This window comes from Ambystoma mexicanum, chromosome 1p (genome assembly GCF_040938575.1).
Source record: "Ambystoma mexicanum isolate Mex_15411 chromosome 1p, UKY_AmexF1_1, whole genome shotgun sequence".
Lineage (NCBI taxonomy): Eukaryota > Metazoa > Chordata > Amphibia > Caudata > Ambystomatidae > Ambystoma > Ambystoma mexicanum.
Window position 1 is genome coordinate 151,578,022 of NC_090921.1, and position 144,179 is coordinate 151,722,200.

At 45.6% G+C, this 144,179-nt stretch overlaps 1 protein-coding gene across 1 annotated transcript; it reads right to left on the reverse strand.

Moving 5' to 3' along the window:
- Window positions 1-44,921: 44,921 nt before the first annotated feature.
- LOC138460621 (monocarboxylate transporter 13-like) lies at window positions 44,922-102,411 on the reverse strand. The gene is made up of 3 exons (XM_069607209.1): window positions 102,345-102,411; window positions 64,216-65,001; window positions 44,922-45,214 (listed from the first exon to the last, which is right to left on the reverse strand). Exons 1-3 carry the CDS (start codon window positions 102,409-102,411, stop codon window positions 44,922-44,924), a joined length of 1,146 nt encoding a protein of 381 aa, XP_069463310.1.
- Between the last annotated feature and the right edge of the window lie 41,768 nt (window positions 102,412-144,179).

The following is a 144,179-nucleotide window of genomic DNA, read 5'->3' on the forward strand; positions in this document are numbered from 1 at the left end:
CCAAAATGGAGGATACTCTGCGCACCTGTCAAATTCAGCATGGAGCTGCCACCAGCCCATACCCTGCTCTGCGGGCCACCCACAGGTGCCCAAAAACATACACTAGGGACACAGGTTTGTACCCCCACCCATGGGTGCCATAAGGGTATCCCACGGGTCTGTTCACCAAACTAAAAGAAAGAGAGCTGCACCGCCAGGAGTCCCACATTAACTCCTGTGCGGAAAACATGACTGAACACACGATAAAAAGCAGTAAAGGACAAGGATACGGAGGCCCTGTCCCTCCGTTGCATTTCCAGCATCACACGTAGCTATGACATCAACATCGGAAATAGGTATGAAAAGGGAAAAGAGTGGAGAGGACAAAGAAGGAAAACATACTAGAGTTGGAATCGGGGGAAGTAGGAGGACTGCTGAAAGTAGATAATCAGACCACAGAGCTAGCAGAGGAATGGATAGTGTCAATCTTAACAAGAAAAAAATCAGCAAAGTCAGTGGGAGAAAGAATAGAGGACGAAGAGGGATCAACTGGAGTGGGGTCAGAAGCCTGTTCAGAGATTGAGAAGCAGTTTGTGAGAGTTAGATTGAGAAGAAATAAGATTTTTTATGGCCGTCAGATATCACAGCAAGCTGAGCGCTGTAAGAAGATTCAATTCAACACTACAACTAAGTCAATGCCTAGTCTGGGATACTGAATGGAAACCCTTATTGATATATCTTTATGTCCAGTTCATGAGTTCTGGATGACTACCCCTATATAACACCCCTCTCTTAGAATCCCCCTGACCCCACTGAGCCAAGAAGTAGTTCTGTTTTGCAAGTTTTAAAAAAAATATAGATACCACGCTTTTATAATAAATTAATAATCGATATCGCCCTTATAAATATAATGTTAATCAACAATGGGTAATCTGCCACTAGCACACTTCTTTAAAATCATGAGGAGTTAGTATAGGATGGATCAAGTAGCAAAAATACTTTTATGATTTCAAGGGAAAAGCAATGAGGAATAAAATGCAGTACAGAAATACTTGAGATGATTTTAGCAAAAGATAATATAATCACTTTTTCTCTGGTAATTCACCCCCCTCCCCTATGCAATGTAAGACATGGAAGTAGATGGAAAGAGGAGCACACAGTTCTGATTGCAGGAATGCAATCAAATACAATACGAAATTCAGTTCCCCCCCCAGCAAGCTTAGAGAAAACCCATATGAGTTTTAAAACACAGGCCCAAGTGCTTTGAATGTAGTGGCAATGAAGTGAGAAATATGCTGAAAATGCTTTTAATTCCCTTTAGGAGGTTCAGGGTGAGTGAGAGATACTTGGGATGAGCTCAGGCTCACTTTAGCAATGATTCAGAGATGGTGATTAAGAGGCAAACACATTTTTTGCAAGGAAAGAAATGACTGCTGATGGTTACACGTGGCTGGATTTTTAACCAAATCGCAAATCGCGGTAAAATTTGCGAGTGAGTGAATCGTGATTACGGAGTAAGTTTAGGAGTAGCAAGTCGGTTCTAGGTTCGTTGGAAAGCTGATATTCTAAGCTTTTAGAGGAAATTGCGTTACTAGCCCAAACGGTTCCAGAGATACGGACGATTAAATAAAGGTAGTTTTTCGGATTTAAAGTAAAGTCAAAATGACAGGTGACAGTTGTGCAGCTTTACAAATGACAGATGGCACGATTTCTAGGAGGCTGTTCTACTTAGGTTAAAATAGTTTGGATTAGATTATTTTAACTAAGAGATTGGTTCTGCACAGTTCTGCTAGGTACTCACAATATAAATTTGAAATAGGCCTCGCCACGGATCTGGTCAGGTTTTGGACTGGACTCCGGTTCTGGTCTCGGCACTTCACAGTGATCTGGGTCAGCTCTCTGGTTCTGCTCACAGCGGTCTGGGTCACTCTGGATCTCTGGTCTGGTCTGTCCGGATACAGCGGTCTCTGCACGGCTCCTGGATCTCTGCACTGGTCCTGGCAAAAGTTCTTGGCAAGGGATTCAAGCAGCTCGCCCGGCTGTGAGCAGCTTGCAATGATTTGAGGCCTGCTGCAGAGAACTCAGCTTGTGGTTTAAGGCCTCTGATTTAGGTTCTAAAGTATAAGTTCTAGGTTCTGGAGTATGTAGCTGGAGTCAGTCTGGAACTGGTATCTTCTGGATGTTGTGTGGTCCGGCAAAACGCTCCGCAGCAACTGGATTTGAATGTCCTCTCTAGCTTCCAGTGGCTCTTTTTATGTCTTTTGAAAGTGGGTGTGTGCGCAGCATCACTGCACCAGCCCCTCTCTCAACTGATCATTGGTCAAGCTTTTCTCTCTTCCTTGATAGGGGAAAGGAAATGTGAGTGATGGTGATGCTGTTTTATGGCCTGCAGAAAGGACACTCCCCTGTCAAATTGCACACAAATCTATATTTGACCCAAATACATATTCCACAGATACACAGTTCTTTGTCATTGCATACACACATCATGCATTACTGATGGGAGGCACTGTTCCGACCCTGGCGTTTCTAGGAGCTTGGGTAAAGAAATGGCAACTTTTTGCGCTTTTTAGTAGCTTTCCCCATATCGGATTTTTCTCCAAATTTATACAATTGTGTGCAAGGCATGTGGGCATTTAGATAAGGAAGTGTCAGATTTTTAACATGCATACATTTAGAGTAACAGCCTCTTTTCCGCTCGTAAACCCCCAGATCATACCACCGGGTCCTAAAACCTCTTAAAATGTGGGCAGAAAAATCACAAGAATGATGGTATCATTTAGATAATTTTGACAAGTCCGCACCATGAGTTACACATCTTTCTTAAAATCATATTCTGGCCAACAGGGGTGTGTCTTCCCAGGTCACATGGTGGAGAAACCAGTCTATCCACTTTCTTTAAGCTCAGCCTGTCCTCAGAGGGGGCTGCCCCTCCCCGTTTCTGCCAAGAGGAAGCCACTTTACGACCCCCCCAATAAACCATCTGCCTGAGTCAAGGAAGGGCTTTGTTCAAAAGGAAGCCATTTACGACCCCCCCACCCCCAATAAACCATCTGCCTGGGCCCTTTGTTTAGTTTCCTGCAGTCCCCAGGTAATTCAATCAGAGAGTGTGTGACCTCCTTTTGGCAGGGGCAACAGAATGCAGCCAGGCCTGTGAACCTGCTTGATCAAGTTTCAACTCCTGTGGGGGTAGATGTCAGGCAGAATTGGAATCTCTTTAAGCCAGTTTTTAGCTACATGTCATTTTGGGTTCCCAGTTTAAATCAAACTTACAATTTTTACACATGCAGCTAGAATGCTGATTCTAAGTTCAAAACTATGACATTTCAACAGTGACAAACTATGTGACACTCAAAAGTAGGTCATTCATTTATTCTAAACATTTCGATTTTAGTGTCTTTCAGTTCAGTTTAGCACTCAGCCAGTCTTGTTATCAACATTATTTTGGGCTCTTCATCTTCCCAGATTTTGTAGGCACGCAACACTTCATTCTGCCAGATGTCTGCTGGTGTTCAGTGAGATTTTTGGATGTGTTGCAATGTTTGTAAATAGGCATTTTGAGCTGGCATTCAGAGAAACCAAAGGTCATTTTAAAGCGTTTTTTTTTTTTGCTAACAGGCGCTGCTGTTTTACCTTTGGCACCCATTCCACTCATGGCACCCTGGCCCATCATGCTCGCACTGGTGGGTGGCAAGTTAGGCAACCATTTTGGTGTGCACACAAACTGCGTGGTTCTCCTGGATTCTGGCGCACATGTGGGCTTTTTGGCCATCTTGGATTTTCTAAGCCCACAGCACCAAATGTTGCAGCATGATAGCTCAAACGTGGGTCAGGACACCCAACAGCGCTTGCCCCTGATATCTGTCCACAGCCAGCTGTCGCAGGTTCAAATCCCGGCAAGATCAACTCAGTCTGTCATCCTTCCGAGGTTAATAACTTCGGTACCACTCTGTGTGATAATAATGTCATCTATTATTTCAGTGCTCTGAAAGCCATGGGTGTGTAGCGCTATATAAGAAAAAGATATTATTATTATTATTATTTTGAAAATAGCTTAATTTAGCTTATTTAAGACCGGAAGTGTAAGAAGAGAGGTAGCACAGAATAGAAGATAGTTAGCAGGAGTTTGTTTTTTGAGAAAGTGGCGTTCATCTCTATGGGCAAGAACCCATAAAGATTTCAAGAGGGGAGATGGAGAGGGGCGAATACAAACAAGAAAGAAGATTGTCGGCATTAGAAGAAGCGAAATGACTAAGGTTGGAAAAGTGATCTGAAATGGAAGTACTAAGGAAAACGGAATCAAAGTTTTGAGGGGCAACAATACGGAAATTAATGATCAGGAAAATTAAGTGATGTGCGAACCAGAAAATGATCAGCAGGAGGAAAATAATGAGAGGTAATGGATTCAATAGGGCCAAGATCAGAGCATGTAAAGATTCGATCAATGGGGCCTCCTGTTACATGAGTAGTAGGAAAAGGCAATAGCTTCAGCTTGTACGTGGATGTAAGAAGTAGTAGGGGATAAACAAGGACATCGTTCTGAGGAATTTGAATATTAAAGTTGGCAGCAATGATAAGTGGAGAGTCGGAAGGAGAGATTGAAGATAATAGGAAGTCTAATTCATCATAGATGGATGCGATGGGGCCATGAGGGCTATAGATAATCAAAATAGAAAAGGAAACTGGGGAAGAGAAACTTTTAAATGAAATTCAAAGGAAGAGACAGTGAGATGAAGGAAAGGAGAAGGAACAAAAATCCATTGGGGATGAAATAAGAGACCAGTGCCGCCTCCAGGGCGACAAAGCTGAGGAAAATATGAAAAGGAAGAGCAGCAGGAGATAAGAGCGGCCACAGAAGAAGTGTCATTTTAAAAAAAATTTATAGTTGAAAGCGCTGACCTAACGAGAGCAGCGCAGCACTGTACACAGTGTTGGTAGCCCACATTTGGGCTGCCATCGTTTAAAAGTAGCGCAGTACTGTGAGCCTGTGCATCAGAAGTGTGTCCATTGGAATTAGTCCTTGGTCAGGTGTTGTTCAAAGAGCCATGTTTCGAGAGATTTAGGAAATTGGAGAATTGTGGGGGTATTCCGAGCCGACTCTGGGATCGATTTCCAAAGGGTGGCGTGTCAAGAGAAGGATTTTTTGCGAGTCTTCCCTTTGCCGACGATTTGTAATTCAAGTCAGTTGTTCGATTTGCTGAGTGGGGAGCGTGGACCACCATATATGTGGAGCTTAGCCACCAGATACACTGGTGTGTTACACGTGGCTGCTTTGTAGCTGATACATACAGTCTTGAACAGTATCCTGGCTTGGAGTGGAAGTCAATGTAGTTTGCGTTAGATGGGGCTAATTCGGTCAAATCTCCATGCTCCTGTAATAAGACGTGCTGCAGCATAGTGGACTGCTTTTAGGGGAGCAAAGTGAGCAGCTCGGAGCCTGTCAGGAGAGCATTTCCTCCATCGATGTGCAAGACCATAAGGGCCTGCACTACGGTCCAGAAGTCCTGCGGCAGGATGAAGGATTTGATTTTTCAAAGGGTAGAGATTCTGAACAAGGCCATGGGCCTCATTACGAGGTAGGTGATAAGGGATTACCGGCACCGGTAAGGACACCGGTGCCGGTAATCCCTTACCACCCTATTCTGAGGTCCCTTAGTGGGTCCCTTCCTTAACACCTGGGGCCTCATTACACGGTAGGCGGTAAGGGATTACCGGCACCGGTAAGGGCACCGGTGCCGGTAATCCCTTACCGCCCTACTACGAGGTCCCTTAGCGGTTATGGAAGGGACCCGCTAAGGGACTTCAGAGCTAATAACGGTACCGCAAATTGCGGTACCGTTATTAGCTCCTTCCCCATTCCCATTGAGCCCTATGGGGGTTCGAATGGGAATGGGAAATGGTTTCTGGAATGGGGATTTACCGGCTCCTCCAAGGTTGGAATGACCCGGTAAGTCCCTATTTCGGGAACCCAGACCCGGAATGCGGTAAGGGGGTAGTCATGGTGCTAATAGCACCATGGCTACCTCCTACCTCGTAATGAGGCCCTATGTGTTTCTGGAACGACAGGCTGCTGTCAGTGGTGAGGCCTAAGGATTTTGCTGAGTCTGAGAGTTGTGGATCAAATCCTTCTAGGTGCATATCATTCAGCCATTGTTGGACAAGTTGTTTTTTAGAGGGCAGACCGATGAGGACGCATTCAGTCTTGGATGGGTTTAGTTTGAGGTAGGCAGCCGACATTCAGGACTGGATGATGGCTAGGTAATCACTGAGACGACTCATGTCCTGCGTGCTATTTACTCTCATGTACAACTGAGTTTGCATATTCGTGGATGGTTATATTGGGATCTTTGAGGAGAGTGTCCAAAGGCCCCATGTAAAGGGTTAAAAGGTTTGGTGAGAGGATGGCGGCTTGGGGTCTCTGCAGGAGACCTGGAGGCTGTTAGAACACAAGTTCATTTGAACAGCATGGTGTCTGCCTGAGAGGTGGGAGGTAAACCAATTCAGGACAGTGCCAGAGAATCCCATCCTGTCGGCATGGTATGAGAGAAGGATTCAGTGGTTGAGGCTGTTGAATGCAGCCGAGAGGTCAAGGAGGATGAGGCGTTATGCATGATTTGAATGGCATCATCCACCACCTGGATGGTAGCTGTCCTGATGATACACTTGGGCCGTAACCCTGACTGATAGTCGTTTAGGAGGTGGAGTTGTACGATTCTGGCAAGTAGTATGGAGGCCAGAATGATATCATCAGAGTAAGAGTGAGGGAGACAACCCTTATTAGGAGATCCGGGGTAAAAAAAAAAGCCAGGGAGAATTTGGTCAACAGGGGCAGTGTGTGTGCCAAGGTGCAGGGGATGCTAATACTGTGCGAGGTTGATTCGATGGTCACTTGGATTTTGTATATTTTTTCAATAACAAATGTGTTGATTCCATTGCAATTTTACTGAGCTGCTGGTCCCTCAGGGACGGTTGAGGGTTTTGTACAGTGCTTTACTACTTCAAAGAGGGCTTTGCTCCTGTTGGAGGCTGCCGCAATGGTGGTGGAATAGTCAGCAGCTTTGACCTCGGTAATCAGTATCCTGCGGTTTGCGCAGAGAGATTTGAGATTGGTGAGACCTACTGAGTTATGGTTTTTGTGCCACCGTTTCTCTAGGGATCTGACTGAGCGGTTGTTGGAGGCTAGCTCAGGGGTGTACCATTGTGCTGATGATTTGTTCTTTGCCTGGCTGTATTTTAGGGGTGCATTAGTGTCTGCCAGTTTCGTAGCAGAGTTGTTGGATAATTTCAGGTGGTCTGAAGCATTCGCCGGGTTGGGGAAGTCTGCAAAGTTTGTTTCAAGCTCATTGACCGGGAAGGTTTTGAATGAGCGGCGCTGAGTGAGGGGGTGTTTCGGCTGACCTTTGTGAGCCGTAGTTGAGTGGGTGTCTGATAATGGGATGACGGCATGGTCAGACCATTCAAGTGGGATAGGGTCTGAACAGATGATGCAGGGGGATGATGTGAAGACTAAGTCTAGGATGTTGCCATCATTGTGCGTGGGGGAGAGAACAATTTGCATAGGGTAAATTGAAGGGATCAGAGCGAAAAGCATGCGTCGAGTATGGTTGTCAGCCTGTGACTCTGGGATGTTTAAATCACCAAGAAAGACATTACTATAATTTGCTAATTTGACAGAAAAGAGTAAGTTGGAAATGTCTGCAATGAAAGTAACTCCTCTGGGGTGGACTGTAGATCAGGTGTAATATGATGTATTCCTTGGATGCTAGAGGGAACTGGCAGGAGACGTATTCAGATGAGCTTGTTCTGGGAGAGGGGATGATGGAGCATGGGCAGTCGCTCCTGTGGATGATTGCCACTCCGCCTCCTGCCCTTTCTGTCATGTCGGCATGTTGGATGCAGTAGCCTTGGGGAAGGAGGATGTCGAAACATGTGGGAATGATGGGTAAACCATGTTTCAGTGATCAAGGTTTTCGTACGAGATGAGGTCAGCGATCTTTACAGCATGAGCGACTGCTGAGCGAGCGTTGATCAACAAAAGGTGTGTGCATGTGGTCTGGGGTTGTTCGATGGGGGCAAGGGAAATATTGATGAGGTTCACTAGGGTTGCTTGCTGGGGCTGCCCAGGGCTATTGGCCATTCAAACCCTAGTGAGAGTGGGGATGGGTTATTAAGGGAAGACACACATTGTGATATTTTTTGGTGAGTAGCAGTAGTAGCGATTAGTTTTAGGTGAAATGCAGTTTAGCAGACCAGGCCATTGGCCCCATCCGATCTAAAGAGGCACAAACTGGTGAGGCCTTCTCTTCGCCTGTCCTTTGCTGAGGACACCAGCGATGAGGACCCCTAAGGAGGACTGATTAAATAGGTGGTGAATGGAGCACCTACATGGCAGGGCCTGGTCACATGACCAGCAGACTACTCAAAGCTGTCTGTCTGGATGCTTGCCTAGAGTCCTTAAGTAGAGGCTTGGAAGGCACAAAAACTGAAGGTGGGCGGAGCAACTGGGTGGTAGGGCCTGGTCATGTGACCAGCAGCCAACTCAGTACTTTGATAAGGGCGAACCTAAGTCTCTGTGATACATAGGAAATCGAGTTGAAAGGTAATGAAGAGATCAAGAAGGAGATCAGTTTTAGAAACAATAGAGTGGAAATTACGTAAACCAAGATTGAAACAAGAGGGAGAAAAGTCAGAAATATGAGGAAAGGTGAGAAACAAGTGCGAAATAGAGCATGATTCATATTATTTAGAGTGAGTAGAGATGTGAACAGGAATTGTTGAGAGAACATTTGGATGTGCGCGCTGTCGTGTATATCGAGGATATTCTTATTGACTCAACTACCCTGGAAGAACACATACGGCATATAAGGGCTGTCCTGCTGGAACCGAGAAGGAATCGACTGTTTGTTAAATGGAGAAATGCGTGTTCCACATTAAATGGGTTGAGTTCTTAGGTTTTGTCTTATCTGCAGAATGGATTGAAATGGACCCCAAAAAGACTGAAGCAATAACATCCTGGCCCTCACCCATGTACATCAAGGAAGCCTAAAGTATCTTGGGTTTTGCAAGCTTTTATTGCTGATTTATTAAGGGTTTTCGGAAGTGCTCCATCTGTTTACTAGCTTACAGAAAAGGGGGAAAAGTTTGTTTGGACCCCAGAAACCGAACAAGCTTTCAGTCCACTAAAAGGGCGATTCACTACGGCACCTATCTTAGCCCATCCCGATCCAGGCTTCCTGGATGTGGTAGAAATGTTTGCCTGCAGTGTGGCCATGGGAGCAATCCTGTTGCAACATGATGCTTGAAGCAGCAAACTCAACCCAATCGCCTTCTGGTCCCGAAAGTGTACACCAACTGAAAGGAACTGTTCAATATTGGATCGTAAAATGTTAGCCATAAAACAAACAAGTTGACTTTTTACACCGATCATCGTAACCTACAGTTTCTATGGTCTGTAAGGGCCCTCACACCGGCAACTGTGATGGATCCAATTTGTCATCACGTTCAAACATGGAACATGGAACGGCAAGGCAGACGTCCTATCTAGACTGTGCTACTACATACCGGAAGTGGATAAACAGACCCCTCCCCTAGTCCTACCATCCAGCTGTTTTGCAGGAGGAATCTGTGTAGTGGGTCCAAACCAATCGTTTCTGTGTAAGATCAAGGCTTGTTTTACCCCCAGCTCAATGAGTCGTACAACAGAACAGTGGTTACCATTCCACAAAGGTCTTCTCTACCTACCCTCTAAGGATATACTTCACACCGCTTTCAATGCGAAACATGATTCCATGTTAGCCGGACAACTGGGTATTACAACAATTATGCAGCTGATAAAGAGACATTTTTGGTGGCTCACCTTGATCTCTAATAACGAGAAGTAGGTCAAAACATGTTCTGTATGCGCGCTAAACAAATCACTAAAAGCCCCCCTGGCGGGCCATCTACAGCCATTTTAGATTCCCATGTGGCATACCCAGGGAATGGACTTTATCATGGAGTTCCCAAAAAAAGGATATGATACTGTGTTGGTAAAGGTGGACTACCCAACCAAAATGGCCCCCCATTTTTTGCTCCTGAAAGGACTACCCCCAGCCATGGTGCTGGCTGAAGTACTATTGCAACAGGTAGTGAAACTACATGGATTGTCTGAGGTCATCGTTACCAACCGAGGATTGCAGTTTGTGTCCTGTTTTTGGAAGGCCTTCTGCAAGATGCTGGGTGTAGAAATCCACTTGTCCACTAGCAATCACCCACAAATGGATGGGTAGATGGAACAAACAAAGCTCAGGTATTGGAACAATATCCGTGATGGCTTACCACCCAAGAAGAAAAGGACTGGCTGGATTTGCTTTGGACCACAAAATTTGCATACAATAACGCAACCCATTCCCCAACAGGGTTTTCCCCATTTTACTGCATGTATGGGATGCATCCACTGAGTTCGGCCTTGGAGGCCGTGAGCAAAAACCCCATGTAATCCCTTCAGAAACACCAGTCACACTTACCAGACATGGTCAGAGACAAGGTGTGGTTGCCAGTCAAGCATCTAAGATTGAGGGGAGCCCGCAGGTTTTTGCCTCGATACGTTGGACCCTACTGAGTGATGAAAAAAGGGGGATTGTCTGCCTTCAGGTTAGACCTTCCTCCCACCTTAAGAATACACCCTGTCTTCCACATCTCCATGCTGAAACCGGCAAACCACACCTCTGGCCTGGAGCACCCCCACCACGGCTCCTAGAGATCGAAGGTGGAGTGGAATAAGAAGTTAAGGCTATCCTGGATCCACAGTGGCAAAGGGGCCAGCTGCATTACCTGATAGATTGGAAAGGGTGCGGTCTAGAGGGAAGATCGTGAGGACCTGGGAAACACGTTCATGCCCCTAGGTTAACGACATGATTCCATCAACATTATTCACATAAGCCACGAGGGGTAGGTGGGTTCTTGGGAGGTATACTGTCAAGGTTGGCAGGAAGATGGCCGGGCAACGAACACACTCTCTAGACATGCATGCCCCAAAGGTGTCCAAGAGCATGACACAAAAAAATAGGATCTACAGACAAAGGTGGCTACAAAGATCTACACACCTTGGGGGGAGTACCAAGCATGCAGTCTGGGCAAACACTGCCTTTCTCATTGTTCTTAATGTGCCATTCCAGGCCCATACAATAAACAGGAGACAAAAAGGGTCGAACATTACAGCTCCCAGAAACCCCGTAGTTCTGCCACAAGAAAGATGCCAATACTCAGGGAACATCTTGCGGGCACAGACTATTAATATCCACATCCCCTTTTTTCCTATGCTTGGCGCTGCCAAAAACACAATGCTTCCATGCTTGCTTCCTGGAGCTGTGCCACACTTGACACTCTTCCTGCATCAACGAGCCCCCTGGATCTGTGTACTGGAACCAGCCTCTACAGGGAGAGAAAAGGAACAGAACAAGAAAAGGAACAGGATAACCATGAGTGGCGGTGCAGGCACCTCTCTAGCATGCTACATCCACACGATCTACCTGAGTCACTCCTTGCTGGGCTTGCTTGTCTGCTGTCCACGTTTCCCCGCTGGGCATTCACTGTTTCACCTTCTGTGTAAAGACATATAGAGCCCTTAGAGACTTGAATGACTTAACCTCTCGGATAAGCCAACAGTCTACAAACTGCTTGCTAATTACAACGTGGCTGGCCACTGGAATCACTAACCTTAAACCCTCCCATTCAACCCTTGTCTGGTACTACCAGGAGTGAAACACTATCTGGACCGCTGCACCTTGGAGCTCCCTTTAAGGCACAGAGTGGGGTTAGCCAGGCATTAAGTGGCAGAGGACTGGGTGTGGGTTGGGGGCAAAGGTGCTCTCTGCAATAGTCAGGAGCACACCTATATTTTACTCTAGATTACTAATGCAAATCAGGTCAAAGGGTGCGGGGGAGAGAACTAACCCTGACACTGGGTTGTAATACAATCAAGGCAAACAAACAGGTGCCCACGATATGTGGACTACTCCCATCCCCGGCACACCTATATTTAATGTATAACCATCAACAATTATGACTATCTTTAAGGTCAATTGTAATAGAAATCAATAATTCAAAGTTATTTTTTACAAAATAAATTGTTTATATAATCAGTGCACAATGAACAAAATGTTTTCAAATTTCAAAGAAAAGTGTGTTCAATATCAGCAGGCTGTGGTTGTGTGTATGTGTTTCAGGAAATAAATTCCCTTCCTCAGGAGCTATGGATCGTACTTTTGTCCGCAGAACCACACAGTAATCTACAGAACGCAAATAGAGAATAAACTATTTTAGTAGAGTGATATTTACAAACTTGTTTCTAGTAATAAAATCAAACAGAAATCTATCACGATCTATTCCGTTAATATTCACCTGGTGTGGGTCGAAGTTATACAGTCCAAGTTGTTGGCATCTTGTCCCGAATGACTGGGACATGCTGAGTTTCCAATCAAAATGTCGAAGTCTTGTAAGTTAAACAATAGGTAGCATATATTTAGTAAGACCCTAGTTCATATGAGTTGTTGAACTATCAAAACAGGTGGATCCGTGGTCTTACGTTCAATTAAAAATGTAACATTTTAGGCAATTCCAAGCTCGGTTTACTGTTCTGTCCAGGGTGTATGGGCCCCCCAAGGATGTCACTGATTAACCCTGGATTAGTTCAATGGTGGGTTTCTAGGAGTAAACCTAAAGAGGATAACCAGCGAAGACCCATGTTTTATCTCTATCAGTTAAGTCAAGAATCTGGTAAGTCAAATATACTCTACATCATTATGCCAGAGCATAGAGGGTAAAGTGGACTCAATCATCTTACCCTTGTCAGGAAACGAGGGTGATAATTTGTTCCCAACGTAGTCAAAAAAGTATTGACCCCCAAGGTTAATCTCTTCAAGTCCAGTTTGCTCATGGGAACCTGTTAGGTTATATAGCTATAGACTTGCTAAGTATTCGTATTATGTTCAGGTCATTGTTCCATTACTTATCTTCACAGTGTTCCCCCAAACCTTACCTGGTCATGGAACCATGGACGATTCTATCAATCCCAGACTGTTCACGGCCGATTTCAAAATGGCTGCTTCTTGTGACGCGTTTGCGTAACAATGTCATATGTGTAATATAGCAGATGACAAAACGTGCCTTTCTGCCGTGTGTCTGCTTCATTTTCAGTGATTCCTACAACTACAGGCAGTAGTGAATATATCTTCTAAACACCTGTTGAAAAGCCAACTTGATGTACTCCATCTAGTATTATCTTTCACACCTACACAGAGTTCTACCTTGCTAAAGAGAAAACAAATCTATTTAGACTGATTCGAAAGATGAGACTGAAGGTCTTTTTTTTTTTGCTGCTTATTTTTTTTACTCTTCATTGAATGTACATATTTTTGATTGATTGATATTTTATTTCTATTGCGCTTGTACACAAGTGTTTCAGAGCGCGACAAGGCAAGGGAGGGGAACAGGGGAGAACAAAACAGCGATCTTACTAGGCCCAGTGACATTGAGAACGCGCAAGTGCATGGGAGAGGGAAGGGGAAAAGTGCATGGAAGGGGGGGAGAGGTGGAAAGTGCGAAGCAGAGGAGAAACAGATAAATAACAATAAATAAATAATAAAGGCAACAAACAGTGGTAATGCAGCCAGCAATTAACATAATACAACACGTGGAGCAACTGCAACCAAGCAATGGCTCATACCGATTATCTAATAATGCTACATCATTAAAAACTGTTTGATGTAGAAATACAACCAAATACTGAGAGGAGTGTGTAACAAAACCCATTTAACAACTTTTGAGATATCAAATGATCTTGTATCCATTTTCCCAAGATGAAGCCATATTTTTTTATACTTATTTCTATTGGCATTTCACGTTAATAACAATCATACATCCCCTCCCACCTATCGCCCACCCCGCCCTTCACCTTTGCCCCCCTCCCCCTTTACCACTGTGCATAAAGCAAGTCTCAGACAGTAGAATAAGCCACAATATAAATTCAAGCAATTTCCACATTTTCAAGCAATTCCGAGTATGGCAATTTCTGAGGGCAATAAACAATAAACAAGATTATAGTCATTTTGCAAAAGTTCAACACAACATTCCAGTCCTTCGTAAAGTCAGACTGTTCCCCTTGTATAGAGTACATTATCCATTTTAAGGCCAAAAAGTTCCAGACTTTGGAGCACCATTTGCTAACGTGGGGTGGTTCTTTCAACTTCCACTTTTGGGCAATTACTAATAGGGCCACCAATTTCAATATGGTGAAAGCTTTCAATATTTGTTTAGGGCTATGTCGGAAGCTCTCTTCAATCACCACCAGCAGACATGACTTCAAAGTCTAGGTTCTTGTAGACCAAATATTTGGATCATATATTTCTTTCCCTCTTTCCAGTACTGCACCAACCCAGGGCAAGTCCACCAAATATGTTTCCAGTCACCTACTATACCGGACTCTCTCCAACATTTGTCCGAGATAGAAGGCTTCATTTTCCGTAAACGAGTTGGTGGGTGGTGCCATTGTACCATTAATTTGTACAAGAATTCTCTGATTTGGATCGACCTAGCAAGTTTATATATCACTGTCCATAATGTATCCCATTCCTCCTCTGGCACTACATGTCCCAGTGTTAGATGTCAGCGTTGTTTATGGACAATCAATGTCTTAGGGGTGATGGCAGCCATTAATTTCTGTACGTTTCAAATAAAGGCTTTGTTTCCTGGGTTAGACGTCACATAGTTTTCAAAAGGGTGTGAGCTCTCTTACTGCCGCCTTCCTTGCTGGTGCGGTAAGGAACCAATGTCTGACTTGGAAATATTTAAATCTATTGGTTTCCGAAGACCTAGCACCTGTTCACATTGAATAAAGGATTTAGGATCATTTCCCTAAAACATATCTCTCACTCTCGTACAACTTGCCTGTTTCCATTCTGTGAATGCATTGGGTTCAAGGCCTGGAGTGAATTCGGGATTTTAAAATAAGGGTGTAAAAGGGGAAGGATAAGTCATCAAGTGATATTTCTTGACTATTATATCTTAGATTTCCTCAACCAAGTTTGTATATTCGGGGGGTAGGTCTTGTTTAGGTAGCCACAGTTTATCCCCAAGTTGAGGGCCACCCAAAGCCCTCTCCGTCTCTATCCATTTTTTCCCTGTGTCCTCTGCACACCAATCCTTGAGAACCCTGAATTGAGCTGATTGGTAATATTTTAAAAAGTCAGGGGAACCCAGCCTCCCCTTTTCTGTAGGGGTCATTAGAATACGTAAGGCCAGTTCTAGGAGTTTGGTTATTCCATATGAATGCAGTGATTCATTTGTGCAGCTTCTGGAAAAATGTAGCGGGTAACCAAACTGGTAATACATGCAACTTATATGAGACTTTGGGCAGTGTGACAATTTTTACCGAAATAATTCTACCAACCCAGGAGATAGTTCAATAGTTGTGTTTTGATTCCTTTTAACATAGGGGGTTAGTTATTTAGTTAGTTAGTTAGTTCATATAACCCATCTATTGTAGAAGTTATAGTTACCCGTAGCAATTTAATCCCTTCTTGTGCCCAACCAAATTGTGTATGCGACCGTGAAGCCTGCACGTCCGTGGGAGGGATGAGTTTAATATTTCTGATTTTGTTTTGTTTATATTTAAGCCTGCGACACTCCCAATTTTCACAAATTCTCTTTTGGCCAACTAGTGATGTGTTTAAGGGATCTGAAGCCAGGCGAAGCATATCCTCTCATGAGCCATAATTTAGTGTGGGACTCTCCCAAAGTCAATTTCCCGCATATCATCTGTCTGTCTGACCTTGGTGAGTAGTGGTTCCAGGTGAAGTGCATACAATAACGGTGATAGGGGACACCTGTCATGATTCCTACCCCCGGGCATCCGAACCAGGTCCATCTGTTCCGGGAGCAGGCATCCAAGGTCCATCTGTCCCGGGAGCAGGCATCCAGATACTTGGGAAAAACCCAGCAGCCCCGGCTAGGGGCTATCTGGGTACAGTCCTGGCGCCGTAGGTGCCAGGCTCATAGAAGGGGTCAGTCCTGGCGCCATAGGCGCCAGGCTCATTTGCTTTCACTTACCTCATGCAGACCATGCTGCTCAGCATTCAAGCCTATGTGAAGTCTGAAGGGGGACTACTTTATGTCAGGGACTATTTTCTTATTCGGGTGTGGTCTTGGGAACTTCTTACCTGGGACTACTTTGAAGGCTATTTAAACCACGCCTGAAGAGCAGCTCACGATTCGCGTTATTCTGCATCGTGCAGCGTAACGCTCACCGTGCCTGCAAGCCAGCATCCAGTCTTCTGCCACGCCCGCCTCGAGTCTGGAGATCCTAGAGAAAAGGGAGAAAGAAGGAAAAAAGGTTAGAACAAGAACAATACTTATTTCGTCACCTGATTCTGGATCCATCGCGCCTTCGAATAGGAAGAAAGACATTATTTGATGCGCGTCGCATCGCCTGCTGCAGCGCCGCGCTATACTCACCAGCCTTCGCAGCACCTCCACGATCCACCTCTGTCTTCATCATTTCTTCGCCAAACTCCGACACCTAAGAGGAATAAAGAACAGCAAGGTGAGCCAAGGGAAAAATAAGGCAATATTAGTCACCACAATAGACTTACCTGATTTTACCGCCGGAGGCATTCTTCATCTCCACGGGCTGGCGCAGCCTCCTTTCATCTTCGCCGAACTCCGGCATCTAAGGGGAACAAAAGGACAGCCAGGTGAGCCGAAAGAACAAACCAAGGGAATCTCCTTCGCCATAATAGACTTACCTGTTTTTACCGCCGGAGGTATTATTCCTCAAAACACCATAATTCTCACTCAGCACCTGTAATAAGGGAGAAAGCAACAGATTACATACAGGTGTCATTTACCGGACAGTGTTGGATACTACAGACTCTTACCTGAACTTTACCAGCCGCACGAGGCAATCTTCTCTAGGGTCAAGCTGCAAGCTGCAAGGAATCGGACAAGAGTGAAAGTCAGACATTTTGAACACTTACAAACTATATACTTACGGCTCCTCGCCAGGAACCTCAGAGTCAATATTGTTCTGGAACTCTCCAATTCCTTCGGACCAGTGAAGTAACTGGTTATACACGTGCCCCTGCATTCTACGCAGGATGGAGAGCTCATCCTTTAAAAACCTAAGGTGAGAATATAAAAAGAGACATCGGAGGTGATTAGAGGGGAGAACAGTGGGTGAGCGGTTATCACTCAAATCCACGGGTGGCTAATTCCCTTTCTCAACTTTCAGGAGAATACTTCTTCGGGTCAAGCAGACGAGATTAGGTGGGCCAGTCCAGTCTGTCATCTCGGCACTACGCGTCACATGGGTGGAAACCGCAGCTGTCCATTTCCGATCGACGCCCCTGTGGGAGCCAGGTGAGCGTAACAACACCCTTGTTTGCTCCCGCGTTGTAGTGAAATGGGAAGGGATAAATGACCATTTATTAATAATCCCACAGTTGGTTGTTTATAGTTAGCCTTAATGTTATCAATACATTTTGGCCCGAACCCCGTCTTTGCCAAGGTGAGAAAGAGAAATGACCATTAAACGCAGTCAAACGCTTTAACCTCATCTATGGACAAAAGAACCGCCAGGATCTTTTTCTTCTCTATTTTTTCTAAAATATGGCACGTTCTTCTGATATTGTTGTGTGTCTGTCGCTGCTTGATAAAGCCGGTCTGATCTGGATGTATTAGTGAGGTGAATAGATCCTCCATCCTATTGGCTAACACTTTAGTGTAGATCTTTGCATCTAGGTTTATTAATGTAATAGGGCGATAAGACCCGCAACTGCTCGGATCTTTGCCTGGTTTAGGGAATAGCACAATTTTCGCTTCTTCAATAGTAGGGCAAATAGTGCCTGAGTATGCAAAAGAGTTATATAACTGAGATTAACAACTTGTCTGGGTGGACCCGTATGACTGGGGGCGCTGGCACCCTTAAATCATTTACAAAGGCTGGCTGTTTAGCAGTACTAGGTGGTAGTACCCCAACTACTGCAAAGTAACATAGCTCTGTAGTAATGGTAAGTACTGCAAGTCCGTTCACTGCCCAATAAGAGTTGATACAGTGGAGACGTTGGATAAATTGTGCGCAGACTTATTCAGAACATGAGCCGACATGTGTTTCGACCCTCCGGTCGTTCTCAAGGCTGAATACATGTAACAATATTTCAACACACATTCAAATAATATTTACAAATTATAAAGAGAATGGGCCTCATTATGACCCTGGCGCTCACGTAATGAAGGGTGCCGGTACGGGACCGGCACCCTTCATTACGTGAGCGCCGATCACGAGGTTCTCTTTGCGGGACCCGGACCAGACCTCTGGTAAAACCAGACGTCTTTTCCGGGTCCCGCGAGGGGAAGAGGGAGGTAATAACGGGCCATTCGTAATGTGCCCATTGTTACTTCCCTCCCCATTCCCATTGAGCCCTATGGGGGCTCAAATGGGAATGGGGAATGGTTCCTGCAAGGAGGAATTCCCGGGTCCTCCAATGTTGGAATGACCCAGTTATTCCTCATTGAAGGAACGCGGTAATGAAGCTCGGTTTGGAGGCAGCCATGATGCTTATAGTACCAGGGCTGCCTCCAAACTCATAATGAGGCCCAAACAATGCATGATTAAATGGTAGGTATTAACTACTACCCATTAAAAGGTACATTACCTAATTCACAGCGACTTACCTAAATAGTGTGCTCTTCAGGTCCGCCCTAACGTTTTCCGATGTGTGATGCGTCAAGTAATGGCTCTAGTCATGGATGATTATCCTATTAAGAAACATTAAAGTGCACAGGTGATTAGCTCCATGTACGTGCACCTTGACGGCAACCTAAATTTCCGCATTTAAATGCAGGCGGTCAATTCGGGCCAGCATATGAAATGCTCCATGCATGCAGCGTTCTTAATAATTCCCTGATTGAGTCTGTTACGAACTGGAATGAACAATAACTGCCAACATAAGCACCCGTGAAAATGAAATCACGCTTACCTGGAATGAAGTGACAATACACGGGATTGTCTGCGTGCGCCGCGGCACGACTAGCAGGCCAGTGCCATTTCCATAATTGCGTATACAGGTGTACGTCCCACGTGTAAGCGAAGCATGCGTGTGCTGTCATCATAGATGAGGCGCTGCGTTAAGCTTACTAAGTAGCCTCAATTACTTTCGACTGTAACTCGTTACCAAGTATTGTGCAGTAACTGGTCGACAGTTTGCACACGCTGAAAAAGCACTAGCATGTCCGCGCTTCTAGCATTCTGTGAGCCATAATGGACTCTACATGCCCACTGCCTCCATTGCTGTCTGTGCACGCATTTACTGCACTAGTCTGCAAAATAACAAATCTGTGCGCGTACTAACCTAATTGGTGGGGCATCACGTTATAGCTCCTAAGTGGTCCCGGTTACTTACAATAGTAATTGATTGCCGTGTCATGATTAATCACTGTTACGCAGTAACCATACACTGCAAATGCCCTTAAAAATCCAAGATTGTAGCGTTCCATGTGTCAATAATTGTGTTCCTACTAATATTTTCACAATAGGCCAAATTATCAATAAATTGATGTGTCGATTTGAAAGTTGCTGCAAAGGCCATTACAGTCACTGGCTCCCCACGTTGCTGCAATGGCCCTTGCAGTGACTTGCTTCTAACATACTGGGCCTCATTACCAGTGAGGCGGAACAGGTTAACGGGCTCAATGCTAAAGGAGGCGGACCCGTTAAACCCGTTCCGCCTCATTACAAGCTCCCCTCGCGGGACCCGGTAAGCAACGCCTGGTCAAACCAGGCGTCCTTACCGGGTGCCGCGAGGGGAGGAGGGAGCAAACAACGGGCCGCTCATAATCGGCCCGTTGTTTGCTCACTCTCCCATTCCCATTGAGCCCTAGGGGGGCTCAGATGGGAATGGGGAAGGTCCGGGCCCGGGTTCCTGGAGGGAGGAATTACGGGGCCCTCCAAATTCAGAATGGCCCGGTAATTCCCCATTCTGGGAGCCCGGACCTGATTTCGTATGATCCGCATTAAGTCCCAAAGTAACACACCGTAGAAGACAATGCATTTTGATTTCATTCTGCTTAGTTTCAAAGTGAGGTCCTCCCCTCTTTTTCCGGGTGTGGCTCGCATCAAGCCTATAAATCTGAAATCATTCTTGGTGGCCATCTGGTGGCATTCCTGCCAATGAACAGCCAGATGTAACCTATTGTCCTGGCTACTGAGTTTAGATAGATTTTCCCAGATTCTCACTCTGAGTTGTCTAATTGACATACACATACAATGGCATAAACAGTGTAAGTGGAACGAAAATTAATGAAATCCTTGATTTGAATCTCAATATCATTGGCTTGAAACTCTCAACAGTCAACATGTGCAAACTTGCACATATTGCAGGTCCCACATGTGTGGAATCCAGCTATTTTGGTGAGCCAGTGACTCCCTCGTGTTTGTTCGATGTTCAAGAAAGAGGGTCAGAGCTTGTTTTTACTCGTGCAGAAGCTTTTTGTATGTCTGGGCCCAGCGGTGACACAGGCTGCTGACTCTCTCATGGGCGGTTAGGACTAGCAAGCTATCGATGCTGCGAGCGGGGCCCAGGCGGTGAAGGGCGCTCATTTCACACGCAGCGGCAGGGCTGCCAATGCTGAACACTGTGGTGCCACGTGCCCAGATACTTCCGGGTCATGTGACACCCGGAAATAAAGGAATCACTGGAACTGGCGTTGGAACGCCAGTCCGGGTTCATGCATCCGAACGTGTGGTTGCGTCTTCCTTTGAGCGACGCGAAGCGCTGCGCACTAGGCCAGGCCCAAGCCAGGCCCACCCACGAGGTTGGGCCCCGCACACTAACTGGGACCCGACATCACACTGGCGATGAAGGTGGGAAGAAGAAGAACCCGTGAGCGGAGCGGAGCCATGTATCAACACGCGTGGCATTCGAGCCTCACTTTCACACCCCCAACATTCTAAATCAACACGCAGGACGTACAGAAACTTGTCTGTGGGAGAGCTGGCACGCCCCTCCAGGCCTCAGTTAAGTGGAAAACTTGTGTATTTAAAACCTCATTTGCATATTTGTTTTTTCGATTGCGGACGCACTGTGTTTTTCTCTAATTTGCATGAACTATGCCACATTGTGCGTGGAAGAGTGTAAATAGGGACTACCCAAAAAAGAGGGCATGGGCAACGCTAGTGAATACAGACTCTTGTGGCCTGAATCCTGCCCAGCAGTTTTGAGGCTCACAAACAGCACAAGCTGATTGAACTTGTCACGGGGCAAAGGAGGTTGCTGACTTGTTCATGGCTGCTTGCTTTTGTTTGTAAATGTTTGTTATCAAGTCAGTTCTGGTCATAACCTAAGTATCTGCTCTGGGTGATCACGGCAGGAGAGAAATTCTGTTATGCATATTCCCACTAAGCTCAAGTGATATGCTGTGATACAGTCTTATGTTATATGTTTTGCATGTTGTTGCTATACGTTATCTATGGCCATCTATAATGTTCCATGTGCTTATAGTTGTTGCTATGTCAGGGGTATCTAGGAATACAGGAGACATTGGGCCGCAACGGTATTAGCGCCGCCAATACTGCTCCGCCGGATCCTGAGTTCAAATACCGCCAGCGATATTGCAGCCGGCGCAACTACAGCTGGCTGTAGTAGCATGGCTGCAATAGCGCCAGTACCCATTTGCGTTATTACAGAGCCATTACGAGTCCGGCGTAGGCGCTATTAGCGCCAGAAAACCGGTGGAAAATCCGCCGAAAATATGGCTAGCCAAATGCTCGAGGTAAAAGAACACAGGAGACAGCAAAACGTGCGCAGGTGAAACCAATGCAAATCAGAGGCCCACAAAGGACTCCCACCCATGCATAGCACACCCTCCCCAACACCAGAACACCAACAGGAGCAGGGAGGAGACAGCAAAAAGTGCCCAGGTGAAACCAATGCAAATCAGCTACAGGGGCCATCCAGGCCAGGGCCCTGGGAGCACGGGGGGTGGTGAGGATGAGGAGAAGGAGGAGAGCAGCACCAGCAAGGCGGCCAGCCATCCCCAGGGTCAGGCCAACACCCTGGGCCCTGACTGATGGGGAGTTGGTGACTGAGTATAAGCTGGACAGGGCAACCATCACCCAGTTGCTGGACACAATCCATGCTGACATATGCAGCCGTATTGCTATCAGCACTGTAGTGCCCCCGCTGCGTTAAGCTTGTGTCCGTACTACAATACCAATATTAGCGCCAGAAAACCGGTGGAAAATCCGCCGAAAATATGGCTAGCCAAATGCTCGAGGTAAAAGAACACAGGAGACAGCAAAACGTGCCCAGGTGAAACCAATGCAAATCAGAGGCCCACAAAGGACTCCCACCCATGCATAGCACACCCTCCCCAACACCAGAACACCAACAGGAGCAGGGAGGAGACAGCAAAAAGTGCCCAGGTGAAACCAATGCAAATCAGCTACAGAGGCCAACCAGGCCAGGGCCCTGGGAGCACAGGGGGTGGTGAGGATGAGGAGAAGGAGAGCAGCACCAGCAAGGCGGCCAGCCATCCCCAGGGTCAGGCCAACACCCTGGGCCCTGACTGATGGGGAGTTGGTGACTGAGTATAAGCTGGGCAGGGCAACCATCACCCAGTTGCTGGACACAATCCATGCTGCCATATGCAGCCGTATTGCTATCAGCACTGTAGTGCCCCCGCTGCGTTAAGCTTGTGTCCGTGCTACAATACCTTGGGACTGGCAGTTACCAACACACCATTGCCATGATGCATGGCATGGCCCACTCCACCTTCAGTGCCGTGCTGGGACAGGTTCTGGATGCACTGCTGCTCCATGTGAATGAGCACATTGCATTGCGAGCCACACAGGCACAGGTGAACCAGCTGAAAGGCCAGTGCCATGCCATTGCCCAAGTTCCAAACGTCATAGCAGTCCTGGACTGCACACATGTAGCACTAGTACCACCCCGGGCACATGAGGCAGCCTACAGAAACCGTGAGAATTTCCATTCCATGAATGTGCAGATGACATGTAGCCCTGACCTAACCTTCAGCCACTGCTGCGCCCGCCATCCAGGATCCATCCAGGACTCCACGGTCCTGCGCAATAGTACCCTGCCAGTTTACATGGAAAGGCACTGAGGCCAAAAGACATGGATTCTCAGCGATTACAAATGTAGTCCGAAATTCATGTAAAGTGACGACTGATGGGGGTGGACATACACAGTGAAAACCCTGCATGCCAGCAGGAGACATAGGCAGCACCAGCACTGCAACATTCCCATGCATGTACCTCAGACGTGAACACTTGGACACTTGGACATGTGCAACACAGCAGAACACACACAGTCTGAATGGCAAAGACATGTGGGAGCACAGTCACATATGGAAGCCCAACTACCACAAAACCTCCTGTGTGTGTCGCAGTGTTGCTTCTCACCCTGACACAACAGAGACATCCCACCCTGGCCACCCGGCAGTCATGCCAATGGTGCCCGAAAGTAGGCACATCCACAAAAGCACTACACATGAGTAGTTTGATTTACGACAATGTACATCCCTGAAACACTGACCCCTGATTTGTCAATCACATGCCTGGAGAACTGTACATAATTGTGCCAATCAGCAAACGCAACAGCAGCCAAAGGGAATGCCAATGACAGATGGTCTAACAACATGTTGCATGCACAAGCATATACAAGGGTCCCCTCATCCAGTGACAAGGGACAGAGTACTGTTACATTTAGGCACAGGGGTGGTGCTGGTAGTAAGTAGTCCATTGAATCAATGCTGCCCCTAGCACAGCACACACCACAATGTAAGTGACCATATGATAACTAGTGCACATGTAGTACATGAGTGTGATACATATAAGCACTCACATATACATTGATACACAGCTGCATGGCAATCTCAGACCATGCATGTTCCTTAAGGGGAAGGGTGTATGCCAACATTGCAATGAGATAGAATGACCTCTTCAACACAAACTTGATTCTGCTGTCAATGTCACTGATGACCTAGCCTTGTGCACCCAATGAACCAACCTTGTCCTCATACCTGCCTTCTCTCCCCTGTATGTGATTCTGGATATCCCCAGTACACATGGCTCATGACCCCTGTGCATCATCCACACTCCTGCTGAGAGGGCATACAGCGTTTCCCATGGACGTACACGCATCTGCGTAGAGAGGGCATTTGGACTGCTGAAGGCATGCTTCCGGTGCCTAGACCGTACGGGAAGGGCATTGATGTATGCACCTGAAAAATGTGGCTAAATCGTACTTACATGTGCCATGCTGCACAACATGTGCCACTGCCCCCCGATGCTGATGTGCTGCCACCTGAGGATAGGAGTGAAGATGATGATGTGTCAGAAGCTAGTGCATGTGTACACAGGGATGGGGAGGGAGGGGAGGTTGGCCTGACAGGGCTTGATTGAGAATTATTTTTGATATGGCGATGGGTACATTTGACACATATCACTTGGACATTAAAGAGCACTTCATGACTGTCCATGCTTTGTATGATTTTTTTTAAGTGATTTCTTATATGTTCCACAATCCCCCTCCCACCAGTGAACTCCCCAGCACACAATCCCCTCTCCCCCTTAGAACTCCCCAACACACAATCCTCCCTCCCCTCTGAGAACACCCAAAAAACAGTGCAGGTAGGTGCATGTGCCCGAGGCCCCCCACTACTGTGTCATGTCCATCTACGATGGTTGCGGGCGCTTCCCAAGTCCGGGATCCTCTGGTGAGCGGCGTCTATTATTGCGCATGGAACGGAGCCTCGGTGAATGCTCCAGGGATCCCTCCGTGGGCGTAGTCGAGGTTGATGGAATGGTTCCGGAAACCTGCAGCTAATGGCGGAGCAGAATGTTAGACTCCCTCATCTGCTTTACAAGCGCAGATAGTCCCTCACACAACTCCCGTACCCTCTGCCCGAAACCGGTCAGTGCCGCTGTGCATCCCTCCACCACTTTACGGGTCTGTGCATTGCCATGGGCCATTCTCTTAGATGCGTTCCATATGGCACGGCTGATGGCCTCATTGTGGGTGCTGTGCACTGTGGACATGGCCTCAATTCGCATCTGTCTGGCCTCAATGACATCCAGACGCCCCATCACTGCAGCTCCCGTGATGAGTGGTACTTCGGGTGTGCCGTGGTTCAGGTTGACAGCTCTGTACTGCGTGGGAGGAGGGGACATGTTGCCACCTTGGGTGGGGGTGCTGAGGTTGGAGTGTCTATCCTCAATGGTACCATAGGACGGCGTATCCATGTCTGGCTCAGGTGTGCGGACATGACACACATGTAGAGTGTGAGCATCCTTTTCCGCTGGTTCCGGGCTTCCCTGGGGTGTGCCTATTTCATGTGTGACACTGAGGCTGTGGAGGTCAACAGTGCAGTGTCACGTGCAGCTGTTGATGTGTGTTCCACAACAGGCTCGGCCCCACTGGTTGCTCCCTCAACATCCAAGGTTTCCATGGTGGCTGGTGGTGTATGAGGTGCTGGCCCCCTGTGGCCTTGTGGACGCTGCACCTATGGGCTACGGTGGGGTGGTGTTGGATGCGTCTTGCATTGTGTTGTTACTGCCCGGCCCCTTTGCGGGGTGGTGCTGGTGGATGTGCGCCGGGTTGGGCGGCGGATGTTGTAGCCTCCTCACCATCATCAGCCTGTGATGGGCGCTGTGTGCCTGTGGGGTACATAGGGTGTTTTATGAGTTGAGGGCAGCTTAGATTTGTATCATGCATATCATGCCTTACAGTGGGATTGGACACATTATCAATCATGCTTCACCATTGCATTTTGTTGACTCCCCATGTTGTGATTGGTGCAACGTGTTACTTGGGAGGGACACTGCTTGGTCATGTTGGCGTGACATCTTCAGATGTCTGCTAGGGATGCACGGTGATCATATTGCTGGGGGGCAATCATGCACACTCACACATCACGTTGCTGGCCATGGCCATGGATGTCTATCCCCTGGGCCTTGTGTTCATGCAGTGTACGTACTCAGGGGACTAGGGGGTGCTACGGTACGGTGGTACGAGGGGTCGGTCATGGGTGGCTGCGGTGCATCACGCACATTGCATGCACATACATTCACTTAGGGTCTGGAGGCGTGGCACTTACAGGTTCCTGCAATTTTAGGGGGGGTCTCACCTGCAGCCTCCTGGGTACCGGCACCAGCCTCTGCTCCTCCGACTCCCTCAATGGTGGACATATCGATGAGCGTTGCCATCTGCTCCTCCCAGCCAGAGAACTTGGGTGGTGCTGGCCCTCCTCTAGCTGCCATGCTTGCATAGCTGTGCTGGGAGAGTAGGCCACTTACTCGGACCCGCAAGTCATTGAGGCGCTTGCAGCAGTCCTCACCATTCTTGGGCATGCGGCCCACCGCAGACACCCTCTGGCTGATGTCCCTCCATATCTGCCCTCGCCGCTGGCCAGTTGTCTTGCGCTGCAGTGCACCATACATCTCTTCCTTGTGGGCCACTGCCTGCTCCAACAGTATGGCTAGCTCCTGGTCATTGAACTTCGGTTTTCTAACCCTGTCCAGGGCTAACTTGCCCCTGGTGCGTTCCTGAGACATTTTCGCGATGTTCACAGGGGTGGATGGCTTGCAGGTGTTGTGATTTTCGGTGGATTGTGATTTCCAAAATGGCTGCCACTTTATTTCCCGTTCCAGCAGTGAGACATTTCCCAGCTGCAAATAGCGTGGACTGATAGCGTGCGCTATTAGTGCCAGGGCTCGGCAGTAGCGCAGAGTGCGATGGATTTACAGGTTCCTGGCCAATTTTTACGCCAAGCTCTATTTGCGTTAATGCTATGTCCATGTGCATGTGCACGCAAACTCCTGATCTGGTGTACTTCCCGCCAGGCAGCGTGGCTTTAGCGCAAATAGCGCTTGACGGGAATACCGCCAGACTTGTGATGAGGCCCATTATCTAAGAATACAGGTGGCAGGTTGAATCCGAATTAAGGATTTGGTTCAGATTGTGCAAGTTATGTGTTCATGTGTGTCTTTTTCCCTACTTCCCTTCCCTATCCGCATGCAAGTTTCCTAACCCTCTATCCTAACACCCCCTACCTATCCACAACCGCTCCATAACCCTCCCCCCCCCCGCATTGGCTGCCTCGTGGTCTTGTAAAAATCAAGATCAGGATCCCCTGCCAACCAAGTTGGGAGCGGTCAACTTCATTTGGCTTCAGTGGCTATCAAGGAGATGTGTGATACTCCAGGGGTGTGACACCAATGCATTTACGTTTTATAGAACGATGCCCGATATCCGTTGGGGCGTGGTGAAATATTTAGCAGAAGTCTGCGAATGACCCGAAGAACTTCATCTTGTAATATCGAGTTCAAGCTGCTCGGTATCATAGGCGTTACTGGAGCAAGAGTTACCGTCTCCAGATTTTCCAGTTTAGTATAGATCCGAATAAAATGAGTGGAACTGTGTGATAATGTGAGGAGTTTCTGTGATTATGTAACCAGAGGGGAGCCTGATCTGCTGTATTGTGCCGAATGCCACACTCTGGCCGAGTTGATTAGCCACCAGTCGATCTGACTTATTGGCTTTAATATAGTATTTTTTTTATAATCATCCTCCAGCCTACTCCCCTTGGATACTCTGCTCAGCTGGTCAGGGAAAGTCCATTGCTCTTGAATCATGGCACTGGGTTTGGATAAGTGAGGGAGGAACATCTGGGTAGAGGATCCTTGATGATTGGGAGTGGGGGGCGCTGGGGCGAGACATGGTATCCCCCTTTTCTATTGAAAACCAACCTCCCCCTCCCCCAACCTTTATGGGCTATTATAAGCAAGCTCCTCTCAATTTCCTACATGTGACACTTTGAAGTAATGGGACAGAGAAGAGGTGACTGAGAGTGATGAAGATTATACCTTTTCACCATTTTGGTACTGGGACGAGGAAAATGCCTGCAATGGGCTGTGAGGGTTTGGCATGTCCCTTTCATTATGGTCAGGTAGGGCTAATGAAGCATGCACACCTGCAACCTGTCAAGGGGCTGCAGATGTATAAAAAGAAACCAACTCAGCAAGTAAGAGAGCGACAGTGGGAGCAACAGGGAGACCTGTGTCTGGGAGAGCAGCAGGAGACCCTTGTGAGGAGGCAGCCGTGGTGGGACTGGAGAAAGAACCAGGACTCTCGCTGTTATCCTAGAAGGCTTGTGGGACCCAATCCGAGTGGGCTGTGTTTCCCACAAACCTGGGAGCCTCCGTAGCTCAGCGTGAGCAGCAGGAGCTGCTGGGGAGCCCAGAGTGCAGAGGATGCTGTCTACGTCCATCAAGAAGCGTCAGAGGTGCCGGTGTGAGGAAGGAAACACACAGCGAACAAGCATAGCTCACAGCAATTTACTGGCCTCCAAAGCCGAGAGGAAGGCACAGGAACCACCGGGGAGAGGCACAGAAGGCTGGCGAGCGTCATGAAGGTGCTCCAGCACCAGGGTGCTCACGTAAGACCACAAGGGAGCAGCGGTCTGTGCAAGTAAGCAAACAAATACTTATTGAATACCGAACTAAGTGGAGACTGAACATTGAAATAAACAAATGCATATTGAATATCAAACTAAATGGAAACTTTATATTGAAGCAAACAAGTGCATACTGAATACCAAATATAATTGAGCAACATAAGTACACATTGAACACCAAACTGAAAGTAACCAATATTGAATATAGATTGCACAATGATTTAACTCAAACCTTAAAGTCAAGTACATTAAATGCTGAAGGGAGCCAACCAGTGAAACTTTATGAATGAATGCAGTGTGGAAAGGCAACGGATTGGCAAGAGGTGTGTGACACGTGGTGTCAGAGCCACTAGCCTATCAAGGAGAAGCCAGAGGAGCGCAAGATTGCACACTAAGCAAAGAGGCCAATAAAAGGAACTAAGCAAAGGGGACTTTGTGCACAGGAGCAAGTGCCAAGAACCTGAGTGGGCTGATTAGCCTAGGGATCCTGTGAGGGGTGGTCCGTGCTGCCTGACAACTGCGCCTAGACCAGAGAGCCCTGAATGGTGAAAGATAAGGGCACTGTGAAACATCCCAATAAAACCACTGTAAATGAACTGGCGAGGTAAACCAGAATGGGGGTCAGGTTGACCTTGTGTTGTGCTAAGACTCTTTTGAAAGACTGAAGCAAGTGTATGTGGCGCAGTTGACGTCTTGGGGAAGGGAACCCTGAGACCTGAAGGGCCACACTTGTTGTCTTGGGTACTGAGTCTCAAGACCCATTTTGTTTTGGATTATGTTATTTGAAACTTGGGGAAGGGAATCCCGAGGATTGGTTCTGATTGATATCGCCTTGAACTAGAGAAAGGTAAACTTTGAGACTTGTTCATGGAACTTTCTTATGCTTGGGGAAGGAGAGCTGAAAGAAATCTGTCAGCTGGAAGAACTTTGAGTTGAACACTGTTTCTTTTTATGTTGACATCCCTACACACTTACTAGCTTTACTTGTGAGGCAAGGATGGCTTTCGGACACAGGCAGACTTTTAAGTGGAACTCTTTGACTAAGACCTTCTTTAGTTTCGTTCAGGTAGGGAAATCCCACATTTAAATGAATAAATATATTTTCTGTAGTCTGTGTCTTACTTCATGATGCCTTCACAATACACACCCCAGTGCTTTTATATCATGCCCCTGCAATCCTCTTCACAATTAGTACCACCTGCATAATTAATAAAAAGCAAATGCGTTCACAAAGTTTTGTAACACATTTTTATTTAACTTGAACTTTTGTTAAAAATTACTTATACATTTTTTGCTCACCTTTTATTTTACAGATAATAGAGTATTGCCAAGAGATTCCAGAGGATTTAATATATAGAAACATTTTTCTCCCTCTACCTGAGGAAACACCTCTTCATCTTCAAACTCTTCACTCCCTATGTGCCCCTCAACACCATCCTCTACTCAAAACAGTCAGAACCCTATTACATTTGTTCTCAATTCAATGTGTATAACATTGGCCCTCATCGGTTTAGCTTTGGAATTCCAGTTCACAATTATTATTCGTCATTTTACAGTAAGTGAATTAGGAAAGCTGCACAATATTTTATAATTTGGTCAGTGTCACACACCGCGGTCCCTGGCAATTGTGGAAACGCTGGCGGTGGAGCAGCCATTAACTTTGCCGTCACGTAATTACGTTCTTGTCCGCAGCGGTCTAGTTTCCAGATCAGCGATGTCCTTTTAGCCGGCACCAACCCGGAAGCAGATGCGTTGCAACCTTTCGCGTCAAGCTTCCGGGTTGATACGCTGTAGGTCTTTCCTCCGCGGCGCTTCGCCGCTCTTTCTTTCTACTTGTCTTCAATATTGCACTCTCTTGGCTTACCTTGCTATCTATGGTAGCGTTTCCTTGTTTCCCCTTCCCTCGACTGTCTTCTCAAACTCCTCCGTTCAGTCAGTCCTTTTCCTGTTGTCCTGCTTGTCTGCATTTAGTACCCTGTGCCTGCTATCCTGCTACCTGGCTCAGCTACGAGGGGTTTTTTATGCCCGCTGGCTTTTTCCCCTAAAACCGGTCTGCCCCGGTACGGGGGCCCCCTTGGCCCCGAGTTAGAGGGGCAGGGTGGCTTCCTCTCGAGGCAGACCACATCGACAATCCAGGGAAGAAGCATTGAGAATCCGGAGATTCGGAGTTGTGTCGGACCAGGAAACCACAGGTGAGGAGAAGGGCGTGAGGGGTACTCAGGAAGGTGGAGTGCAATTGACGGAACGCAAGAGTGAGCTTGACAGTTTGCAACGCCTAAAAGAAAAGATGGCCACTTCAGAACAAATACAGGAACTAGTGGCCGCGGTCCAGGCCATGAATGTGGAACTCCAGAATGTAAAAGCAGATAATGCCGTATTGAGACAGATGGTCTCTACTAGGGATACAAGGGATTCTGACTTACCTCCCATGGCTTTATCCTCTGGCAAGTTCGATGGAACTCCGAAACGTCTAAAGGAATTTTTGGAAGCTTGTTCTATTTACTTCACCTTTAGACCTCAGTTGTTCCAAAATGATCATACCAAGGTGGGATTTATGGTATCCAACCTAACGGGGAATGCATTAGCTTGGGCTGCCCCTTTGGTGACCAACAATAACCCCGTCATAAGAGACTATGAGGGGTTTTTGTCCTTATTGCGCCAGACTTTCGAGCAACCAGAGATTATACATGTGGCTGCGGAAGAACTCCTGGATGTTAACCAAGGTTCTAGAGATTCACTGACTTATATTTCCACATTTAAACGTTTGGCTTCAGAAGCTGGATGGCCAGAACGGGCTCAATACACCATATTTCGTCGAGGTTTAAAGGATGAAATAAAGGACGAACTGGCAAGGATAGCCCGCCCCACCACCCTGTCTGATTTATTCTCCATTGTTACTCAAATTGACTATCGCCTTAGTGAACGCAAGGCGGAAAGAAAGAAGCAAAGAGCCCCGGCCTCTTTTCTACCGAGTACCCACTCATTGCCCTCCCTACCTAACTCCGATAACAAGGAAGAACCAATGCAAGTGGGGTCTGCTAGATCTTCCTTGACTCCTGAAGAAAGAAGACCTCGGAGGAATGCTGGCCTTTGTATGTATTGTGCATCAGGCACTCATTTACTACGAAACTGTCCAGAAGTTCCACCTAAGCGGTCGGGAAACGATCAACCTCGGAACTAAAGGGGACGAGTAACCGAGGTCAGAGTGCTAGTCCCTATGTCACTGTGACTGTAGCTTCACAAGCCGTCTCGATGGACTCTCGTCTCATGGCAGTTCCCATCCAGTTGGAGACTCCGACAGAGGTTCTTACAACCATGGCTCTGGTAGATTGTGGTGCCGCAGGCATATTCATGGATACCATGTGGGCACACCAACAAGGACTCCCTCTGTTAAAACGAGAAGAATATCAGAAAGTAGAGGGAGTTGACGGTTCACCACTCTCGTCAGGACCAATTACCCATTCCACAGTATCCTTGAAGGTCCGGGTTTTCCAGCATTCGGAAGAGTTACAATTTGATTTGATACGAGCAGCACATTTTCCTGTGATCCTGGGAATTCCTTGGTTGAGGAGGCATAACCCGCTCATCGATTGGGCACAAAACACCTTGGCTTTTTCCTCCCCATATTGTAAACAGAATTGTTTATCCCATGCTTCAGAGGAAATGGTACAAGTCCTTACTCCACAACAGGAAGGAGTACATGAGATTAGTAGGGTTCCTCCAGAATTGGCAGAATTCAAGGAAGTCTTCAAAGATGATCCAATCTTAGATCTACCTCCACATAGGCCGGAGGATTGCGCTATTGAGCTGGTGCCAGATGCCCTGGTGCCGTTCAGCCGCATGTTTTCTTTGTCTCTACTAGAAAAAAGGGCGCTTCGCAGATATTTGGACTCTCATTTGACCAATGGCCTCATTCGTCCCTCCAAATCTCCGGCTGGAGCTTCGCTGTTCTTCATACCTAAGAGGGATTCTACTGAGTTAAGGCCCTGCATTGACTATAGAGGTCTAAATAAAGTCACAGTTCGGGACCGATACCCTATGCCTCTGATAACAGACATATTGGAAGCGGTTCAGGGTTCTACCATCTTCTCTAAGCTGGACCTCCGGAGTGCTTACCACCTTCTACGTATAAAGGATGGAGACGAATGGAAGACCGCATTTCGTACTCCAGTTGGTCTTTTTGAGTATCGAGTGATGCCATTTGGCTTGGTTAACGCTCCTGCCATATTCCAGCGCTTTATGGATCGTCTATTCTCTGACCTGCTATACCTCAGTGTCATAGTATACTTGGATGACATTTTGGTTTTCTCAAGATCCCCATCTGAACATATAGTACATCTCCAGACGGTTTTGCATCGCTTGCAATTGCAACATCTGTTAGTTAAACCAGAGAAGTGCATCTTCAAGAAGTCATCCGTTCGATATTTGGGATACATTCTTTCCCATGATGGTATTATTATGGATCCAAGGAAGGTATCTGCCATCTTGGACTGGCCCATTCCCACCTCTTTGAAAGATGTTCAACGGTTTCTGGGCCTGGCCAATTTCTACAGAAAATTCATCAGTCATTTTTCACTGATTGTGTTACCAATAACCTCATTACTTAAAAAGGACGCTAAACCGTTTTTCTGGTCAGAATCAGCTGATCAAGCTTTTGTTGACCTCAAGAAGAGATTCTGTTCTGCACCCATCCTAACTCAACCGGATCAAACCCAACCTTTTATCGTAGAGGCTGACGCCTCAGCAAGCGCGTTGGGTGCTGTACTACTCCAGCTGAAAGATGGGAAGGAACATCCTGTAGCATATCTTTCGAAAACTCTTTCTTCCAGTCAACAGAACCATTCAGTGATAGAAAAAGAACTTTTGGCTCTCAAGGTGGCCTGTGAAGAGTGGAGACACCTGCTACAAGGCGGAAGGCATCCGTTTACATTACGTACAGACCATAAGAACCTGAAGATTCTCCGTAACATGGAATGCGTCAATTCAAGGCAGGCCCGCTGGGCACATTTCTTCAGCCAGTATGACTTTATCATCACGTACATTCCTGGCACCCAAAACAGCTTGGCGGATGCTCTGTCTAGATGCCGGTCTGCAGACTTTTATTCCCCCTCAGTTAGCCAACCAATGTTTCCTCGAAACAAGATTGTGGGAATGGTTTCGGCATTCTTGCAAGAGATAAGATCGGTAACCAAACCCGATTTGGCAATCACAGTACCCAATGACTTACAATCTAAAATCCATTGGTCTGAAGGTCTTCTATTGGTAGGACAACGTTTGTACGTTCCCTCAAGGTCCTTACAATCTAAAGTTTTAGAATGGGGTCACAATCATGTTACTGCAGGACACAGGGGAGTTCGAGGCACCCTTGAGCTAATCTCTCGGTCTTTCTTTTGGCCTTCACTCTCACATGATGTTAGGCAACACTGTAAAACGTGTGTAGTCTGCGCCCAAAACAAGAACTCCACGCATAAGCCCTATGGGTTGCTTACGCAGCCAGACTTGCCAAACCAGCCATGGTCCCAAATTTCCACTGATTTCATAGTAGATCTGCCCAAATCTCAGGGGAAGACTTGCATTATGGTAACCATTGACACATTTACCAAGTTAGCACATTTTTCCGCACTACAGGGTGTGCCGTCAGCCTCCGAGATGGCCGAGGTGTTTCTCAGGGATATTTTTAGGCTCCACGGTCTTCCCGATAAGATTATCTCAGATCGAGGTAGTCAATATACTTCACGGTTCTGGAGCGCCCTGTGTACACGGTTAGGAATCGAGAGGGCTTTATCATCAGGTTTTCATCCTCAGACCAACGGTCAGACTGAGCGGCTTAATGCCACTCTGGAACAATATCTCAGGTGTTATGTTAACAAGAATCAGGACAATTGGGTGAACCTTCTGTCCACTGCTGAATTTGCATATAATAACACTGTACATTCGGCCACGGGACTGAGTCCTTTTTTTAGTTCCTATGGACATCACCCTCGCAGCATACTCCCAGTTTTTCCCTCTCATACTAACATACCCACCATCGAATCCACACTTGATCAAATCACTAAAGCCCACGACACTGCATTACAGAGTTTAGCTTTGGCCAGACGCAGATATAAAGACCACTCTGATCGGGCTCAGTTACCCTGTCCGGAATGGAAGGAGGGCGATCGGGTCTGGCTATCAACTAGATACTTGCCTAGGTGGGTACATCCGACCAAACTAACCCCCAGATATATCGGTCCCTTCAAGATTATCAAGAAGATTAATCCAGTGGCATTTAGATTGCAACTACCCAAATCCATGGGCCGGGTACATCCGGTTTTTCACTCCTCCCTTCTCAGCCCTGTGGATCCAGACACCCCGATGGGCAAGACTACTGGGCATTTGAGTAATCCCAAATCTGGACCAGAAGAATATGAGGTGTCTGCCATCCTTGATTCTAGATACCATAAAGGCAGGCTAGAATACCTGGTGTCATGGAAGAACTATCCTAGTTCCGAGGACTCCTGGGAGCCCAGGTCGTACATACATGCATCTAGACTCATCGGGCGTTTTCACCGGACACATCCAGGGAAACCTGGAGGGTTCGGATTGGGAGGGGGATATACTGTCACACACCGCGGTCCCTGGCAATTGTGGAAACGCTGGCGGTGGAGCAGCCATTAACTTTGCCGTCACGTAATTACGTTCTTGTCCGCAGCGGTCTAGTTTCCAGATCAGCGATGTCCTTTTAGCCGGCACCAACCCGGAAGCAGATGCGTTGCAACCTTTCGCGTCAAGCTTCCGGGTTGATACGCTGTAGGTCTTTCCTCCGCGGCGCTTCGCCGCTCTTTCTTTCTACTTGTCTTCAATATTGCACTCTCTTGGCTTACCTTGCTATCTATGGTAGCGTTTCCTTGTTTCCCCTTCCCTCGACTGTCTTCTCAAACTCCTCCGTTCAGTCAGTCCTTTTCCTGTTGTCCTGCTTGTCTGCATTTAGTACCCTGTGCCTGCTATCCTGCTACCTGGCTCAGCTACGAGGGGTTTTTTATGCCCGCTGGCTTTTTCCCCTAAAACCGGTCTGCCCCGGTACGGGGGCCCCCTTGGCCCCGAGTTAGAGGGGCAGGGTGGCTTCCTCTCGAGGCAGACCACATCGACAATCCAGGGAAGAAGCATTGAGAATCCGGAGATTCGGAGTTGTGTCGGACCAGGAAACCACAGGTGAGGAGAAGGGCGTGAGGGGTACTCAGGAAGGTGGAGTGCAATTGACGGAACGCAAGAGTGAGCTTGACAGTCAGGCAGTAGACTTTTCAGTTTTCCAAAATCATAATTTCCTACTTAATCTTCTTCTTTTTACAATAAATAAGCTATTTAGGATGACACAAATGCTGGCTTTCTTTGAAAATGATATGCTGTTTTTCATTGTCCAGTCAATTTTGAAAACATTAATTTTTTGTAAATTCCTGTGTATTCCATGGCTCTTGTAACATTTTGTACTAGTTTATCTGTCGTTTCAATTTGAAATGTCATGAAAGACTCAACTGCACAGGTTCTGCAAGTATTCTGCATGCTGCTGTTTCTCATTGTCCAATCAACATTGTAAAAAGTCAGTAGATATTTTTTCAAAAAGACTGCATTTACTAAGTTTGCTTAAAAAAGTTCAAGCAGTCATTTTTGTATTTACATTTTTGCGTAAACATTTTACATTTATTTTTAGACACTGGTACAAGTACTGAAGAGCATATGCTGGGACAACCAACACTTGCAGGGAAGAGTGAACTTCAAATAATTGTATTCACATTGTTTAATTTTATTTTTACATTTGAGTCTAGTAACGTTTAGTATTAATTTGCAGTGAGGTAGTGTAGACAATGAATTCTTATATTGGCATGTGCAATCTGCACAAGCAATCGTAACACTCTTTTAACTGTCACATTCTTTAATTTCATTGAAAAGGTAACCATTTACTCAGAATTTCATTATAGGTACATTTTCTTAAAACACTGAAAATACATTTTTCAACACTCACTCCAAAGTTTTTGGAGAACAGCCCTGACCAACTAACACTTATGTGAATCATAAAACTACTTATAATGGTATGCTCATTCATACTTTTCTTGCATTTCTTCGTTCACAAAATAGTTGCACAATTAATTATTAAATTGCCCTGTGAATGCTAGCTGAAGAATTGTCCAAGAATTACCACTATAATTTTAAAAAAGTGCAGTACATTGTACACAATTGTGTACAATACAAATAGATCAATACTGCAGTATGTGTACATTATGCCCACGAATACCAAGAACAATGCTGTGGCTTTAAACTGCATGTGCATTAACATGTTGTTGTGCATTCTCTTATAAATGGTATAGTGCTAGAGAGTGGGCAGGAACAATATTGATCCACTGTATTAATGAAGATGCAAAAGAATCTCACAGACATTCCAAACTTTCAATTTCCTATAATGGTATGAACATACTTTCATTTTATTTTTACATATCTCTGTTTTTGCTAGAACATTTAAGCCCTGATATAGTAAGTTTAACATGTATCCAGGATTGTCACATGAATTGATCATATTACTAATACATGATGCACTTAAAATACATTTGTGAAAATATACCATAGCAAAATATTTAAAACATATGTCAGCTAAACTTATACTTACTTCCTCTATCAAAATGTACTATGCTGATGAAACGTATAAAGAAAGCAATGATATAGTTTATGCTTTTATAGCTAAAGTACTTTTGAAGTACTTGATGTCAAATTCAGGAACCTTTAAAACAATCAACTAATGAGTGCATGGAAATTGAGTACATAGCATATCATGCATGTGTTCTTGCTAAAAGCGGAAAACAGTGGTTTTGCCTCCAAATCTTTAGAATACACAAGCCATATACCTTTTTAATAACCGTGATTTCGGAATATAGCAAAGGCCATATAAAGGCAGATATAAATATAGGTTCAAATCCAATCTGGGAATATGCAAGAAACCATAGTCACCTTAGATCATGCTGAAGCACCAATATATTGACAAGTATTTTAAATCCTATTAGAATGACAGCTCCTCAAAATACTGGTATTCGTGACATGTTATAAAAAACATATGTGTCAAAAATCCTGCAGAATGTTTACAAGAATTGAAAACCACATGATATGATGAATCAATTAAATATTAAATACTCTTGCCAGTTGCAATCCAAATACATTCTTTGGAGTTCAGACTGATAACAATGAACATTTTAATTCATCATCTATCTCCGGTAGGAGATTTGGATAAATCCATTTTATAGAAAGATAATTAAAAAGTAAAACTATGAAACAGAAAAATATCCCACTTTTGTTTGTGAATAGTGCGGATGTACCTTTTATAAAAAGCAAATATAAAATATCAATGTACTAGAAAAGACAACAAGCCATGAAGATAATCTTTTGCTTGGTTTATTAAACTATTTAATTTTAATGACTGTGGTCTGTGAAATGCAACCTTACAAATATGTTTGTATTCTACCAACAAATTAAATGAGAATAAACTGCCAGGTAGATATAAAGCTAATATTTCCAAAACAGTGTCTACATCTTGTATGAAAATGTATTCATTTAAATTATACAACAGTTTAAAAAAATAACCTGCCATTAAACGAATTCTGGAATGAGGCTCACTAATGAATTGGTTAAAGCATTAAACACATTTTTAATCTACTATTAAATAATGAAGATAACTTTAATTTGTTTAATTGTTTATTAAAGTGCATTTGGTTAAATGAATAATCCATTTGTATTACAAAATTCAATTACAATACATCACAATTACAATAAAAAACAATTTAATTTACACTTAACAGATATCAAATCTAAATGTTCCTTTTCTTTAAAAAAAAAACAGGCAAAAATGCTGTTATCTTAAAATCCAATTAATATCCCAATGGTCAATCAATAATTTAAACGAATAAACCCTTAACAGGGGATTTTGCTAAGGTGCTAGATTCAAATGTGGTAAAAGTCCAGATTCAAAAAGTGCAAGTTCAAGTGCAGAATCCAGCAGAGATGATCACCAGTGATTCGGTCACGTATATCTGGCGCTAGCATTAGTCAGCGGTTAAAATGTCCTCATGACTTAGAAAATGGCAGTAACCGTTAACATAGTTTTCCTTTAGAGCACCACAAGAAGTCAAGAAATGGTGTCTGGTTTCTGTAGTTTTGTGGCAAAGATGACAGTCTTTCATTGCGTGGAATGCCAGACCAGATACCAGTATACTCTAACATGGGGAGTATATTAAAAAGTAGCTAGATGATAAATCTCCTCAATATCAATGAACACCTTTTTAATAAGATATGTGAAACCTTGAGTGTAAAATTCAACATATTGCTTTTTATTGCTAAGTGTGCCCATATTTTCAGATCAATCCCAATCCACAGTTTTATTTTTTGATATAAAAGAGACATTTGGCAAAACCATAGACTGATTTGGAGTCAAGCCAATGTATTCAAAGTGAGCCATTACAGATGTGTACAGGTCCAAGAAGGGGTTAAGTGTCATATCGTTATTATGAGAGGCAACAAGGCCCCAAAGTGTACTATCCTCAGGTTGAAGAGTACAAAGCTTTAAATAAATTTGCTACGTTGTATCAACCAAAGGGCTCTAATAGATGTGAGATCAAGCTCGCATCTCTGTACCTCTACTAGCACATCACTTGGGAAATCCAGTATGGAGCGAAGCAATTTCCCCTCGATTTTATCGAGCCACGTGGCATATCGGGTTGATGGGGCTTCAAACCCACACAAAAGACCAGTAATGATATTCATTTGTAAATAATGAGGAGGGCCTCTACATTATAGTACCCTTTTCAAGCAATCAACCTCGTTATTACGAGCCATGTCATCATTGCTTTCGGAATAATATAGTTACCATAAAAAGAGAGCGCGGACAGGAGTTACTGGGGAAGCCCAAATAAACATAGCTATCCACTACATCCAACGTAATGTTAGTCAGTCTCCAGTTTAAAGGCATTTGCCAATAATCATAATTTTAGATTTCGAATGAATCATTTTCATATTAATTGTAAAGGGCGTCCATGGAGTGCTGGAGACCAATTGAAGTATAATCGAGAAGCACCATGTCGTCTAAATAAGCCAACCAATGTATAGCCTCCTTTTTAATGTATTGTGGAAAGTACGGCTAGATCTAATTGTAGCACCCATATCAGAGACGCAGAGATTGAATAACAGAGTGTCGCAAATGCACCTCTGTTTGATAACTCGGTTTGTGGGAATAGGACAAACAATAGAACCATCCTGGCTAACCCTAACAGTAAATGTGGTGTCTACATGCATTAACTTTATAACAAGGAGTAAACATGGGTCTAATGCCCATCAAGCAAGTTCACCCATAATAAAGAGAGTGAGACACAGTCAAAAGCCTATAAAGCAAAGAAATTATTTCCTGTTAGGGCGACATGAAGCTTCCGCCATTACGTGATGAAGGGTACAGATGTTATGCGAGGTGCTATGAGATCATCTAAACCCAGTCTGGAACATTTTTAAAAGGCCTTTCTCTTCCACCCATTTGTTTATGTGTTTTAAAATAAGGGCATAGAAAGTCTGTGATTTGAAGGGTCCATTCTGTTTTCCTTGTTGTACACTGTTATAAGAATGGATTCTTTCCAACTATTTATTTATTTATAACGCGCCAAAGCCCACAGGCATCAGGGAGCACACATTTGGACAAAGACAACAAAGTTTAACAAGACAATTGACTGGTTCATTGACTCTCCTGGAATATACTGTGATTATCTGAAGATATCTGTCTTCAGTGCTTTCCTAAAAACTATGTAGTTGCTCTCAAGTCTGATTGTCTTTGTTAATCCATTCCATACTTCAGCGACTCTTACTGGAAATGACCCGCCCAAGCCCATTTGAGCACTTAAAGCCAGGGCAGACTATTTGACCAGCAGATTTGGATCTCAGGATTGACCTGGGGTGTAATGAGTTATCTGTTCTCTCAAATAACCAGGTGCCCTGCCATGAAGGCATCGGTGGACTATGGTCATGGCCTTGGAGATAATCTGTTCATTGACCACCTACCAGTGCATTGCTTTTGTGTCTACGGTGTTATGCTCCCTCCTGCTTTCTTCTTGACAATCCTTACTGCACTGTTCATAATAATCTGACATCCAGCAATGAACCCTTTGTTTGCTCGCAGCATTAGAGCGTTCCCATAGTCCAGTCTAGACAAAATCGTAGCCCTGGCTATGATGCCACTATTCTTCTCGTTTAGCAAAGGCCTGATGTAGCTTTAGCTTAATAGTCGTAAGTAATATTGGCAGTTTTTATTCATATTACTCAACTGTGATTCCGCACCCATTGGTGCTTCCAGGAGGATCCCCATGGTCTTTACTTTTTCAAAGACATGTATGGGAGAGTTACTGATCTGGAAGGTCTCGTATTCCTTACCTAATTTAGCGTGGGCCTGGCATGATCAAAAAATCATTAACTCTGTCTTGTTCCCGTTGAGACACATCCAATTGGATGTCATCCAGGCCTCTATGACATTATACACTGTCTCAAGTTTACGGGCACCAGCTGCGTGTCTTTGGTGTAGTTTGTAAAGAAAGCTCTGATGTTGTCAAGTACTGTGCACAGAAATCTCAAAGATTGAAAAGTAGAGGGGACAAACTAGCCCCCTGAGGGACTCCGCAATCTATGGTGGCCAGGTGAGAGAAGGATTCCACCCAATGTATTTTAGATCTTCGGTTGGCCAGGAAAGAGAGGACCCATTTTGTTGTCTTAAATGAGCAACCCCCCCATCTGTTCCACTGACCGAAGCAGCTGTTCATGATCTAGCAGATCAAAGGCCGCAGCCAGGTCGAGCAATACTAGGATGCCCGACCTGCCTTTACCCATAATACTGAACATGCGTCTCTGAAGATCCAGCATGGCTGATTCAGTGCTATGAGCCATCCTGAAACCTGATTGTTGTTTATGCAGGATATTGTTGATTTCCACAAAAGCTTGCATCTGCAACGTGGCAGCTTTATCAAGAATCTTTAATAAGAAATTACAAGTTGTAATTGGCCGTAGATTGCGTGGATCTCTTTGGTCCAATCCAGGCTTTTTGACCAAAGGGGTTACTGTGACGATTTTAATGTCTTCTGGAATATGACTGTCTCGGAAGGATGCGTTTACTAATCGTGTAAAGAATGGTAGGAAGATTTCTCGGTGTTGCAATACTGTTCTCGGGGTTAGTATGTTCTCTGCGCAGGATGTAGGTCTCATGGAAGCTAGGAGCGAACTCATGTCTTCAGTTCTAATAGGTTGGAAGTCAAATTTCTCGGCCATTCTAAGCTCCAGTGGGTCAGTCATTGAGTTTAGTCCATCCGGTATTGTACGTTTATTTCTCCTGATTGTTTCTCTAGCCTTTGAAGTGTTTGACCTGAAGGCCTCCTGTACTTTTATACACTCGCTCTGTGATGGTTGGGCATGAGGGGTTATGATTTGGAGGTTTTCTAAAGTTCTCAAAATCTCAAAAAGCTTGCTCATAGTTTGTAGCTGTGGCTATTTGCTCATTGTAGAAGTTTTCCTTAGCCGCGATAATGCTTTGTTTGTACCGAGAGTCTGCGTCTTTCCACTTGTTCTTATTTTCAGTGGTTGGCTGTTGTATCCATCTAGATTCTAGTTTGCTTTTCTCTCTCTTTAAGGAGGCTAGCTGGGCCGAGAACCATTTTTGATGGTTTATATTTGCCCTTACTAGTTTCCACCTGGTTGTAGCAGCCTGGTCGACTACTTGAGCCAGTGTGTTATATATTGAGACTAGATGTTCACATGAGTCTATTTCTGTAGTTTGTGTCATGACGTCCTGTATACATTGTGCTAACTGTGTCCTCTTAATTTTGTTAAAGTTTCTATTTAGAACTCTTTTTTGCGCATTCTTCATTTTGGGGCCTGGCCACTGCGGGGTAGTAACTAAATGAACCCTGTAGTGGTCCGTCCATATACACAGTGTGGTTCCTTCAATTTTGACATCCAGGTTGCAGGATACTACCCAATCTAGTATATTGCCATTTGGTGTAGTAGGCTCGTTGTTGCACACCTTGAACTCTATATCGTTTAAGGCTTTTTCTAGCACCAGGGCCTCCTTATCTTTGGGCTCCCCCTCCAATGATTTAGGTCCCCCATAAATGGGGTTGCTGTATTAGTTCCATTAAGGCCATCTAACAGCTGAATTATTTCTTCATTCAAATCTGTCATAGTAGATGGTGGTCTATATACCACTATTACATTTGTACAGCTGTTATTAGTTGGGGTAAACTTCATTTGAAGGATTTCACAACCCTGGCAGCAACATGGGTCTGGGAACATATGGAGATCTTTCCTTGCTATAATCGCCACTACTCCTCCCTGTCCTTGTTCCCTATTCTTACAAAAGATCGAATAGCCTTCTGGCAACGCGGTTTTGACCATGGGGCCACTTGAATCACGCACCCAAGTTTCTGTGAGGCAGAGGACGTTGATGGTGTTGTCAACAATCAGGTTGTGTATGTTCCTGGCTTGATTATTCAGGGATATAGTATTTAGGAGGCATATCTTTATTCCTTTAGGGGTGCCTAACTCCTAGTCCACCATTGGGTGTGACTTTACTTGCAGAGTACTTGCGGGTACTAGCTGTTTAACATGAGTGGGTATGTCAATTGCCTGAAAGATTCCCAACGTGGTATCCCATGCATTAAAGCATGTGCAACTCCTGCTGTCTCATTGTTTGGCCACTTCAGGCTCTCCCGATGCTATGTGTGTGTTGTCTTGGAAGTGGCAAGTCAGTTGAAACACTAGACCAGTAACTTCGGATTGTCGTCAGCCATGTTGGAAATCTGCTCGAAAGGATGTTGCGGTGTCTGATGGACCATGTAGTCCAGAAAGGGCGGAAACGGTGAATCATGACACAGGTGGGGGGATCTCCACACAGAACTGTATTTAACGGTAGAGGCCACTATTCTGCCAATTGTTTTAACCAACTGCTTTCCTCCTATATCTATTGTTGGTTACCTTTATTAAGTGATTTGTGTGACATTTAACCAGAGTACAGTTGATGCACTTTAATGAAATCTGATAATTGTGGTACCACTCAGAACTGTATATATTTGCCATTGTAGATTTACTGAGCACAAAGTGAGTTAATTTGATTGTGTACATAACCTTGAACTTAATTATATAAAGACTGTGTTTTAACTAATACAGCGTGTGGACATTCCTTTGTGGGGGCTTGGGGACTACACCGTACTTAAAAACCACCCCGCAATACCTCCTGAGAAGCTAGGCCTTGATTGCTCATCCATTGCTACCACAATAGAGAATCTTGGCTGGGGTCCTATGTGGCTCTCCTCTACCATATAGAGAGCAGGAGTACAGCCCCCCCCCCCTCCAGTCTTTACAGTGGGATTGGGGCCGGCATGGAAGACAGGGCATGTGACTTGGTTGGCACAGGATTTGGGAGAGGATGGGGATGCTGGTGCAGGATGGGAGTTGGGAGATGAGGACTGTGGAAATGCCAAATCGGTGCTGTAGTGGTACGGTGGAGATGGTAGGCTGAGCAGGGGGGAGGTGTGTGTTGAGCTGACCAGTCAATTGAGTTGGTCCATGTGCACCAGCGAAGATGGAGGGTTATGTCCGAGAATGGGTAGGGCGACAATGCACTTGGCCATGTGTGCATGGCAGCTGTGCTTCCCGAATTGACCTGGCGTTGTCTGTCAGACCGCCTTTGGTGCGTGCATGGCAATGGGTGTCTTTTCAGTGCACATTGTTCCTGTCCATGGAACGACGAGGGCGGGGGCGACTTGTGTATGAGTTAGGTGCGGTGTTGTGCATTTCCATGTGATGCAGTACAGGGCTGCCGGACTGGATATGAGGGTGCTGGTGCCATCGTACGAGTGCCATTTCCAGCCGACACACTCCCAATGTATGTTGCAGGGTCCGTTGCTCTCAGCTGCTCTGGCTTTCCGGGGGCACCGGCACCTGTAGGCATGGCATGCACAGTGGAGCTGCCACCATTCTAGAGGGTGCCAGTGCTTTCATACACCCATGGCCATTGTTTCCTGTGTGCCCACATGGGAATGTGGACTTAAATTTTCCGGTGCCTGACATCATGGGCCACTGGGGCTGGTGCTGTCCCAGTGGCAATGTGATTTCAGGCTGTGGAAATGTGGTGCGTGTTGGGCACCCACACTCCAGTGGCAAGAGGGTGTAGCTACCTGGCTTTCAGGTGTGATTATTGTATTGGGGCATTATGTACTCACCGCCCAAGACAGGTGTCCCGGCTCCGGCCTCTGCAGCTCTTACTCCTTCAATCGCCTCCATTTGCAGCACGCTGCTGCACTTCTCCTCCCAGCGCATGAGACGGATCAATGAGGATGTTCCACCACCTGTGGCCATGCATTGCTTGCGGTGGGCAGAGAGGAGGTTCCTCACCCTCAGGTGGAGGTCATCCACTGCTTGCGGCAGTCGCGGACTGTGCTGGGGGTGGTTCCGACTGCAGACACCTTTTGGGCAACTTCATCCCAGATGGTGATTTTTCTTTGCTGGGTTCTGCGGTGGTGGTCAGTTGCGAAGATCTCCCCAGCATGCTCGACAATGGTGTCAGTAAGCATACTAAGCTCTGCCTCTGTAAAGCGCGGCAGGCTTGCACTGGCATCTCTCTGGTATCCATGATGCCATTGCTTGTGATGGACTTCCACAGTCAGGAGGTGTGAATGGCTACTGGAACCTGCCAATTTAAAGTGCATTGTGTTTTCAGAAAAGGCCACCGGCAAGTTTCCTGTTACAGTGATCACTTTATTTCCGGTCACAGTACTTCCAGTGTTGTTGTTTCCATTGCCTCTGTTTCCAGTACTGCTGCATGTCACCGGCAGTGTGGATTAAGGTACAATCGGATTCTGTGGATTTTCACTGTGTTTCCGTGGTGCCAGTGGCAACGTTTCTGGTGTGTCGGAATGCATGGGGCCGACACCTCGTACTTTGCGGGTGGCTCTGGTGCAACAGGTGCCGAAACGGTGCCACCGGCAATGCGGTAACACTGGAATTTTACCAGCAAACTAGTAATGAGGACCATGATCTGTTAAGGCTCCTTTCTCATCAGTATCAAAAATATCTTTGATAGCAACACAGTTGCTAATGCTACTGTCTGAAATAGCCTAAGTAGATGTAGGACATTTTTTCACGTCAGCACTTTTCTCTGATCTTGAGAGCATTAGATACGTGAAGTTTAAAACACTACCCTCATCTGGTTGGCTAATCGATAGAGATCAAGAGAGAAAATCAATCCTCTTTTCTTGTTCAGGGGCTAGGGTTATCTGCATGGAATGTAGACTGTCCACCAATAGTACATTATCAGAGTCTTTTGTAGGTACTGGGGAATTCAATATTCTCTGTATCAGCCAGCCATCAAGACTACTACCCTGCTTACGGCCTCTCCTTTTTGATAGTTTTTTTCCTTTTCCTTTTTCTCATACCTTCTTTAATATTGGAGGAGGACATTGTATTTTCTTCAATTTCTTTTAATAATTGATCTAGTGGCTCTGTATCTGCCGGATGTTTAGGCTGCTTGATAATTCAACTTTTCAGGGTTTTATTTTGGCTTGTCGGCTTCCTTTTCCTATTCTGGATTTTGGTGTTTGAACTACTAATCAAATTAGAAACAACCACAGTTTCAATAGAAGGGACACTGCTCATAGGGAGTAGGAGTGCATCACTTCACAATGGTGCACAGTTTTCATTCAGGGAGACAGCTCCCACACCGTTTTCTTGAACATCTCCTTATGGGCTACATTCACTGGCTCTATGGTTGCTACATTACCAGTCAATTTGGGCATTTCCAGAATGTTGGAAAATGCTTTATGTCTCTGGTAAGACCACAAATCCACAATTTTTTGTAGAGAGCCTTCTATGTTCGCCAGTGCTCCATACTGATCTCTTTGGGTGTTTTTCGAGCCCAAAAACGCAGAGCTGTGTTATCAGTAGATCACTGGTTGTCATGAAATGTCCTTGTGGTAGGAGATGGAGAAAGTGTAAGAGAATTAACCAGGTCTGAGGGCATCGGTGGGGCTAGCATCGGACTGTGACTTAGATCACTAAATGAGTTGTTAATAATCCAAAGTACCATGTCTAAATAATTAGTGTGTGCCAGGGAAACGCTGTTATTATTGATTGGCGCCTTAGACTTGTTCCACCTCTCTGGAGGCTTAGGCATATGTCCAACAAACAGTTATTGTCTATAATAGAGGCTGCCGTACTGTTTGCAGGATCCTCTTTAGGTTCCGTACCTGGACCACCACAGTCCATCCTGCCTCTGGCATCAACTGCTTCAAATAAAGCCATAATTTTACCCTCCACAGTGGCCCTTGCTCTCGCTTCGTCTTCGAGGGGAGCAAGCCTCGTAATAAGAGTAAGATCACCTGTACGGCTGCAGAGATTATAGACCATGGATTTCAGTAGCAACCAGGCTAGGAGTCACAGAGAAAATATATCATACCAGCTTGGAAGCAATTCCCCGGTGCCAACTCAGTCTCGGTCCCAGCCGCGGCCAGTGGACTGCAGACTGTAACACTTGTCGCACTTAGCGTGCTCTGAAATGCGCAGTGCTTTTAAAGAAAAACAACTGTCTCCATGTGTAAGCAAATGGTAGTCACAATACCACAAGCCCTAAAGTGAACCGCACAGCCCGGTCTCCTCAGCAGACCGTAACCCTTGTAGCACTTCACATGGAAATATTTCTACTTTGTCAGTGTTAACCCTAAAGTCAGAGACTTCTAAAACCTCTAGTAGCATTTGAAACAAACTACCAGGGTTTGAGATTAACACCAGTAGGTCGTTTGCACAGAGCAGAACCTGTGATTCATATTACCCAATGTTAATCCCTATGACTTCTTGATCATTCCTTATCAGTGATGCTAGAGGTTCAATGAACAGATTGAAGAAAATTGGATGGCACTGACAACACTGTCTAGTTCATCTTCTCAAAGGTACTAGACGTCATCCCATTTACTGCGACATGCACTCTAGAACAATTATATAACGCATCAAATAGGCTGAGTAAGTTTGGCCGCACCCAATCTTATTTAGCACTGACCAGAGTTAATTCCAATTAACCCTTTCAAATGCTTTTTCTGCATCAATACTAATGGCAGCACATGGGCTAATGGATTTATTTCACAAATAGATGATATCAATCAACGTACTCTTATTATCTGAACTGCCCGGTCCCATCATGAAGATCAGTCTGGTTCTTACGAATCACCAGACAGAAAGAAGTCTGCGTAGGCAGACTGGCAGTACTTGGCACAATAACTATAATTCCGATCCGATTTTGGAATTGCTATAACTGCACTTTCTCCACAGCTTGCATGCAAGCAACTTTGCTATCAATGGACTTGAACAGCTTAATCAATGAAATGCCTCGGTCAGTATAAAAGCTCTTATACAATTCAATCGGTAAACCATCCGGTCCTCGGCTTTTACCCATACCCATTGAGTTTATTGCTTCAATAACTTCTTCTGAAGTGATATCTATTTCCAAGCTATTGCTCTCCGCCAAATCTAACTTTGGCAAAAATATGTTTTCCATAAAACTAGATACTGCGTACATGTTTCAGGGATATAATGTTTTTCATAGACGTCTTTGAAGGTATTTCAGATCTCTTCATTCTTCCTTAAAACCACACTATTATGTTTTTCAATTAGTAAAATCTGATTCTTAATCTCATTAATCTACAATCACTGGACCAGGAGAGACCCCACCTTCTCACCATACACCCAAGTAGCCTGTCTCATGTAGAAGAACCTCTGCTCCTCCTTTAGCTCAGTTTGTGGTCTAAAGAGCATCTGTCTCTCTCCTAATTTGCTTTATTCTTATCGTTTGGTGTGTCTCCTCATAACTGCTCTGCCCTAGCATAGTTGCTGTCCAGCTGCTAGCTGCTTATATGTTAATTAACTAATTATAAAACCTCTCACTGTTGCCTTTAGGGCATCCATACCATAAAAAGGTCTTGATGAAGATTCAGTTTTTCTGTTAAATATGATATTTTTTACTTTTATGTGCTCTACAAATTCGAGGCGCCACCGTCCCTTTTCCTACTGATCCCCTAGAGAACCATCTAATGTCAGTTCTATGTTAGCATGGTCAGAAATTGCCATCTCTCCTATTTTCACAGGTGTGAACTCTCTAAAGATTCCTTTTGAGATTAAAAATAAGTCAATATGTGAAAAGGTCTTGTGGACATCTGAGTAGAATGTGCGTTGCCTCTTAACTGGGTGCAGTTTCCTCCACACATCAGACCAAATCCCACGTCTCTTGTAGCCTTAACAATCCCTTACGTGCTTTGTTCTCTGGGCTTGAGGATCTCTTACTTGTCCTATCAAACATCATGTCCAGCGCAGTATTATAATCTCCACCATCACCTCTGCTTCTCCTAGTTCCACTAAGGTGTCATCAATTTTTGTTAAGTTTGAGGCATTTATATTAAATAAAATTACATTTTGATTTTCTATTACCATCCACACAGCCACATAGCTACCTTCTGGATCTTGTTTATTTTTTTCTATAGCTAACCTCTGATTTTTCCAAATAAAATACTAACTCCCCTAGAATTACTTAAATAACAGCCTGACACTTCCTTGTTATATGACCTATTCGAAATATTATCACTCCGTGCTTAGTCAAGGTGTGTTTCCTGCAAAACAACTATGTCTGCTCCTCTCTTATTAATAAAACTCAGTACTTTTCTTCTTTTTAGAGGGCTATTTATACCTTTCACATTCCAACTAAAGATCTTTATCAGCCTAGGTATTGTATAAGGAATATTGGTTCCCTTAGATACAGATGTATATTTAAAAATGTGTATACACAAATACCTTGTCATACCAAATAACAGAGTGCCACGGCATAACTGTTTAAACAGAGATCATGGATATGAAGCTGTTTACCCTCAAGGCAAGTTCATCTGCCTGACGTTGAAGCCCAAATAGTGAGTCTGATGTTTGAAGATCGTTGATGACAAATAGAACTCACGAATGGTGATTGGGGGAGGGGGCACACAGGCAACAACGTATGCCGATTTTTTTTTAGCACTTTATTCGGTGCCTACTTTGGATAAGATGGTAGCGTGAAGTTTACACAGAAACACACATTTTTTCCTTTGACATTTGCGAGTGGGAAATGTGTTGACACTACAGTCAACAGGTTTCCTTATTTTCAGGTAGAACATGTAGTGCTGGCACTCCCACTCCGGGAAAGAGGTGGCGGACGCTCTTAGGAATTCTGTGGGTGTGGTGTTAGAGGCCTACTGGGAGAAGGATGCACAGCAGACTACCGAGAAGCTTTGGACAGCAGAGCGTCGACACGCAGGAGCAGCTATGATGGCAGAGGAACAGGAAGTAGGTCGTCAACAGGAGGGGATTGTGTCGTGGTGGAGAGTAGATACATGGGGACTGGAGTCCCCAGACCTCCACTGTCCCACCCCCAATAATGGTGAGGCAGGCAGGAGGAGGTAAAGCATACATGCTAACATTGCGACGTACCTGAGAGGGAGATTTCCCCAAAGAAATCGGGAAACATGCAGTTTCCTATAGGAATGCATTGGGTCTATGGTTATTTTAGGCGGAAGAGCATGAAAAATAGCAATATTTTTCACTGAAAAATCGGGACTCTCCCGCCTATATCGGGAGGGTTGGCATGTATGGGTAAAGGAAGAGGGCGAATGGGATGGGAGCGGACTTTCAGTAGCGTTCCCACACAATGATGTTCTTTAGAGGGGTGGGGGGGGGTGGAATCTGAGGACCTTCTCAGAAATGAAGGAGTTTCAAACGGAGATCAGCATCAGGTGTTCCATCCCTAACACCTGATGCGGCTGCCTCACTATTTCTTCCTCTCTCTCTTCTTCTTTTCACTTACTGTACCCCTTATCACCTTTCCATCTCACTTGCAAACCTTCTCAACCATGGCTTTCCTCCAATCTCTGTTCCATGCACCGTTTCCTTTGTCGCTTTGAAAAACGTTGGCTCAAAACCAAACCTACGGCAGAGCATTCCTCATGCTTTTCCTATCATGCGCTCTACGACGACTGTTTATTCTCTGCTAAACGTCTCTACTTTTCTGATCTCTTTTCTGATCTCTTGCACACATAGTCTGTCCACCCTAGGCGTCTTTTTCAAATTCTTTCTTGACTTCTTTCTCCTCCCACTCTTCACTACTCTGCTAATTCTACTCTGTCAGCCTTGCCCAATTCTTCTCCTCTAAGGTAGCTGCTCTTCGCTCTCATATTGAAGTTTTCATTTGACCCAGTGTCACAACTTCTTTTACCCCTGTTTCTTCTACCTCCAGCTCCTATTTTCAACCAATCTCTAACGCTGACACTTTCTATTGGCCAAAGCTCACCACACTGCCTCTCCTGCTGATCCAATCCCTTCTGCACTGAGTCTTAAAGTTTACCCTCCATTAGTGTTCTACTTCACCTTTTTCTTCAATATCTGTCTTACAACTTCCACTTTCCCCACGTCTTTTAAACATGCTTCCATTATGCCAATTTTAAAGAAACCTTCCGCCGCCCCTATCCCTCTAAATTACTTGAACGGTTGGTCTATTCCCAATTCTCTACCTTTGTTTCTAACTCTTCCATTCTTTCACAATTCCAGTCTGGCTTTCGCCCTCTTGGCTACACAGAATCTGCTCTTAGTTCTGTTTTGGATGCACTCCTTACTGCACGGTATTCTAAACACTCATCTCTTCTCATTCTTTTGGATCTATCTGCCGCGTTTGACACTGTCGACCACTCTCTTTTACTGGCGTCTCTTGCTTCCTTCGGTTTTGTGGACTCAGTTCTATCCTGGTTTCAATCTCATCTATCTCAAAGAACTTTCTCTGTTTCATGTGCTGGCAAATCATCTAAATCTTTTTTGCTTGCCCATGGCATTCCACAAGGATCCGTGTTATGCCCTTTTCTGCTCTCTCTTTACACTTCCCCTCTTGCCGCCATTATTTCTTCCTTCGGTGTCATCTGCACCTTTATGCAGATGACACTCAACTTTTTCTCGCGTTTTCTTCTGAGATTCACCACACTCTTTCTGCTTGTCTTCTGGCCATTACATCTTGGATGTCTTCTCACTATCCTACACTTAATGCTGGGAAACCTGAGGTTCTTTTCCCCTGCTAGCACCCTTTCCCCTCTCCCCTACCCTCCTTTATTTCCTTCCCCCATCCCAGCTTCTTATCTGGTCTACGCCCGAAATCTTGTGCTCTACTTTGATTCTAGTCTTTCTTTCTCTCATAAAATATTTCTAACTTCGCGCGTTTGTCGCTTTCACCTAGACAATATCCGTAAAGCCCGTCCATTTCTCACTTTTCAAGCCTCTAAATTGTTGATTTCCTCTTATCTTTTCCCAACACTTTTATTGCTCCTCTGCTCTTTTTGGGCTCCCAATTTCTCGTCTTGCCCCTCTCAAATCTGTTTTTAACTCTTCTATTCATCTTCTTTGCCTCCTTCCTTTCCGAGACTCTATCTCTTCCTCTCTTGCTACTCTTGGCTGGTTATCTTTTCACACTCAACATAAATTTTATTTCCTATGCCTTGTCTTCAAATGTCTCTATGGTCTTGCTCCTGACTATCTCTCTGCTGTGGTATCTTGCTATACCCCTTTTCAGTCTCTCTGTTTCTCCTCTCAATTTCTCTTGATGGCACCTCGCGCCCTTGTGGTCAATCTCATTATCGCGCTTTCACTCTTTTAGCTCCCCTTCACTGGAACACCCTTCCTTACTCCCTTCGCTTTGTCAATTCTTTATTCCGTAAATCATTGATTTCTCACCTATTGCAACATGCTTGATTGATTGTTTTCTTAATTTTTGCTTATTCATTTTATTGTACCGTTCCCTGTTCTATGCACAGCGTCTTGGCTTAAGGCGATATATAAAAGACAAATAAATACAAATACAAAGGATGGAAAACTGAGGGCTTTAGGTCAGAAAACCAGTAAAAAATGAGATGGACGGGAGAGGAAAGATTCAGGGCCAGAGACAGAAGGGGGATAATGGAAGGAAGTGAGGCTAAGAAAGGATATGATAAAGTGTGAGGCAATGGGAGGGATAACAAATTTGCAAGAAAGGGTGGACTATATCGATTTGGAGTTTAACACAGAAAAAGATAGAAACCACCCAGAGATAGGGAGTGAAGCATGAGGAAGTAGCCAGTATAATAGAAAAGACAATGGCATACTATATTTGACTCAATCAACATTCTACACCAGACAATTATTATGACCCACAATGCTCTGAACGTAGCTCCCCGCAACACGAGACAAGCTCTTCTTGGCATACTATATTTGACTCAATCAGCATTCTACACTAGACAATTGTTATGACCCACAATGCTCTGAACGTAGCTCCACACAACACGATGCAAGCTCTTCTCGGCATACTATATTTGACTCAATCAACATTCTACACTAGACAATTATTATGACCCACCATGCTATGAACGTAGCTCCCCGCAACACGAGACGAGCTCTTCTTGGCATACTATATTTGATTCAATCAACATTCTACACTAGACAATTATTATGACCAACCATGCTCTGAACGTAGCTCCCCACAACATGAGGCAAGCTCGTCTTGGCATACTATATTTAAATCCACCAAGATGTATTTTGCAACGGCTGAAGCTCCTTTGCATACCTTACCTGAACCCACTATGACTTACCATGTACTGATTGTAGCTGCTTACAGTGTGAGGCGAACCGTCCTAAGTACATGTTTGCACCTAGTATTACCCATCATGTACGGGCTATAGTTCCCTGCAACCAGAGGTGCGCCTGCCGTATTATATTGTTCTCTGTCTGTTATTGATATGACCTAAATACATATGCTCTAATTTGTTATTCATTATGGAAAGTTTTTCATGTATGTATTCGCTTGCATGACCCAGGCTGTCTGTAGGCCTGAACTGTAACTACTGTAATGCACTTACTGTGACCATATGCCTTAAGTTAAGCGCCAAGATGCTTGAGGGCTGTGAGTGCTATACAAATAAAAAACCAAAGCAAACGACTGTAAATTGACTGTAGATTGAGAAACAAGACAAGAGCACAGCAGTCAAATTGCATATGGTGTAGAAGCTGTGTATGTCTCTACAAAAAGAAGGAAAGATAGACATCCAGTTGTCAGTTATATTAACAGAAAAATGATGGCTATAGGCAGCAATGTCATTTGGGGGTCACAACTGCGACCCCTGCTGTTTCACTTGCTACGCTGGCCCAAAAAGTTTTTTTAATATATTTTCTGTGGGCCGCCCTTGTGCCTTTCGGTCCTTTTTCCACCCCAACGCTGATGATGCCCCCATTGCAAAATGGAGGTATGGCATAATGGCAGCGTTTCGTGTGTAGCGTTAGCTCAGATGCCATGCCGCCGGCCTGGCCGCCTGGGTGCGGAAAATGGCACTAAAACTCGTGCCACTGCATGTAGTTTCGATTTATTTCCCTAGGCTGGGCCCACCCAGGCCCAGACTTTCAGGAGTTTTAGCCGACAAGAGCACACTTGGGCAGACAGGCACATTTGCTATAATGTAGCAATGTAGCCACACACCTCATCCCCCAGCCCAGAAGATACAAGTGTGACCTGCCTTGGAGGGACCACCAGTGTTCCATTTCTTCCTGTCCTGAGAACCTGAGTGACAGTCTGACTCCTACAGTCCACAGTCAGACCCTTCACCTGCCGGCCTGCCTGCTGTCTCCTGTCCATATTGTGTGCGTGTAGCGTGCCGTGGCAGCCTGGCTGGCTCACTGGCCCCAAGATGGTAACTTGTGAGGACAGCTTAGTCAGAGAGAGCAGGTGAGGTGGTGGTAGGTGCTTGTGCTGGTGGTGAGCATGTGTGAGCCATATGTGAGAAGAGGGAGGCTAGCGTGCCTGTGTGGTGAGGTGGGTCAGACTGACTTCACTGTGTGACAGTCACCATCAGTGAGGTGAACAACTCACTGAGCGGGACTGAGCTTGGTAGTAGTGCACTGCATTCACTGGTTAGGGCACTAGGGAGGAAGGTAGGCACGTAGCCCATTTCCCCCCACACAATAGGCCAAGAGGAGATTCTGCAGACCCTCCCGAGGGAACATAGAGGACTGCTATTGTGAGCCACATGTACAGTCATGCATGATGCGCAGTGCTGCAGCAGTACCACTACTTCATTGTCTATTCTGTTGGTGCTAAAGGGCACCAATGAGTGCCGGTACAATATCCTCCTCCCAAGAGAAAAGGCATGGTTTCATGTTTATTTGAGCCAGACGCGGCGCATTGTGACTTAGTTCTGCCATGGAAAAAGGGTGGGTATCAGTCAAAAACAACCGCGAGACACGACGACCTAGAATAAGTAAGTGGCAACATTTGCATTTTGAAACCTCCCACATGGTCAATATTGTGGTTTTACTAGTACTCCTTCTGTAAGTGTGCCACATTAATCGAATCCAGAGGCTACACTCCAGGTGCTTCAAACAAAATTGCTAAGATTGTTACCAATGCACTGTACAGGACCCATGTAACCTGAATCTTGTGCCACCTTCACACGCTCCCACTACCAGCTAAAATTAAATGTAAGGTTGCCACTGTTGTCTTCAAATGTGTACAAGATATTGTGACCCCCCCTATTGCCTGGCTTGCATAATGTGGCATAAACCATCTACACAGTGCTCCAGATAAGATTTTGAGGTGGGAGGATTTTAATCCCCGTTTTTAAACATTGAGAGTAAATATGATTTTAAGAGAGTAAAAATAACTTTTCTCCTTTGCAAGAGAGTAAAATGTATGTGACATTCAGCCGACGCATGCACAAACTGTATGGAAATCATTAGCATGCGGCAGCTTTCTGCATTGTGACAGAATACACATTTCAGTATTTCTCTAAGGTCTTGCCATTTGATCTCTCCTGTGTATATTTAAATGTTGAAATCACAAAAACCTAACCAATTACATAGTAAAGCAAATATTAATTGTATTGTGTGCTTTGAGGTTCGAGTGAGAATTGTCATTTGATGTTTAATGAGTCCTCATTTTCTGGAGCTATTACTACCTAAAGGTATGCCAATGTTATGATACAACAGTTCAGCGAGGCAAGGACCCCATGCTAAATTCTACATCTAATCTAATGGTCAAATGGTTATTTATGTAGTGCTTTTGGCCAAGTGCTGTACATAGAACATATTTATCACAATTATGACAATTATCACCAAACCAAAGTCGGTACTCCTTTATCAACCTCGAAAGGATAAAAGGCTGAGTTGGACTTGCCGTGATTTGTTCCTGCAACCTACAGATCACGCACAGATTGCCGCAATGAGTGCTCAACCGGCTGAGCTATCTTATTGGCTGACATCCTTCAGAGGCCGGGTAACTGAGTATCGACTGAGGTATAATAATCACAGTACCTAGATGTTGGATGAACCATTTATGAGGCACTACATGAAGTTAAATACCTGTGATTGGTGTAATGACAATCACTCACCCTTGAGCAAAGACACGGCTGCCACTGACCATTTATAGTAATGTAGCCCATTTACTGCAAGGTTGAATGGATGTAATCTAGACTGTGCATAGTCATCATTTTACACACTTATAATTAGAGTGTAAATTAAATTATCAGTGTAAAAATGATCTGCCTCCGCATGATTAGGCACACAGCACCAGAAATTTGAAAAATACAATGGTGCAATACTGGTTTGCTTTCACTAGAAAAAAAAGCATAATTTGTTACAAAATATTAATTCTCAATTTCAACTTAGTTTTCCATCTTATTATACAATCCTAGAATTCTAGGAAATTATGCACAGTGCTTCTAAAGCTGAATGGAAAGAAGCCATTCCTTTTATCACAGTGTGCAGTTTCTTTTTTTGAAAGGCTTCAGAGAAATCCATTCTGTTTCAGAGGTGGCTTGCAATTACATCCATGTAGATAAAAATCAAAAGAAGTCTCCTAGTTTCTATCAAGTACCCTGACCTTTGCACTGCCCTGTGCTCTAAACCTGTGTGTAAATGTACCCAGGAAAATAATAAAGCTGTCATATTTGCAAGATTTTCCTGTGGAAAAAGGCCTCGTACCCACCTTATCTGGAGGCCTGCATCTACATACTACATCTGCGTCCATCAATGATGATGCTTACTTTTGCGCCAATGTTTAATCTGCAGTCAGCATAGTGATTCCAAGGTCAAAAACTGATATTGCTGGAGGTTGTTTATTTCTTTCATCGTGACACCAAAGACCGCTGAAAGACGATACCTCGCAGAATCACTGACAAAACTGTATTTTTAGCTTTTTTATTTTGTTCAGCTCTGAGGTGCTTAGCTCGAGGCATTATAACCCCCATGCACATTTCAGTCGAGTAGCTAAACTGGCAGTTGACACACCAGACCTTAGTTTTAATGCTGGCTGACTCACTTGAACCAATGCTGTGATCTTCGACAAAACCTTTTTAGGCCATGATTTCCTGAAAACCCTCATGGTTGCCTTAACATCTATCTGTGTTTCTGAAGTGTGTAGCCAAAGAGCCGGTGCAACTATAAGTGCACCATGACTACTAGCAAGGAACGCTTTCCACACATTTCTTTATGAAAGGCACTCCTCTTTAAATAGCTTCACTCTGGCATAGTAATGCCAGCCTTCTTTGCTGCATCTCTCATTGTATCCTCGGTTCTAAAAAAGAGTGTATGTTATCTGCTGCTTCAAGCTCACAGGCATTGTGCAACATGTGCTCCTCAGTGCAGTATGTGCACTTTGCATTAGAGTATGCCGCCACCTTCTTCCTTATGCTACCTCGCAGAATTGCTGACATCTCTGCCACATTCCAATCGGGAGATGTTAATCTAGTCATTTTACGTGCATTCTTTGACTGATAGTCTTGGATCTCTCCATTCTAAACACAGGTCTACAATTCCCAGAATGCATTGCAAATAAAAAAAAACAGGGCTATGCTACAATCTTCCAAATGGAATAGAGCATATTTTCAGGGATGGACTGAGGTACGCAATACCACTGGGCAGAATCACACATTGGCACAAGCAGTGAGATGTGCCCCTTGCAATTTCTGTATTCTATGCCTTCTGACCGCGTCAGATTTCCTCCTTGTCCCGTTCCGAGATTAAAGTAGCAGTCACCTCCACCATTTTGTATGGCAAAATCATCAAGAAACTTTTTTCTAGCACACATAAGTGTTTAATTGGGGAAGTCTTTTAACTTATCCCAAGAAAGACTGAGATTTGCTTGGACAACAGGAAGATTCCCTCCAGCCTATTTTTGCTGTAGAATTAGGTTAAATTGCAACAGTGCGGGACAGAGCCTCTTTTTGTTTGAGACTCCCGCGAGTTGTGGGAGCCTTGTTTGACATGCCTGCTGTCAGCAGGTGATAAAGCCTGGCAACACCGGCATCCGAATCTGGAATCAAATTCTGTATTCTCTGAGGCTGTAGAAAGCTTTTAAAAACGTGTTTGTTCCAGGTGTATACTGATCTCAGTGTTTCTCACTATATTGGTTGATCATACGCTGTTTTCCGTTCTAGCAGCAACAGTTTGTCACCGGCCGATTGACAGTGCTTTATTTCCTTATGGTTGTTTGCGCTATACACGCTGATATTAATGCTACATATGGTGATACATTCTTGTATCAAATGTATAGCACAATACAGTGATATTGTACCCATATTTTTCGTAGTGTACTGGAACAATGCTGTGTGATGCCACTTCCTGTTTTGTCAAGGGGTGAAACGTCATGTGCCATCACTTCCCGTGTTGACGTTTGGGGGTGGTGTCAAATAACATCACTTCCTGTGATGTCATTGGAGTTCAAGGGTCGTGTGCTGTCACTTCCGCTACCCCAGGCATTTTGGTTAAATGACGGCCGTGGCTATAGGGCTATTTCTGGGAATGGCAGCATCACACTGCAGATGGTACCGTAAATGTGGCACACCTTGCTTAATATCATAGCAGTTTACACCCTTGCCTAAGGCTAGGCAGAGCATTATTACCATACATTATGATATTGAGGGAAAGACCGAGAAGCAGGCAGAGCCAGCGGTCCAGCAGAGGAATGCACAGCTTTCTCCCAAGTCTTGGCACCTTTAGCGGAATATCAAGAAATGAAATCCGACATGCGTGTTCATGCATTGGATTTTATGAAGCCAATGTGCATTATGGATACACCGTGCGTGCATGCTCAATTCCCTGTATGTGCCTTTTAGAGCCCCTTTATGTCTATTATCGAGGTCTGGTATCAGCCCATATATATATGAATTGTGTTGTATGGAAAACCTACATGTGAATTGTGAAGCCCTGGTATATGTGTTTAGATGGCTGCAAAGGAGCATTCGGAAGCTCCCTATGTGTGTATTATGGAGCCCTGCTATGTGTGCTAGGACCCCCTCTCTATGTATTTTGGTGCCCCCGCATCACCATCATAGAGCCCTGTTCATGCATTATGAAGCCCATATGCATGCAATATGATGCCCCACAAAGTTGTTTGTGTTTCCATATATGACTTATGGATCCTCCTATATGTGCATTATAGAACCCAAGCATGAGTGGCATGATGACCGTGTGAATGCATTATAGAATTCTACATGTCTTCTATAGGCCACCAGAATGTAGTGCTCTCAGCCTTCAGCCTTGTGCAGTGATCAGCTGGGCTCATCCATAATTCCGAACAATACACCTTGGCCCACTACAGTCCTCCATCATCAAAGGCTTCACACTGCACCATTGCAGGCATATGTTCTTCGCTGGTTAGGTTTGGAATCATGGATTTCCTGAAGATGGCAGGGACTCTTGGAAGTCCTTATTTATTTAATTTATTTGTAGAGCGCATAGATGAGGCCCACAGGCATGAGAGTTCTAGGATAGAGTCAGGGGAGTAAGCAAAGTCAGGCACATCCGGGAGGGTAGCGGTTAGTGGAAGAGTAGAGTTTTCAGTTCACATTTGAAGGTTCGAGAGGCTGGTACATGCTCTCAGATCCGGGGGCAGGGCATTCCAGCATGTAGTTGCGGAGTGTGGAAAGGAGCCCTGTGCCACTATGGACAACTTGGAAGGGGGACATTGAAAAGGTGGGAGTTATTAGATCTAAGTACTCTGCACGAGGGAAGTCAACAAATTGCCTCGGCCAAGTAACATGGGCTCTTACCATAAAGGCACTTGCGAGTAATACACAGGGTGTGATAAGTGACTCTGCTCTCCCCTGGGAGCCAGCGCATAGCCTGTTTTGCCTTAGAGACATGATCAGCCTTATGTAGGCCTTCCACCACACAAACAGCCAGGGGTGTTGCTAGGTCTGGAAAATACCTGGGGCTACGCTGATGTCGGAACTGTTGGGACTGGGGGCTAGCTAGCCTTTTGGATGTAGCTCCTGATATTATATCCGGGGCTACAACCAAAAGACCTGGGGCTATAGCATAATCATCAGCATAATTCACATTGATCACCCTAAAATCTTCCATCATCTTAAAGAGGGGGATTGTGAAGATGTTAGAAAGTGTGGGTGAGAGGCACGGCCCCTCGGGTACTCCACACGACAGCAAAAAATCCTCTGTCTCCGAATCATTTTAGACAACTTTAGCTTTTCGACCCAACAAAAAGGAGTTAATCCATTCTGCCGTGTCAGATGAGAAATTTGATGATTTCTGTAGTCTTGAGACATGAATGGCATGGTCCATAAGATTGAAAGCAGAAGATAGATCAAGCAGCATCAGAAGTATTGTGCTGCCTTTTTCAAAGAGATTTAGGATATTAGCCTGGAGATCTAGTAGATGGATTCGGTACTATGGGCGTTCCTGAAACCTGATTGCTTGGTTCCTACTATGTTATGAAGTTTTAGGAACCCCTGAATCTAGGTGTATGCAAACTTGTCCAGAATTTTTTTCAGGAATGGAATATTGGAAATTGGGTGGTAGTTTTCAGGTAAGGAGGGCTCGAGGGATGGTTTGTTTAACAGTGAAGTGATCCATGCCTGTTTGATGAAGGCTGGAACCACATTTTCCCTAAAGGAAGATTTGACACATTTGGTGATCAGTGGTATCAGCTGTGATGCACAGGCCTTGACAACTGTTGCCGGACAAATACCACCCTTACAGGTGGGAGGTTTGAGCAAGCTTAAGATTGTTGATATTTCTGACTTAGTCACTGCCCTAAATGAGAAAAGGGGAATTTGCGGGGTGGACCTGGGGTTGTTCCGGTGTCCAAAGCCTTTGGCGTGGGCAGGCGTTTGGAGGTCATGTTTTCTCTAGTTGTTTCCACTTTTTTTATCATAGCTGCATGGATTGTCTTACACCAGTTGTCATCCTTAATGATCACATCAACCCCTGGGCATTAGTATTCTAGTTCTTTCAAGATCTTGAACAGCTCTCTGGTGCTAGAGGATGCACTGTCATTTCTGCGGTCATATGAGAGTTGTTTTGCCTCACAGACAGCAGTTTTATGAGCTTTAGCCACAATGGAGTTCTGATTATTTATCAGTTGATGGATAATTTTTCCAGAGCTGGAAAGCCTTTCTTTAGGCGGTCTTCAGTCTTTGGATTTCCGTGGTGCACCACAGTTTAAGCGTGCTCCTCGCTAGGCCCTTTTTCTCGGGAGATAAATCATTAACTGAGTTTGTCATCATATTATGGTAGGCCACTGCAAGACCGTCGCGCATGTTATGGATGGCTAGGTTGACTAATGTGGGAGCTAAATGTGGTGCTAGGGCTGAGGCGGAGTTAACGCATGTTCCTGACTTTGGTCCAGCACCTTGTCCTGGTGTTGTCTATAGGTTGGGCAAAACAGGGCAGAGCGAAGTGCACGGTGGAGTGATAATTTAACTAATAGTTTCACAATGCGGTCTTCAGTGTTTTGATTTCTGTGGAGCTCCACAGTTTAGGCCTGCTCCTCGCTAGGTCCTTTTTCTCGGGAGATAAATCATTTACTGTGTTTGTCATCATATTATGGTAGGCCTCTGCCAGACAGTCTGCCATATTATGGATGGCTAGGTTGTCTAATGTGGGAGCTAAATGTGGTGCTAGGGCTGAGGCGATGAGTTAACGCATGTTCCTGACTTTGGTCCAGCACCTTGTCCTGGTGTTGTTTATAGGTTGGGCGAAACAGGGCAGAGCGAAGTGTACGGCAGAGTGATCCGACCACGGGCACGGTAAGACCTCAATGTTTTGCAGCTCAACATTATCTGTGGCAACCCAGTCAAGCACTCTTCCCTTATTATGCGTTGCAGATGTGACACATTGCTGGAAGTCAAGTTCCACCAGCAGGGAATTCACAAGATTGGCCATATTATCATTTGGGTCTGTCAGCCCTAGGTTCAGGTCCCCCAGAATGATCACTTTAGATAAAGGTTTGAGAATGGGAAGGATCACATCACTAAGATGGAGGAGGAAGTCCGGCATTTTGTCCGGGGGTCGATAAAACAAAAGGTTATTAATGGTGGTATTGGGATTAGTTGATAATTTAACTAATAGTTTCACAATTTTCCACAGTGATGCCACTTATTTTATGAATTCTCAGTGAGATATGATAGATAAGAGCTACCTCAGTCCCCTGGCCAGCTGTGCGGTCCTAGCGTAGGATGTTATATCCTGGAGGGACTGCCAATGCTACTGATGGTCCTGTGGCTGCATGGCGCCACGTCTCGATGCTAGTACATACATCAATCTTGTGATCTTTAATATATTCCGCCACCTCCGTGGCGTGTCTAACTAGGGAGCACGTATTCAGAGGCAGATCTCAGGATGAAAAGACTAGTGCCAAATCACTAGGAAAAGACAGATAGTTGATAGGGAAGTATGGAGGGCCCCATGTGTGCTCACCAGATGGGTCTTACGAAAGCTGCCTGCCCCACTTCCTAATGATGAGGAGGAAAATGCTATCGACTCTTCCCTCCCTTCATGACCAGGGTCTGTTAGGGGATGTGCACTAATAACCAGGATGCAGCCATGCTGAATGAACAAGCAACATGGGTAATTACATGACTGATGGGGTTTGGGGTTCAGTGTGCTAGTCGGGAAGATGGATGTACCTGAAACAGTTTGCATACTCCACCTACTCTATCCCACCACTAAAAATAGGATGGAGTTGAGAAAGAAGGTCTTCATAGGTCACGTGACCGCCAAGCCACTCTCATGAAAAACCAATAAAAGGTTTCCTGGTGGTTGGACCCCCTCTTCGATTAGAAAACAAACAGTCCCCTGAGGCCATGCACCCAGGGTCCTCTAAGTGCTGTCCCTAAGGTTCAGAGGCGGATAGGACTGAGCCACACGTAGGTTCCACAGTTCCTTTAGAAGCCAGTGTGTCTGCACCCACAAAGTGGTTAGCACGCGCCAGACGCAGTGGAGAGCCGGGTGGTCTGGGAAATGAATGGCGAGTGGAGCGCTGTGTCATCAGAACGCAGGAGGCTGGTGATAGATCTTTGGCAGGACGGAGCGCACCGCTATCCTTCTTCCTCTGGCATTTGGATGAGACCCCAGAGAAGAACGAGGGGATGCACATCAGAACACAGCTTCCGGCCAGGATGAATCCCCCGCAGACGAGAAATGACACCCGGAAGGCCCCTGTGAGGTCCCTTAGGAGTCCTAAAGAGACGACAAGGGGAAACTGAGACAACAGTAAGATATGGAACCACACTGGCAGTACATGGCATGCACTTCTAAACCTACTCGCCATCACCTAACTAATTCTGTCCAGCAAGTTGCATCTCCTTCCCAGCCTCCTCAGCCCTGTGCCCAGCCCCACATCTTCTGGTAAGCCCTCATATCTCACCGCCGGACCCTAACATCTTTTATAGACTTTCATCCACTCATTTCCAGCTCCTTCCCCATCCCGTACTTGTATCCCCCTCCAGTTCTCTTCCATCTAATTCCCATAACCTACATATATTTCCAATCTCTCTTCCAAGCCCTTCCCAATGCTTCCACATCCCTCTTGCATCCCCTAGTAGATCTCTCGCTATGCCTTCTCGCCGTTTCTCATCACCTTACGACCCTCCTCCCATTTTGTGCAGCGCTCCCTTCTTTTTTTTATAGCCTTCTCACCTGCCATGCTAGCACCTCCTCAACAAATTCCAATCTCCTTCCGTTGCTCTCCCTGTTCCGAGTACCCCTTTTTCTTTGACGAACCCACTTCTCCATCACAACCCTTTCCTTCTCCTTCCAGTCACCCTCGTACCCCTAACCAACTACTTCTGAGGTCCTTTCCAATTCCCTTTCCACCTCATATTCCAATACGCTTTGTAAAACCATTCCCATTCCGTTCCAAACTCTTCCCAGTCCCTCCCATGATCCCCTCCAGTCCCCTCATATCTACTTAAAGAGATCTTTCAACTTTCTTTCCCTTCTGTCTACAACCATGTGACTCCATGTCACCAGGACACCATTTTTTCAGACCTGGGCTTTGCTTTAAAAATCATTAGATTATGGATAACCAGTACTACCTCCATTGTTAATTGAAAGGACTAGAAAAGTAGTCCCCCAAAAACAGGGCGACATCTGATCATCTTACCCTAAAGCCTCCTTTCAACTCATTGGGTCTTCATCCAGCCTCTCCCCAATGACACCTCACCCCCTATGTATTTACAAATCTATTTGCCGAGTGCTGTCCTTTCCCATCACCTTCCCAGTCCATACCAGTTCCTGGACAGCCCATTCTTCCCTCTCTCTCATCTCCTAGCCATCTCTCTGTACTCCCTTTCACTTCTGTTATTGCTTTTTTCCCAGCACTGTTACCTGATAGTGGAGGGCCCAGCAGTACCCCGAAGCTCATGACCATTAGAGAGAGGCCGGTGGCGTTGGTCACCCGCTCGGTCGCCACCAAATCGGGCAGCACGGCAAATGAGAGGGGAGTGAATGCTCCGGTGCTCAAGCCGTAGATGAAGCCCAGAGTCATCATGGCAGGAAAGGTCGCGCCCACTGGCAGGAGGAGCAGAGTAAGCCCTGTTGCTGAGTTCCACAGGGCCAGGAGGTGCAGCGTCTTCAGCACCTTGAGGTCAGCGAAGGCACCAGAGAGAAGCCGGGCAACCGCATCTGCTAGTGCCATCAGTGATACGACAAAGGCTGCCTCGTAGTTGCTGAGGCCAAGGTCCTTGCCATGTGGAACCAGGTGGATGTAAGGCACAAAGTAGCCAGTGCAGATGAGCAGCATGCTAGCTGAGTATACCAGAAATCCACGGTTCCGGAACAAATTTAGGTCCAGCATGGAGGACAGCTTATACAGGAGCAGGGAGCATCTGGATGACTGCTGCGCCTCTTTGTCGTATTGACCGGTGCCTTCCAGCGCAGGGATGGGTCTCAGCAGGGCGCCACTGATGCATAGGTTTAGCATGATTGCTGAGAGGATGAGGTGGGCGCCCCGCCAGCTGTAGGCATCGATGAGAGCCTGGAAGAATGGCGAGAAGACGAAGGAAGAGAGGCCAGTGCCAGTGAACGCCAGGCCCAGCGCCAAGGCCCTCCGGCGCAGGAAGTAATTTGAGATGGCACCCAAGCTTGGTGCGAAGATGAGAGCCCAACCGAAGCCTGTGGTGGGGAGAGAGCAAACCCCATTATAGTCTCCGGCAAACACTCCACAATGGCACCATTAATGTTATGTTCATGCACAGTGCTACTATCAATGGATTAAGTCTCCAATCAATAACTTTCTCACTCCTAAAGTGAGTTGGAAATTCATTCTACAAGATTATTCGCATCCCACTGGGACACAGCCTCCTTACAGCTCCTGCAGACCAGCACCACTTGTGAAATATCAAGTATTCATCCTGTATTCTCCTGCATCCGCTCTAGCCCTCTCTCTAACTTTGCCCATTTGAGACGGATGCATGCAGTAATTGTCATCGCCATTGAGAATCTTTGCCAAAATGCGATGTTCTTCCTTATACAATAAGCCACGCATTGGCAAGCGTTGCTGACACAAAAGAGAGAGGTGGGGATAGTGAGAATCAGGATGGACATGTGGTTGGCGTGGTAACTAGCCACCTGTAGCCAATCAAACCACTGAAGGGATATATTTTAATGATTGTGACGATTACAAGTGATCCCTCGTTTGCCAATGCTCAGCCCCACACCTCGAAGGGAGCATTTGCTTGTTCTAATATGGCCGCAGAACAATACCTGTGGGGGCCTGGATGTGCTTTGTCTGATGCTAAAATGGCCGCCTGGTCTTGTGTCTTTGCACGGCCTGTCTCCCGTTGTATCGCCTCTCCTCCTTATTCCCACCCTGAGCTGAGAAGTAGAAAGGAATGTCTGTGAGCAAGCCCCAACTTTCCAATAAGTAGAGCAGGTAAGTGCTTTATCGTTTTCCAACCTCCCCCTCTAACCCCCCCGCCCCTATTCCTGCCTTTTCTTGACCATCAAAACTATTTCTACCCGTACGTATTGCCCCCTAGCGCATTTTAACCCTTTCTCCCAGCCTGCAGCCCATTTACACCCTCTTCTCTGCTCCAGGCCCTTTTTTCGCCTCGTTTACTGGCCCTCAGCCCACTTTTTCATCCCTTTTCTCGGCCCCAGACCCTATTTCACCCCTTTTCTCATCCCCCACTGGCCACTTTAACCACTTTTCTCAGGCACCACCCCCTTTCACCCCTTTACTCAATCCCACCTCCCTTTTACAACACTCTTCTCCACCCCAGCCCACCTTTCACAATTTATCTCAGCATTCAGCCTCTTTTATCCCTTTTTCTTGTCCCCGGACCCTTTTTTGCCACTTTTCTTGGGCCGAGCCCTCTTTTTCACCCCATTCTTCAGCCTTTTTTCTTGACCTCCAGCCCCCATTTTCACCCGTTTTCCTGGCACAGACCCAGGCCCCCTTTTTATCTATTCGCTCAGCTGCCAGCCCATTTTCTTAGCCCACAGCCCCCATTATCACCCATTTTCTTGGACCCAGTCCCCTTTCTCCCTGCTTTTCTCAGCCCCAGCTCACTTTTTTCACACCATTTCTTAGTCCCGCAGACCCATTTTCACCCCTTTTCTCAGACGCCAGTCACCTTTTTACCCATTTTCTCGGGAACGTATACTTTTTCTTTTTCTATGCCCCAGACCCTTTTTTCACCCCTTTTCTCAGGCCATGTGCTTATATTCACCCCTTTTCTCAACCCCACTTTTCTAGACCCCTATCCCATTTCACCCTTTTTCGCAACCTCAGACCACTTTTTTGACACCCCTATTCTTCACCCGGCACTCTTTTCTAGGTTCCATCCCCTTTTGATACCTTTCTCTGCCTTGGTGTTTTTTCTTTGCCACTAGCCCCTTTGTTTCTTCTTTTCTACGTCACCAGCCCCTGGCACAGAATCTCTCTACCCTGTTTGCGTAGCCATTTCACTGGCTCGATTCGCGTTCGGCCCTTGTCAGGCCAGACCTCCTGCCTCTTTTACACCCCAAATCCTGGACCTCTTGTGCTCTCCCCACCACCCGACCCTCTTTTGTGCTTACCTCAACACTATTTTGTGCTTCCCAGCCCCCATTCTCGTTTGTGCTCTCCCGACCACCCCACCATCTTCTGTACTCCCTCAACACCATGACCTTCTTTTTGCACGCTTCCCAGCACCCTCACCCTTTTTGTACTCCAACCCAGCACCACAACACACTTTTGTGCTCCCCCACCACGCCAACCCTTATTGTGCTCTCTTCCCAAATCCCATGGCCTTCTTTTATGCTTCCCAACTCCTGACATTCTTTGTGCCCCACCCCCTTTCTGCCTCATCGCAGAGCCAATGAGATGATGCACTGCCTATCCTTCCCTCATGATCTCAAATCCATTATCAGACACACTCTGAGAGAGGAAAGGAGGAAATGCAGAGGCATGAAATACATGAGGTAGATATTTCCTTCCTCTCCTCTTCAGCGTGCACCTCCTTTTCACGTCCAGCATTGGAGGAAGCGTCCAAAAGAGACCCAAAGGGCAAAATCTGTGATCGCGCGAATGTGGCCATTGTATCAGAACATCTGGTTGCTTGGATGGTCTTTCGCAGAAGTGATCATCCTAACTTCAACGATCAACCAATAGGCAGACTTTAAGAAGAAATGAAAAAGGGTATCCCCCCTGATTTCTGATAAAAATGGCAAAATCTTAGCGAAATGGAAAAATGTATGCCTTGCATGGTGAGGACCAGTCGCTTCCAACCTCTCGAGAGGCCGACTCTCTGTTATCAAGTTTAACCAGCCAAACCTTGATGTTGCTCAGGAAGAGGCAGTGCAGGACCCCATCAACAAGAAGGTCGGTGCTGCTCCCATTTTTCGCTGTACACTGCCCTGATAGTTACCATGCTTTTTTGGAGGATTTTCAGGGGTTGTATACCTTTCAATTTTCTTCCCTACATGACATGATGCAGCATTAAGTAGAGTTCTTGTCTGACCTATTCTTTGATTGCATTTGGCAGCTGCTTTGATCATGGGCGCATCCCTGTCAGCAAGGAGACTCCTCCACATATGGGACTAGCAAAGAGTGACCTCCCAGAAGGTGGTGCCCTCCATCTCCCTTTTTAGGGATTCAAGTTATTTGGTGAATAACTTGAAGAAAAGGTTAATTGGGCCGAGAAGAGGAAAATCATTCTGGCACCCTCAGACTGAAACAGAAAACCTGATCACACAACCAGAGACCTGGCTGTTCAGAGGGCCCAAGCTTCCTGTGGTAGCCAACTGAGTCATGCTTTGCCTCAGGGGTAGGCGAACACCCACTCAGAGGTTCAGGCCTTTCCTCTGTCTGGTAGAGGAAAACTCTTTCACATCATGGAAATCTGGATGAATTCCAAAACATATCTGTGGGCCTTGACCATGGTTTAAAAGGTCACTCCAATGTATTGTAGTCATGCCCTCCAGATACAGGGGTAGGCATTACCCCTTAGCCCAAGGATCCAATGAGAACAGCTGTGATTAAAACGTGGTTTCTAGATCTAAACCAGAAGAAAGACAGTGATTGATGCAGTCGCTCTCCAGGCCAGTGGTCAATGGTCATTCGGATTCCCAGGGTGTCAGGTGGCTTTAGACATGCATTAGATCACAAGGGAGTAAACAAATGTGTCTCCAAAATAAAAATACAAGATGGAGACACTTCAGTGTATTGTCCCCTTGGTGTGAACCAGGAACTAGTGGGCTTTCATGTATCTCCGGTATACTTGTTTTCACATCTGAATTCATGCAGCCGACCATCGCTTTCTGAAGTTTGGAGTTAGTGACCAGCACATTCAATTCTCGGCGAACCCCAGTGATGTTCACAAAGCCCTTGGTAACCCTGGTGGTAGAGCAAGGTCTGATCCTTTTCCCTATCTGGAAGATCTGTTCATTCAAGGCTCTTCCAGAAAGGAAGTGAGGTCTGCAGTGAAGTGGTTGACTCACCTGTTGTCTTCGATCGCCTGGCTCATCAACATTGAGAAGTCTCATCCAATGCCTATATGCAGGATCTTTTCTTAATCAGTTCCGATTCCTGACCGGCTCGGGTAGAGCGTGTCTTCCGCAAGTGTTGGGAAGGGGGGACATTCGTCCCAGGTCCCCAAGCACTTTCGGATGCGGTAGAGGCCTGAGAGTGTGCAGTAGGGCCTTGCAGAGGTTACAGGGGGGAGAGGGGGTTTGACGTGCTACAGTGTGGGGAGGGTGGTGTATGCTTTAGCTTTACAGTACATGGGGACTGAAACACCATTTTAGATAGAAGCAACCATATTGAAATTGAGCCTAGTTCTGCGTTGCAGCCAGGGCTGCGGCTCAAGCCGCACGCACATGGAAATAAGTGTATGTATGCAAGAATAGGGAATAGGTTGTAGCTTGGGCACAGGTGAAAAAGGCCAGAGCTGCAGAGATTCATAGAGCCTTCATTGTCTCATGTTGCCTACATTCGTATTCCAGAAGGAACACTCCCTGCAAGGCCATGAGGGGGTTAAGGGTTCTCTGCGTAAAGCAATCCTACGGGAAGGAGGGCACAAGCCTCTGACCTTCCATGTTCCAGCTCTAAGTAATAGCACCCAGATGCCCCCATCCCAAGACCCCCAGCATTCCAAGGTAGCATTCAGTCCCAGACCACCACCCATAAAAGTGTTAGACCCCCAATCGATCAGAAGGCAGGGCCTTGTTGCCTTCACCATAGGTCACATGATTTGTGTTGCGAGGTGCTGGTAGGGGCAAAACAACATAGCTAAAACGAGAGTCGGGAGCTTAAGATGGAGACTGACGCGTCTGGAATTGAGTTAATGTGTGCGATGCAATGACCTCGAAGTATCCTCCTAGCCCTTGTCTGTAGTGCCAGGTGCGGTTATGGATTAAAGGATCGAATACAAAGGATCGAAATACAATACATTAGAGTCAAAAGGACGGGAAAAAAAAGACCAAATGTTTTTTTTTTCTTTTTGGGGCAGGGGGTCCCCCCCAATCCCCTGTTCTTAGGACAAAAACCATTTGGCAGGGCGATAATTCCCCATTTACCATTGGCCCTTCCCCACTCCCATAGGGCTCAATGGGACTGGATAAGGCGGTAATTACGGTACCGCAAATTGCGGTACCGTAATTACCTCGAAAGTCCCTTTGCGGGTCCCTACTTTAACGGCTGGTCCAAACCAGCCGTTAAGGTCGGGAGCCGCAAAGGGACCTCGTAATCAGGTGTTAAGGGTTTAACGGCGCCGACACCTTTTACGGCGCCGTTAACCCCTTAACGCCAGGGTCCTAATGGGGGCCATAGTCTGCAATGTTTTTCTTTACCTAATCACCAATTAATTGTAGCATCATGCCTGATGGGGTGCAAGGAGGAACCCACGTGGAAGAAGATGAACAGACAGGCTGGGACCAATGGGCTGGCATCCCTTATGGAGCAGACAGTCTATGTATAGGGCCGCACCAACCTCCCAGCCGGATTAATACATTATGTAATTTATGTCATTGGTGACACTGTGTGGCTACACTTCTTGGACGTTGAACTGGAACTGAGAGGAAATGGGATAATAACCAATATATTCCATAAAACCACAGATGTAAATAATTCACTACACTACTTAAGTGATCACATGCAACATTCGAAGAATAATTTACCATACAGTCAATTCCTATGGTTGAAAAGGATTGTACCAACAGAAGAAACACTGTGAGACGAAAATTTGAAAATGGCACAGCGGTATGACAAGAGAAGCTACTTGAGGGAAGTCATTGAAAAAGCTCAGGAGAAAGCAAGTACGCTAAACAGGAAGGATCTTCTAATTCCAAAAACGAAGTCTAAAGAGATATTATTTCTGTATGCCCTCAAATACTCCAGTGAAAGTCATCACATCACAAGATTGATCAAGAAGAACTGGAGATTGATTGAACTGGATCCCCAACTGAAGGCTTTGTTCCCTGAACCTCCAATTATTGCCTATAAGAGGGGAAGGAATTTCAGAGACCAACTGGTAAAGGCAGAAAAACCAAAAACAGACAAACAACAAATACTGAAGAAAAAGAAGATAGGCACATTCCCCTGCGTGAACTGTAACAACTGTAATAACGTAATGAGAGGCAGCTACATAAGACATCCACAGAATGGGAACAAAATACAATTGAAGGACGTTGCTACCTGTAATTCAAGATCAGTGATCTATGGACTAAGTTGTCCCTGTGGGATATTCTACGTGCGACAGACAGTAAGGAAAGCGAAAGAACAATGGAACGAGCATAAGAGCAACATCCGAACAAACAACTTTAGGTCACCAGTGGCACAGCATTTTGCAGAAAATAGGCACACAATTGCCCAATTGAAAGTTACAATACTAGAAGTAGTGAGGAAACCACAGAGAGGCGGCAACAATGGAAAACACATGAACCAGAGAGAATTAGTTTGGATTGAAAAATTGGGAAGCCTAGCCCCGGATGGTATGAATGAGGAATTCAACTTAGGAGCCTTCCTATAAATACAGGCAGGAGGACTGATAAATCACCTATTAACTGACTACGCTAAACTAAGTGTATAACCCAAGTAAAATACTACAGTTGCTAAAAGAATTGACAGAAATGTGTTTAATGCACTTGCTTTTGTGCTGTGCTAGATTAAGGGCCTAACCCAAGTTAAGACACTACCATTGCTAAGAAATGCGACAGAAATGTGTTTGATGCACTTACTTATATGGAATGTATGTTTCAAAGATGTTTTGTGTAAACGAATATGCACCAACTAACACATGAGGTAATATGCTACAGTGGTACATAGAATGTGAGCATGATGCTATTAATAAGCATGTGGATGGGGAGAAAAGGCCACTGTATTCCCACTTTCACAATGGTAGCATAAAGGGACAACCAAAGCTACTGCCACAGAAGCTCTTGAAATGCAAAGGCGTCCGGTACGTTAATGACTCTTCAGTCCGGGTCAAAAGATTCCTACAACAATACTTTACTGTTTATTTCAACAAAAGAAATTTAATAAAAAAGGAACTCATAGCATGCGCGAAATTGGAATTCATAACACGCTCTAAATTGGAGCTGCAGTATGTCCCAATAATTTTATATTCAGGCTCAATTTCATATATTTAAGATCATGTAAGTTATCTGGATCCTATAGACCTTGAACTGCACCAACAATATTGGGGGCATATGCAACTAGAAATACATCCAGCGCATAGTACACTACAAGATGGGATTTCGCCCATGGAAGTAAACAAATGACAAAAATGACGAGAAAGCCGCAATGACGTAAATAAAAAAAGAGTGGGTATTTTAACACTATCGCTGCTAAGGACGAGAAATACACATGTACCTGGGCTCTAATACACTGGTAAGTATGACCAGAGAGGAGATGATGAAGTAGTTGACATTGGGGATACTAATGTAGTCATTAGGAGTCCATCACAGGCCTTCTTTGTAAACAAAATCTTACCTTTATTGTGTCTATAGGATATTTATCTGGACGTTGGACCCGAAAAAGGACAGCAGACAGCACCTCCCCTCCCGGAAAAAAACGTAGCGGTATAAGAGACATCTAGTGGCAGCAGTAGTGGGAGACCACTAACAGCAAGATACAGGTATTAGTGAAGACTTTCATTACAAATAATATTACCAGTAGAACCAATTTTTTAGGCAATGATACAGTTAAAGGGCCAGTTTGAATTAAGTGAGGCTATCTTTATATTTATAAGGAGACACCTGTAACCCAACATAATTCTTGGAAAATCCCAGACGTTGGAACTGAGCACATCCAGGTGATTATCAATAGAAGAATCAGGGCAGAATTATTGAGTATATGTTGAAGACGTGAAAAGTGATAGAAATATTTGTTCTTCTTATAGATAAAATTATCAATAAATGGAATAGAAAGGAAGGAATTTGAATAACCAGCTCCTGGTGAAGGGAAGATACTTTCCCGAAACGTGTAGAGCAAACTCTGACAAATGAAGAACACTATTTCCGTATGCATTAGGATTATATCGGTTTGAAAACTCAAGTGATCAATGTTATTCTGGATATTGGAGAAATTATAGTGACATTTGTCAAATTTGATGTAATTTGGACCACTGTATATACCAATACACAGAAATCTTTATTATTTATGGTTTTAAGAAAAACAGAAAGTTTGTCTTTAATTCTTTTTTGAATAGAAGTGATAAATAAAATTCATATTGGTTGCTTTATAACACAAATAGGTGTGCAGAGGACAGGAGTGTTCCACAAGTGTGTGGACACCTGCTGTTCTTCTAGCTGTGTGCCTTTTTTAACTTCTTGCTCATGCTGATTTTTCCAGAACGTTCTGTGGCAGCAGAATGCTTTGCTGGCGCATTTCTATTTTTGCGGAAATACAACTTTGTTCTCCTTGCAAGAGTTGTGCTGGCCCTTTTTCCATAGCGGGTTGCATTTTTCTGGTGTGAGCGTTGAGGGGTTTAGCTACACAAGCCAGGGCAAGTAGTCTCAAGCAAGAAGTGTCTCGGATCTATTGGCTGGAAAGCACAACTGTTCGGAGATGGTTGTGCATTCAAGGTTTTATGGCTGCAGCCGTATTTGTCACCTCTTGGGCTCGCATTCATCTACACTCCATTTTCTGCATCATCTTTGGACTCCAAGATCCCTATTCCTTGATCTGGCTGTTCCAATATTGTCTCAGATGAAGCCAGGTCTCCAGTGGCGGATGGATATCAACAATCTTCTCAGGAGATTTCCACACGTCCCTGCTCTAAGAGCAGGCATCACTATCAGCGTGAGCTTCAGGTGATGGGACCTTGTTGTGCACCACAACTATGCAGGCACTTTGTTCTCCACGGCAGGCCTGCCCTCCAACTGGTGGGAATTAGCGGCAATCCATCTTGTGTGCTCTCCCTCCTCATCAGGTCCACGTCTATTTAAATTCTTCCCGACAACATGATGGATGCCTCTTATGTGACAAGACGGGGAATGTGTTCCTCTCTGTGGCTAGGATTGCCCTTCATCTGACTTCCTGGGAAGTGAACAATTCGTTGTCTCTGGAAGCATCGCACATGAGGGGCGTCAAAAACACTGTGGTCAGCTCCCTCAGCAGGATGTTCCCTTGCACCCAGGAACTCTATTTCAGTCCGACATTGTTTCAATTGTTAATGGATCACTTCAATTGGCCACTTCTTCTCTCAGTGATATGTTCTGCTCATGGAGTTCCGGTTGAGCAGCCTGGCACATCGACACCCTCTGCATTAATTGGTCTGCTAAATTCCTCTAAAATGTTCCCTCCTGTTCACCTCATCACCTAAGATCCTCAGGAGGATCAAGTCCTTCCAGGCACATGTTTCTCTCATTGCTCCCTACTGGGCTTGGAGGTCATGGTTCCTCCTCTCCTCCTTCAGTTATCCCAGTCTTCTCGTCCCTTGCACTACAGGTCGGGGGACTCGACACCCGTTGACAATTTGCTCTGAGCAGCGTAGACATTTAGAGGGAGGGACTCAGAAGGCAGGGTGTTTCCTCTTCCATCACCTTTGTGGTCCAGTAACCCAGGTGCCCCTCTACGCTTATCCTTTCTGCCAGTGAGGCCTACAGATTCAAAGTGATATGGCAAAAATTCTCCTCTCCCTTTCGGGTGTGGTCTGGCTGATATTGCCTGATTTTTGCTGGAGAGCTTCCAGTTAAACCCATCTCTTTCTGCACTCAAGGACCAGTGGGTGACATTCAAGGCTTTTTGACCCCCGTGAGTGGAGGGAAATCCAGTTGATGACACTGCTACCAGGCTGCTTCATAGCCTTTTGATCGGTCGCATACCTAATGCCCCCACTGGGCTCTGCATCAGGTTCTCCTGGCTTTGCTGAAGCCCCCTTTTGAGACTCATCTCCTGATTAATTTGAACCATCTTATCATAAAAACCCTCTTCTGACTAGCAATCACTTCGGCCAGGACGATCAGAGAGAATCGGGTGTTCTTCTCTGCTCTCCTCTCTACCTGGTAAACACTCCAGAAGCTGTGACTTTGCACTTTTACCAAAAGTGCCAGTCATGTTCCATCTCTCTCCAGAGATTATTCTGTCTGCGCTCGCGCCAGTTGTAGTCGATACGGCTTTGTTGGCTTTTGTAGAAGTCAGATCGCTTCTCCTCATCTGTCTGGTTAGGACTCCTCGGTTCCGTTTTCCATTAGCACACAGGTTTATAATACTGTGCCTTGTTGCATGAAGTCACGTTCTGTAGTGTATGCTTTTACGATTCAGTGATTATAGTCAGATTGTGTAGGATGCTGGTACATATGTCTTCTTTATAGTGGGCTGCTCACTTTGGCATCTTGTGGCATATTTTTGAATTACCTTTAGACTAAAGGGTGCCTCTTTCCTTCAGTAATGACACCTCATGGGATGCCATAGTTTAGCCGTTTTGTAATGGCACAAAACTAGTGCCGACTCTGCACTTGTTGCGGTCTCTAGGGCCATTGTCACGTTAGGAGAGAAAATGGTAATATCGAATTGCTGCCGAATATGGTGGTGTTTTGAAAAGGACGTTTTCAAAATGAAGGGGTTTGTCACAGATAGAAAAGTTTATATCTGTTGGGAGTGAACCCTTCCCCTTTTCTCCACAATTGACACTTCACAGGGTGGTGACTTTTGCATCTTTTTGAGCTCACACTGCCATTGATGCGGTCAACTAGCACTGTTGTCTTGACGGCCATGGAAAAGGTGAATGAAAGTAGTGGATTCCATGCCAGCCCCCACTTTTGTATTACTGCAGAATTGTTTAGAAGCATTTATTTATTTATTGGACATTTGTATGGCGCCTATACACAAGTTGTTCCAGGTGCCACAAGACAAGATGAGGGGGCGGGGGGTGTGGTGTGGTGTGGATGGGGGCCGGAGGTACAAGGGTATAATGAAACAACAAAGCGTTATATAGGCCATGTAACAATCCTACCGTGCAAGTGCTTGAGAAGGCAGTGGTAAGTGCAGGGGATGAGGCTGTAGAGGGAAATGTGCAGGAGTGGGTTTCCCCCAGGGAAGGGACCAGGAAAGTGCTGGGCGGGTCAAGGTGGCAAGTGCCAGGGGAAAAGGGGGAAAGGGAGGATGAGTGCGGTAGGCAGGGTGGTCCAAGTAGCGAGTCCGGGAAAGGAAGCCCGAGGGCAAGTGATGGTAAAGGATGCAGTGGGGACTGGAGGGGCACTTATTCTGGACCCTGTATAAACTCTGAAGGGACCAGTCCCCCTGTCGTAGCAGAAGAGGTAGAGTTAGCATGGGAGTTGGAGAAGAAAGGAAGAGTAGAAAAGGAAGGTCTTGAGAAGTTTCCGCAAATTTAGAAGATCTGGCTCAAGTCGGAGGGGGGAAAGGAGGCCGTTCCAGACGGAGGAGCCAGCCGAGGTAAGGGATCTACCTCCCACTCTCTGCTTCGAGGGAACGTTTCACCTATAGAGAGTTGGAGCAAGAAGGGTCAGCAGGCTGCTTTTTTAGGAGAGGGTGCAGAAGAGAATGCTTGAGGGGTTAAGTGAAGGAGTCAGTTGCAAATGAGTGGTTACAGAGATGAGCTAGGGATGGAGCAAGAGAGGCAATGTTACCCTGGATGGTTCTGGAGGAACCGGGGAGCACCTCTTTAGAGGAGACTTTCATAGAGCGGACGACTCTAGATATCTCATCTGGAACAATGGGAAAGAAAGAGGAGAGCATTGGGTGAGGGCGGCCACGGGGGGCGAGAGAGGGAGGGAGGGAGTGAGGAGGAGGAGGGGGGAGTAGATGACAGAGAGGGCACGATGTCCAAAGTATTTTAGGAGAAGTGGTCGACCAGTGCAGAGCAGAGGGCCTGGGAAGGGCGGGAAAGAGGAGATTGCAGTAGGATTGGCAAGTTCCTTGCATATTTTAAAGAGTTCAGCTGTGTTGTTGGTGGCTCCAGAGATACGAGCTTGGACATGGACCCTCTTCTTGGAGCTTATAGAGAGACGGTATTGCCTTTAGAGTAGGCGGAAGGGCAGTTTATCAGAGGATGAGCTAGATGCCAGCCACTTCCTCTCTGCAGCTTTGCACTTGCATTTTAAAGCGGCCAAGTCAGAGTCATACCAAGAGTTGCATTTGGAGACAGGCTTCATGCAGATCCTCATGATAGGGCCACAGATGTCCATGGTGATGGCGATAGGTGGAGGTTAGCAAGAACAGAGTCAGAGGGAGTGTCTAATGAGGAGGTCGGAGGAGGGATGAAGGAAGAGGCAAATGCAGCTTCTGACACATGCTTCATCGATCGAATGAAAGAGAAGGAGACTGGCAGTGCAGGTGATATGATATAGCATTTATAACGCACCGATAGACAAGTGTTTCAAAGCGCGACGAGGTAAGGGAGGGGGAACAGAGGTACGACCGAGACAATGATCTTACTAGGCCAGGTGACATTAAGATTGCGCAAGTACTGGGGAAGGGGGGGTGAAAGTAGAGGGAGGGGGCAGTGCAATACATAGGATCAACAGTAAAAAAATAAATAGAATTAAAAAAACAGTAGGTAAAAGTGCAGTCAGCTTGTGGCAAGTGCAGGGCTAAGTGCAGACATCAAGTGTCAAGAGCTGGTGGGGACTGTAGGGATACAGAAACAGCTCCCAAGTGCAGGAGTTGCCCGGGAGGCAGTGCAGGTGTGCAGCTGGCGGGGGAGGAGACCTGGGCCCGAGATCAGAGGTTAGCCAGGTGATCAGTGCAGTTTCATTCAGGAGTTCAGCAGGGAAGAGAAGGAGCAAAAGCAGAAGCAAAGAGGATGTTCTTGAGGTGCTTGCAGTACCGGGGTTGGTTCTCCTCAAGTTTCAGGGAGGCAGTGAGGATGTTCCAGAGGGAGGCCCCAGCCGTCGAAAGAGATCTACCAACTACTCGTTGCTTGGAGAAGCGACTGACCCTAAGGGAGTTGGAGGTGGATGAGCGAAGAGCTTTAGAAGGAAGATATTTAGGAAGAGAGAGTTGGAGGTATTGAGGCCCCAGGCCCCAGAAGGCCTTATGGACAACGCAGAGGGTTAATCCTCGCAACCAGTAGGAGCCAGTGCAGAGATTTCAGTCCTGGAGGGATACGATCCCTGGGCTTGAGGCCAAGGACAAGTCTCACAGTCCTGCTCTGGATGATTCGCAGAGGGCAGCGAGTAGAAGCAGGCAGATTTAGAAAGAGGCTGTTGCAGTAGTCCAGCCTAGAGAGAACCAGAGCTCTGCAGACAGTGAGCTTGTGGGGGAAGGAGAGGAAATGAAGAATACCTCTGAAGAGGTGCAGCTGGTAGTGTGACCCCAAGGTTTTTAGCCTCACAGGTGGGAAAAGGAAGAGGGCCAAGAGGGGCTGGCTAGATAGCGACAGGAAAGGAGGGAGCAGGTGTGCGGATGAGGACAATCTCAGTCTTACTGGCATTAAGGCAGAGATCATTGGCGGCACACCACTCCTGGATAGCGGACAGACAGAGATGAGAAAAGGAGAAGAGGTGGCGGAAGCGAGCCTGAGGTGGAGGGGTCAGGGGACAGGGAAGGTCAAGGTGAGAAGAGAGGAGAGAGTGGTAAGACCAGGAGAGAGGGTTAATGAGAGGGTTAAAGAGGGATGTCAGTTGAGATGAGAGCATCAAGGGAGCACCAAGTGGGTTGGGCCAGAAGGAAGGCTAGAGAGGGAAAGAGTGTTATAGAGGTTGAGGAAGAGAACGGTGGTCCCATCGAGAGAGGTGAGATGGATGTTGAAGTCCCAAAGGAAGATAGGTTTGGGGAAGGAGGCAAGAACCGAGGAGGACAGGTCGACCCATTCTGAGAGGAAGAGGGAGGACAGTTGGGGGTCTGTAGATGTAGCGAGAGTACGAGAGAAAGTAGGTGAGACAGACAGCCTGCAGACTAGTCTTTCAAAGAATGAGTAGGTTTGAGTGGGGATGATGGAGGCATGAACCCACTCGGGCAAGGTCAGTACCACTCCACCTCCAGCCCATGAGGGCCTGGGATTGGACCGGATATTGCACTTCAGGTTCACTTTATTCCTTTTCCATTCAAAGCCACATCTCAGCTACAGAAGTGTGAATCACTCTGACTCAGGTAGGTACAGTCACACGTATCTTTTTCTATATAAACATGTACTTACATATAGGTTCGCAAACATGTGTGCTTATGTTGGAGCTCTGCTTCCCATTGCTCACTCCCTCTCATTCCTCTCTCACTCTGCGCACCTTCCCCACACTGCACTCTTTCTCGTTGAGTGTGTGGTAATGCTGCGCTCCTGCGTCACTACATTATCCCTCTTTGTTAACAAAGAAAAGGTTAGTCCATTATAAAGTATTTCTACTTTTTAGGAGGTCTTCTTACCCCACATGTTTTCTGGAGTAGTCTGCTTAAGGGGTGTTGCTAGGTCAGGAAAAAATGTCGGGACTGTCAGGGCTAGCTAGTCTTTTGGTTGTAACTCCTAAGCTTCGATCCGGGGCTACAACCAAAAGACCCGGGGCTGTAGCCCCCAGAGACCTCGTAGCAACACCTCTGGTCTGGTTCTATCATACATTCGTGTTCTCTCAGGTGTCTTCAGGCTCTCCTTTTGCTCTGGAGCCTCTGCCTCAGTATTCTCCTTGATCTGTTCTTCTGGCGTTTTCTGCTGCTTTTCTTCCTGATGTTGTAATTCCCTTATTCGCCACTCATCTCTTTGTACCTGTCCTGCATCTGTCGTCTCTCTTTCTGCCCTTTTTGTGCTGTCTTCAGTATCTTTTCAACTATAAAGTGCAATTCTGTCCCTGTTCAATTTCTTCTCATCTGCTGTCTGGATATAGCACTCATGTACTTTCAATGCCTGAATGGACGCACTGTACTGAGATATCATCCACTTGTCTTTCTGAGGCATTCAAATCTTTATCCAATCTCCACGACAAATGTCTTGTCTTTTGACAGCCTTCCTTGCATAATTTATTTATTGTCTTCTTCTTTGGGTTTCTTTCACTCTCTTTTCTGCTTTACTCATTTTCTTCTCCACTGGTCCCTTATGTTTCTTTATCTGCTGTGGGAAGAATAGCTCAGTGGCAACGTGCCCGCCTTGGAAGCAAGATGACTCAGAGCAACACAGGTTCGATCCCTGGGTAATTACCCGGGTAATACCTCTGGGTATTAAGCGCGTTATAAATAACCTATCATATCAATAATGTATTTGCTAGTCATTTTCTCATCATGTAATAGGGGGTCATATGATGTGCCGCTATGCTTTTGCTGACTTCTTCTCGACAATCTAGCCCTCTCTGAAGGCTGCTTAGATTATTCCCTTCACATATCTATTGGAGACGCTGGCCGATTATGGAAAAGCCCTTGCAGGGCAAGGCTGCAGTTTTGAACGATGCAGGTGTGAAGGAGACGCTGCCTGATTACACGTAGCATGCTTCACTACGTCCACACAGCTGTGCCTATAAGAACCGAGGAACAGACCCTCTGTGGCAAAGCCCTCACAAGACAAGGCCACAGTGTTGAGCAACGCAGGTGCGCAGGAGACGCTGCCTGATTATATGTAGCACACTTCACTGCGTACACGCATCCGTGCCTATAAGAACAGAGGTGCAGACCCTCTGCGGCAAAGCCCTTGCAGGACAAGGCTGCAGTGTTGAGCGACGCAGGTGTTGGGCAGCGAAAGGTTAGCGGCATAGACAGTGAGTGCGGATGACCTCACCCTCCTGTCTGTGGCCGCAAGGTAAGAAGGTGCGGGGAGAGTTAGCTTGCTGCACTCCATGCAACCCCCCTGATCCGGTGCCTCTTCTCACTCTTGCACATGCGTTGTTTCCCCCGTGACAGGTCTGCCTCCCCTCCCCCCATCAGTTTACTTGCGCTCACTCGCACCCTTGGTTGCACCCGTGCATCCTAGGTCACGTGCGCTCCCTTGCTACTTAGGCCGCGTGGGCTCCCTTGCAACTCTAGGCCACATGCTCCCCGTTGCAACATAGGACGCGTGCGCTCCCTCGCAATTTTGGTCACGTGCGCTCTCTCGCAATTTAGCCCGCATACGCTCCCTCGCAAACTTAGGCCGCGGTTCCCCCTCGCAACTTAGGCTGTGTGCACTCCCCCGCAACATTGGACGTGGGTGCCACCTCGCAACTTAGGCCGCGTGCACTCCCCCGAAACTTAGGCCGCATGCGTTCCCTCTCTACTTGGGCACGTGCACCCCTCCTTATCTTAGTCGCTGCGTTCCCTGGCATCTTAGGACCCCACATTTTCTGCAGTACCTTCCCACCCCTCTCGTCTTAGCACCATACCTCCCCCCCTTGATCTATTGTGTACTGTTCTTGACGTTCTGTTGCTTCACGGCTTACATTGCATTGCCTGCATTGCTGATGTGCATATTCTTTACTTCTAGGCTCCTTTTGTGATTTACACTATGCGTCCTCCTTTGCTCTGATTTTGTACATTTTTCCTTTGCTCTGATATTGTGCTGTTCCCCACGGTTCTTGGTGTCACACTACACTGCTTGCTTCTTCCAATCTAGGTCCCATGCTGTGCTCCGTGCTTTATTTCTAACTCTGTCCTTCTTCCTTTCTAGGTCCCTGCTGTGCTCAGTGCTTTGTTGTTCCCTTATTCTTTCTTCCCTTCTAGGTCCCCTGCTGAGATCTGTGCTTTGTTGTTGGTTCTTTGCGTCTGCATCCTTTTTCTTCTATGTTCCCTACTGTGCGCGGTACTTTGCTGTTGACTATGTATTGCATCTGATATCTCTGATCTGTTGCTTCTTGCCCATTGTTTGCCCCCTCCCTTTGTGTGTCCCCCAGGTACACCCCCTGCCTGCCTGCTCCCCAGCGCTACCCCCCTTCCCTGCTGTGGCTCCCCTCCCTCCCATTCCCTCCTGCTTCCTATATGCACCCTCTATGGTGCTCTCTGTCTCTACTAACTTCTCTAACTGCTTTTCTATTGACTATCCTATCCCTCTCATTAAGTCTGTCAGGAGGAAGATCAAAATGGACATCCTGGTGTCCAACCAAGGCCTCCCTAACGCTGATACCTACACTAGTGTTTCCTCCAGACAGACCCTTACCGACATCCTATTTGTTGTTCCCTCGCTAGGCCTTTGGACCCAACATATGGTCTCTGTTCTCTCTCCTTTTTCCTCTTCTCCCATTAATGATGGCACCCGGTGGAAGGCCCTCCTAGCCCCCTTCCACTTCTCGAAGACCATCATTAATGTCTACTTAAATGGCACCATCTTGGTCCAGGGTCCTCGGACCAAGCTCCTCCTTTTTGATAGATGCTTCCCATGCCTTATCTACTTCCTTTCTTCTCCTGCTATCCCCTATCTGGCTCCTCTGCCGCCTCCATCCTCTGCCACCTCTACAGCACCCTCTGTTGCTTCTCTGGCCACCCTGTTGCCTCAATACCTCTGGCGCCCCCCTGGCACCCTCTTCCTCTTCCCTGGCTACCTTCTGCTCCTTCGTCCTCTTCCCATCCTCAGACACCTCCAAAACATCTGCAGGGAGTACCTCTGACTCGTACCCCTCCACGGAAGTCCTTCATTGCTACTCTCAACTCTCACTCAGCTGTCAAACACTCCTGACATCTGCCCTCTCCTGGAAGAACTTGATTTGGATGTAATTGGTCTCACCAAGACTTGGGTCACGGCCATTCTGTCACAAGCTTTGACACTTTCCTTCCTGATGGCTACAAGATCCTCTCTGAACCCAAAAACAACCGTCCCGGTGGGGGTTTAGTCTTGATCTGCCTTGAGTGGATCCCTGCTTCTATCATTCCTATGCATGACTACTTCTCCTTTGAATGCCTGGCCTGCAGGCTCTCCATCTCTCCTGGCCTCTCTCTCACTGTGGTCTCAGAGTCGGCTGACCTCTCCTCCTCACCTCTACCTCTCAACTTCTCCTCCTCTGAGAACTGAACATCCACCTGGATGCTACTTGCCCTTCTTCGGGACTTTTCGCAACCTCTGCAACTCTTTCTCTATTCTTCCATCAGGCCCGACTCACTCTGCAGGGCACACCCTGGATGTTCTGATCTACTCAGATCTCCCCTTCTCTAACCCTCTCACCTCTCTCTCCTGGAGAAATAACTTTCTCTTTCCCCTTACCTCTCCCCCCCTCCCCTCAGGCCAAGCCGACTCCAGCACTGCCACCAAACCTTCTCGGTCATCCGACCCATGAAGCGTGTGTCAGTGAAGAATTTGGCCGCTACTTTTGCTCTTCCTTCTGCACCTCTGGCTGATGCACCCCCTGACACAGCCCTATCTAACCTTCATCGCTCTATCTCTAACACTCTTGATGTCTTTGCCCCTGTCATGAGGATCCGTTTGAAGCACAAATCCAAGTGCAAATCTTGGTATGATTCCGACCTCGTCACCTTTAAAGGCAAGTGTATAGTGGCTGAGAAGAAGTGCAGGGCATCAGGTGCACCCCCTGACAAACTGTCCTGCCGCCTGCTCCAAAGGCAATACAGACTCTATGTCCTCGCTAAGAAGAGAGCCCACATCCAAGCCCTCCTCTCTGCGGCACCAACAACTCGGTCGAACTCTTCACCTCTGCAAGGTGCTAGCCAATTCTGCTGTAGTCTCTATCTCTCCTGTTCCCTCTGAACGGCCTTGGCTTCTCATTTCATAACTAAAACTCTACCCCCTCAACCTCCTCCTCCAGTCGTGGCCCACTTGTGGCCGTCTCTCCTTCTCCTTTCTCCTCCTTTCCCTTCCTCACCGCAGACAACGTTTCTTGACAAGTCTGATCTATGAAAGCCTCAACATCAAGGACCACATTGACACCCTTCGTCTAGCCTTTGTCGATTTATGCAATCACTCCTTTGCCACTGGAACCTTACCCTCCCCCTTAAGCACTCCCTTGTGCACCCCCTTCAAAAGAAGCCCTCTGCCGATCCTTCCTCACTGGCTAACTATTGCCCGATCTCCATCACTCCTTTTCTGGGCAAACAATTGGAAAAGCTGGCTATCTCCCAGCTTAGTCTGCACACCGAATCTGTTGGTTGACTCCACGACCACCATTCTGGCTTCAGAGCTGCCAGAGGCACAGAAACTGCTCTTCTGAACACCGGTGAAGACCTGCTTTCTAACCTTGACTCCAACCTTCCTTCTGCCCTCATTCTTCTCGATCTTTCTTCTGCCTTTGATACGGTCAACCATGCCATCCTGCTCAATCACCTCTGTGATAACCTGGGTATCAATGATCAGGCCCTGGCCTGGCTGAGCTCCTGTCTCACTGACGACCCTCTCAGTTCCAACTGGGGTCTTTCCTCTCTTCTATCTCTCTATCCTCTTGTGGTGTTCCCCAGGGGTCTAACCTTTCTCCCTGGCTTTTAAACCACTACCTTGCACCTCTTGCCCACTGCATCGCTACTTTGTGCTCCAACTTTCAGTGTTATGCGTATGACACCCAGCTCTCTTTCAGGCTCCTCTCAGCCACCTCTTCCCCATCTCTCATAGCAGACTGTCTGGCCGCATTTCAGGAATGGTGTGCCACTAATGATCTCTGCCTTAATGCCAGCAAGACCGAGATCCTCTTTGTTGGAACACCAGCTCCCCCCTTTCCTCTCTCTGGCCACCAAATCTGGGCCCTCATCCTGCTCCTACCTCTGAGGCAAATAACCTTGGTGTCATCTTTGACTCCACCCTCTCCTTCTCTCCTCACATCTCTGATGTCTATAAGAAGTCAAACTATCAGCTGCACCTCCTCAGAGGTATTCTTCCTTTCTTTACTATCCCCCAGAAGCTCACTGTCTCCAGAGCTCTGGTCCTCTATAGGCTGGACTATTGCAACAGCCTCTTTTTAAATCTGCCTGCCTCCACTCTCTGACCTCTACAGCTTATCCAAAACAGGACTGCAAGACTTGTCCTTGGCCTCAAGCCCAGGGGTTGTATCTTTCCAGCTCTGAAATCTCTTCACTGGCTGCCTGTGGCAGCAAGGATCAAGTTCAAGACCCTTTGCATCGCCCACAAGGCTTTCTAGAGCCTGGGACTGCACTACCTCCAACTCTCTCTCTTCCTAAACATCTCCCTTCTCGAGCTCTCTGCTCAACCACTTCCAGCTCTCTGAGGGTCAGGTGCTTTTTCGAAGCAGAGAGTTGGGGGCAGATCTCGCTCTTCGGCTGGGGGCTATCTCTTGAACAGTCACCCTGCCTCTCTCAAACTTGAGCAGAACCACCTCTGGTTACGGAAGAAACTCAAGACCTTCCTTTTCGCTTCCGCTTTCTCTCTTCCTCTCCCCTGCTGATGTCCAGACTGCTCCACGCACTGGTCACCTGGCTACCCTCTGAACTTGGGCCCAGGCTCCTGCATGTCCAGTTGCCCTCGCACTGCCTCTGGGCTCCCCCAGCGCTTATTTTATTTGTGCATTTATAAGGCGCCGAAACCTGCAGGCATCAGGCTGCCAAAGAACCCAACAACAAGGGTGGGATGAAGAAAGCAGAGATGAGACAGGCGTAGTATCAACACAAACAAATATTCAAACAGTCTTGTCTTCAGCCCCTTCCTGAATTTCAATATATCAATTTCTGAATGAAGCTCTTTGGGCCATTGATTCCAAAAAGTAGCGCTACGGACAGTGAAGGGTCTGCCCAAACCCCTAGCTCCTCTACTCCTAGGAATGGAGAGACAACCCGAATCACTTGCCCTAGTAGATCTATAGTGATGTTGAACTTTGACACATTTTCTCAAATAGTCAGGAGCTTTACCATACAAACATTTGTGGACAATAGTCATAGTTTTATAGCAAATTTGCGCTTCCACCAAAAGCCGATGTAACTTACTCCTGTGTTAGGAAATGGGCTGGTATCTGGTGTTCCCTTTAACAAAACGTACTGCATCATTCTGCAGGACGTGAAGATGCCTAACACAATTTCTAATATCCCCGATCATCAAGGCGTTGCAGTAGTCGATCCTCAGCATTATCGAAGCATGCACAAGAATCACACCGTTAACCTCTGTAACATACAGTTTGACTCGCCTAAGCAGCCTAAGAAAATATTGAGCTTTGTGACAGACATATTCAATGTGCATGTTTGAGTTCAAGTGAACACTCAAAAGTCACACCCAATGTCTTAACTTTATCCCCAGTTTTGATACAGTGATTTACAATGCAAAAACCCACACATTGACTATCCAAATTGTATCTGGCCTGGGGAGAGCCAAATGCCATTAGCTCAGTTTTGGTGGAATTCAAACACATCCCATTATTGGCCATCCAATATTGGATCGCTGCATAGACTTTATTTACACGTTCCACATCCTCTGTCTATATGCCGCTCAACTCAAAGACAAGTTGGGTGTCATCAGCACCATTTGTGAAATGAACACCCAACCTGTCCATCAGATCACAGAGAGGGCGGCAGAAAATGTTAAATAAAGAGGGGGATAAGCACGCACCTTGAGGGACCCCACAGTGCGTATGACAAGCAAAATGAGAACAAATCCAGTGACACTGCGCCAAATGTTTCAAATATTATATGCTAAATCACATATAATTTATTCTGTAGCAGTTCAGCCTGACACGTGTTTTGAGCATACGTGCTCTTCATCCGAGGCTAATTGATCATTAGGTCAAATTGATTATACAAACCAATTATATATATGCACATTGTAAGTAATTAAACCAAGGAACCAACCAAGGTGAAACAAACCGGCGGTTAAACATATGTCCAAATGCATTCATATATATTCATCAGTGTCTCATACGTTGCAAGGTGACAGTTCAATTCAAACACAAATATCAATTGATCATCAATGTATTCAACAAAAGATTTAACCAAGTCGACATGAAAAACATATTGTTCAAATAATAAAGACAAGACAATGAAGAGAGAAAGAAAGAGAGAAAACTGTAATTGGTTAGTTTGCATTCAATAGGTTTAAAGGCGCACTGGAGGCGCGCCAAAACATCAAACCCACCAGTCAGGTCACAAGAAATTATATGAAGTACCTTGTGTTTTAGGATGGTCTTTACAAATCTCTATAGAAAAAATCCTGTACATGAAAAATGAAAAAACAAAACAAAATAAAATAAAGGTAACTCAATGTAACTTTCCAATTAAGCTGGTTTTAGCATGAAAAAAAGTAGGAGGAAGAAAGAACGAGACTTGGATTTACCAGACAGGTAATTAACCTGCTGGGGACCCTTTCAGGTACTCGATTGCTAAAATACAAAATGAGACATGCCTGTTTCTATCAGCCACTAAGGAAATATACAGTGTCTGAAAACTGAGTGTCATTTAATGGATTAACATAAATCAACTGAAAGCGTACCTCTATCGCTTCGCAGTTGCGGAAGAATCTGCCAGATACGAATCGATTCATAATTGCAAATCAAAAGATTGCAGTAACAAATATGGAGCTCCAAGTCGGCTCCAGCTAGTGATTAATTGTACGACGCAGCGTCAGAAGAACCAAACCCCAGACCTCTAAAGGTAAGAAGAGTTAAGGGATAGGGATTCACCATCTGACAATACCGAGAGAGTTGTTTTCTGATCACTTCCCTTTCATTACAGATACGAAAGAAAAATAGCCGGCCATATTTAGATGCGCATACCTGCAGCTTTGCAGCACGCTAAAGGTAAGGGGTCCAAAAAGTCACCGCGGTTTGATGAAAAGATGGGGCACATGTATTGAGTCAACTTCATTGCAGTTTTCTGTATCTCTGCATAGACAGAACGTGAAACTATGATAACTAATTGCCTGTAACGCCTGGCACACGATAGCCACCACCCAGAGCCACATCCACTTACAGAGCACTGGTAGATGGCTTGGTATGACAGTAACAGTGTGTGTGTCACCACCACCAGACACCAACGGGGTGGCCCCTCTGCCAATATAGAATATTTTTGGGGCTCTCTGGGTCTACCTCTCACCTCACACCCAGTTTCCCCTCCCAATCCGGATTCTGATCTACTGCTGGGCATTAAGAAAGCCCTAGTCCATGGATAGTGCTAAAAATTCATGGGCAAGGAATAAATAAACACAGAGACTGCTCTTAAAACAGTCTGACACATGAAAAGTGTTAAGTAACTGAGAATTTACCTCAGTTTTCCACCTTTCTCTTCTCTCCCTAGAGGACGGAGACACCACCTGATCCGCCATTGCAGACGTTTCACGGAATGTCACCCAAGATAAACCACCTGGTCCTGAAGAAGATGACCCTAATTGGAGTGGTCATCGAAACCGGTCGACCATAGGTTCATGAGCTCTCTCATGACCATGATGATGTTCCAATCAGTCAAAGTGAACACGCTAGAACAAAAGGTAGCTTTAGTAGGGTTCAATGCTATTAGAGGCTGCAACTTTTTTTTGTGGGGGTTTGCTGTTTTAACGATCCAGTACTAGGTCTGTTGTTGAGGAGGTCTCGACTTAATTGGTGATTAAACATTATAGAGAAATTCCTACAAGAAGTAACCTCCAATACGAAATAACACAAAAGAGATATGATCTAATGCTAACATTCTCTACCAATACCAGTACTGGTGATTTTTAATTGTTTGTGATCAAGTTCAATGTGATCTCTAGATGAGGGAAAGATCTCTTGCTATCCCTATTAGATAGGTGGTACACCACCAGTCTTTCTAGGGAGAGCGTGCCCTGGCAGGGGGTCAGGGTGTGCTTCTGAACAGGGACAGTCTTTATGTGTGTGTTTTTTTGACAGCCACTTTGTGAGTTACACTTATCATAGATATATACTTCACTGCCTGTTTTTTGTGATGGAAAAAAAGTAGTTCAGATTTATACAGTCCAACATATTGGCCTCTATTCCGAGATACTAGAACGTGCCGACTTTCCAGGCAAGACTATCCAGCCTAATAAATGAACCAATAATCACTGGTGTTTATTATGTCCCGGTACTATGTGTTCAATATTTATGTAGGGTATTACAATGGATGTCATCTTACCTTCAGACAGAGTTGTCAGAAGCTAAGAAGCTGAATGTTCCGTCTATCATTCTTTCACAGGATCTCCTTGATATAGCTCATATGGAGTCTGATTAAAATCAACCTGTGTAGATCAATAGATCATTTGGCCTGAATCTACCCTCTCCGGTTTGCTAAAAAGGCATGTGCTGTATATCTTGTGTAAATACTTTAGCATGCCAAGTAAAAAAGGTAAAAAAGGTAGAAAAGGTCAAGAAGGTCCTACCTTCACCTAAGAATCTAATTGGGTACATATCCGTGGGGTAATGAACCAATATATGTGTCTACTTCAAACAGGGACATTCAGAATGTTTGGTTAGTCTCCTCAGTTTTCATCAAAGGCATTGCTAGAGGGGGTTAAGGGGGGTATAGCCACGGGTCTTTTGGTTGTATCCCTGGATAGAAGCTCAGGGGTTACAACCAAAAAGGCTAGCTAGCCCCTAATCCCGACAGTCCCAAAATTAGCATAGCCCCAGATCTTTTCCAGACCTAGCAACACTCCTGGTTTTCGTCACTCGAATAATGGCTCATAAGAACCTACAGAGAAATACATTGTGAGGGGGCAGCTTAGTGCTTGGATCAAATTGGTCCAAAGTCACTGATGTCGCAAGGAAACGATTATTGTTAACATACTTTGTTCACTCCAAGTCAAAGTCGAATTGATCTGGCCATCTGAGAATTACTGCGGGCAAATTCAAAATGGCAGCTATTTATGACCCATCATGATTACGCGGCAGCGTGCTGACATCATATGTAAACACAGCGAGTGACGTTGAGCGGCCTCCACCGCGAACATAATAATCCCTTGCATATTCTTATATTTAGGGCAACTGATGCATATTGCATAACATGTATCTCATTTGTGGAATTTCTCGAATGAGTCATTTAAATTGAATGGTTATGTACCCTAGAAATCATTTGGAGCTAAGTGCTGTTATCCGATATAGATATTGTGCTTAAAACTTAAAAATCCAATAACATCCATTGATGTTGATGTGGTGTAATCCCAAAATGAACACTCAGTATGGAGGAGTCCTCCTATGAATGTTGTGTTAGGGTTGTTAATCAACAATCTGCACTGATTTCTCCTTCAGGGTATATGGTGGCTAATCCGAGTTAGTGCTCTGTGACGTTGAAGTATTTTCAAATTGGATATTAACTAGATGAATATGTCTATTGTGCGGAGGAACGTCTCAATCCTCTATCCTGGTGACAGGACACTGAGGTACCTGTAATGTGGGTGAAGCACCATTGTCTCAAAAATTGGTATTGAATTGTTTCATAAGTGGTTCTTATACATTAAGTGTGTTCACACAGGTCAGAGCTACATCAATAAAAGACTTCTCCAGGCGAATGATTCAGGGTGGATACCATGCTTACACTCTAAGCATTGTATCATTCATCATAAGGGTAACTTAGCTCTTACATTCTGTTCAGTATCCTGTCGGAGTTGCATCTCTTCTGTGTCCCTAATGAGTAAATTGTTTTTAAAGATAAAAACGCCCAAGTAAAAGTCTTAATTCATACCATTCGGGGTCAGACTGTGCAACTTTTCTATCCAGTAGAGTTCCCTTTGATCTAGTTTCTTGCCTTGGTCACCTCCTCTATGTGGTCTGTGAACTACATCTAGCATGATGAGTTTAAATTGTGCTACGGTGTGCCTGCGTTCAGAAACATGTCTTGTTACTGTCGAGCGTGCATTCTTTATACTTATGTTGCTTTTGTATTCATTCTACCTCTCTTTTACTTTCCTTGATGTTTGGCCTACATAGAAAACCCCACACGGGCAACTAAGGCCAAATATCACTGAGCTGGAGTCGCATGTAGCAAAATTCCTCGGTTAATAGACAAACAGCTTGTCGATTCTCCCATCCAGGTATATGTCTGATCTGGGAATGATATTCCTCCATTTCTGATGCCAGTCTTGTCAACCTTGGAGTCTGATTCACTGTATTTATAGGTCCTAATATGTTTACTAGGGGCTTATGGTTCATCCATAACTTGAGCCTTCTTTCCCATAGGTATGTCCTGAAATGATTTACCACCCAGGTGCATGCCAGCATTTCCTTCTCTGTCACTGAGTAGTGCTGTTCCGTACTTGTTAGCGCTTTAAATGCAAATGCTACTGTGTAGGTTTCCTTTTGTGCATGTTGCGTTCAGGCTAGGACTGGCCTATAGGGAAATGCCCGAAGTGTCAACCAATCATGCTGGTTATCCAGTATTTGTTTTACATAATGGACCACGTTTTTGTCCAGAGTGGGCCAGTTTCAAAGGTTACTAACTAGTTGCAACCAATATTACTAAGAAAATATGTTTTCAATTGCATTATTTGCAACACATTTTTATCAGAAACAGACCCTTAGATAGTACTCAGTCTGTTTGTTTTGTTTTGTTTATTCGTATTTATATAGCGCACAACAGCCCAAGGACATTGTGGCACTTGTTACAGTACAAAGCTTAGTTACTTAGTTACATAGTCATTAGCAGTATATATACAGGTTACAATATAGTTATATTACATCTGTGTTACATTACAATATACATGGCAGAAGTGGAGGAGGTAGTCCTCCACTTGCTAGTTGAGGAGAGTGGCCTTGAGATTGTTGCTGAAGACAGAGATGGAAGTTTCAGCTCTAAGGGTGGCAGGGAGTGAGTTCCAGAGTTTCGGTGCAATATAGGAGAAGCCTAGACCTCCCGCTGCTGGTGGGGCGAGTGGATGTGGTCCTTGATATTGCTTCATATAGGTATGCTGGAGCGGTTTTGTTGATGCACCTGTGAGTGATGGTGAGGATTTTCAGAGTAATACAGTCTTTGACCTGGAGCCACCGGGCTTCACGTCTGGCGTGGGATATATGGTCTCTTCTAGGGATGCTCATGGCGGCTCTGAAGGCATTGTTTTGTGTGGTTTGCAGTCTGTGAATGTTTTTGGCGGAGGTACTAGCTAGAAGGGCGTTGCAATAATCGAGTTTGGCTCCTATAGTTGCTCTAGCTATGGCCAACCGGTTGGGGCTGGATAAATAGGGTTTAATGGCATTGATGAGTTTGGTGCTGAACGCTGATGCAGAGGCTATGGTGCTGACTTGTTTGTTCATCGATAGATTTGCATTAATGTGAACACCTAGAGTCTTGACAGAGGATGATACGGAGATGGTTGAGTTGTCTATGTTGAAGTTGTTGTATAGGGGGCTTAGTTTCGATAATGTGTTTGTCCGGCCCAGGATGAGAATTTCAGTGTTCTCCCCGTTAGGACAGAGGCCATTGATTGCCATCCAAGCTTGGATAGTGGCATAGATGTTGTGAAGGGCCGTGGCGTCTTGGTGGTAGAGTCCAGATAAGGGTAAAAGTACTTGAGTGTCGTCTGCATAGTTTGTATATGCAAAACCCATGGATTCAAGTAGGTCGAAGAGGGGTTTTGTGAAGAGGTTATAGAGGGTGGGGGCTGTACAAGATCCTTGGGGGACACCACAGTTTATAGTGGTAGGATCTGCGTTAGCTGTGTCGGAGTAGACCTTCATGGCTCTTCCTTTAAGGAAGGAAGTGATCCAGGATGCTGCTTGATTAGAGAAATGGGCTGCATGGGTGAGGTGGGTGGTGAGTGTTTGGTGATCTACCAGGTCAAAAGCAGCTGATAGATCGAGGAGGAGGAGCAAGGCAGGTTTGCCTTAGTCCATGATCTGTGAGATTTGATTTTTTAGATCTAATAAGGCGGATTCTGTTCCATGCCCGAAACGGAAGCCAGATTGTCTTTTGCCTAGTATGGAGTTAGATTCTATGTATGATTGGATCTGTTCTTGACAGTAATGAATTATGTGTCCACTTTCAATGGGCACCACTCTTTCATTGGTGTCTGGGTGGATTTTATACCCCAGTGCGACACTGTTTGCGTCAGTGCTGCCCCTATTCAATATGCGCTTGCATCTACTGCTATGATAGTATCATTCTTTGTGTTAAATGGCTTAAGGCTGATGGCTTCTGTTATATCTTTTTACATCTCCTTGAATACTGTCTTGCACTGTACCATTCACTCCTATTTCTCCACTTTTCGCAACAATTTTCTCAGATCCTCCATCTTGTTGGAAAAGCCTCTCACAAACTTAGTTTAATATTCTGCCTTCCCCATGAGGGACTACAACTGCTGCTTGGTTTGCGGTGCAATTGCTTGCACTAAGCTCTCTTGGGCTTCCATCCCTGCTGCTGAGACTGTGTACCCCGGAAAGTCTAAGTTCACACTTTCCCTTTTTTAGTATAATTCCTTTTTCTTTCAGCCTATTGAGTATTTTCTCCAGGGCTGCATCATGCTCTTCTCTAGCGGTCCTGTGGATCAATAATTCATCTTGGAAGAACTTGACATTTTCAATACCTTAGAGTGTTTCTTTCATGATCCTTTGGAATATCGATGCTGCTGAACACAATTCGAATGGCATGTGCTTGTATTGGTACTTGCCATAAGGCATCACAAATGCTGTCAACTGTTTCGACTTTGGATGTAGTTTAACCTGGTGGTATGCACCTGCTATGTCAAATTCAGAAAATATTGCATCTCCTTGTAGTGATTGTATCATCTCTATTATATTTGGTAATGGAAAATTGTCGCTCACTACCTCTTGAATCAAGGATCTAAGGTTTATGCACATTCTGTGTTTGTCGGACCCATTTCTTTTGGTTATTACTATGGGGCTGAGCCAGTCTGTTGCCTCCACTGCTTCAATTATGTTCCGCTTTTCGAACAGCTTCTTCAACATCCCTTGCATTTCTTCTCTAGCTGTGATTTGATTTGATATGATTTATACCACGCGCTACGGACCCTGAGGCTTAAGGGCGCTGACTAAACAGACAAATACAGTAATCATAAAGCCAAAAACAGAACAACAACAGTCAAAAAGAAACATACACAAGATAACCAATGAAAAGTAAAAACAGGAAAAATATGGCAAAGGAGTGAGGGGATCAGTTCAACACAATCCTAAATTTAGGGAGCGAGGCCATAGCCTGTGAATGTATAATTCTGTTCAAGAACAAAGGCAAACTAATGAATCCACATCCTATGACTATACAGTCTGTATTGTCCACTGAACACCAATTTTCAATCTGCAGCCAACGGAGGACTTTCATGTCCTGAGTTCTGACCCAGGTTTTGGTTACACCATGCTAGAATTTTGTTTTTCAGCGCCTCTCAATATTCAAATTGTTTCGGTTTATCAACATTAGTTAGAATGATGTTTCTGGAGTCCAACACAAAGCTCCTTACATTAGAGTCTGTAATTTTGACCATCATTGCTATTATATATCTAAAGTCCTTAGAAGCTGGAGGGACCGATGGTAAAGCAGGCTTAGTAGGAGGTGCAGTACCCTCCAAAGAAATTACACCCCCTGGGCAAGAAATAGAAGAGGCTACATTTGCTTGCATGGACAAGCCTACATCGGAGGATTCAGTAGGGACTATTTGGCAGCCCTGATGAACCCCAATCGGTCGGGAGGTAATTTGGGATGACTTTTCCAGTACTTTATAATCAAGCAGGCTGGGCTGACTGGGCTTCTGTGCGTTAGATAGAAATAACGGCATTCTAGGTCCAACAGAGACCAGCCAGGACTGGAATTCCTCAAAGTTCGAGCAAGCAGCTAAATCCCTACGCATTTCTTCTGACTGCTCCCCTTTTTTTAAAGGCTGTGCTAACAGGAACTGGGTACCACCTCCAAGGGTATCATGATGATCTGGTGTCATAGATAGGGAGGAACTGGACCAGGCAACGCTGGCGTCACTCTTAGGATTTTTATTAATACGTAGCTGATTCATGAGCAAAGGATGCTCATTCTGAAGTTTTTGTCTTGTTTTAGCACTTAAGGCCAGCACTTCAGATATACGGCTACCACTCCTGTGGGAAACCCAAGATGGTGACTGAAAGGAGAATTCAGTTTTGCTTGAGGTGTCAGGCTGATTATCAGCAGTCTCTGTATCAGACTGAGTAACAGCAGTCTCCACCTTAGGGCTATAGCTAGTATCAGGTACGGGAAAGAAATCTGTGCCCTTGTCCCAATTGGACATTATTTGCAGTGTTTGTGATCTCGTAACTGACCTGCCCAAATAGAGGTTTTAGGGTGCTTGAAAAGAACACAAGGTAAAACGCACTTGGGGTGTGCTCCGGGAGCAAGTGCTTACCTGTGTGGATTGGAATAGTGCTAAGGTGAGCTGCCACCGAATGATGCCGTTGTCGCCGTCGAGGAGAGTGCAGGCATGGAACTAGTGGCTGGCGGGCTGAAGGACTCAAAGCATGATAACAGCTGTAGTCCTTGCTGCAAGCCTCGCTGCTGCCGCTGCCGAGAGCCGCTACAGAGAGAATTGCGACCGAGAGCCTGAGAGCCTTGCGACCGAGCTTGCAGCTACACCACTACGACGATTGGAGATGTAACTGGTACTGCTCTGACTCTTAGTTTGATTCTGTGCATGTACCATTTGAGTGTCCCTATTGTGCTTTCAAATACTTCAGCATACTTCTCAACTATACCTTGTTTCCTTGTACCTGATACTGCCATGACTGGTTCCGTGGCGTTTGTATCCAATTATACATCTAGTTTTGCTTGATGTGGTCAGATTGGTAGTGCACGCGTATATTAATGACAGACACTCTTCCCCTCGATCTCTTGTCTTTGAATTGTATATCTGTCTTGAAGTATCCTGGTACTTCCACAGGCTCTTGGTTTAGATTTGGATCTCTTCAGTTGCTGTACTTCTTTCTTCCACTTTTGTTTGCACTGTTTCTCTGATACGATCGTGGGATCTGACACTGAGGCAACCATCATTCGTCTTGGCTTTTCTCCTAATTGTACATCCTAATTGTACATCATAGTATGGTTTTTCTTTTTTTTTTCCTTTTCTTTTGAGCGGGTGGTCTCCGCCCTTAATGGTCTATTTGTTTTCCATTAGGCTTCGTTCACTGCTGTCCAGTCATTTGGTCGACTACAAACTGGTCGACTGCAATTTGGTCGACGTCATTTGGTCGAAAATCAAATGGTCGAATTTTTTATTTTTTATTTATATATGTGTTTTGTGGGTTTTCGTGTAGAAAAATAAAAAAAAGAAAAAAAAGAGGGTTGGGGTGGGGGGATACCCCCCAAAAAAACCCAAAAAAGGGGTAAAAATAAAGAAAATAAAAAATTCGACCATTTGGTTTTCGACCAAATTGATTCGACCAGTTGTCCAGTCGACCAATTGTTTTCGACCAAATGACTGGCAACCTCGTTCACTTGCATGACTTCTTTCTCCTGATTCTGCTTTTGATCCTTTTGTTTGTGAAGCATGCTCTTTTGTATTCTATATTCAGTATGCAGGTGTTTTGCATTACAGACTTTTTTCCTATGTCTTCAAACGCCTGCATCCCAGTACTAGTGAGTCTCTCAGCATATGTCTAGAATATCTCTTAAGTGACAATCAGTTTCTAACTCTGATAGCACCCATTGAGTCCAAAAAGAAGGACGTAAAACATCTTGAGATTGGGCAGAGCGGTAAATGAGGCGGTAATAGTGTTACCGCTGCATGTTACTGCTCTGCTCAACTCATGATGAGGCCCATAGTAATGTAGCCTGTCACTTAGTTTGTTCCCTCTGTTCTCAATCTTTTGTGCTTCTTCATATGGCTGCCGCACATTTTTCAACTTTGTTGTGCCTGCCTTAGGTGCCCATCCACTGGCCACATCACAACTGATAGCATCCTATCGGGGACCGGCAGGCTTTAACCGACCCCTCATCCAAAGGCACACTTCCTAAGGCCCCTGTCTGCTACCAGAATGCTGCCACCTCTTTGGTCCCCTGGGATGTCCTCTGTGCCCCCACCACCCCCTGGTCCCCTATGATGTTCTCTGTGCCCCCTTCCCGGTCCCCTGTGATGTCCTCTGTGTCCTCCTCCCCCTCCCTGGTCCCCTGTGATGTCCTCTGTGCCTTCCCTACCCCCCTTTCTCTCTTCCCCTCATCCTGCTTCCTCCCTTCCTGCTTTTCCTGATCTCTTCTTTCCTGCCTTCCCCTTCTCCCTTCTTCCACCCCGCTTTTCTCCATAACTACCGTTGGAGTTTTCTTGATTCACTATGGTTTCACCATCCCCGACCTGTTGCCTTCACTTGGATTTGACTTTGTGGAACTATTGGGGCTCATTACAAGTCCAGTGGTAGCCGTGCGGGTAAAACCGGCAGGCTGCCGCCGGACCCGTAGTGAATTACTGGCGCCGGACTTGCTGGAATTACTGGGACATTACAGCCCTGGCAATTCTGTAAATCCCCATTCCCGTGGAGTCCCATAGAACTCCACGGGAATGGGGACAGCGGAAACACTGGCACCATGTCATAATGGTGTTTCCGTGCATCTCTGCGGGCGGGTGCCGATCCGCCTGCCAGGTCAGACCTGGCGGGCGGGACAGCACCCGCCCGCAGAACTCGAGTTTGCCGGTCTGGAAAACTGTGCCGGTACGGTTCTACTGGCACTGTTAATTCCAGACCGGCAAACTTGTAATGAAGCCCATTGGGCCTCATTACGAGTTTGGAGGTAGCCCTGCGGTCATTACTGGCATGGCTACCTCCAAACTCGTGTCCGGGTCCCGAAAAAAGGGAATTACCGGGCCATTCCAACTTTTGCGGCCCCGGTAATTCCCGGTAATTCCCATTCTTGGGACCCGGACCCGGTACATCCCCATTCCCATTTGAGCCCCCATAGGGCTCAATGGGAATGGGGAGGATGCTAACAACGGACCTGTTAATGATGGGTCCGTTGTTAGCATCCTGGTCTGCTTGCTGGTGCCGGTATGCACGTCTGGCCAGACCAGACGTGCATACCGCCACCTGCGACCAAACTCCTAATGTGGCGGCCCGGTATGAATGGTGCCGGCACATTATGTATTTTACTGACTTCTGCCACTGTATTCGCTCTCCCGTCTGCTTCTCTGCTCTTTTTCACAGTTTTATTCTCTGCTCTTTCCTCCCCTTCCTTCTCCCTTTCTCCCTCCTTACTTTTTTCTATGTAAACACTCTATCACAATTGTCCCTGATAATAGCATCAAATGTTTGTCTCCTCCCCCTTCCCTTACTATTCTCCTCCGCACCCTCCCCCCCCCCCACACCCCTAGCACTATCTGAAATGTTGTCAGGCCTAGTATGATAGTCGCTTGTTTTGTTCTTCTCCTTCTCCTTTACTCCAACCCCCCCACCCCCACCTTTTGTCAAATTCCAGCACTACCTCAATTGTCTTCAGGTATAGTAATGTAGCCGCTTGTCTGTTCTCATTCTCCTTAACTATCATTGTCAAAAGCACTTGTACTACCTGAAATGTCGCCAAGCTGATTATGATAGTTATTTTCACACTCTGAATGTATCAAGGACTTGTTCCCTCCCTGCCTTGAAGCGCTTTGAAACACATTATGCCTCATTACAAGTTTGGCGGTAGCCATAGGGCTCAATGGGAATGGGGAGGCCGGATGCACCGGCACCATTGAGAATGGTGCCGGTGCATCCGACATGCTCTGCTCGCGGGTGCCGGTCCGTCCGCCAGGTCAGACCTGGCAAACGAAAAAGGCACCTGCGAGCAGAACTCATAGTTTGCTGGTCGGGTAACTACGGAACCGGCAAGCTTACCGGTACCATAGTTACCAGACTGGCAAACTTGTAAGTTGAGGCCCATTGTGTATAAGCTCTATATAAATAATCAATTCAATTCACTCAATATTAGATCCCTAATTTTCTTTTTCTCCTTGGAGCGTTTGGAACATGCACTGGCCCTCTATCCCGATAGCATTTGTTAGTATGTCTGCTTTCTTTTTCTCACCCAGTTATTGGAGCCGTGATGCTTCCCCATTCACATTAAAATATTGTAGCAATTGTTGTCATGCATACTGGCCTACCTGGGCTTTATTATCAGAAGACTGGTGGAGTAGCCACATCATCTTGAGCCATTTTCTCTCTGTGCTTGCTTTATTTAACTCAGTTTGCTGCTTCACACGCTCAATCTACTTTCTTTTATTTATTTCTTGTTTTGTTTTTTGTCTTGCAGATCCCGTTCCTCGTCGCCATTTGCAGAGTCCAAGGTGCCATGAATCCCTCTCTCGCTCCTCCCTCTCGTCTCTCGGCCCCTGCGCGCCTTCCTCGCCCTGCACGTTCTCCCGTTGAGCGCACAGCCACGATGCACTCATGTGTCACTACAAAAAGCTCCTCCCTCTTGTCTCTCACCCGCCGCGCGCCTTCCCCGCCCTGCACGCTCTCCCGTTGAGCGCACAGCCACGATGCACTTATGTGTCACTACAAGAAGCTCCTCCCTCTCGTCTCTCACCCGCCGCGCGCCTTCCCCGCCCTGCACGCTCTCCCGTTGAGCGCACAGCCACGATGTACTCATGTGTCACTACAAGAAGGCAAATGTGTTTGCCTCTAACAACGAGTTCTCTATATGTCTACACATTTCTGTATATATATTTCAACTGCATTCCTTAAAAAGAAAGGACAGGCTTCACCTTTGTATGTACAGTACGTTTTTGGAATACTTTGGTGGGTAGAAAAGGAGTTCGAAGGGTTGCACATTTGTTTGTCACAGTTCAGTCTCCAACTGAAAGGCCAGAAAGTCAAATGCAAAGTGGGGAAATGGGGTGGCAGGAGATCATATCAGTACCAGATTCCTACAGCTTCTAAGCACTGTAATCACAGCTGTTATTATTTCCAGGTTTAATGGTACTCAATGTATTGACTGAAAGTAGGAAGGGCTAATTGATCCCTTGCAAAATGCAGGCTTGTTCCATGGCAGAGCCAAGCGTTTAACCCGTGAACAATTCAACTGAGCGGCCGTTTAATGTGATGAACCGTGCAATTGGATCTCCCTGCTTATTAAAGTGTTCACCTCCACTGTGGTGCCAGTAGTGTCCGCTTAGCATCTTGTGTTCCACTGATTGTGTGTCTGGCGTGCACTGACTGTGCATGCTAAGGCACTGGCATTCAGAAGGAGACCCTTGCCTTCTGTGCCCAGGAGTAGATGCCGAGAGCCTGTGCTGTGTGGGCAAAGGGACCATAACATGATGCAAAGTGCTCAAAGTATGGCTTGTGGTTGAGGAGACTCAGATTAGTTAATACATGTGTTGATTGTGGACATTGTTTCCTTTTTTCACCTTTATTGAGTATTTGGTTAATGTAAAAACCTTAAGCACTACATAAAGAACATCACATATTTTAAACAGTATAACAATGAAAAACAGTAGTATACAAACTACTCAGCTAAAAATTCAGTAGGACCAATTTTAAAATATGCATTAGATGTGATTCTGTTCAAAACAGTAATTTACATTGCCAACCACACCTAACTGTATAGGATATTTATACATTTCAAAACATTTTAGCAGCCTTACAAATAAAACATGCAGCCGCAGTGATAACAGTTGATTCAGCCATGTAGAGTGCATTCCAGAATTGGTCTGATTCCATTAGTTCAATAGTCGCAACAGGTTTTCCATATCATTTAACATAGAGAGATTTTAGTGTGGGACATTTAGTTAACATATGACGGTCAGTTTCTATATCTAAGTGGCAAAGTCTTACTCATGGGGGATATGTTTCCAAGCACAATGATATTCCCAGGTAGGTAGCAGGTTAAAACACAGATATAGAATACATCCTTTCAGAGACTGATCGCATTACTTGCATAGGTAAGTGCAAGGAGCGTTGAGGGAGAAACTCAGAGACGAGTATGTATTACATATTTTCTTAAGCGCTAATGCGGCCATTTTACTCTAGACTTCTGTTTTAAAATCTGTTGTATATTCGGTAAGTCCTATGCATGAGCCAGAGCTATGCCCAGGTACATCAATAATTATTTAGCTGATTGTTCTAATTCAGAAATGAATCTGTTATCTTTCCTATGGGCATCACGAGTGCCCAATATTCTTACAAGGTTGTTTGCGTTGCTCTGCGGAGAGAACCGCTTCAGGTACAGGAGGGTACGTTGGGTGAGCCAGGGGGTGGGTAAGGAGCAGATGTCAAATTCCATCCGTAACGCCTCCACAGGGATAGAGCTGGGTAGGTTCATGACAGACCGGAGTACTCTTCCCTCAAATTTATCAAGCCAGTTTATATATTTAAAGGGAAGAGCCTGAAGGCTGTATAATATTGCTGGTATAATACTTGTTTTATAGATGATTAGAAAGCCTTCTATGTTATTTCCACCCGTGTTAGTAATATAATGTTTAATAATCAGCCATTTTTTCTAAATCTTAGTGTTTGCAATGTCCCTAATAGAAGTGGATCGTAGGGTTGAGCCTTAGTGGGAAACCTAAATATATGTATCTGTAAACCACTTCAATATTATCTTTGCCCAATTTCCATTCAAAAGTATTTTCTGTGCCAATGACCCGCCTGGACACATGCTTTTGGTTTTCTTGGTGCTAATCATCATGTGGTTTTCCTGTGCAAAAAGGGTAAGGGCATCTATTGAGCGTTGAAGGCCCAAAGGTGTTTGATCAAAGAGGACAGTGTCGTCGGCATATCCTAGCCACGACACTGACACACTGTTAACTTTGGGCAGAAAGTTTTGCGCCTCAATGATCGACATGTCCATGTCTGAGACGAATAGGTTAAAAAGCAGGGGGGCAAGAACACATCCCTGCTTCAATCCTGAATTAGTGTCAATCTACAAGCTCAACTCCCCCTCCTGGTTTAATCGAACTGTGACTGTTGTATCCAGGTATAGTGATTTATGGAAGTGCAATAAATGCGAATCTATTCCCCAACGTAAGAGATTTAACCATAGAAGTTCACGAGATACAAGGTCGAAGGCCGTACTGTAGTCGACAAGGGAACAGTAGAGATTGGATTCTGCACTGCGCCTCGCTTCAGCCATGAGATATTGCATCATACATATATTATCCAATGTGCAATGCCCCTTTCGGAAGCCTGTTTGAAAAGGGTTTAGTAGACCTTGCTCCTGAGCCCATTCATTAAGTCTTTTTAGTAGTATTGATGAGAATATCTTTTGGCTCGATTCAAGCATTGCTAAAAGTCTGTAATTAAGGGGATCGTGTCTTATGCCTTTTTAGTGGACGGTTATGAGTATAGACCTCCTCCAGCTGTCAGGAATGCGGCCAGGGCCTCAATGTATCTAGCTTTAGTTGAAATTTAGCCCGGAATACAGTTTTTTTTTAAGACTGATGTTAGCTATTCCATCTGGGGCAGGAGCACAGGAGGGTCTCATTTTTTTTAATTATCATGATTATATCTTTTTCATCAAAACCCTCACCAAAAAGCTTATTACGAGCGGCATAACTGTCCACATCAGTTTTTATCTCACCGTCTGGTGCAACATGTGTTTGTGTAATGTGTGCTGGCCATTGAGATTCAGATACAGCATTTAGTGCTATAGATGTTGATCCAGCCAAAAATGTCCTAAAGCGAGACCAGAACGGTTTGCTGTTGCTTGCTTTCAGGATTCTAAATAGAGTTGACAAATTTGAGTTATTTAAAGAGTGTTTATGCTGAATCAGCCAATTCTCATAGCAAGTTGTTAGCGGAGTGAGTTTTGCTTTCTTTCTCATTAAGTGAGAGATTGAATTGTTTTCTGATCATCACCCTGTCCCCACGATAGAGTATCTTTCTATGCAGGATAACAGGATTGAAGTTAGAGAGATTAACTCTCCTTATCATGCTAGTTTTGTTTAATTTACGAGCATCAACAGATTCCGCTAGGTTTTTCACCAGGAGCTTAATATTCCAATCGGGTAAGGCCACCATGGTTCAAGGTGTTCTTTGATTGCTGACATCATGTTACTAATGAGAAACTGGGTTTTTAGTTTCCACTCGTTCGGCACGTGTGCTGATTTGAAAATAGCGGTATCCTCTATTATTTCCAACTCTGGAGCATGAAGAAATTGAGGTCCACAAAGATCATTAGTTTCATTTTTATGGGTTTATTCAATTGAATTGTCCAATTGATGGGGTATCAAGTGGCGCCGACACGTGTTTCGACCTTACAGGTCTTTTTCAAGGCTGATGAGTACAGGGCATAGGTATGCCATGGTCTATGCTGGGTGCATTGGTGTCTGGTCCTTCCAGTTGGGCCTGCGTTACTGGTGGATGTGGGGCTTAGTCCGCCCTTGTCTTGTTAAAGTTGCTGAGGTAAGCACCTCTTGTTGTGGTCGCGTCTCTGCCTTCGGATCCAGCTGAATACCTCTATTTTCATATCAGCACACGCACCGAACGAGTGGAAACTAAAAAAACAATTTCTCATAATTACAATAGGCACCACGAGCACGGGCCTTTTTGAGTTTCCGCCAACTGGCTGCTAGTGAACCTCAATAACAGAGACTGTAGGCGCAGCAACCCACGGTTCCTGGTGCTCCTAACATCATGTTACTAATGTCTATGGCCATTTTTGGTGACCACATAAGACGATTTCCTGTATTATTAGTTTTAGCTGCAGTTGTGATAAAAGAGATGGAGTGAAAATGCCCCAATCTGGAAGTCCACGAAAGTGCGGCATGGTCACTGTGATCATTGTGGCCTATGTTTAATAAGTCACAGCTTTAATTTTTATGTTTGCTACAACATATTATAGATACGGTTTGGAGCAACCATTTGTCCAAGTTAAGTTGGAGTCTGAGTGGTCGGGATTCTTTCTGGGAAGGCAAAACAAGTCATTCCCGTCAATTAAACTCTTCCATCCACGATCAATACCACTACTCCTGTACATTTCACAGGTCTGATTCATTTCCGCACTTGACTCTGCGTGCGTATCTAAGTGTAGAGCATGAGTGGTAAAGTCTCCTGCAATTAAAAGCTTGTCAGCCGGATGGTTACTGTCGCACATTAAAATAATATTTTCTATCAAGTTTTGTATTTTAGATGTAACCTTGCAATTGAGAGGATCATAAACATTGATCAGCAATATTCTTTCTTTAGAAGCGGGTGTGAATAGAAAGGCCGTCATTACATATGGAAGAGTATGACCTAAACATACTGCTTCCAATGAAACGCTGACACAAGCACCTATGGCCAAGCCACCACTTGGGCGACCTCAATTTGAGCTTTTAGCAGGGTTACAGAGTATATTATAGCCATCAATGTTACAGTTAGTAGTGAAACAAGATTCCTGAAGCAAGAAAATATCAAAGGAAGTTAAACAAAGTAAACCCAGCGGTCGGGCAAGGAAAGAATGGTGACCTCTAGTGTTCCATGAAGTCCATATGAGTGTCAAGTCAGAGGCTTTATGTCAAACGGTGTTAGATAATGCTGTTTCACTGATCCATTGCTCAGCCTGACTCTTATCTGGATCATAGGTGGTAGAGCTGACTATAGAGGCAAATAGCAATTGAAGTTCGGAGCAATGATTTCCAGTATAAGTCGTTGGCTTAGCAAGATTTAGTTGCAGTGGTTTTGCTGGGTTTTCAGGCCAAGGTATGAGCTGTTTTCTGCAGACTGTAAGTCTGAAGCAAAAGTTTTCAAGTTCAGAAGCACATTGTTTAAGCAGAATCACCATCGACTGAGAGACAAACTCTATGATAACCCAATTTAAAGGGCTATCAAACTTTGGTTGATCTATATGGATAAAGTCAGCAGAGTTTATCATTGTTAACTGGTTGATCTGTGAGAAGATTTCCATGATGATCTTCCGATTTAAGAATGGGCTACGATCGGTCAGATAGATTTTCTCCAATTTGGCCCATTTTCCCAAGGAATTTGGGTTGTCGTTGGTGGTGAAAATGTTCCTTTTCCCCAGGATAGGCCATACCTTTCTCTCCTTTAAAGATGAAGTGTTACCTGGCAGCATCAGATTTTGTATCAGATTAGAATTGTCTCTGCTCTGGGGAAGCCTAGAAGCAGCTGGCGCTTCAGGTGCTACATGGTGATTGCTAGTGAGCGTAAGCCTTTCTATTGGCTTAGTTGTTCTGCTAACAGAATTTTTAAGTGTGGTTGATTCCATGTCCTACATGATGTGATTTTCTGATGCATGTAGCCATCGATCTAATGGTCCCTGCAATTGAGCCTGCCTGACTGTCCCGTCACTTAAGATATGCAACACTATAGTCCTTGGGGTTTTTCCAGGTGCGGGTAATGGGTCGTAGCTCTGCCCAAGGTGCAAAGTTGTTCTTTTTCACCTTTTTCTTATTTTTTTGCACTCTGCATATATCATTCATACCGATCAGAATCAGGTCAAAAGTGGGATTTCCTTTTATAGGTGGAATGATTGGAGGAGGAGCTATTATAATTTCCTCGTAGTCCCAATCATCCTTCTCAGATGATTGAGAATCAACGCAATCCGCTTCCTGCAATACCGACTGTATGGAGCAATTTTCAGCTGAGGGAATGCGTATCATTTGCAGAAGAGTGCTTTTGGGATGTGACCAGGTATCCTTTTTTCCTCTGATAGTTTTGGGGGAGCCCGCTTGCAGAGGCCTAGAATTCTCCAGTATTATGTCCACTACCTTCATTATAATCTTGTTAAATTCCTTCTGCTCCTGTGCGATAGCAGAGCACAGGATCATCAAAGCTTTGACACTAGAAGTAATTCCGTTAGGTTTGGATATTGTTTAGTCTTCATCTTTGGGGCTCCAATTACTGTGAACGATAGTGCATTCCATTACGCTTTCCTTGTCGCTTTCGCTAGTTGTGCAGTCCAGGGAATCAGAGGATGAGATATATCTTGCAAGATCAGGGGAAACAGAGATGTTCGTGCCAGTAAAATTTTCCGAGCGATCAAAAAGTGGAGCAGGCAGGCCCGTGTTTCCCAGCGAGTCCTGTTGCAAACCCAAACACATTTCCAATAAAGAATGACTATTGTCTATGTCGGATGAAAGATGAGCAATTGTGGAAGGTTGACAACAGGGAGAGGAGACAGCATTTTTCACCTCAGTGAGAGCTGGAAATGGGTTTAGGAAAGCTGTGATAGGAGGTTGAATTTCGGCCACTTGGTCAGGTCTGAGTTTTTTTCCGTATTCTGGTTTTATGCTCTGGGCTTCGTGACCTTTTTGCAGAGCGAGAAGTGGCACTATTTTCTGGTAGCTGTACGCTTCATCGCTGTGATGGAGCAAAACTGGCAGTAAACGTTAGCGCTTATTCGCCAGACCTTAAGCTCTGTGCTCTCTGCTTGGGGCAATGGTGGGGAGCTTTACTACACTATGCTCACCCCAGACTTTGTCTACAGCTGCACCAGACTGTTCAAAAGCGAGAAGAGCACTCACCAAGCTCACCAGGCTCGACCTCCAAGCCCCTTGGTATGTAGATGCAGGAAGAAGTATAGGGCGCGGATGCACTCGCTGCTCTCTCTAAAGGATGTCCCACAGGACACGGCCACAATGGCAGTGTCCCTCACCACTCTCTGCGAGTGCAGGAGCAAGGAAGGCTCCAAAATCCAAAACAGCTCTCAGTTTACACTGCGGGTGGACCCGCCCGTTTACTCACTAGCTCTTGCTAGTTCTCTGGTCTCTCTCAGACCATGTCAAAAGCAGAGACAGAGGCAGCAATGTCAGCAGGAGCACTGCAAGGAATACTCACACCGTGCAACGCAGATCCTTCTGCAGGCTAGGTGTTATGCTCACCTGGCTCCCACAGGGGCGTCGGTCGGACCCGGACAGCTGCGGTCTCCACCCATGTGATGCGTAGTGCAGCGATGACTGACTGGATCTGCCCTCCTAATCTTGTCTGCTTAACCCATAGAAATATTCTCCTGCAAGTGGAGAGATGGATTTTGCCACTTGTGGATTCAAGTGATGGCACCCCCACAGTCCTCCCCAACTAATCACCTCCGAAATGCCCTCACAGCAATCTCACCTTATATTCTTGAAAGATGAGCTCTCCATCCTGCGTGGATTTGCAGGGGCACGTCGATTCCAGTTACTTCACTGGTTTGAAGGCCCGGGAGAATTCCGGAGAGTATTGACTCTGAGGTTCCTGGTGAGGACCAGTAAGTATTAAGTTCATAGAGTTCAATGTGTCCGATGTTCACTCTTGTTTCCCCCCTTCCTTTCTTGTCTTGCAGCTGGCTCATGAAATGATGCTCTTGTGGCAGCTGGTGGCGCTCAGGTAAGCGTCTGTATTACCGGCGCTGTCCGGTAAATGTTGCACAAGGAAAACGTGTTGTTTTGTCTCTCTTTACAGATGCGGCACATGAAAATATGGAGAGTCACAAAAGGATGCCTCCGGTGGTAAATCAGGTAAGTCTATGGTGGTAAGAATTATATTTGTTGGTTCCCTCGGCTCACCTTGTGGTTTTCTTTTGTCTCCTAGGTGCCGAAGTTCGGCGAAGAAATGATGGAGGCAGCGCCGACCCGAAGGATGCTGTGAAGACTGGTGAGTATGGTGGGGCGCTGCAGCTGGATGTGCGGCGCGTGCAGACATTATGTTCTTTACAGGTCCGGAGACAAGATGGATCCAGAATCAGGTGTGGAATAGAAATAAGTTAGTTTTCTAACCTTGTCCCTTTCTTTCCTCTTTGTTTTAGGAGCTCTGGATTCGAGGCGGGCGTGGCAGAAGACTGGATGCAGGCTGCAGGCACGGTGAGTGTTACGCTGCTGGATGCAGAATAACGCGAATCGTGTGTTGCTGGTCGGTGTGGTTTAAATAGCCTCAAAAGTAGTCCCAGGTAAGAAGTCCCTAGAACCACACCCGAGTAAAAAATAGTCCCTGTAGAAAAATAGTCCCTTTCAGGCTTCATGTTGGATTGGAGTCATTTGCAGCATGGTCTGCCTGAGGTAAGTAATGACTATGAGCCTGGCGCCTTAGGCGCCAGGACTGAGTCCTATTATGAGCCTGGCGCCTAAGGCGCCAGGACTGAACCCAGATAGCCCCTAGCCGGGGCTGCTGAGGTTTTACTAAATGTCTAGATGCCTGCTCCCGGAGCTGATGGGCTTGGTCCGGATGGCTGGGGGTAGGCATCATGACACTAGGGGAAAGGCCCGAGGAATGTTTCTGAAGCACGTGTCAAGCCGCAGTGAGAGGAGCTGGAAGTTACCCGGTCACACAATGGGCATTGTTTCGTGAACATGTCGCTGGGTGCCTGGAAAGGACAGGCACATGGTTTCTAGTGTTATGGTGGTGGAGAAAAGGAGGAGAGCGGAAAAACATGTCATACACAACCATGCGCAGCATTATGTATGCAAACAAATTCCATGAAAAATCAATAATATGGGAAGCACCGTGAGCAGTCTGTTGTTCGTTTCCTTGTTGGTCAGAGGCGTGACCAAACACTCTACAAAACCTCATTCAAGCCGTGGAGCGGCCGCGGACCTGCTCGATGAGGTGCTCGCAGTCTGTGGGAAGCACCGTGAGCAGTCTGTTGTTCATTTCCTTGTTGGTCAGAGGTGTGACCAAACACTCTACAAAACCTCATTCAAGCCGCGCAGCGGCCGCAGAGCTGCTCGCTGAGGTGCTCGCAGTCTGTGGCAGTCCGTGGCCGCCCTGTGGCCTGCCGCCCATGATAATGCCTGCCCGATAGAATAGCGATGAGGGGCACTGGCTAAGAAGCCAGCGGATGCGGAGCGAGGACAGCGGCCTGGAGCATCGAAGCCCACTGAAACTGCGGTCTCGCCAGAGAAAAGCACCTTCAAACCCGGAAACCATAACATGGCGGGACTCAAAGCCAACGGAAACAAAGGCTTCTACTTTGTGCAACAAGTACCCGATGAATGGCACTAGTGCCTCGCACGAAACCCCCCCAACACCAACGCCGAGGGAGGAACTGCCTGTTAACAATGGCATGGAGCCCGGCCGGGCACTACCAGGCATTGAACCTCTGTTAAAAGACCCAACAACGCTCGAGCCATGTGGAGGCAAAGAAAAAGGACCCACGCACCCACCACCTCCTTCCTACAGCGCCACACTAAACCCAACAAATCCTCCAGAAGTGCCTGCCTCGAACATGGCCGCCCAAATACCTGACCATCTTACTATGAGCGAGGAAGCCCCCCGGGGGTGTGGGTTGGTGAGGCGCTGGCATCTGCCCCATCCAGTCTCCTGAAGCTGTCCGTCCTGGCATCGTGCGCCCTTCCATCTGGCCGAAGCAATACCCTCACCCAGCTGCCCGTTGCGGAGGCGACGGACCACTTGGTTGATCGGGACCGGATGACGAAGGAGAAGGAGGAGCCTGGGAGGAGCGGCTCGGAGAATCTCATGCAAGCATCGGAAACGGCCAAGGCTCAAGAACGCCTGGCCATACACATGCGACTGCTGCACCCGGAGCCGGAACCTACATCGGAGGTGGCGCCCAGCCCCTCCCTGGATTGACATCGAGAGTCGGAGTTAACCCCTTCCAATCCATCAGACAACAATAATACAAGCAAGCCATGTGAAGTGATGGCTGATCAAAAAACTATTGTCAACATACGGAAAGGAACCACAACCCCCCCCCCCCATGAATAACAGACACCTTAGCTCAGCAAGTACAACATCAGCCAAGGAGGCCATTAAGGCAGATATTCACTACACTCCTATTCAAGAGGACCTAGCCAGCCCCCCTAATATCTGTGCTAAGGCCCCCACAATCAATGACAGCTCATACTCTACCATAGAATACTCAGAGGATGAAATTGAGTTATCCATTGCTGACCCCAAACTGTCATACTACCCCTCTAAGGCTATCCAACTCCAAGGGGCAACACTCCACGCCAACGGTAGGCATGCACAGGAGCCCCCTCAAATCAATCCTGCCCAGAACGGACTGCATGCAGACCTATTCAAAACATGAACCCAAACCTGGCAAATGGCTAGCTAAAAAAAACCTATAATGAAACACAAACAGCACTCACTTCCATCAAAGTCAAAAACTCTGACAACGGAATCTCTTGCTGACTTTTTTTCTGTAAAAAAAAAAAGAAGCCCCAAGCCGAAGGAAAAGGTGAGATCTCAGACGCTGACCTAATCGAAGGAACATACCAAGATCTTCCAATCGATCTGGTCCAAGAAACCCCATCCCACCCAAGTTTGGTGCCAAAACTGGAGACCGAGAACGGTTTGCTGCAAAAAATAGCCTTTTTGAAGAGATGGCACTTGAAATCTGATTGTTTGAAGGAAACAGGAAGACCCCCACAAGCGAAGGGGCTAAAACCGATATTTAAGCCAACAAAAACCTTGCCAGACCAACTAACCACACATTTCTCTCCTACTCCGACGCTCACATCGGAAGACCTTACGCCGAGATCTTCAGCAAGTCCTAAGAAGACGATAAACTTGGCGGATCCCTCTGACTCGACCTTTGCCAACCTTTTTGATCACAAGGCACTAGAATGTGACAGACTAGTGGTCTCCTCTCTCCTTAAAACCATGGCGAGTACGGCCAGGTACAACCCATAACCATGGGTGATACTGGTCCCTCTTCTCCGTTAAAAAGGCCACACCTATTCTCCATCATGTCAACCCTAACAATTGCACTGGCCCCTTTCACCAAGCTTTATGAAGCTCTTAACGACACAGCAAAAGACCAACTGACATTAATGGCATACATTCAAACAAGACTCTCTTACATCGAAGGGTATATCACAGCAAAAGATAGAGACAAACCCCTCCCGAAAGAGGCCTCATCACAATCAGAGCAACTGGCACTGGCACCAAAACGTCAGCTCGCCACCCAAACAGAAGAGACCACTGTCAAAACCTTTTTATTTACAGAAAGCGGCCCGAAAGAATTCAAAACCTTGGCAGCCCCTATAGCATCCAGCTTACTTCTGGGCCAGAATCAAGCAAAACATGCGTTCACAGACCCTCGTACCGTGCCATTAACAAAACCAAAGGAGAATGGCACAGTGAACACTAGAAAGCACCAACTATTGGCCAACGAGCCCCCATAGACAAACGAGCTGGAAATCCCGAGTGGAAAACCGCTCAAAAACGGATGCGCATACGGTCCGCTGACCTATCGATCTAAAAAGAAATTGAAAGACCAGTAAGGCCGCCTAAGATGACTCTAAGCAGACGACCAACCTGAACCAAAACTACTGAGCCCAACTCGGTATCCACACTAAAGCAAGCTTGCCTGACTTTTGAGACTAAATCCATCGACCTCACCAAGCGCTCCAAAGTCAGCGAACCATCGCCATCTTCTGACAAGAACCAGGACCCTGAAAAGCAGCGTCCGATCAATTACTGAAAGTGAATTGATGGATGCAGCCTTAAACCTGGACACCACTCCTGAAGATATGGATGTCTTCGAACCGCAAGAACGGGTTAGAGGCAAAAGAAAGGCCAACCGACAAACTTCCCTTCAAAGCATTGATGAACCGACCAGAACATTTCAGCCTTGGACTCTCCAAACCCTATTTTCCTTACTCTTGAGGAAAAAAAAACTAAAACGTCTTGCAAAGAAAAAAGACACAAGGCTGGCTCAATACCCCGCAGCAGTTAATGCGGCAAAAAAAACAAACCTCACTAATCTAAACCCGAGCATGGCCCTATTAAGAGAGGGATTCTGACGAGAAAAGCTAACCACAATTCGCAGTCTGACAGGTCGGCAAGAAACCCCACGCGTTGGAGCTCCAAAGTGCACCAAAACAGAAGCCCGAACAGTCGTCCCACCTCACGAAGACCGAACAGTGAAACTCGAGTTAAAAATCACTACACTGAAAGACCAGCCAACCAACCTAGAAATCACTCCAATATCAGTCCAAGACCGTCTAGAAAACCAAAATACGAGCAATCGACCAGGGAGAAAGGAGACTATCGCCAACACAAAAGAGCAATGCTGCAACGTTCCGAAAGAACTACAAAGACCCGCACTTTTCTCCTAAAAAGTATCTGGAAAGAAGACCCTTTGTTTATTTTAAACAGAAAAATCATCCTGACGATTATTCACCTTGTCCCATCACTAAATCGCCTTTCATCAGAGGAGATTACGATCGTTGAATTCCTAGACAAAAAGCGTGTGGACAGTGTCTATCTTCATATACAATCGTCTAGTACAAAGACTCTACTAACCGAGGCAAAAAACAAATTAAGATCTTTGGGATATGACCGAAGAAACTACGAGCCAAACGACTCGAGGATCTCCTTGTCTCACGGATACCAAGACAACCAAAAAACGAAACTACAAGGTCGCAGCCCGTCAACCACAAGATCTAACTCTTGTCATCGAAGCAGAAACCAAGATAAGACACACCCTCAAATTAAGAAGCAAACAAAGAAAATAAACTTTTCATGGAGCAAGTATAACGATGACGCCGAAGACTCCACTGAAGGAAGAACTCTTGGCAATGTAATGAGAGGTCAGCATTCTAGAAATAACCGAACTTCGACTCACCGAACTCCACCACGGACTAATAGGTATGACCAATCTCCCTCACCAAGGGTTCGAAACAATGTCCATCGCCCAAGCTCATTGGAAACCGAAAGAGTGTCGCCGGGCCCGCAAAAAAATTGGAACATCACAATAGACCAAGACATCTCTAAGAAGAGACACATGGACCCAACAACTGATCAGAAACCAAGTCGCCCTAAAGTAGAGTTAAACCAATGGGCTTGGTTCCCGGGAGTCTTAACAGCCAAACCACGATTCTAGCAACAAGACAGAGAAGGACCGACAACTCCATCATGTCATCTAACATGGAGGACCCTCCCTGTCTGACCTTGGGCTCATGGAATCCCTGAGGCTTCTCTCACCTGACTAACACCACCGATATAAACATAGGATAATTCGACATCCTCTGTCTGCAAGAAACATGGATGCTCAAGAAACCTATGATCGACGGTTTCGAGATTGCCTTCTCCCCGGCACTGAGAGGACCCGCGGGTAGACCAAGGGCAGGATTACTAACAGCAATCCGTATAGGATCCAACTTCAAACTGATCAAAGCTGTAAAAAAAGACCCCCACATCTTGGCCACTGTGATCCAACGACACTCTCTTCTACCTGCCATAAACCAAGAGTAAGGTACAACATACCTACTGATGAATGTTTATTGGAATCCGAGAGAACTCCTGACAGAGCTATTCCTCTTCAAGATCGAAGAAATACTTGATGAAGCCAGATTGGATGATACAATCGACAGCATAATCATCTTCGGGGATCTGAACTCCAAAATAGTGTTAAAAAGAACTGAAAATCCACCGGAAAAATCTCTTCTCAAACGAAAAACAGATAAAGCACCAACGCTAGGAGACACGTCGTTTAGAGGGAAGAAATGGGCCAACTTGATGGCGTCTCATGATCTGAACAAAAAACCACTGACCCTGTCATTCCGACCTGGGAACTGGCAGGACGGCACGCCAACCTAGATCATGTATACCTCTCAAGAGAACTTCTGACACACGTTATCGATTTTGAGATCATTCGTACCCTCTATAGTGACCACAACCTCCTGAAAACAACTTGGACGATCCTCTTAGTCACCAGGATCTGCCCGCGCTCACTAATGTCCACTAACATCGAGACAAACGCAAAGGGCACACGCCTGCAATTGAAGGCTGCAGCGGTTAATGATCTAACTAACACTTACTGCAAAGCAAAGATGCTGAACAAACAAAGTGACGCCACAACCTTTACGGACTACTGCCCGCTACTACTACCCTATCAAGTTCAATAAAATGGAGGCAGAATACGGCCCAAGGCAAGGCACAATAACAACCCGATCCTCAGAGAAAAAAGACTCACTATGAGACGAGTGAAAATAAAGGCTCTCTGTTTCCCTTCCACCATGAACTGCGAGGAAGCAAAAGGCTTTTTGGTCACTCATATCTACCAAAGGCTTCTCAACACAAGACAACTTAACATCCAGTGTCCCAGAAGATTCATCGGTCGCTCATTTCTCATCCCTCTTTGATGCCCCAGCCCTTCCGACTACAACCCTTTATGGAGCTACCAAGAAATGGGACATAGAACTCAATCCAACCAACAACGAAGGGAAAATCAGAAAGCTCAAATCATCACGCGCGCCCGGCCCAGATGGGCTCTCCAACATGGACCTAACCCCGGGCTCTGGTCCATCCTAGTGACTGAAACCTTTGAATCCTGTGCCTCAACAAAATCAATTCCCTTGTCCTGGAAGATAGCAAACGTGGTGGTGATATACAAATCAGGTGAAAGAGGCGACCCCAACAACTACCGCCCTAAAGCACTGCTCGATTGCATCGGAAAGCTCTTTGGATCGTTTCTTTTGGACAGCTTCAAGGCCTGGGTCTCTTCATCTGAAGGTTGGGACCCATTCCAGACTGGTGTCACAAAAAATCTAGGAACAACAGCCAATATATTTACGCTTACCATCTTAAAGGCCAGAGTACTGGAAGGCACCCCTCCTCTGTTCCTGGCCTTTATCGACCTCTCCAAAGCGCTAAAGTCAACAGAGACAAACTTTGGAATAAACTTCTTAACTGGAACTGTCCTTACTCGGTGTTGGAACCAATAAAAGAACTGTACTCAGAGACATCCATGAGAGTTCGACTCGTTGGCACAGGTCTCCTTTCTACATCTATTCCAACGAGCCGTGGTGTGAAGCAAGGATGCCCACTGGCTCCGGCATTGTATAACGCCTACACAGGAGACTACCAACACTCTGAAAAGGACGTCAGAGCCTTTCCACCAACTTTGGGCACCGAAAAGGTCAGCAGGTTGCTATATGCGGACGACATCATTCTAATCGACCAAACTAAGTTTGTGCTGCAGAGAAAACTGGACAACCTGCATGAATACCTCAAAACCAACGATCTAGAAAGCAACACTGTAAAGACCAAAGTGATGCGACTAGACAAATCAGCCAAACAGAAAGTCCACGGTGCATGGTTCCTGGCTGGAGAACGACTGGAAGAAGTCAAATCCTTCAGATATCTGGGGATCACCTTCAGCAACAAAAACAGAGAAATACTGATGCAAGAAACCTTGGTTCTTAAAAACAAAACTATGACCAACCAAATGATCCTGATGGATAAAAAATGTGGTGGCTTCTCACTCAAAGTGGCAATCACCTTCTATAAGGTGAAGGTGGTACCAGCCCTCACTTATGGAGTTGAAGCCATGCCCACCATCCCTGAAACCATTTGGCTAAAACTTGAAGGCTTTCTCTGGAGGAAGCTACTTTGCCTTCCAGCCTCTACTCCAATGGCTCTGATAAGAAGAGAGCTTGGTCTCACCTCGCTTAAAGGAACAGTGTCTCTTAACAGCCTGATACTTTACAGGAAAACAAGATCCTCCAAAGAAAAAATCTACACACTCATCCATGAAGAAATGAAGAAAGGCACTAACAAACTGCTTCAAACTTGGATTAGCAAAAATTAGACAATCCTAGAAGAGATAGAAAGCACTGAAGAGGAACTCCTGACCAATCCAATAAAAACTGCAAAAAAATTCTAAGAAACAGACTGGTGTGATACACAGTCAAAAGCGCTGAGCTACAAGTCCATAGCCCACCTGCCTCCTTTCGCGCAAAAAATAAACGAACCCATCAGCTATTTGTAGAAATTCTCAAACAAGAAAATTCCTTCAACATTCTTCAGAGCAAGATTAAACATCCTGAAAACAAAAGAGATCCTGGGAATCCAAAGAAAAACAGATGCCAACACCTGCCGTTTCTGCGCGATGTCTAACACAATGGAAAGCCTAAAGCATCTAACTCTTACCTGCCCAACTTGAATCGCTAACAGAGAAATCCACCTCGGCCACCTCTACTCAGACCTTTCAAGGCTAGATGAAGATTATTGGTGGGCGTTTCTGATGAACGGGTTAAATCGAAAACCGATCATTGCAATGGGAAACTTCCTGCACAGCCTTGAGCTAGACTCTACCTTAGAAGATTCAACATCAAAGGATTTAACCCTCACAAGCACACCAAAAGAAACAAAACAAAGCAAAGTTCACGAGGAAAGAACCTCCTCTTTTGTAAAAACTGTCTATACAGTTATAAACAAAAAAATTTAAAAAATTAAAATAAAATAATGTAGAGGAGGAGAATTCTTTCTCACCACTTTCCCTCCTTTAATGTCAATGGAAAATCCAACGTATCTTTTTATTTTTTGGTTTCCTGGCTGCATTTTGAGTGAGTGAGGCCTTTTTAGTCTCACTCCCCTGTTCAATTTACCTGTTTTTGGGGCACTGGTCAGTCTATAAAGCTGCCAGTACAGGAAGGCTTTTTCTCCCATTTGTATTTGCCTGTGTTTTCATTTTGTAAGAAATATAACTGTAGTATTGCATATATCCTTTCTTTCTGCCACGAAGCTCCGCCACGAGCGTAACTCATGAATCATCAGCCATGAGTGTTCTGTGCTCAGAACACTGACCGTGTGTCTACGTATGCAGAACACTACGGTGTTTTGAATCACAGCAGAAACGTTGGAGCTGCGGTCGGTGGGGCCCCATATGTTCCAATATGCTTATGTTCATACTGTACCTTATTTATAGATAACGGCCAATAAAGGTACTCCTAAAACAACGTACAGTCTCTGCTTCCTTACCTCACCCACTACAATAACATTGAGTTAAGTGTTACAGGGGCACTGTCCAGATGTGGGTATGGGCATATTAGACAGCCACTGCCAGTTTGAATGGTGCAGATCATCCCTGTTGTGTGGCTATGGTAAACCCCAGCCCAAATATTGGATAAGATTAAAGGGTCTGGAGGCATTCAAGAGGTTGCCTACTGGAGCCAGAAGAGTCCTATCAGCAGATCTGGATGACTGCAGCCGAAGTATCTAGAAATGTTAAAGGCAATCACTTGGAATCCTATGTGTCATCTCCAGTGCCTATGGAAGTCCTTTTCCAGCACCCTCATCTCCTAGACTGGTGGGCCTAGTCAGTCTTGTAACATGCGACATGTTGTCTTTGGTGAACTTTGAAAGTGCCCCATGAGAGAAGCTTCTATTGCAAATCTCAAGTTTGGGAAGCCTCTTAGAGAGCATTAGAAGCAGGACCATGAACATGAGTTACTATTTCCAAATGACTCCCTTAACTACTTGCCTGGAGGGTCAGGCGGGGTGGGTTGATGTTCATAAAGTGACTATATGTGATGGCATGCTCAATCTGACCATGCTGGAGCATAATTTTGACTCTTGTTCTCCGGAGATGAATCAACAATTTCTGAATCCAAGAAGTTAAACCTCAATTTATTGTCAGTAGCTGCTGCCTTGCAGCAGACCAGTGGGGTATCTGGCAAGGACAAAGGGGACTCACATAAATATCAGGAGGGAAGGAAGCATAAAAAAACATAGGGTGGATCTAGTGATCAATACCAATCCCATAAGACCCAATAAACCATTAAAAAGGGTAGTCCTAAAGTTGCCATGTTAAGGTTAGTGGTACCTCTGATGCCAAACAGGAGTCTGGTCAATTGTTCATGTCCTTCTGTGGCTTGTGGAGCCTCTCATTAGTTATGTGGAAGGGGGGCCCTTATTCAAGAGTCATTTCTTAGGGGCCCAGCCTGTGATATTGGGCATTCTTTCAGTACTAGGGGGGTATTCTCACAGGTAATTTCATCTCTTTAGATTCTGCACCCATAGGGGTCAGTGCTGAAGTTTTTCCAGCGTTCCTTGGGTCCCGGGAGTAACAGGTTACAGACACATATGCCCCCATCCCTGAAAATACGTAATCCTACGTCATGATAGTGTGCCCATTGATGGCCATGGATCTACGGGCAGGCATCAGAGCTGCTGGGGCCAGCAGAACATTGGTAGATTCCACTCTGATGAATGCAGAGAAGCTTGCCAGGGCTTTTCTGGGACCTGCTAAACTGGACGATGGCCCTTCTCAGTGGTTCCCAGTTATGTGTATAGTCTTCTCAGACTGAAATGGGGCGCAGTTATGTATTCCCCAAACCTCTGGGAAACCTGGCAGTGTAAATATAAAAAAGAGACACTCATATCTGGAAAATACACTGTTGTTCCTCTTTCACGGTTCTATTATGACCCGTTTTTTTTTTTTACAAATCTTTGTATTTGAACTTGTTCTACGAACATACATAATCAGATCCATAAGACTACATACAACAAATAATACAAAGACTTCCATAAAACAACGACACACTCAGTGGGGGGTTAGTAGCTGAGGCAAAAATGTACTCACACTCAGTTTTTGCATCTCAAACTGGGCATCTTAAATGTAAACACATTGTATTTGTCAGAGGTCTTTCGCAGATAGCTATTTAAACTCAAGAAAAAAACTGTTGACATATTATTTTGCCACACTTATTCATCTATCAGTCTTTTCACTGCGTTCACACTCAAGCTCTTCCCACCGTAGTGTGGTGCTCATGTATACTCTTTCAAAACATAATGATTAGACTGACACCACATACAATGTCCATTAAAAAAACATGTCGACACATCTGCCTTTCGGCCCAAAAGGTCTACTATGTCTCTCCTGCTAGTAGCAAGAGATCCTCCTTTGTTTTGTTACTGATCTCTTCCCCTAGTTTCTCCAATTTATTGTTTGCATCTTGCATCAGTGTGTTGATGGATGCCGCATTCTCTAATGCTGCTATCTCATTGCTTTGTTTTTTCATCTCTTTTTCAGCTGTATCTGTTATGAGGGTCATCCTATCTCTGCTGCACTTGTTCTCAACCCCACTCCAATTCCCTTTACATGTAGGGTTTTTGATGAAGACACAGGGCACATTCTTCACCTATAAAACCTCAGGACTTGGTCCTGCTTTCAGGTATACTAACATCATCTCCAAACATTTTCAGTTTTAAGAACAGACTGTATAAACAGATCAAAGGTACCTTCGGGCAGTTCCTCAGGATTAGAAACTGTACGGACAGAAGAAATTTTAGCACAGAGGCACAAACCCTAGAGGACAAGTTACGTAAATGTGGGTACCTCCAAAAACTAACGAGGCGGTGCTGAAAGAGCACACTTAAGATCCTGAGAGAGGTATGCTTGTTTCAACAGGAACATCCTAAGCAGGAGAGAGTAGCATGTGTTACCACATTCAGTCCACTGAGCAATTTGATTAGGAAGTAGTTTTGGAAGAATTGGTACTTGCTTAATCAGAGGGGTATGACATTAAAGAAAACATGTTTGCCTTCAAGCACAGCACTAATCTCAGGCAAAACCTAGTGGGAGCTAAACATGATAAACTTAAAGAGCAAACGTAAGGCAGATATGGGGGCTAATGGCAGTAGTAGGTCACTTCAAATTTGGAGGACGTTCTGTGTGTGATTTGACCCGGAACATGAAAGAAATTGAATTGAACGGCACCACATGGAAAATGAAGGGTTTTTCAGATTGCAAAAGCAAATTATTGGTCTATGGGATCAAGTGTCCCTGTAACCTGCTTTATTTAGGGAAGCCCAAAAGGGAAGTGAGGTAGCCTATCTGCGAACACTGGTCGTGCATTATGAACCGGGTGCAGGACAAACCACGAATGAAGCCTTGGATTGCCAAACAACATAACGTAGAAGAACTGTTGTGGTTTGTGGCCGTACAGGCACAGACTAAGCCAGATAACCGTGAGGCAGAGCAACAACTGCACAGAATGGAGCAAAGACTCATCAAGAAGTTCAATACTGTGAGGAAGGGCCTGAATGCATAGCTCTCAACTCACCCGCTTTGGGCGGGTGTCACCCGCCTTGAAAGCAGATGAATCACCCGCCAAGTCCCTCATACGTCCATTCACTTCTATGGGCCTCTCACCCGCCAAAAAGAAAATAGGGTGTTTTCACCCGCCATGCTGACAAAAAAGGTTGAGAGCTATGCTGAATGTATGTATAGAAGGGGGCCCCGTTCTTGATCAAGGTTGTTTGACCTTCTAAATGATCATCAGAGTCTGTAATGTTCATGGCAATGGAGAATTTGATACACACACAGCGCAGCAGGAGACACACATATGTAAGAGACTCTATATACCCATACTTGCCAACCCTACAGATTTAGGCAGTAGGCTACTGCTTTTGAAGCAGCCCTACCGCCTACAGATTTCAGTGACAGATCCTATTGCTTTTTACAGGGGCAAGTAATTTATGTGATTCTAAGGCAGGCTGCAGGACAGAGCATGCAACACATTAAATAGTCTGTCTATACAGTGGACTGGTAGGTGATTACTTTGATTGCACTCAGACCAACCCACTGACCGAACAGCTGCGTGCCTCTATCCTGCACTCTTGCCGGTACAACACTTAGGTGAACCAGCAGTGAAAGCAAGTGGCAGAGCGTAACACCATCACACAGCATTTGCCGACAATTTGGTGTTCGCATTCAGAATTATACATTTTTAACATTTCAACATTTTTCCATGTTGTGCTGTTTGTATGTTTTGTATGTTCCTGTGACGTCATTGTTATGGGAATTATTATTTTTCAAACTTGAAAAATCCTACATCTTTTTGGTCACAGAATGTTGGCAAATATGTATACCCCCAGTATGACAACAGGTGAAGGACGTTAACCAACAGAGTGGATGTTATACAATTATGTGCACATGCAAAACTCTTTTGCCCTGGAAGAATTGGTTTACCCTGCACTCTACTTTTTTAGATCATAGCACTAACTATAGTCACAGAGCGGATATTCTGCTGAGAGGCTAGGCAGGGATTAACTCCAATTATAGGGTATGCACGGTCCCGTTGGCATAGAATTTAACATTACACTGATGGGCGTACAGAACAGGGAGGGATAAGTCTCAGCATTAAGCTGTGGATAAAAATACATGAACCGTGAACTATTGTCCATGAATAAGGAGCAGTTATGAGTGATTGCCGAGTTGATACAAAAGACTACATCCAGTGACATATACGCACTCTATCCTACAGGAGCAAGACGAGTGCAACATTTGGGTTCCAGAGACAAAATAGAACAAAGGGTATGGAACAATACTCTCAAGATGGCTGCCACACATGCACGCAGCGAGGAGGCAGCAAGCATCCTAGATGTAGCCAGGGTTACTTAGTATACACAGATGTGGCTGGACAGCAAGCATACTTTCCATAGAGGCAGCAAGTTTAGTTTAGTTTATCCTAGAGCAAGCATCCTAGACGTAGCCAGAGTTACTTAGGATACACAGATGTCGGCGGGCAGCAAGCAGACCTTCCATAGTAAGCTTGACACGGGCGTGAAGCAGCAGGGCTCTGCATCCCAATACATACGAGCACTTCACTGCCCAAGGTGAGAGCGCGATTGTGAAGCTGCTCCGAATATATGCACTCACCTAGTGTAGAGCTTAAGTTTAGAATGTTGCTCTCGAGCTGGTCTCGCGGACCCTCGTATTGTGGCTGGGGGAGCCGCGTGACCAGCGAGAGACAGTGGAATTTGAAGAGTGGAGGGCAGTGTTGGGGCTCCGGGGAGCTTCGCTCATTAAAACTTGAAAACTTACAAGTCAGAGGCATTTCTTCACCTAGCAATACTAGTTACACCAGGGATCTCCTTCTTGTGTTCGTTTTTCAACAGTTTTTCATATTATCATATTATTTACACAGGGAGAAGAGAGGAAATGAGACCGCCAAGTGAGAAAGTGCAATGTAGATGTTAAGCCTGTGGTTGTACATAGAGAGAATGAAGAGGATGAACAGACATTAGACAGTATGCACAGTGAGTTTCCCCATTGATGTGCTTTTGGTGCACAAACAAACGTTTTATGGAAGTGAAGTATGTGAATAAGCCAATAAAAATATGGCTTTCATTTGCAGAACCTCCCCCTTTTCGTAAGGTGTGATGACAAATTAAAATGGAGAACATGATTTTGAATTTAAATCAAACTAAAGAGGATTTGTACCAGAAGTGGTGGTATTAATAGGCTGCAAGTAACTGACACTCCTACACGGGGTGACGAGAATTAAACACCTTAAACATCCACACACACAGGCGGCAGAACACAAGACCCTGGCACCTCATCTAGCACATCGGGAGACGTCCCCTCATCACCACGCAGAACATAAAGCTTCCACTATCCCATACTGGAACTCTCACACCATCAAGCGTAGTCCGACCAGCAGGATAAAAGAGGAATGAAGAAGCACCCAGCCAGCTGCATGTGAGCAGGTTGGCGGCACACTAAAAAAGGAGTGGATGCAATAAAGCGTCCAGAAGGGGGAAGGGGAAGAAGCACATCGCAGTAGCAAGGCACATAGATCATCAGGGGGCACCGAGGATTCGGCGGACGCTCACTGCCCACATAAAAACAGAGGCCCATCTTGGGACGGAGCCCCGGGGTAAGGAGCCCTCACCACCACAGTCAACCAGCGATCCCACCGCAGAAGTCATGGCAAAAAGCGGAAAATCGACTAAACAGACAGGCGGCCCTGATGAACATTCTGTCTCAGGAAAAAGCGAAGAAAAATGATCAAACACAGGGAGTCTCCACCGAGGTAACCACCACTCCTGAGGGGCCTGAATCACTACAATCCGCAACTAAGTCAGACCTCAAAGACCTGCTGTCGGCCATAACAAAAGAGATCCAGAAAGGAACCGAAGAAGTTACGAAGAAGATCATGGCTCTGGACAAGAGGGTGGAAGAGGCTGAAAAGCGCACTGGAGACGTGGAGAACAACCTGTGCGATAACGCCTTCGAATTGGAAAAGGGCCTGGACCGCACCACATTACTTGAAGCAAGATGTGAGCTGCTTGAGGCTAAGCAGGAGGAGGCGGAAAACCGCTCTAGGAGGAATAATATTCGCCTCCGACAGAATCCCATAGCAATTACCGACACAGAGCTGGAAGGCTTTACAAGTGACCTGTTTAGATGTATCCTTACTCTTCCAGACAGCTCTCTCCTGGAGATAGACCAGGTCCATCGTACAGCCCCGCGACAGGCATCCTGAACACCCCCAGATGTGCTAGCGTGGATCCACTTCTTCAAAATGAAAGAAGAAATAATGAGGGAGGCCAGAGCAACCAAACAAATCATCTTCAGAGGGGCAACCATCTCGCTATACCAAGACCTAGCAAGTGCCTCCCTGCAGAAGCAGAAAGCACTCAGGAACCTCACAGAATGGGTGCAGAACCGGAAAGTTCAATACCGATGGAGCTTCCTAACAGCCCCCACCTTTACGTGGGAAGGTGCCCGAAGGCAAATACGTACCCCTAAAGAAGCGGAGAAATTCATGGGGGTTGGGGTAGAAAGCGGGGACTCTGAATCAGAAGCGCCCGCCCAAGATCACACAAAAACGCTGTCCGCCAGCACCTGGTCTCGAGTCAATAGGAGGCGAAGGCTCCGAGGCCCCCGAAAGACCGCTAAACCAGATGGTATCGACCACTAGCAGGTTAGTTGCCTTGACCATGTGACTCTGTTTTACGATCTTCCCAGGGGAGTGCCTCCTACATAGCCACAAGAGGGGCATGCAGGAGGGGCTCCCCCCACTATCCAAGGGTCAGATCCCTAAGGACCAAAACACGAACACATCGGTGCGACTAGTATACTATGTGCAGGTCCGCTTCGACGCATGAATAAACGTCAAACCATCCCGTCCCGTTGATGGCATAGGTGCCACGTTGGCCTGCAACAGGTTTGATGATGGGGCTCAGCTAGTTACCCCGTTGGGTTGGGTTGCATTATTACCTGGAACATACAGGAACATACGGGGCCTCAACTTCCCGGGGAAGTCCAAGTCGGTAGAGGGCAGACTTAATGCCTTGGCTGGGGATATAGTAATTCTACAAGAGACACACTTACTAGCTGCCGACGAATGTCTCATCAGATTTAGGCAATTCAAAAAGGCCAACTTCACCTCCGCGGGGGGGGAGAAAAAACGGGGGGTAGCGATACTACGTAGTGACAACTTCCCGCTTATAGAGCCCACAGTAAAAAGGGACCCTGAAGGCTGGTACCTCCTTCTGAAGGGGTACATATCGGAGCAACCAATCACCATAGCTGGAATCTATTGCCCGAATACCTGCCAAGATAAATTCCTGCGGGATCTGGTCCCGACTATACTGACATTCACAATGGGATACCTCCTCACCGGCAGAGACTTTAACTTGGCCCCAGACCCACTAGCAGACAAAACCCTCCCTCCATCCAATGCCGATTTTACACAGGCCCTAGCTCTTGCTAAGCTCCTACGAGAAACTGAAATGGTAGAGCAAACATGGGAGCAAGGGATTACACTTTTTATTCCAACATACATGAAGGCCACTCTAGGATTGATCTACTCCTGATCACAGGGGCCCTCTCCCCCTGTCTAAGGAAAATAGAAATCCACTGCAGGATTATCTGTGATCAGGCCCCAGTGTCCGCAGACCTATCAATCAGAGGGTCACCCACACCTCCCCCAAGATACTGGGAGCTTGATGACTCCATATCACTAGATGAAACAATTAGAGCAGAGGTGAGGGATGCGCTGATCAACTATTTTAGAGAAAATACAACTCCCAACACGGCTATTGGGACGATTTGGGAGGCCATGAAACCAGTGATTAGGGGAAGCACAGCCACCGAACAACACCGGAACTTTAAGATCCAAGAGCAACACCCTAGAGCTAAATGTAGAAGAGAAGGAGTTGAAAATCCGCCATACGAGGAAGACAGAGAGGGAACTGAAAAAAGAAAGAATAGCCTTAGAAATCCACTGGGCAGCCCGTTCGGCTAAATCCCTAGCATTCACTAACCAATTTTACTATCACAAAAGCAACAAGGCAAATCGCATATTAGCCTATAAATTACAACGGGTACATAAAAGGAACAACATATCATGCCTCCTCGGGGAAGATGGCAAGCCTCGGTATTCCAACACAGACAAGATGGACACCCTCATAGCCCATCACAGAGCAATTATGTCCGGCTCGTCTCCCCACCCGGGTAGCCAAATCCAGAACCTGCAGTATTTGCAATCATACATAGCACCCAACATCAAACCCCAGTTCGAGTCCCTGGAAGTCCAAATATCGGTAGAGGAGGTATCCAACAGTATCACATCCCTGAAGAACACCGCCCCAAGCTCAGACGGGCTAACAACAAAATTCTATAAAACCTACACACAAATCCTAGCCCCGCAGCTCACGCGTGTATCTAACTCATTCCTGGAAACTTGGACGGTGACAAAATCAATGGCAGAATCACTCACCATTCCAGTCCATAAACCAGGGAAAGACCCTGAGCAAGTGTCCTCATATAGACCGATTACACTCATGAACCTAGACGGGAAGATCTATTCTAAAGTTTTAGCATCGAGACTGGGAAATGTTGTCACACACATGACAGACGGGGACCAGACAGGGTTCATTCCAGGAAGGGGAACGCACAACAATATTAGAAGAACACTAGACCTCATTGAAAGTGCCAAACGGCAGGGGACAGAAATGCTGGTCTTTTCCCTAGACGCCCACAAGACGCTCGACCTCGTGAACTGGGAATATATTAGGCACACTCTTGCCCACATGGGTCTTGGAAGCAATATCTCGAAGTGGATAATGGCGAACTATCAGTGCCCGACCACACAACTGCGAGTGAACGGAATGAGATCCGAGAGTATCACTATAAATAGGGCCACATGCCAGGGCTGCCCGTTGTCTCCCATGGTGTTTGCGTTATCCATGGAACCCTTCGCGGGAATGGTCCGACGAAATTCAGACATTTAGGGGCTCACAGTGGGAGGCAGGGAATATAAAGCAACATTATATGCTGATGACGTCCTTCTAACAATAACCCATCCGGGCTCATCCCTGGCTCCCTTATTGGAGGAGCTAGACACATTCGGAAAAGCATCCAGATGTAGGATAAACTATGACAAATCGTCCATATTAGCCGTCAACATCACTAAGAGGCAGAAGAGTGAGCTTAGCCCCAAGCTCCCCATCCCATGGGCAGACACAGCGTTCGGATACCTAGGGGTCCAGATTCCAAAAAACCACACTCAAATCTATCAGAGCAACATCTCGCAATTGTTTAAAAACCTGCGGAGAGATATAAAACACTGAGGCACACAGGAGATCTCATGGCGTGGTCGAATAGCGGCGATAAAGATGAACCTTGTACCCAGACTGATCTACCATTGCCTAGCACTCCGTACACATATCCCAGAGAATGAACTAAGCGCCTTACAGAAAGTCAGATTGAAATTCATCTGGGGAGGAAAAAGACCCTGTATAGCACAGAAAATCATGACTCGAGGCCAAAATGCAGGGGGGACTGGGAGCTCCAGACTTGGCCAGGTACAGATGAGCAGCACAGCTGTCCCACGCATTCACATGGACCCAAACGTCAGACCCACCGTACTGGAAGCAGATAGAGGAGGCATGGTGTAAACCTTCCCTAACCGACACCCCACACATTCAGTCCCCAAATGCCTAGCCAAACTCTGGTCCCCTATTATCGACTCACAATACGGTGGCAAATTGGAAGGCAGCAGCTCGGAAATGGGGATCCACAGGGACCTTAGGCCTGCTCACACCTTTATGGGACAATCCTGAGTTTTCACCAAGTCTCCAACCTCAGAGCTTTTCTGCCTGGCAAATCGGGGTCCTCCGGAAGATCTCAGACTTCCTAGGGTGGGACCCCGCTCACATTTGAAGGCTGCAAAGCAAAATTCAAAATCACAGAGGGGGAAAGATTCAGATATTCGCAGATCCGGCATTGGATATTCTAGAGAAAGGTTAAGGAAAGGGGCTCGAGGGACTTTACAGCGCTGGAGCTAACATTAACATCTGCCCCGCCTAAAGGGAAAATATCTACCATTTACCAACTCCTGGACAAATCGGACCCCACCATCAAAGAAAAATATATGACCAATTGGGAGAAGGACCTGGGGTGAATAGACACTGAAGCATGGGGCAAGATCTGGACAAGAACCCACAAAAGTACGCAATGTGTCACCAACGGAGAGGGCGGGTATAAGGTTTGTTACAGATACTACATCACCCCAGCACAGCTACAGAAATCTAACCCAAGCATTTCATTGAATTGCTGGAGAGGCTGTGCAACCGAAGGAACATTGGTCTACCTGCTATGGACCTGGTTTGAGTCATTTCTCAAAGATAGAACTCAGAAGGTCATATTGGATGGCTTCACCTCACAAATGGTGGACCTTGGGTGTGGGGTTCCACAGGGCCCCTCCCTATCCCCCTCTTATTTTGAATCTATACTTCGTCCAGTTTTCAAAATATTCAAGAAGTATGGTCTGCTATTTCATTCATATGCTGATGATACGCAGATATATATTGAAGTCCAGAATAGTGAAGATGTCTTTGAGAGAATTCACCAATGTATGAAAGAACTTAATGAATGTATGAATAATAACCATTTACAGCTAAATGCAGCGAAAACGGATATCATACTGATTGACCCAAAGAATAAAAAGCTATCGGAAAGACAAAGTCCCCCTCCATTGATTCTGGGGGAACAATTACAGTATGCAAATAAAGTGAAAAACCTGGGCTGCTGGTGGCAGGAGAATCGGAACAGTGAGACTTTGCACTGCGATCATTGCAGAATATACTTCAGTATATCCCGATGGAAGACAGGGCAGTTGTGGTGGGGGCAATGACTAACCATCACCTGGACTACTGCAATAGTCTGTTAGCAGGAATCCCTCAAAAACAAATGGATAGACTCCAAAGAGCACAGAATGCAGCGGGAAGAGTAATTGGAAACCTGAGAAAACGGGATCACGTACCATCAATGCGGAGACCCCTCCCCTGGTTGATGGTGGAGAATAGAGTTAAAGTTAAGATGCCATTCCTAGTTTTTAAATGCTTAAAAGGGCTGGCCCCCGCATACCTGGCTGATAAAATTGTATTATACCAGCCAAGAAGGAAGCTACACTCAGAGGATAAACTCTTGATCTGCAGCCCACAAACAAAATGCGTCTCGAGAGGAGGCAGAAGCTTTGGAGTCTATGGTCCTAAAGTCTGGAATCAACTTCCACTTGAAATTAGAAAGTGTGAAACTTTGGACCTCTTCAGAAAGAGACTGAAAACGTTTCTATTTAAACAAATGATGAAAGTTATTAAAATGAGAATGCCTGCTTCTCCTTTTTTCTTTTCACAGGATTTCTTTCCCTAGTTGTCATCTGCGCCCGAATGCGGTTTATTCTGTCTGGTGCGCGTTATAAATTACTCAAAATCAAAAAAATCTAAACAAATGAGCTCCAGGCAACATATACCGGCATCCTCTCAGGTAGGCTACATCACTCCAACTGACTCACTCAGAACTATCAACTGTACAACAACATTCTCACAGGCAGCATTCTATGTCACTCATCCAACATTCCACTCATACTAACAAAAGCAACATAGATACCAAATCACTACACCTTGCTGCTATGTTGAATTTTCACATTAGTCCAACATTCACCCTCTTTTTTAAAACCTTTCTTTAACAAGGTTCATTGGTGCAGGGCTGCCTTCTTGCGTTATATATATATATATATATATATATATATATATATATATATATATATATATATATACATTCACTCCAATCTTTCCACCAGTGGCGCTCTAGCCTCCTCAAGCAGGTGCTGTGTCGATTAAGGGAAACCATAAAATAAATGTATACACACATTGCTGTGTTTGCGAGGAACGTGACTCTATAAGGCACAGAACACTCCACACAGCCAAAAGAACACAAGCACTCGATCCCAGCTATAAGTGCTAAAATATATTTTTTATTTACAATAAAAGATTGTCCATTAAAACAATTCAAGTCAGCATGCACTTACAAACTAGTTGCAGGGCTCCATAACCGCTACTCTCCTGCCAAGCATACCATTCCTTCTCAGGAACTTCTTCAGGCTTATCTTACAGCCTAAGGCTTGCAAGCTATTTTTGTATTTATAAACAGGAAACGCAGTAACTCCGGTCATGTGACTTATTTATAATACCCTTTAGTAAGGGTTGAACAGAGCCACCATTTTATACTAGTCATTCACGGTCTAGAATTGCTCAGTTCTTATTTACACATTAACTTGAATTTTCACATTAGTCCAACATTCACATTTACAATTCGTTTCTGTTTGTTAATCTTAGTGCATAATAAATATTTCCCAAAAGATAAAATATCTGTAATCAGATGTGATACCGATGCAGTGCATCCTGCACGGCAGCGGTGGAGACACCGCTACTTATTGAAGCCAGGGTACAAGCACAGCAATGACTACCACAGTTCAACTACATCTGTTGTACGTCCCAAAAAACTAGATAGCCCGAGTGGGCGTTCGTCATTGGGTTAATAAAATTCGGATATTGCTCCTTGAGGCTTACAGTAATGCACAAGTGGGCTATAAGTTGTTTTGTGACCATGTACAACTGTGCAATTATATATGTATCTATATGCTAAAGTGATAATGCCTACGAACTCTTAGAGTCTCACCAATCCATATTTCTTACAGTCAATTTCATAATTTGATAATTTGAAAAACCAACACAGTTACTTTATGCAATTCAGATTATAACGTGGTCTATCTACATTGTTTCTGGCTTCAGTATTTCTGCTAGTCTACTTAAACATTCTAAAACAACATTGTACAACCCATTTAATGCAAATTGTCTCGCTGTTAAAGTGTTGAAGTGCTAAAGTGCCTTTCCAAAGCAGTAAATCACCGACTGGATAAACATAAAACAGGGCAGTACTAAAAATGATCATATCCATACATATCCATACATAAAGGATGCAGTACCAATACTTTTGCATATTATATGTCTGGGAGAGTATAGAAGCATGTAATCAAGGTGTCAATCTTCCAAAGGATATACTGCCAACTCTTCCCAGCATTATGTCCATTGGGTTTTTTAGTATTAAATGTGATAATGAGTCTTGACTCCAATTTCCTAAGTTTACGCTCTCTATTTCCACTTCTCTTATGCATGGGAATATGAGCTAATGCAAAGAAACTAATACCAGTGGCGTCACTAGAGTGCTTTTCAGTAAAATATACAGCCAAAGGATAGGTCTCATTTTGATTAACAATAGCTCTATAGTGCTGTAATATTCTCAATTTAAGTTGACAAATGGTTGACCCTATATACATCAAATTACAGGGGCACACTATTGCATATACTATAAACTTTGTTAGGCAATTGATTCACTGTTTGAGTCTCCAACTTTTGTTTAGATCATGCCCATAATTGATCATGGCTCTTTTGTCTGCATATTTGCACATTTTGCAGCACTTTTTCTGATTTACATTTTTGAGTCAATTTTCAGACCACCTTCTACAGTCCACCATACTAGGGGATAACAGATCTTTTAAAGATTTACAAAAATTCATCAGAGGCCTATCACCTATGGTCTCTTCTATATCTATATCTGCACACCGGATCAACCAATGTTTCTGTAAAATATGTCTTATCTCATTGGCTTGATTTCTAAACTTACTAAGGAATCTAATAGATTATGTAGCTTTATTTTTGGGAAGTTTTACTTTCAACAGCTCTTTCCTTTCCCTTTGAACAGTTTGATTGCATGCCTTAATTATGTATTTTTTCTTATAGCCTCTTTCAAGAAATCGTTCACCCATTTTATTGGCTTCACTCTGGAACTCTAGGTCTACTGAACAGTTACGTTTTGCCCTAATCATTTCTCCATATGGTATGTTAGCTTTTAGCTTTTCCGGATGATGGCTTTTACCATGGAGAATTGAATTAGAGGGTACTGGCTTCCCATAGAATGTGCTCTCAATTTTGTTTCATCTTACATACAATTCTAAATCTAGAAATACCAATTGCTCTTTACTACTTACACAGGTTAGTTTTAGTTTAATATTTTTGGTATTGAGTATATCTACATATTCAAATAGAGAGTCTTGACTCCCATTCCACACTAGGAACAGGTCATCGATATGTCTATACCAACAACCTACCAGATTCACAAATTGATCATTTTGTTCTGCCAGGGCCATTGTCTGTTCCCACCACCCCATATATAGGTTAGCTTATGTGGGGACTATGACTGTACTGCATTTCTGTCTAAAGAATTTATTGTCAAAAATAAACACATTATGTTCTAAGCTAAACTCTAATAGTACCATAATCTTCTCATTCTGTTGTCTAAAACTCACAGACCTCATATTTAAGAAAAATTGACAAGCCAATAGACCATATTTGGGCTGAATAGATGTGTATAGAGAGATAACATCTAGTGATACTAGCCAATAGTTCATGTCCCATTGCATATCCTGTATCTTGGCTAGTAAATATGTGGTATCTCTTACAAATTAATTGAGATCTCTGACAAATGGCTGTATAAATACACCCAAATATTTGGAAATATTTTCTAGTAGGGAACGTTTCAATGACACTATAGGCCTCCCAGAGAGTGTCAACAAATCTTTATGTATCCTAGGAATAAAATACAGGATAGGTGTGGTAGGATGGTCTTTCATCATTAACAACACCTCTTCAGGCTGTAACAGATTCTTGTTTTTGTAGAAATGTAATAAACAATCCGGATCAATTTTGATCTTATTAAAATAGTCAATTTCTTTCGTCTCATAGCACATTCCGTCTTGTAGTTGTCTATATGCTTCGTCCATGTATTTCTTATTTGACCATACAACTACTCCCCCTCCCTTATCAGACTGTCTGATGACAATCATTTCGTCTTGTTTGAGAGTTTCATCTGCTGATTGTTGTAATGGATTGAGGTTGGACTTATTGGTCCTAGATCTAGATGACAGAGTTCTTAGATCTTTTGGAACACATTCCTCAAAGACATCAATATTGCTCGAGACGATGGCCGAAATGAAGGTTGATTTATTTTTCAGTCCACTTTCTGGAATGAGAGTCGTGGTAATCCCATAATATTCCTGAATGTATTCATTCTCTATTGAAGTTTTATTGACTATCACAGATTGGGAGCAGGGGGAGCAGTTGCAAGTGGATCTAGTTCACCTGGCCTAAGCCTCGCCCACCTGGCGCCTACCAGGTTGCAGCTCTTTTCTCCACTTAGCAAGCCCCACCCACCTGGTGCCTTCCTGGTTGCTGCTCTTTTCTCTACTTAAGGAGTCCTGCAGCCTCTTTTCCTTTGCCGATGGGGAGCAGGTACAAGTGGATCTAGGTCACCTGGCCTAAGCCCTGCCCACCTGGCACCTTCCAGGTCGCCGCTCTTTTCCCCACTAGCAAGCTCCACCCACCTGGTACCTTCCTAGTTGCCGCTGTTTTCCCTACTTAAGGAGCCCTCCAGCCTCTTTTCCTTTGCAGATGGGGTGCAGGTGCAAGTGGATGTAGGTCACCTGGCCTAAGCACCACCCACCTTCTTAGCCTTGCCTTTTCCTTCCTGCTCTTAACTCTTAGATCAAGGGCGTCTCTCTCCCGGGCATCTGAAGCGAAGGGCAGATGAAGAAAAGGGCATTTCCTGTTTGGATCTGTGCAGATGAAGGGCAGATGAAAAAAAGAGTAATTCCTGTTTGGGCCTGTGAAGATGAAGGGCAGATGAAACAAAGGGCAATTCCTGTTTGGACCTGTGCAGACCAGGAGGGCCCAGGGCCCGAACCCCCGCCCAGACAGCAGGTAATCATGCACCAACATGTGTTTACTCCCTCGGTCTGCCTCCCCCTTCTCGTACACAGGTGTTGCCTGTTTTGCTTGATTCTTCTCCCCTACTTCTGCAGGAGTCTGTCCTGATATATTCTGGTTTCACCATCATCGTCTTGTGGCCAATGCTGGATTTGACTTTTATGGACTTCATTGATTCACAGTGCGTCACCCTTTCTCAACTCTCATGCTGGACGTCCTTTGCATCTTGTACTCTTGGTGGCCCTGAATCATGCTGTTCTCATCTTCATCTTGTATCGTGGCATGCACCATTATGTGTTACTACTGACTTCTGCAATTGTATTCCCTCTCCCCTCTTGCTTCTCCACTCTTTTTGACTGCTTACTCTTTGTTCTCTCCTCCTCCCCATTTCTCCCTTTCCTATCTCCCCCCCTTACTTTCTTCTATGACTTACTCTATCAGAATTGTCCCTGGACCTAGTATGATAGCAACCTTGTCTGTCTCCTTCCCCCTACCCTTCCTTGTTGTCACCCCCTCCAGCATTATTCGAAATGTCGCCTGGCCTAGTACGATAGTGTTTGTTTTGTTCCTCCCCTCCCTTTCTGCAGCCCTCTTCCTCACCTTTTGTTTTTCTCTGGCTCTACCAGACATGTCATCAGGCCTAGTACGGTAGTCGCCTGTCTGTTTCCACTTCCTTCCCACTCCCCTTCCTTAACTATGTCTTAGCTCTTGCACTATCTGAAATGTCGTCAGGCCGAGTACAATAGTTAATTCCACATCCTTACTGTTCAGGGCCTGTAATAATGTCATTGTATTTTCCCTTGTTCCCTTCCTTGCCTTGAAGCACTTTGAAACACATGTGGGGTCATTACGACCCAGGCGTTAAGGGTTTAACAGCGCCGTAAAAGGTGTCAGCGCCGTTAAACCCTTAACGCCTGATTACGAGGTCCCTTTGCGGGACCCGACCTTAAAGTAGGGTGCCGCAAAGGGACCTCGGTGCTAATTACGGTACCGCAATTTGCGGTACCGTACTTAGCGCCTTCCCCAGTCCCATTGAGCCCTATGGGGCGAAAATGGGAATGGGGAAGGGCCATGGTGAAATGGGGAAATACCGCCCCGCCAACCTTGGAATGGGGCGGTATTTCCCCATTTCATCATGGCGGACTTGTTACAACACCGGCACCAACCATGGTGCTAATAGCGCCATGGTTTAGCGCCGGGGTTGTAATGAGGGCCATTGTGTATAGGCGCTATATAAATAAACTATCATATCATATAACTTGGGTATCTCCAAATGTTTCCAAATTGCCTATCACTTCTAGATCGTTGACACTTAGAATACTGGGTATAGGTAAAGAGTCTTTTTGTATCTGTAGGTTCTCATGCAATTGGGTCGCAAAGAATTTCTTAAATTTGACTTTACATAGAAATCTGAACAGATCAATCCTGGATTCAGTATAGTGGAAATCTGTAGACAGGCAAAAGGAGAGTCCTAATTCTAGAACCTCTTGTTCTCCTGCTGTTATATTTCTTTCTGAGATGTTAAATACTTGCGCTTTCAATTCTGCCCCTGTGCTCCTCTTCCTCTGGTCTTCTGTCCTCTCCCAGAACGTGTTGTCCGGTTCAGTATGCTTCCATCTCCCACATTTCGCCCCCCTCCTGGTTTACTTTTTGTACCTAGCCTTCCTCTGCCTGGAGGTCGACCTCTGGGTTTCCTGCCGTTTTGTTCTCTTGATGCAGCAGTTTGAGTTCCTCTAAACAAATGTATCTGACCAATCAGGGTCCGAGGATTCTACTTCTGAGGATGAAGACTCCACAATTGCTTTGGTGCTCGTGATCGATATTTTCTTGTTTTTCAAAAGTTGTTGGTTTATGGGTTCATCATATTTGCATGCAAAGGTGTAAATTCTACTTTGTTGATATTCCTTTTTATCCCTCAGGAATTTCTGTTGTTTCTTCATTCTTATTTCTCCTTCAAACCTGTCTAGATTCTCTTCCACCCGGGAGTATCTTTCTTTTGCATCTATAGAGTTAAATATTTCTTCTTCAAATTGTTCTATTTCTCCAATCAGTTTTTCTCAATCCTTTTTAGCAAATTTGATGACTGATTGTAGCATCCGAAAAGAGCAGATATTTGTGTGGTTTGTCCACTCTTCTATTAGTTCTGGGTCCATTTATTCATATGTGGGGATGGTGAGGATTCTAAGACCTCTGGGAATCCATTTTTCTTCCAGATATATCGTTAATGTCATCGCTTCCCACCAATTGCGAATTTCTTTATTCTTAATTTGCTCTAGTTTGTCCATTCCTTGCATTATAGTCAGTGCCTGTCACGACCCACACTCTGAAGACCCCCTGGCCAACCTATGGGCCAGGGAGAGTCTTGATTCCTGCCCCCACTAAACCCAAGAAATTGCAGCATAGGCCTTCTTGGGGCCAGTCCTGGCGCCTTTGGCGCCAGGCTCATGTTTGAATATGAACTTGTGCTTGGGAACTACTTTTCATTAATGCCAGTCATGTGGAGGCATCCTCATAACCTGGCTCCTTGAATCCAGGCTTGCAGTGTAGTGTTTTTGGGTGTGGTACCATGGGGACTATTTTACCTGGACTTCTTTCTTGAAGCTATTTAAACCACAGACCGAATAGACTGACACGCTTCGCGTTAGTTTGCATTACTGCGACGTAACGCTCACCGTGTTCAGCTTCAGCCACGAACCTCGTAAGTACAGCACCTGCAAAGGAAAGGAGAAGACATTGTGAGAAAAAGGCAGCAGCTTACCTGAACTTCATCGCCAGCGGTCCACAGCTCTTCCGACCATCATCCTGGAACCAGCGCTCCCCCGGATTGACGGACCTGTAAAAGAGAAGAAACAAGGCATTAGACATTGAACAATTAACTAACTGTGCCGAAAGGCTTACCTCGCCGGCCGCTACTCAGTCAGCATCACGACGGAAATTCCATACTCCGGCCGAGTACCGCAACCTGTGGAGAGGAAAAGATAACAGGTTAGCAAAGGCAAGGCATCTTAAGCGCAGCACATAGCGCCTACTCACCGCATCAAGGTGCTCCAAAAACGCCCATACTTACCGCCGAAACACAGATTCCGCTTTGCCACATATTGGACTTCCGCGTACCTAGGTAGAAAAAGATATTGTTTAAAAGGCATGCAAGAACAGCAATAAGACCTACCTGAAAGACTCCAGACGGGCTGGCATCAGTGAAGCAACTCAATCGCCATTGCCCACCAAGCTCAACAAGCCCCTGCCAAGACAGCAGGACGGAAAACCCGCCAACATCTAAAACAAGGTGAGGAGAAGTCCAGATGGGTCGCAGACCTACAGGGAGGTGGGAGGCTGTTTACCCCGGTTGCCCAGTCCTGAACACAGCTTACCTGTATTCCAGGCAGAACTCTTCCGCTGGTCACATCTGGGCATCGCAAGGAGGGACATCTGAACCCCAACTGCTGGGCGGCGCCCCCGTGGAACCAGGTGAGCGTAACAGTGCCTCTGAGCTGATAGTGTCTTGTATCCTTCCACTATCTGTATCCAACTTAAATAGGACTTTTGCTGTCGCATATCTCTTGGCTTCAATCTCTTCTGCCATGCTGACTTAACCAAGTAACTCTCTACTTGAATTAAAACATCTTAGTATTGCACTTTGCATTCAGACTCCAGAATTTCTTAGAGTCTGATTGCAACCCTTTGTGTTGGTGTCAATTTCAAACCAGCTTAAGGGTCTGGGCTCCCTTCTACAGGCTCTCCTCCACTGAGGTATCAGAATAAGAGGAGGCCCTGAAGGCGCTAATATGCACAAATATGGTCTGTGGGCTTGTCAAGTTTTCTTAAATACGAGGTCTGTGAGTTTTAGACAACAGAATGAGATGATTATGGTACTATTAGAGTTTTGCTTAGAATATAATGTGTTTATTTTTTGACAATAAATTGTTTAGACTTAAATGCGGTACAGGCGTGGGATCTTGTATAGCCTCCACATATGCAAACCTATATATGGGGTGGTGGGAACAGACAATGATCAATTTGTGAATCAGGTAGTTTGTTCGTATAGATATATCGACGACCTGTTCCTAGTGCGGAATGGGAGTCAAGACTCTCTATTAGAATATGTAGATATTCTCAATACCAACAATATGAACCTAAAACTAACTTGTGTAAGTAGTAAGGAGCAATTGGTCTTTCTAGATTTAGAATTGTATGTAAGAGAAAGCAGAATTGAGAGCAAACTCTATAGGAAGCCAGTATCTCTAATTCGATTCTCTATGGTAAAAGCCATCATCCGGAAAAGCTAAAAGCTAGCATACTATATGGAGAAATGATAAGGGCAAAAATTGATGGTTCAGTAGACCTAGAGTTCCAGAGTGAAGCCAATAAAATGGGTGCACGATTTCTTGAAAGAGGCTATAAGAAAAATTACATAATTAAGGCATACAATCAAACTGTTCAAAGGGAAAGGAAAAAGCTGTTGAAAGTATAACGTCCCAAAAATAAAGGTACAGAATCTATTAGATTCACTAGTAAGTTTAGCAATCAAGCCAATGAGATAAGACATATTTTACAAAAACATTGGTCCATCCTGTGTGCAGATATAGATATAGGAGAGACCCTCGGTGATAGGCCTCTGATGACTTTTTGTAAGACTAAGGCCCTCATTAGGACCCTGGCGCTAAGTGTTTAACGGTGCCGTAAAAGGCTGGACCAGCCGTTAAAGTAGGGACCCGCAAAGGGACCTTGGTGCTAAGTACGGTACCGCAATTTGCGGTACCGTACTTAGCGCCTTCCCCAGTCCCATTGAGCCCTATGGGGCAAAAATGGGAATGGGGAAGGGCCAATGTTCAATGGGGAATTACCGCCCCGCCAACCTTGGAATGGGGTGGTAATTCCCCATTGAACATTGGCGGACTCGTTACGATACCGGCACCAACCATGGTTCTAATAGCGCCATGGTTTAGCGCCAGTATCGTAATGAGGGACTAAGGGCCTCATTACAACCCAGGCGTTAAGGTTTTAACGGCGCCGTCGGCGCCGTTAACCCTTAACGCCTGATTACCATTTTAACGCCTGCTTTTAGCAGGCGTTAAAATGCAAGGCGCTAACCCGCCTTGGTGCTTATTACGGCACCGTAATTTACGGTGCCGTAATTAGCGCCTTCCCCACTCCCATTATGCCCTATGGGGCAAAAATGGGAATGGGGAAGGGTAAATGGGGAATGGGGATTTACCGCCCCACTCACCTTGGAATGGGGCGGTAAATCCGCCATCCACCATGGTGTAAATGGAGTTTACACCATGGCGGTAAAGTAGGGAACTTACCGCCTGGGTTGTAATGAGGCCCTAAATCTTTAAAAGATCTGGTAGCCCCTAGTATGGTGGACTCTAGAAGTCGGTTTGAAAATTGGCTCAACAATGTAAATCTGAAAAATGGCTTCAATAAGTGCTGCAAAATGTGCAAATATGCAGACAAAAGAGCCGTGATCAATTATGGTCATGATCTAAACACAACTTGGAGAATCAAACAGTGGATCAACTGCATAACAAAGTTTGTAGTATGTGCAATAGTGTGCCCCTGTAATTTGATGTATATAGGGTCAACCATTTGTCAACTTAAATGGAGAATATTACAGCATTATAGAGCTATTCTTAATCAAGATGAGACCTATCCCTTGGCTGTACATTTTACTGAAAAGCACTCTAGTGACGCCACTAGTATTAGGTTCTTTGCATTAGCTCATATTCCCATGCATAATAGAAGTGGAAATAGAGAGCGTAAACTGAGGAAATTGGCGTCAAGACTGATTATCACATTTAATACTAAAAGATCCAATGGACATAATGCTGGGGAAGAGTTGGCAGTACACCTTTTGGAAGATTGACACCTTGATTACATGCTTCTATACCCTCCCAGATATATAATATGCAAAAGTATTGCTAGAGCATGCTTTATGATAGACAATGTATGGATATGATAATTTTCAGTTCTGACAGTTTTATGTGTATCCAGTCGGTGGTCTACTGCTTTGGAAGAGGCACTTTAGCACTTAGACACTTTAACAGCGAGACAATTTGCATTAAATAGGTTGTACAATGTTGTTTTAGAATGGTTTAGTATACTAGCAGAGATAATGAAGTCAGAAACAATGTAGAACAAGTTATAATCTGAATTGCATAAGGTAACTGTGTTGGTTTTTCAAATTACCACATTATGAAATTGACTATAAGATATATGGATTGGTGAGACTCTAAGAGTCCGAATGCATTAACACTTTAGCATATAGATACAATATAATTGTACAGTTTTACATGGTCATAAAACAATTTATAGCCCACTTGTGCTATACTGTAAGGCTCTAGAGCAATTTCTGAGTTTTTTTAACCCAATGGCGAATGCCCACTCGGGCTATCTAGTTTTTTGGGACATACAATAGATGTAGTTGAGATGTGGTAGGCATTGCTGTTGCGCGTCCCCTGTTTTCAATAAGTCGCAGTGTCTCGACCGCTGCCGTGCAGGATGCACTGCATCGGTATCACATCTGATTACAGATATTTTATCTTTTGGGCAATATTTATTATGCACTAAGATTAACAAACAGAAACTAATTGTAAATGTAAATGTTGGAGTAATATGAAAATCCAAGTTAATGTGTAAATAAGAACTGAGCAATTCTAGACCATGAAAGACTAATATAAGATGGTGGCTCTAAAGGGTATTACAAATAAGTCACATGACCGGAGTTACTGTGTTTCTTGTTTGTGAATGCAAAACTAGCCCACAAGCCTTAGGCTGTAAGATAAGCCTGAAGAAGTCCCAGAGAAGGGATGGAACGAGTGGCAGCAGAGTAGCGGTTGTGGAGCCCTGCAACTTGTTTGTAAATCCATGCTGACTTGAATTGTTTTAATGGACAATTTTTTATTGTAAATAAAAGTTATGTTTTAGCACTTATAGCTGGGATTGGGTGCTTGTGTTCTTTTGGCTGTGTGGAGTGGTCTGTGCCTTTTAGAGTCACTTTCCTCGCAAACACAGCAATGTGCGCATATATATATATATGTATGTATATTACACGGCCCGCGGTAGCGGGCGTGTAGTTATGGTTAAGTTGCTAAATCCATAGGAAGACCTCTTTTTCAGCAGCTTATAACTTCGCTCCCCCTGGACGAATCCTCACCAGACTTTGCAAAAAGTATATGGCCCACTCTGAATATTTTTGCAACGTTTGGTGAGGTTTCGTCAAGGGGATGCAAAGTTATAGGGGGGTCCCAAAATTCTTTTTTTCCCATAGACAGAATGGAGAAAAACTTTGCTCACGCCTACAGCGCAAACTGCTGGACGGATTCTCACCAAATTTGCGGCAGGAGCGGTGGCTTGGTCCCGAAAGCGTGCTTTTGTAAATCCGTCCAGTAGTTTTTTTTTACACCAACCAAAAAGTAGGTCCAAAAAAATGTGTGATATCTCGGTTCGGTCCACGGACCCATTTCCCTGTTTGGTCCGTGATAGGGCTCCGATTGGCTTAGAAGGCTACGTGGTGTTCGCAGACATCAGAGGCGCCCACTAATTGGATGGTGAAAAGCGTGAAGTGCGTCAGATTTTTGGAAACACCCGCCATCTTTCATTCATGGACAGCGGCCGGTGTCCACGGACAAAAACATATTAAAAAACACAACATTGCACTTGTCTCCGGGGAGGTGAGGGGTGATGAGGATAGGTTGGGATATGTCTGCAAGAAGCAAAAAAACGGGTGTTTTTATCCGTAAAAGTCCACGAACCGTCTGGATGTTCGCGAACAGTCCTGTGAAGTTCGTGGACACATCTGCGTTACAGGGTTGGTGAAAAGCAGTTCTTGGATGGGTTATAACCTTGGTGCCACTTAATGGAACTGCATGGAAATTAGCAATTACATTCTTGACCTGATTCCAAATGAGTTCGCGATATTTGGTGGGTTTCTGTCAAGAGGGGGCCAAATTAGAGGAGGGGTCCCAAAATAACGTAAAGGCTTATAAATGAGGTGCCATTTGACGAATCTACACTTAAGTTGGCAAACCGATAATATATCTAGATATAAATGTTTTTGCCAAGTCTGGTGGGATCCTGTCAAGAGGGGGTAAAATTAGAGGGGGGAATCTGAAAATATTGTAAAGGCATATAAATGTGGTGCAATTTGACGAATCTACACAAACTTTTGCTAAACATTTTTAGATCTAGATATAAATGTTTTTGTGAAGTCTGAATGGATTTTGTCAAGTTTCGGGGCTAAGTTATATGACTATTGTATGTGCATACATTTCACACTTTTGAAAAAATAAAACACGGGTGGATTTTCAGGGAACTTGTTTAAGGAGCATTAGCATGGACCTTAAAGCATGGTTTTGCAAATGTGCCTGTGTTTTATTTTTTGACAAGTTTCATAATGTAGGTACAAAAAACAGTGATATACCTTTGGTGACTCAGGTTTAGCCTGTGGCCATTGGCAGTGGCCAGATTGTCAGGGTCATGGTATATATTTGGCTACTGGCATTAACTGCGAGGGATGAAAAATTGTGTTAAAGTGGCTATGTCCACCTGGGACCGGCTATGTGATAAAGTTATTCGAAAGTAGGATAGATTTGAAAGTGAAAAGAAATGTGCTCATGGTAATATGGTCATAAGGTTCTGACTTCGCCTTCTGCAGGATGTCATGGAAAGGGAAGAGGGGCTCTGTACTCGGCGTCCCGCTGTAGGAAGAAAAATACATTTTTTAGCACCCCGGGTTCGCGCTTTGGGAACTAGTATTACTAATGGCCTTTATCCCCTTTTTCAGGTGCTGCAATTGAGGATAATTGTCCGGAACCCTTATTATTTATTTATAATGCGCTGAAGCCCGTGGGCATCAGGATGCACAGAGACACGTTCACTTTATTTTTTGGAAGTTTCATAATGTAGGTACACAAAATAGTGATATACCTTTGGTGACTGAGGAATAGCCTATAGCCATGGGCAGTGGCCAGATTGTCCAGGTCATGGTATAAGGTCATGACCTGGACGTCCCGCTGTATGAAGAAAAATCTATTTTTAGAACCCCGGGTTCTCGCTTTGGGAACCAGGGGCGCTAATGGCCTTTATCTGCCATTGCAAGGGCAGAAATGGAGGATAATGGTCTGGAGCTCACGTTATTTATTTATTTATAATGCGCCGATGCCCTCGGGCATCAGGGCGCAGACAGACACACTTCGCTTGGCCCGATAACCTGGGCTGCCGGGCCGTTAGGCTCCATTTCAGTCCCTGGAATGGGGGATGAACGCCACATTATTACTAGCATAACATTATGACTAGGGACCCCCCACTACAACTTTGCCCCCCCTTGACGAAACCTGACCAAACTTAGCAAAGAAATTCAGAGTGGGCCATATAGTGTGCAAAGTTTGGTGAGGATTCGTCCACAGGGAGCAAAGGTATAAGCCCCCCAAAAAGTGCTCTTCCTATGAGTTGATCAATTTAACCATAACTACACCACCGCTACCGCAAGCCGTGTAATATATATATATATATATGTGCCCATATGTCGCAAAGGAGCAAACATCGAGGTTACCCCAAAAAATTACTAGAGAGAGCTTTTCTGAAAGCAAGAGAAACAGCTTGCCCGTCACTTCTGGTATCGAACATTGGTCGAGAGGACACTACAGATATGAGTGAAACACGTCTCGTTTTGACCTATGGAACCGGGGCACAGAATATTCGCCAGGTCATGCAGAAACATTGGCACATTCTCAAAATAGACGAATATTTGAGCAAAATATTAGGAGACAAAATTACATTACATTCAGACGATCTACCTCGCTCAAAGATACCCTTGTACCTAGTTTCATGAGTCCTCTTAGCAATCCATTGGGAGGCAGCTGGTTGACTACTAAAGTGTCAGATTTTCAAAAATGTTCAACATGTAAAGCCTGCAGATATGCTGCTAACACTACCTCTTACTTACACCCAATCCTGGGCCAGACTATTAAGATCAAGCCCAAGATAACATGTGAAACCGAATTTGTGGTGTAAGTGTTAAATTGCCCATGTGACAAATGGTATGTGGGAAGCACAATAGGTAAACTGAAATTGAGATTGCTTCAACACATATGGGCAATTAAAAATGCTGATCCGAGAGGCCACCAGGGGGCGCACAGGTAATGGCTGCCTGAACGCTGTGCTCCCGCTGAGGCTGGGCCAATCAAGGGGATTGAGCATCCCCCGAACCCCCAGGTGGATTCACTCGGCTGGATTGTGCCAGTGACCCCCCGTGACGCCCCCGCCCGAAAGAGCAAAGCTCGAGGTCCCCAGAGAGCAAGAGAATGGGCAGTGACGGAGGAGCAGCAAAGAGAGCATCGGCCTTGGCGCCAGGGAAGGAGGAACGGCCCGCCGAAGCGGGGGGTCTTGCCGGCGAGCCCGGCCCCCTACATCCATCCGCCCTCCCACCCCCACGGGGGGAGCTCATGATCTCGGGACAGTGGCCCCGGAACGGGATTCGGGCTCTCGCCGTCCCCTCCTCTCCCCCCGGGTCTGAGCATGTCCCCGGCGGGGTAGGCCCAGTGGACGGAGAGGACAAGCATCCGGGGCCTGGCAGCCGTGGCATCGGGAAGGCGGCGTCGGGGTGCGCTTGGAAGCGGCGGCCCCCCTGCAACACACCACGCCGCAGACCAGGCGGGGCCGTGCCTGCAACCCCCTCGCAGCGGTGGCCCCCCCGCCCCACTGGAGAGGGCCCATCCCAAGCCACATAGACCCATGGTGGGCCCCTACAGTGCTCTCAGGCCCAGAGCATAACAGTCGCTGAGGCGGGAACGTGACCCCCCCCTCCCCCGAGGGGTCCCGAGATCCCCGCGGCCTGCATCCACATCGAGGACAAGCAAAGGGACAGTGTTCACCCACTCCGGACTCAAGCAGGTGGTGGCCCCCGGGCACATCGGAAGACCGTATGAGCTGGCAAGAGGCTTTGCAGGCATTCCGCTACAAGGAGACAGAGAGTACTATCAGCGGCCCTAACGGCAGTGGGGACATGGCCCACCCAGAGGCCTCAACGCAGTCCATGATAGCGATGGAAAAGGGCTTCGCCTCTATCCTACAGGAAATCCTTCAGGAAATCAGAGAAATGCGATCAGACATTGTTCAGAAATTCGAAAATATGGACCAAAGGGTGGACAAGGTCGAGGACAGGCTTCTACAAGTGAAAACCAACCAGTCGACATCAGCATCCCAGGAGGTTCGAATTGATATGAGGCTAGCGGCCCTGGAGAAGAGGGACGAGGAAAGAGCCAGGCAGATGGATGACTATGAAAACAGGGAAAAGAGGAATAACCTTAGATTTTTCGGGGTCCCTGAAGCAGAGGGAGAAACGGAGAGAGACTTAATCCGAGTGGTGAGAGACATTATTACCCTCCTGTTTGCAGAAGAGATGACCACTGAACTCACGTTCAACCGGGTGCACAGGGCGGGAGGCAAGGCAGGGAACCCCCGGTCTGTCCTGGCCCGGTTCCACTACTACACAGAAAAGACTAAGGTTCTGGAGGAAGCAAGGAAGGCGGGGTGATCACCTACAACCACGCCCAGATCACCATTTTCCAGGACCTCTCCGTCTACACTTTGGCCAAGCGCAGAATGTGCCGCCCCCTAACGCAGCTACTCAAGGAGAGGGGGGTGCGCTACAGGTGGGGGTACCCCTTCTCCCTGGCCTTCGAATACATGGGCCAACGGACAATGCTGGTCACAGAAGAGGACATAAGGGGAGCCATCCAGGATTATGTGGCAGAACCTACCCCCCGGAGGGGCCCAGTTTGCCCAGAGGCGATCAGTAGGGGGGTTTCTGGCCAGTCGGGTGCCAGGAGAAGGAAAACCAGTTCGAGGAAATGCAAAAAATGTAACACTCCGCCGCCCGCAAAGGAAGGAGAGCATATTCACTCGGAGGGCTGACGGCGGGGGTCCCCTGACCTGCAGCGGATCGGGAATGGAAGTTCTTGAGGTTTCAATGAATGCAGAGTCCCCTTGAACAGCAAGTATAATGGGGGCAACCGATGGGACGAAGCAGTAGAGGTTAGGGGGGGCTCAAAGAGACGAGCATTGTACTGATTGCCTGGCCGAAGAGGGCAGGCTGGTGGTCCAGCCAAATGCCAGCAATGGCGGAACTAACTGGCTGGACGCCGGAAAGGTGGGAGGGGGGTCACAAGTTGGTTGGGGTTGTTCTTTTAGGGATAGGGATTGGGGGGCAGTTAAGG

Bases quoted from the DNA above. Each gene is read 5' to 3' on its own strand.
- LOC138460621 (XM_069607209.1), bottom strand. From the start codon at position 102,411: ATGGTGGCCTTACCCGATTGGAATATTAAGCTCCTGGTGAAAAACCTA. The intron at 65,002-102,344 runs GTAAATTAAACA...TCCCCACCACAG, and splicing joins AGCGGAATCTGTTGATGCTC to GCTTCGGTTGGGCTCTCATC. The intron at 45,215-64,215 runs GTAACAGTGCTG...TTAAATTGGCAG, and splicing joins GCTGGGCCCTCCACTATCAG to GTTCCAGTAGCCATTCACAC.